The 139,435-nt window shown below is 51.9% G+C and overlaps 4 protein-coding genes across 4 annotated transcripts; 2 read left to right on the top strand and 2 right to left on the bottom strand.

Moving 5' to 3' along the window:
• The first annotated feature begins 25,064 nt into the window (after positions 1–25,064).
• Positions 25,065–84,920, top strand: CBFA2T2 (CBFA2/RUNX1 partner transcriptional co-repressor 2). Its single transcript, XM_058814522.1, has 11 exons — positions 25,065–25,095; positions 68,884–69,027; positions 72,109–72,350; positions 73,865–73,954; positions 74,641–74,822; positions 75,445–75,698; positions 76,350–76,435; positions 78,566–78,761; positions 81,078–81,146; positions 81,910–82,100; positions 84,419–84,920. The coding sequence occupies exons 1-11, from the start codon at positions 25,068–25,070 to the stop codon at positions 84,698–84,700; spliced, it is 1,764 nt and encodes a 587-aa protein (XP_058670505.1). The 5' UTR covers positions 25,065–25,067; the 3' UTR covers positions 84,701–84,920.
• Positions 84,921–88,818: 3,898 nt separating this feature from the next.
• NECAB3 (N-terminal EF-hand calcium binding protein 3) lies at positions 88,819–122,259 on the bottom strand. The gene is made up of 13 exons (XM_058814886.1): positions 122,019–122,259; positions 115,681–115,705; positions 114,326–114,434; positions 107,288–107,313; positions 105,902–105,999; positions 94,538–94,674; positions 93,678–93,799; positions 93,199–93,278; positions 92,655–92,708; positions 91,916–92,028; positions 90,051–90,128; positions 89,725–89,816; positions 88,819–88,937 (listed from the first exon to the last, which is right to left on the bottom strand). The coding sequence occupies exons 1-13, from the start codon at positions 122,109–122,111 to the stop codon at positions 88,909–88,911; spliced, it is 1,056 nt and encodes a 351-aa protein (XP_058670869.1). The 5' UTR covers positions 122,112–122,259; the 3' UTR covers positions 88,819–88,908.
• ACTL10 (actin like 10) lies at positions 97,031–98,146 on the top strand. Its single transcript, XM_058814884.1, has one exon. It carries the CDS (start codon positions 97,031–97,033, stop codon positions 98,144–98,146), a length of 1,116 nt encoding a protein of 371 aa, XP_058670867.1.
• A 7,292-nt stretch (positions 122,260–129,551) lies between the features above and the next one.
• On the bottom strand, positions 129,552–134,146 carry E2F1 (E2F transcription factor 1). The gene is made up of 7 exons (XM_058814870.1): positions 133,952–134,146; positions 133,200–133,290; positions 132,417–132,636; positions 131,972–132,124; positions 131,738–131,852; positions 130,772–130,976; positions 129,552–130,138 (listed from the first exon to the last, which is right to left on the bottom strand). The coding sequence occupies exons 1-7, from the start codon at positions 134,144–134,146 to the stop codon at positions 129,873–129,875; spliced, it is 1,245 nt and encodes a 414-aa protein (XP_058670853.1). The 3' UTR covers positions 129,552–129,872.
• Between the last annotated feature and the right edge of the window lie 5,289 nt (positions 134,147–139,435).

Below are 139,435 nucleotides of genomic sequence, written 5' to 3'. Positions count from 1 at the left end.
TGCAATCAGCAATTTGTCCAGCTTTTTTTCATTCCCAAGAGCTGCTTTTGATAATTCCAGCCTCTAAGGGCCCATTCCCATCTGAGCCAGCAGTGGGATCACTAAATATCTCTCTCAGTGCAGCAGAACTCAGTGCTCCCTTTGGGTTGTTCCCTTTCATTTCTCAGCTCTGTGCCCCGAGGCACGGATGCTGATAAGCACGGCCTGGATGCATGGAAGCCATCCAGATAGTTCCAACCTTTCCCTGTCCTGCTGCTGGGATGGAGAAAGCACCATGGTCCTTGGATCCAGGTCACAGCACTCTGACTTCATGTCCTTTGGGAAAACCGCCTCACCCTGTGAGTGCAGCGAGGCCGAGGCTCAGTGACCACAGCAGAGAGCGCATCCCCAGCCACCACTTCTGCCCTGCTTCATCGATTAATATTCCTATGACACAGCAATTAATATTCCTATGACACAGCAATTAATATTCCTATGACAACTTATGTGGGATAGAGTCCCCAAGCAAGTACTGCAGGTGTTGTCTTCTAATGGAAACAGGGAATCCAAAGTGCCCTTGAGACCCTGGTCCCAAACTGGGAGGCTCATCCTGAGCAGGGAATCCATCAGGAGGGTTCAAATAGGGCTGGTAAAGAACTGGGGGCTTGGCTCCAGGTTTAATAAAAGACAGGAACCATTTGCTGGCTCCTCTGCACAGCTGGGCCTGGCAAGAGCTGTGGCTGAGAAATTGGGACATGCCAGGATGCTCTTGGAGTGCCGCCCCAAGCAGAGGCGCTGCTGTTTTGGGGTTTTCCCGCAGGCTTGGCTCCTCCAGGCTTCCCCACTTCTTTCTATCCCTTTCCTGTCGCAGGGCTCACTGTGAGCACCAGGAGCCCGGCACACAGAGTGGTCCCAGCTCAATTTGACCCTCCCAAAAGACCATGAGGATAATTCCGTGCCGTGGAGCTGCAGGACAGGCGCTGGGCTGGGATGGGGTGGGATGGGATGGGAGGGCGGAGGCTCCGGCCGGGGCTGGCCCGCAGGAGTGAGTGAGTGAGCCGCAGCTTCCAGGCATGCCAGCGGCGTTCGTCAGGGCTCCTGTGAAAGCGAGCAGGCGGGGGAGGGAGTTGCTTGAAAAATTGCTATTCACAGAAATAGAAACTTCCCGCAGAAACACGCGTGCGTCGGTGACAAAAGCCCAGCTGGGAATTTCTCCTGGCAGCAGGAGCAGTGGGAGGGAAAGGGGTTGGGGAGTGCAGGAGGCTGAGGTGCAGGACTGGGGGTGCTGCCAGGGCCCTGACCTCGACCCTGAGGGGAATTGCTGCTTTTTAGCTGGAAAAAGCATCTCTTGGCTCTATTATCCTCCAAAGGTCCCCAGGAGCAGGACTGGCAGTGTGGCAGTGATGGGCTCTGCGCCCCCCACTCTGAGCCATCCCCTCCATCTGAGCTTCCTCCGTGGCTGTTGGGATCCTGCACAGAGTGCAGAGACCCTGGCACAGGGTGCCCAGAGCAGCTGGGGCTGCCCCTGGATCCCTGGAAGTGCCCAAGGCCAGGTTGGACAGGGCTGGGAGCAACCTGGGATAGAGGAAAGTGTCCCGCCCATGGCAGAGGGTGGGATGGGATGAGTTTTAAGCTCCTTCCAACCCAGACCATTCTGGGATTCTGGGATTCCATACTTCCCCAGCTGATTTCATGGCAGGTTTCAGCCATCCTGGCATTTTCTCTGCCTATTCTCTCCAGCCCCCTGAACCCTGCCGTTTAGCAGCTATTATTAGTCCCATTTCTTGGCATAGCCAGGAGCTGTGTCAAAGCCCACCAGTCTATTTATAGAGTGCTGCGAGCTGGTTTGTTACTTGTGTTAATTGAATTAATCCCTTCTGAAGAAAAGAAAAGACTTGAAGAGCTCAAGTTCAGTCTCTGGAACAACATTCCCAAACTGTGGAGATCCAGGCAGCATCTCAGGTCGCTGGACACCCTGACAATCCTGAGCCCTCAGCACCAGGGAAGGGCTGCTGAGCTCAGTGTTCCAGCAATTCATGGAAGGGCATGATACCAACCCTGCCCTGCAGGACTGAGACTCGTGAAACCCTGCAAGGGATGGAAGGAAAATCGCTTTTATTATCTAGTTAGATTTTAGTCTAGATATTAACAGATTTAGATATGCAGTATGTACTTAACAGATGGGTTCATCCGTCACTATACAGGAAACGCAGCAAAAAAAAAAGTGATTCTGAAGTACCTGACTTTAGAATCACTGAGATCTCCAAGTCCTTTAGAGTGTTTCTGTCTGCTTTGGGGCATAATTTGTTCATACAAAGTTTCTTCCACCTCATGCAGGCTCTTCCCTTATGTATTCCTGTAAGATAGCCACAATCAGCTGGGCTTTCACAGTGGGAAAATGCTCATGCCACTGCATGGCAGCTCATATGTTATCAGGGCAGGATCATTTAATCAAGGAACAAGAGACTGCATGGCAAAAAGCAGCACCCAGAAGCTAAAATTATTTCAGAAAGGCAAAAGTTGTTGCACATTAATGCCCAGTCACTACCTCCTGCAGCTTTGGCTCTCTGATGCTCTTAATACCAAGTGGTATCAGTAGCAGGGGTGTCAATCAGATAATGGACATAAATTATTAATAAAATCAGCACATGAGCTGCAGAATGTAAAATCCACCATCATACTTGCAGTTCGGGGCCTTTTTTTTGTTTAATTCACAGCTTGCAAATGAAAATGCTGTTTCCTTCCTGCCTGGCACTGGGAATAAGCATCTCTTGGACTGCAGAATTGGTGGGATACACTGCCCATGAATCTGGATACTGCAGCTCTCCTGGGGTTTTGTAACTCAACAGGTAGAGCTTTGATAAATGTCACTTCTCTCTGCTGCTGCCACCTCTCTCTGATGGCCTGTCAACACCACCAAGGCTGTGGACACCCCATCCTGAGAAATGTCCAAGGCCAGCTTGGATGGAGCTTGGAGCAGCCTGGTCTGGTGGAAGGTGTCCCTGCCTGTGGCAGGAGAGTTGAACTGGGCGAATTTTAAGGTCCCTTCCAACCCAAGCCATTCTATGATTTATGATTCCAAGAGGTTGTCTGGGGCACAAGGAGACCTTGATGGATGTGATTTCTTTCCTTGACTCAGAGGACATTGCAGGAAGAGCTTTCTGTGCTAAGCCCATAAGAGAGGCACAGGAGGGATGGAAAATACTTGTATCCCAGGAAAAGGCTGTGTTTGAAGCCTGAGGGATGCTTCCCCACTTCTAGCTGGAAAGCCACCTTCAGCATCAGGGTTTTGAGCTCAGTGCATCCTCCTGTGGGGCTGCACCTTCCCTGCAAGGCCCCATCCCCGCGGGGCGCTCCTGGCAGGGGCTGGGTTACAGCCCCAAGCTCCGGGGCCCTTCCCCTTCCCAGGAGCGGGGCCAGGGCCATCTCCGGGCCGAGACCCAGCGGCGCTCCCTGGGAAGAGCTGCAGGATCTCCCGCTGTCGGCAGATGCCAGCAAAGAGCCGCTCTGCGGCCACCGGCGATCCGCGGGCTGGGGGAGCCGGGGACCCCCTCCCTGGGCACTGGGCACCTTCTGTCCCCTCCCCACTGTCCGGGTGGGTGCTGCCTGCCGAGGGACAGAGCTTTGTGGGGATCTGGGGGGTTTGCCTCCAGCTGAGAACCCCCAGGCTCAGCTCACGAATTGCAGTATCTGCGGCTGCTGCAGAGCTGGCGGCACAAGCAGAGGAACGGGACGGGGTGACCCTCTGGCCTTGTCACCGCTGCGTGCCACACGGGACAGGGGACACGCTGCCCGCTCAGCCTGCTGGCTTTGAGAGTCACAGACTGGTTTGGGGTGGAAGGGACCTTCAAAACCACCTAATCCAACCCCTCTGCCCTAGAAGGGACACCTTTGTTAAACCAAGCTGCTGAAGCCCCATCCAAGCTGGCCCTGATGTCCCAACTCTGGGGCATCCACGTCTTCTCTGGGAAACCCTGTGCCGTGTCTCAGTACCGCCGCTGTACCAATATTCCCTCTTTATCTGGGCTAAGAGGGCACTGGGGAGGAATCCTCACCTCTCCTCGCTGCTCAGTTATTTTGGGCTCTGGATCGGCCCCAGCGCCGTTTTTGGGGGGCGGTGTCCAACAGGATCTTCCCCCAGGCCCTGACTTTCTGCTCAGCACCCAGGGCACAAACCCCACCCTCCTCTCAACCCACCCTCCCCTTCCTCACCCGATTCCTCTCCTAAAGGCTTGGGAGGCGCCTCCTGCTCCCTCCCAGCTTGGCAGGCGTGAGTGACGCCCCTGCTCCACAACAAGAGCTATTTTTATCTTTAAAATATTCACTCTCCCCCAGCTCAGCCTCGTGCACTCCCCGTGTCCCCAGTTCCTGGCTGGGTCCCCGCTGCAGCTGGGATCAGGCTCTGCTTGTGTCCCCAGGCACCCTGCAGCTGAGAGGGATGCAGGAGGAGCCATCCATTGCCCCATAAAAAGCTCTTTTTCCAGCCTGACAAGTAGCTGGAACTTGTTTTATAGGAGGATGTTCACATACATATATGGTTCCTGCTATTTCCCCTTCCCTCCCTTCTATTTTCCCCTTCCTCATGGTCTTCTCATGTCTCTCAGTTGAGCTCAGGGCTGCCCAGGAGAGCAGTGCTGGCAGCTTTGCCAGGTCTTTTTGATGGTCAGGGAAGGGTGCTGGAGCTGGAAAAGCCTCAGTTTCTTGGATTTGGGTTCCAGGAAGGGTCTGTGATCACTCCCCATCCTCTCCTGAGCTGCTGGACCTCACATGCCTTGAGGGAGCCCAGCACTGTCCCAAGCCCTGGGGACACACTGCCCATTTCAGTGCTGCTTTGTGGGGCACCCTAAACCAAACAGCAGGGCAGCAGCTCGAACCCACAAGGCTCCAGAAAGGCTGAGCAGGAGGATACCTCAGTATTCCAGGGTGGATGCTCCAGGCATGATCCTCAGGAGCCTTTTGCAGGGGCTGGAGGGGCTGCAGAAAGGGAATGGAGGTGCATCATCCCTACAGTGAGCTCCCATCCCGCCCGTGGCATCTCCCCTGGCATGAGGGGACGGCACGGAGGCAGCAGTGACCCGCCCAGGGGAAGGACACCCGTGACCATCCCCCCTGCCCCCGGCTGGCCCCCTCTCACCTCTGCTCCAACCCTTTGCTCCTCTCCAAAGGGAGGTTTTAATTTCCCCTCTTGGCTGGCGAAACCCTATCCTGAGCAATTCCCCAGCCGTTCCTCCCAATGGCAGTAACTACCTCATTACTTTGATATTAATAGAATTCATATGGCCTGCAGAAGATAATTGAAATTAACCTCGTGGTGAGGGAGAGCTGAGGGGCCAGGAGCTGAGCTGGGAGAGGGCAGGGAGTGAGCCCTGACCCCTGGGTGGTTCCTGGCCTCCAGAGTGAGTCCTGGGGCCAGCAGTGCCCACAGGGATGAAGCACTGACTGTGGTTTGTATAAAACTGGGGAGCAGGGTGGATGTCCATCCTGCTGTCCATCAAACTGTGAGGATGCCCAGCCAGCCCTGTCCTGGCTACCAAACCTTTGACTCTCTCACTGACCCCTGCCTTGTCCCATCTCCATGCAATAACCCCCATCAGCATCTCCATTGCCATTCTTTCTGGGACCAAAAAAGAGGGGGGGAAAAAAGGTTCATTATGTGCAAAAGCACAAAGGCAAAGCGAGTGGCTGTCACAGGCCATGCCACTGCCCGGCAGGACCCTGAGGGAGCCATCCCACCTCCCCTCCAGCCCTGTCCCTGCGCTCCCACCCCACCTGCTCCCCGTCAGAGGGGAGGTGACCCCCACAAAGGCCTGGCCGCGTCTGCCCCCTCGGGCTTTGCCCTGACACGTGTCATCTTAACCTCTTCCTTGGGACCAGCTGCTGCCAGGGGAGCCTCCTTTGTGGCCCCGGCGAGCGGCAGACGAGTCTCCCTCCGAGTCTCCCTCCCCATCTGGCCGGCGAGGCCTCGTCTGTTGGAGACCCCCTGCCCCGGCTGCTAACGGCATTAACCCTGCCCTGCCCCGCTGCCACCCCCTCAACTGTCACCGAGAGCCCCAGGTCCCCAGGCTGGGACAGACTGCATCCCCCAGGGGCTCATCACACCCTCACCCACCCCTGGCACCTCACCGGGCATCCCTGGCTGCACCTCACCGGGCATCCCTGCCTGAGGGAACCCCGGGCATCCCTTCCTGCACCTCTGCCTGTCCCTGAGGGAACTCCGGGCATCCCTTCCTGCACCTCTGCCTGTCCCTGAGGGAACCCCGGGCATCCCTTCCTGCACCTCTACCTGTCCCTGAGGGAACTCCGGGCATCCCTTCCTGCACCTCTACCCGTCCCTGAGGGCACCCCGGGCATCCCTTCCTGCACCTCTACCCGTCCCTGAGGGCACCCCGGGCATCCCTTCCTGCACCTCTGCCCCTGCCTGAGGGCACCCCGGGCATCCCTTCCTGCACCTCTGCCCCTGCCTGAGGGCACCCCGGGCATCCCTTCCTGCACCTCTGCCCCTGCCCGAGGGTACCCCGGGCATCCCTTCCTACACCTCTGCCCCTGCCTGAGGGCACCCCGGGCATCCCTGGCTGCACCTCCAGCCTCCTCTGTCTGCACGGATCGGGCAGGACAAGGCAGGACAAGGAATTTGCCTCCAGGGGCTTCAAAAATTCCCCGCACACCTGTGACTGCAGGTGGGGACAGTCCAGCCCCGGGGCTCAGGACCAGCACAGGGGTTCCATCCCAACCCCCACCACTGACCCACATCTCTCTGCCCCTTGCTGGGCCCAGCATGAGCTGCCATGGGGACTGAGGGATGCTGCAGTACCCGGGGGTGCCCAGCAAGCAGGGGATTATCGGGGATGGAGTGTGAGGAGCAGCAGGGTCAGGCCCTGCAGCATGAAGGAGCAGAATAGGTGAAGGAACAGGAGAGTGGCAGGATGGATTGGGTGAAGGAGCCGAGGCAGAGGCTGGCATTCCCTGGCTGCCCTCTCAGCCAAGTCCCCGGGCCAGGACAAGGCAGGCAAGGCTCCCCCTCCGCCCTTCCCTCCCTCCCTCCCTGCCCAGCCATCCCCCAGGGGTCCTTATCTGCCGCTAATGCTTCACAGCAGCCGCCCTCCCCAAAGCTTGTGGGATTGGCAAGATGCTCCGAGACTGCATTTGCTCCAAATGGATTGTATCGGGGGGAGAACAAAGCACTGGAGAGTTTTCAAAGCCGACTTGTGATCGCACAGGCGGCTGGTCCCTCTGGTGGCACCTCACTGGGGACACTCCAGGGTCCAGGCTCTGTCCCAAAGCCCACAGGCAGTGGCTGCTGCCCCTCAGCTCAGTGTCCCAGCCCTGGCTCTGCCGTCCCCAGTGCTGCCCGGGCAGGGGCCATTCAACAAGTGCTGGCCAGAAGACAACGGCTCCATTTTCACCAAAAAATGTTCTGCTGTCAAAATCTGGCCTTGCTCCAGCTGCAAATGAAAAAATTAGGTTGGTTTTTGTTGGTTTTTCTTTTCTTTCCTGCTGCAGAGTTTCTTGGAAAGCTGGTATGGGGCAGGCACTGGAGCACACACTGACCTTGGCACCATGCCCTTGCCCACTTGTCTCCCCATCCCTGGTGCAGGAAGCTCCAGGCAGAGCAGCTGGCAGAGAGGATTTTTTTCTCTAACACCCTCAAGAGCTTGAGGAGAAAAAGGGAAATATTCTGTCCTGTGTTGATGTGAGCATAAATTGCAATCACAGTCAGGAGGGGTGACAGTGTAGAGCTTCCCCTGCCCAGCCTGGGCTCTGAGCCCTTTGGAAGGGGATACAGGTGATGGCAGGACTGACACATGAACCAAGGGGTGCTCCATGCTTATGGGAAGGTGTCCCAAGGAAGCACTGGCACACAGGGAACCTTGTCAGGAAGGGCTAGAGCAGAAGGAACCAAGGAATGAGACCAGAAAGTCATGTTGACTTGGCTTTCCCTCAGATCCTCAGAAAAGGTGGTGTCAGCAGTGAGTCAGCTCCTGAAGGTATGTGAAATCATAATTGAGGAATGCTAAGAAAACAGCAAAATCCCACAGAAAAAAATTGTGGGGGAAAAATATCCCAAACAACCTTCAAGTAAAAGCAAGTGTGGATCCTGGAGCCTCAGTGCTGGGCAGATTGATAAAAGAGAAGGGGTTCAGCGACTGGACACATTTCAGGGAGCAAAGGGACAACTGCAGGATTGCATCAGGGATGGGGAAGAAGGAAAAGCCAGCCCTGGGGCAGTGTCTCTCTGCTGTGGGACAGTCACAGGGCACCACATGGCCCCACAGGAGATCCCAGAGGCTGTCCCAAAGCATTCCCAGCCTGTGGGAAGTGTCACAGGCATGAGAGCTCCTCTGGACAAGGGTCACAGAGAATCTGGGGAAACCATTGAGGCTGCCCAAGGCCAGGCTCTGTGAGTGTGACTGTCACATCATGAGGGACACAATCATCTGTGCCACTTTAGCAGGAGGGACAGGGCGGGGGCAGGGCCAGGAGGCTCCAACATCCCCATGGCCACAGCAAGAGGGACTCAGAGCAAGCAAGGAGCCTTCTGCAAAAGGCATGGGGTGGTTAATTGGGAGTCAGAGGGGGAAGAGGGGGAAAATCAAGCAAAATGTCACAAATTCAGAAGGAAAAGGAGGTCTGTGTGTCCTTTGGGGAGATGCTGAGAAGGGAAGAGAAGCTCAGGGGGAACAGTCCTGGATGGTGGAATTGGGGAGAGGGGTCCTGCCCATTGCTGCTGGGGATCAAAACCAACTCCAGCCTTCCAGCCCTCCTGGAAAGGCCCCAACACCTGGCCAGGGAGAGGAGCTGGGATCAAAAGCTGGGATGTCCAGTCCTGGTGAAAATGCAGGGGAACAAGAGAGCCAAACTCCAAGCAGCAGAGAAATGGCAGCAGAGTGAACTCTGACAAGGTGTCCATGTAAATAGGGCTGTGAAACCTTCCCCTGCACACTGGAGAGAGCCTCAGTGTAGGGAAAAGCCAGATGGAAACTCCATATAAACCCAGCCCATGTGGGTAGCACAGTTCAGCAGGGCCTCAGGCTCCTGCCCCATCACAGCAGCACCACGAGCTGCATCAGGGATCAGGGCACAGCTGGGGCTGGGAATTCCTCCATGCAGACACAACCTCCTCCCCTGCCCTCTGGGACAGCACCTCATGCCTGTGTGTCCCCATGGGAGTGAGAGCTGGCCACCAAACCATGGCTGAAGAGACCCAGGTGGGAACAGGGAGCCAAACAAGTGGGAAACAGCAAGAAAAAAATGTTATTTTGTTATAATAGATAAATCAAACAATCCACCTCGTTCAGTGTAGCCTTCAAAGTGTGTGCACTGCGTCAGACAAAAATGATGGCAGTAAGGGATGTGTCACAGCAGTAATGGCTGTGTCACAGGGGCTGCCAGCCCTCACCACAGGTAGGAGGAGCACCACTGCCCGGGGTGAAGGCACTGCAGTGGTGATGCTGCACTGTCACAGCTGTCATTGAGGGATGCTGCTCCAGAGGCTTGACAATTCCCTGTGCTCCCCTCTGCAGGTGGGCACTGCCCACAGCTCTGGGAAGGAGTAGAGCCCCTGGCACAGCTGGGCTGAGCCTTGCTTTGCTGCTGGGTCCTTGCTGGGCTCCCAAGAGCTAACAGCAATGAGGAAACTTTGGGACAGGGAGTCAGGGATGTCCTTCCCTGGTGGCTGGAGGCCTGGTGTCACCATCTGTGCAGCTGCAGATGTCCCCCCCAAACTGTCCTGTCCCACAGAGCTCTTTGCCCTTGACAGGGAGGATGAACAAAGAGATTTTACATAATCCCCCATGATCTGCATAATGCACGGCCCTAAACCTGCTGCTCTTACCCACCACAGTGCAAGGAACCACTGGACTTTCCTCTCTCTTCTCAGCCTGATTCCTCTTTCTGCCAGGAGTGAAATCCTGCACTGAGCAGCTCTGCAGGTGTGGGTACCCACAGCCCAGCGTGTTTGGGGTGCTGCTGGAGGCACCCACATCCCAACAGGAAGGTTTGCTCCAGCTGGGGAGAGAAAAAACATGGAAGTGTGCAGAGATATTTTCACAGGAACACTTTGAGGGTGCTCATGGCTCATCCTGAAAGGTCTCCACCTCCACTCACCCATCACCTCCATCCCGCCCGCAGGGAAGGAAAAGCCTGCTGGAGCTCAGGTGCTGAACTTTAGCTGGAGCTGAGCACTTCTGAGCCACAAAATCCTGCTGCCTTGAGCAAGGAAAGAAATCCTCTCTGGGGGATGGCTGATTTTGCCTAAAAATACAAAAGCAAAGCAAAAAGTAAGGCCCAGCAGTCCCTACAGCCAGTGGCAGTGGTGCAGTGCCTGGATGTGTTTGCAGGGCTGGGAATGGTACATCCAGCACAGCCCTTTCCCTCAGTGACACTGTGACAGATACACCATACATTGGTGCCACATGGAAGTGGCCAGGCACAAAATCACCAGAAATCACCCAGAAATCACCTCCAAGGAAGAGTCCATCCAGTTGGGAATCACCTTGGGATTCTCCCAAGCTCCTGCTCACCACAGAATGGGCACGAGCAGAGCCGGCAACATCTCAGCATCTCCAATAACACCACCCGTAGGCTCCAAAATGTTGGGGAAAAAATAAATATAGCTCAAAGGAGACTCAGAGATCGAAGGGAAATGGCCATTAGCAACCCTCCATCTGCAGTAAGAGCCAGCCATGTCCGGCACTCTGCATCTAATGGGTTTTTAATATTCTCGTGGCACGCACTGGGGTAGAGATGGGAAGAGACACTTGGAGGTCTTGCATGAGCACCAGTACTCGGGGGGCTGCTCACAGAGTTCAGGCTCATCCTTTCCCTGCCAGCTGCCTCAGAGATGTAGATGTTTCAATTATTCTGTCAATCTGCATATTCCAAATTGAGGCCAGAGAAGTGTCTCTGTCTTATATAGAAAGAAAGGAAAAAATATATCCCTAAAAGGAAAAGAAATGAACTCAGAAATTAATAAGGCTGATTGACAATGCTGCTTTGGAAACTCTGGTACCATATGGCATCCTTGAATGGCTGCAGTGCTGTTAGGATGGAGCTGACCAGCTGGAGAGTTACTGTGGGTTGTTTGTAATTGTAATAATGGATATCAGATGGCTGGTGTGGAGCAGTTTATAAATGAGAACAGACAATGAGCCGCACTGTTTGTCAGGAAATCATTGCTGATATGGGCTTTGTGCTCCCCACCACTCCCGGGTGGAGCTGGCTGCTCCCAGGGCACCCTGGGCTGCCCTGGGTCTGGCTCTGGCCAGGAAAGGCACAGTGCTGGGGCAGGTACTGATCACTGACCCACCAGGGTGGTCCAGCCAGGACTCCCAAAAACACCCCCTCACCCTGGTGGTGCCATGGGCAGAGCCCCAGGTGCCCCTGGGACATGGCAGCAAGGCTGATGTCCTTCTGCTAAAGATGTGGGGTCTCCCTGCAAAGTCAAAGCAAAAGGGACCCAACAGGATCCACCAGTCAGGACCACAGGGCTGCTGGGGGCTCGGATACTGACACTTCCAGATTGGTTTTTGTGCTGAACAGCCGGAAAAATCATGACATTTCAGAATTTGCCAGTTAATGGATTTTTTTTTTTTTTTTAAAGTCAGTAACAGTGAAATTCATTATTTCAATTTCTGCTGATTTCCAACTCCACGGTTGAGCACATAAAGCAAAGCCTGAGTTTGGAAGGAAAATGTCACACACTTGTTTCCCTCCTCTTTTCCAAAATGAACTTCCATCCAAATTAACACAGGACATTGCCCAGCTGGAATGTCCCCTTGCTCCAGCTGAAGCCACATGGCCTGGCAGCCTGGGGCAGCGAACCCAGGGCAGGAGAAGGCTGGGAGAGAGGGCTGGGAGAGAAGGCTGCCTTCAAGGCTCAGCTATTACAACTATTGTTAATTCCTGAGTGGTCCTGGATTATTTTTTACCCTAAAAGCTGTTTAAAAAGGATTTTTTTTTTTTACCCCAAAAGCTATTAAAAAAGAAGTTATAACCAAACTGTATTGTGCATATTCCCTCATCACTGAAGCCCTTTGGCAGTGCCAGGTGATGTTACCTGGCAGGACAGGCACATCCACGTGTCCATCCACACTCAAACCCAAGCACAGCTGGGTGGTCCAGCAGCTCTTATTTTGGGATCATCAGGTCCTGGGCAGGGATGGAAGGGTCCTGGCACTGCTGGGCCCCCTCCTGCTCGCCTTCAGGCTGATGGCATCTCTGTGAGGGGGCCAGGGCACGGCAGCAGGCAGAGCTTTCTAGGAAAGCCATCTCCGTGGGAAGGAGGCCAGGCCTGGAGCTGCAGCCAGGGCACGTGCCAAGCGATGGGCAGAGCATCCCTGAGCTGCCATGCCCCTCTGCAGGGCATCTCCGCAGCCTGGAAACGCTCCCACTGCTCCTTCTGGCTGCACAGAGGGACTGCAGGTGCTCAGGGAACCCCCCAGCCTGGACAGCAGCTGCTCTGTGCCCTCCTGGGTTCAGGGGCACAGGGGAGGGTGGGCAGAGGCACAGGAGGTGCAAGGGAACGGCCTGGGGGGATCGTATCCAACACATCACCCTCAGCTGAACCCCTCCCTCAGCTCCATCCTTCTCAGCCCTCACTACCTGTAACAGAATGGCTGCTCTCTGGTTTGGCTTGGATAAGAAATTAGATCTCCCATATCTCTATATATCTATATCTATATCTATATCTATACCTATAATATCTATATATCTATATCTATAGCTACATTCTACATAAACTATGTATTCATATTTAAATGTTTTACATTCTTATATAAGGTTTCTTTCATACTATTCATCTGTAGTATAAAATTATTCCTTGGAAACCACAGGGTGCAGAAATCCTCACACAAAACCCCTGGTGAAGCTGGACACGGGCAGGGCAAAGTGACTGAAGTCCATGGTCAAAATCAGCAGGCAGGAAACCTTTCTCTAATCCATCACCCCTAACCAAGCTCTGTGATTAATTCCCTGAAGAAATATGGAGTCATGCTCCCTGCCAGTTCTGAAAACATCCCTGTTTATATGGGGCATGGCTCCTCCTCAAAAGTCCCGTATTTCTTTTTTCCAGTTCAGAGAGGATTATTTGAATCTGCCTATTTGCAGCCATGATTTTTAGGCTTTCACGCAAAATGAAACTTACCAATTCATTTTAATAGCAGAGATTACAGGTCTGTTTTATATATATCAGCCAATACTTAGGAGGAATTGACACCCCATTACCATGCACCAAACATCATAACTGAGTTTTAATTTATTTGTAAAGGAGGGATGCTGAGGTGTGGTGCAGAGACAAGAGTGGTTTGGACATCCCTTTTTAGAGCTGTACCTGGGAAACATGAGGGCTGATGGCATTCCCCAGACCCACCCATAGTGTCCTGTCCCCATGTCCCCACAGATCTGCCAGTGACCCAATCACATCCTCCCAGATTCAGCCTGAAGCTGTCACTCAGTAGAAAAACTCTCCCTCTTTCTCCAGCTCAACTTTGCCTGACCTCGTCAGCAAAGGGAGCTGATTGTAGGAAGGTGTCCTAGGGTGATGTTATGATGCTTGTATCCATTTGTGTGTTCTGTTCATGCTGGATATTCTGTTCTGTGCCATCAAGACTGGCTCTGAAGAGTGAAAGTTTTGTTTTGTTATCAGCCGCTCCCCCATGGCTGGTGGGACAGAGACGGGGCAGTACATGGTGCTGCTTTTGCTTTTGGCTTGGCTTTTCACTTTGCTCCTGCATTGCTCTTGCTTTTTGCTCCTGCTCATTAGTTAGTTTAGCTAAACAGTCCAAATTTTTCCCTGGACTGTTTTTCCTTTCCTTTTTGGAATGCCTCGAGCCTGCTCCAGACTGGGCCCTGGGAACACCGAGAGTTTGCACCTTGTGGCTGCAGCCGCTGCCCCAGCGCCGGAGGGACTGATAACAGAGCGACCACCCCCAGAGAGACTTTCTGAATTTTTCATCTTTTTCAGAGCAGTGACAGAGTGGTGTCACCCGGTATTGTTCATTTTGTGTGCTGGGGGTGCTGTGCCTGTTAAATAAACAGGTTCTTTCCATTTCTCTCTGAGGAATCCTTCCCAAACTGGTTGAGGGGAGAGGCTGTGTGGGTTTGCTTTCTGGAGGGGCCCCTTTGGAGGTTTTCTCCCAAATTTGCCCTAAACCAGGACAGCAGTCGGGGAGCAGCCCAGGGCCCTTCCTGCCGGGCTGGGGCTGTCACAGGGCATTGGTGGCATCGCCAGCCCCACTGCCCAGCACTGAGCTCCCGTGTGACACCGGCGGGGCTGGCGGGTTCCTTAGCGCTGCTATCACCTTTTAAATCACCGCCCCTGCAAGCCCCGACAAGCACTGTCAGCAGTTCCAATTCAAAGAGGATTAGGTTTCAAAAGAAAGAGGTATTCAACAGGAACACAAACACACTCGTTTTTCCAGCACAGCCACTCTAGAAAGGCTGAACACCCCAGGCTGGCTGCAGCCCCTCCCTGGCACCCTAAACTTTGTGTGGTTTAGTGATCTCAGCCTGCCTTGCTGTCACTTTTGGGGTGTCATCTGTTTGATCAGTCCCTGTCTATGGCAGGGCCCCACGGCAGCCAGGCTGGTGTCGTTGCTGGATTTTGTTTTACGGGGGTGGCAGAGCCTGCCCACATCCTCCCACCCACGCACTGTCACTGGGTTTGCTTTGCCCTGCCTGGCAGGTAACGTCCCCTAAAAGCACTTAAAAGCACCCATGGTGGGTCAGCCCTGTGTCCCCTCACACAGGGTGCAGTGTTTGTGGGATCTCTGTGCTCCTGGAGGGATGGATTTGGGATTCCCGGCTCTGCTCCGAGCCCTGTGCATCCCTGGCCCATCACCATCCCATGTCTCCTTTCATGGGAGGTTGAAAACTCACCAAGAATCTGCTGGAGGAAGTTGAAAATCCAAAGCAGGAGCCAGCTGAGCACCAGGACAGGCACATGGTGGCTGTGGGCATGGACCCTGCACAGCCACGCCACCCCAAAATCCTTTGGGAAAGTGCACCCAGAGCCAGAGGCAAGATTGTGAGGGGATCAGCACCATAGCCAAGAGGGAAGGGTCATCCTGAACTGGGAGGAGGAGGATGAAAGCACCATGGGATGAAGGTGTGTTAGGAGCAGAGAGCTCAAATAAAATCAACAGGAAATTATGGTAGAAATCATGAGCTGCAAAATGCACCAAAAATTTCTTCTGCTTCAGACAAAAATTCCTTCTGCTTCAGACATCTACAAAAAATACCCTATTAAACCCAAAATCAGGGTCCTACCCCAGCCTCTACTCATTTGCTGTTTACTGCCAAACACCTCCACAGTGGCAACTGACTTTTGCTTTGTGGCTGTGGCTGCTCACATCCTGTTGCTGGAAAATGATAAAAAAATGTTTAAAAATAACACAGCAAACCCCAAAAACTGCTGGGTGCTCACATGAGGATGGGCATGGCCACAATGGACGAGCAGCAGAAGCCCCAAGCATCCCCAAGCAGGGGCTGGGGTGGTGATTTGCAGAACCATCACTTCTTGGTGATGGGATTTCCCCGCAGGGGCAGGTCAGGCTGGAAGGGGAGCACAGCAGCCAGGCTGGTGGCAGTGCTGCCACCCAAGGAGCACCACGGGACTGCCCTTCTGCCTCCCCAGGGCCCCTGTGGGCCAGGGACTGCTCTGAGCATCCCCAAAGCTCCATCCCCAGCCCATCTGCCGCCCCAGCCCCGCTCCCCGCCTGCGACTCGGGGAGGCTCCCGCTCCTCATTAGAGGTCGCAGCCCCTGAGCAAAGATTAATCTGGCACTTGTGCGAATTTATCTGCCTGAAAAGAGAGGGACTGGCTCTGACCTCGCAGTCTGGAGACTGGTGGGGAGTTTACTGTCCCCTGAGCTGTCAAGCCAATTCCCTGCAGTACCAAGCTGTTGTTCTTGGCATCTGCTAGGCAGAAAGGCTGTGAAACACCCCAAATATCTGTTTGTTTTAAAAGGTAAATATTAATTTCAGGATGCTGTTTACATAAGCAGGCTCTTGCAGCTTGAACTCACTGCCTTTTGCTGGTGTCACATGGCATTAGTGTATATTTAACATTTATTTAACTCTCCTTGGCCCTGCTTTTGCCAGATGGCAGGCAGCCTGCACAGCCAGGCAGGGCTCAGCTCAGGGCTGCTCTGAGCGTGACAAGGGGCTAGGTTGAGGCTGCAAATTTAAAAGTTTGAGTAGTTTTGTGGCTGCAGGTTCCTGAATGACACCAAAACACACTGTGGGTTTGTGTCCCCAAGGCTGGGTGGTGTCCCTGCCTCCAGACACCAAAAGCAAGGCAACCAGGGAATCATCCTCTGACAAGTTCAAACCTCTGTGAGGGCTCTTGCCAGACACGGCAGTCTGATCACCTTGGCCTGATCCTGCCTGGCACTGATGTCCCTTTACTCCCTTGGGAGCAGATCTGTGGATCCCAGCAGCCATCCCAGTCTGCTTGCACTGGCTGGGACACCCAGAGCTGAAACCCTGAGCTGCACAAGCTGGGGGGTGCCTGGCCAGCTGGTGACATGGACAAGTTGATCACATCACAGAGGAGCTGATGACACAGCACAGGAGTGGATACCATGGCACAGGAGCTGCTGGCTGGCACCTGGGGTTCTGAGCAGTGAGTTTGCTCCTGGGATCCTGAGCAGTGAGTTTGCTCCTAGGGTGCTGAGCAGTGAGTTTGCTCCTCTCAGTGAGATGCTGAGAGATCTCACAGTCATGCACAGCCCTGATGCACAGCTGCGACTGCTGAGTGCTCACACGTCCCTTTTCTGCCTCTCCAGTCACTCACTCTCCCAGCACAGGGCATTTTTTGGGTAATGCAGCACTGACAGTGTCACTGCTTTCTCAAACAATGAAGAAATACAGCCAGATGGCCTCTGGAAAACAAATAAGATATTCAAAACAGTATCAGCCTCTTTATGGCTGCAGCAGGCACCCATCAGCTTGGATATACAAACGAGGAAGATCTGAGATGGTTTCAGGGACAGGATTACAGCTTCTGAGCTGGGCTGGACACCCTCATGCTCAAACATTGGTGTTTGAAGAAAGGGACCAGCATGATAAATAATGTCCCAAGATTTTATCGCAGAATTATTGCCTGTTTGGGCTCGACAGCCGCTGTGTGCTCTGCTCTGCCTCCCACCTGCTGAACAGGTCTCATCCCAGCCATCCCCTCCTCCTGAAGTTTTTGCTCACTGAGATCCCATCCCCTGCCCCTGGACACACTGCCTGTCCTGGCAGTGCTGACCACTCACACTGTGCCAGCAGAAGCACTGACCAGCCACCAGGACTGACCTTGGGAAACTCCAGCCCTCCCTTCTGGCACCATCTGCCTCGCTCTCCTTTCACTCAGTTCTCACCCTGTTAATGATGCCTGCACTGAACTTTCTCTTCTCCTTGTTTGGAAAATCAGTTCCCAGTGAAGGAAGCAGGCAGGGTGCTCTGGCCTGCCCTGTGAGACAAATCCTTTATCTCATTTCTCACTCATTTCTATGACAGTAATGACTTTTTTCAGCATTTTTAGAGCTACAAATACCTGTGAGATGAGAGATTTCCAAACAATGCTCCCTCTTGCTTTTGTGTTTTCTGTTCTCTGATCAAAGCCATTAATCCTTGCCACAGATCTGCCCTCCCTGTAGAGGAAATGGAAGGACAGAGCTGGTGTGGGAGCTGGGAGGGGGCAGCAATGGGGTGAGGAAGGGCAGGACAAGGCTGTGGGGAGCAAGGCTGGCCATACATCTTTGCCTGACAGAGCTTGTTCCACCCAGGGCCACAGCCATCAGCTGAGAGCCTCCCTGCCTCCAGCTCAGCCTGCAGCCCCCTGTGTCATGTTGGTTTTATTCAGGGGGGGGCTCCAGGCTATGAGGACTCATAGAATGAGAGAATCACAGTAAGTTTGGGTTGGAGGGACCTTAAAGATCATCTCATTCTCATCATGGCCAAGGACACCTTCCACTGTCCCAGGCTGCTCCCAGCCCATCCAGCCTGGCCTTGGGCACTGCCAGGGATCCAGGGGCAGCCCCAGCTGCTCTGGGCACCCTGTGCCAGGGCCTGCCCACCCTCACAGGGAAGAATCTTTTCCCAATATCTCAATCTAAGCCTGTTCTCTTTCAGTTTGAAGCCATTCCCCACTGTCCTGTCTCCCTCCAAGCCCTTGTAAACAGTCTCTCTTCATCTTTCTTGCTGGTTTCCTTCAGGTACTAAAAGAACACAATTAGCTCACTCTGAATCCTCTCTTGTCCAGGCTGAACAATCTCAGCTCTCTCAGCCTTTCCTCACAACAGAGCTGCTCCATCCTCTAACCACCTTGGTCTGGACCTGATCACTCCCCTGGGCTCACTCCAACAGCTCCATGTCCCTCCTGCCCATGCTGCTCCCTTTGGTAGAACTTCTGCATGAGCTGAAGGATGGGGACCAAACCCAGAGTGGTGTTTCTCATCAGTGCTCAGGTAGGGGTAAGGATGTGCCAGGACAGCAAACAGAACTGGAAAACCCATCCTCAGAGCACAGCTCACTCAGCATGGCATGAGCTGAGCTATGGGATGGCAGCAAATATCCAGAGCAGAGTCCAAGCACCTGCTCATGCAGCAAGCACCATTCCCTGTGCACCTGGTAGAGAATTCACCACAGAAAAAGTGTCTGTGACCCAACTGCCTGAGATCCAATTCAATGCTCTAAAGAGGGTGGGAGCACCTCTTGACTTTTGGAGGGCATGTATTAATATTTTGGTAGTTTACTGGCTATAGATACATACCCTGTATAGTGGCTGTGTATTTATAGTCCTAAAAATGCTGTTTGCAAAACTGTGGCTGCTCCCTGGGGCGTGATAGATATATAAAAATACTGAGAAATAAATATTAATATATATCTACCTCTCCAGTATGTGTGTCCTCACACACTGCACTAAGTCATTTTCTTGTCCTAAATACATGATGTGTTCAAATGATAAAAAGAAAAGGATTCCAAATGAGTTCCACATGCCTGTAGAGTCTCTTGTCTCATCCACCAGCCTATTTCAAGGACATACAGCAGCATCAGCTGAGTGAACAGGTGTTGCTCGGTTGGACGCAGCACAGAAATCCAGACTCATAAAGCCTGGGTGGGTTTTTTTCTCTTGGAGCAAATAAACCCTGCTCTGTCTAAAAGGAAAAATTGCATCTGACACCTTCATTTGATGGCTGTTGTTCCACAGAGCACGAGACAAGCTCAGCTCTCTGTGCAGCTAAAATCTGGGGAGGTGGGGAAGGAGAGCTCCCTACAGGGCAGGCTGGGGCAGAGGGGATCTCCATGGGGTGTGCCCCCCTTGTTCACAGAACATCAGGGTCTGGAGATCATCCTCCCTGCAAGACCATGCCCACATCTCACCCATTGTAGGAGCATCAGGGGTAGGATGGTCAGGACAGACGGACAGGAGAGATCTCTGCAGCCAGGGCTGGAACTTGGGGTTTATTGCAAAGGGCCTGGGGGCAGGGCCCTGCTGGGAGCTGCCAGACACAGCTCAGAGCAGGCTGAGAGAGGAGAGGGGGAGAGAGGGTGAGAGAGTAAAAGGGTAAAGAGTAAAAGTGTAAGAGCGTAGAAGGGTAAGAGCGCGAGGTCCCTATTACAATACCATAAATCTTCTTCTGTGTTGAATATTCTGATTCTCACTAACCAATCTAGTACAACACACAAATCCTACAGCATTTCCATATAGCCTATAAGAATCATTACATCACCATACTGTGTTACATTTAGAAACCCTAAAACTCCTCTTTGGGCCCTTCTGCCAAGCCAGTGGGCTCTGCTCTGACCCTTAGGCCTGTCTGCAAGCAGAGGGTGTTGTTCCATCAAAAGGGGATCACCTTCAGCTGGCCACACCATTGTTTTCCAGTTGTTCAGTAACTGAGGTATCTCAAAGCTTGCTTTCATTCAATCTCACTTATAGTTTCTATATTCTCAAAATCTTTTGCCAGGCAATCATATTGATAAGGCTTTCCTGTTTCATTTCCCTGACAAGCCATGACCTGGTATTGCAATGCTGTGATGGCCCTGCTGAGGGGAGAGAATGATGCATCTGACTCCAAGGATATCAGAAGGCTAATTAATTACTTTATTATACTATATTATTCTATACATCTAAATCTGAACCTGCCAAGCACTCAACCCTGCACACACTGCCCAGAATCTCCTGACTGTCACCCAACAGTCCCCACACACACACCTGGCCCTGACAGGCCAAGGAAACAAAACCCCATCACTGTGGGTAAATAATCTCCCTGTTGCATTCTACTTTGGCACAACACAGGCACAGCAAATGATAAGAATTGTGTTTGCTTTCTCTGAGGTTCAGAGAATGTGAATCCCAGAAATATTCTTGGGAAGAATTGTGCCTTGCTTTTCTCTGTGAAGAGAAATGTGGGGCTACAACCTGGCACCACTCATCTCAGATCTGAGAAAGAGCACAGAGATCCCATTCCCTGCTCACACCATTTCCTCTCCCTAGAAGACACTTGCTGAAGGAACAGCAGGATGGCCTCATTTCAATCATGACCCTGCTTTTGTGAGGAAGTCACATAAACTTATGGAAATGTTCCCAAAACTGCTGTCCTGAGCAGCTACACCCTTCATCAGCATTGAGGCCTGCCAGACCAAGCTTTGTGTGTACCTTTCCCTGGTATTCCAGGGGCATTATTTAGACAACCCTCTCCTCTCTGGGGTTTCCAAAGAGGCTATTCCATCTTTAGACACCAAACAGCAATGCAGACCCTGTCATGGAGCTGCTCTGTGCCCTCCATGGCTTCACCAAAGCTGTGGAAGAAAAGGGAAGATTAAAATATATTTGCTGCCCCTTCAAAGCTGTCCCCAGCGCATCCCAGTGCTCTGCTTTGTTCTCCCAGTCCTCATCCTCCTCTCCTCAAGCTGAGCAGTGACACTTCACACCGGAGCTCATCTCTCAGGGCTGTGCTGCTCTGGAGGGATGGGACACGGAGCAGGGCAGCAACAGCCCCACACTGTCACCACAGCAGCTCCATCAGCACAAAGAGGGCTCCAGCCTGGTGAGCCTCAGAGATGCCAGGCTGTGGCTGGCACATTCAGGTGATGAGAAGCTGCTGTCATCACGGTGGGCTCAGAAGGAGCCCAGCCTGCCTCTCTCCAAGGAGCTTCACAGGCTTTAAGGAGCGGCTAAATAAAAACAAAGCCCTTATCAGTGCCCCACACAATGGCCCTTTCTGCTTGACCGGTGTCAAGCTGGCTCCAGCGGGGCTGTAGATGACACAGGAATGAAGTGGTGGCAAACACAGGCCAGAGCCAAGCTGCAGCCAGCTCGGCAGGAGATAAGAGCGGCATGGGGGATGTGGGCTCTGGCAGAGAGGGGCTGGGGAGCAGGCAAAGCCACAAAGTTAAAACCAGGACAATGGCACTGCATGGATGGTCCTGTTGTTTCAGTGCAAATTTGGATCTGGTCCATCCTGGGCCATCTGGGCCCAAGAGATTCCTGTTCCCGGCCAGCAGACTCCAACGGAGCCTGTGGCTGGCTGAGCATCAGGGGTGAAACTGCTGAGCTGCAGGGCTGGGCTGGGGCTGCTGCCAGAAACCACAGCCCAGAGCTGGGGCAGGTTACACCAGGCTGCTGGGAGCATGGTCCTGTGGGAACTGCACTCCTGACCCTGTGCCCCTTTGTCCCCTGTTGGGGAGGATGGAGCAGGAAAGCCTTATCAATATGATTGTCTAGCAAAAGATTTTGAGAATATAGAAACTATAAGTGAGATTGAAATGAAGGCAAGCTTTGAGATACCTCAGTTACTGAACAACTGGAAAACAATGGCATGGCCAGCTGAAGGTAATCCCCTTTTGATGGAACAACACCCTCTGCTTGCAGACAGGCCCAAGGCTCAGAGCAGAGCCCACTGGCTTGGCAGAAGGGCCCCAAAGAGGAGTTTTTAGGGTTTAAAATGTAACACAGTATGGGAATGTAATGATTCTTATAGGCTGTATGGAAATGCTGTAGGATTTGTATCTTGTACTAGATTGGTTAGTGAGAATCATAATATTCAACACAGAAGATTTATTGTATTGGAACGGGAACTTCACTCTCTTACCCTTTTACTCTCTCCCCCTCTCCTCTCTCAGCCTGCTCTGAGCTGTGTCTGGCAGCTCCCAGCAGGGCCCTGCCCCCAGGCCCTTTGCAATAAACCCCAAGTTCCAGCCCTGGCTGCAGAGATCTCTCCTGTCCGTCTGTCCTGACGTCCTACCCCATGATGCTCTGACAATCCCCGAGGAGAGCTCACAGATCTCAAGGCTGTGATTAAACAGGCAGTGACTTGAGGGCATGGACAGTGCCCTAGGGCAGCCAGGCTGGATTTTCTGCCACATCCCAAGAGCTCTCTTTAACTGGAGTGAGCTCTTCCTAGGCTGAAGCTGGGCATCCATGGCCACGCTGGTACCAGCATGACTCAGTAACTGGTGAGGATATCTCCCTAGGCATAACAGCCTTCAAGGCCATTTGGAAAATGGAGAAAGGAATTGTATTAGGGACATTTGAAAGTTGAAGGGGGAACGGATGTCAAATTCCAAGTAGATTGTCTGTGGCAGTAGTCAGAGATAACTCTGTTCTGCTGCATTTCAGATATTCTGAAAATCTGTCTAGCAGTGGGTTTCCAGATGATATAAAGAGCCTTAAAGGAAACTGGGTCCTGGCCCTGCTTCCAGGACCACATACATATATTATTGCTGGGAAGGGAAACCTCAGCTATAACCCATTTTGCAGGCACATATTTTCCTCCTACACCTATTCCCAAGTTTTTTGGGGCATTCCTGACCTAGCTGGCATATTTTCAGCTTCCCAGAGAACACCTAAAATGGCAAATCCCTCCAGGATGGGAGCAAAGCTGTGCTTCATTTTCAGATGCTGATTGGACTTCAGCATAAAGAAAAGGCTCTTCCCCAGAGGGTGCTGGCACTGCCCAGGCTCCCCAGGGAATGGGCACGGCCCCGAGGCTGCCAGAGCTCCAGGAGCTGCCAGGGATGCCCAGGGTGGGGCTGTTGGGGTGTCTGTGCAGGGCTGGGGCTGCCCTGGCTGATCCTGGGGGTCCCTCCCAGCTCAGGACATTCCATGATTCTATGAGGCTGCAGCCTTGACAAACCCTGAATAGGAGTCTATGAATAGTGAAACTCTTGTGATCCCAGCCTCTGGCATTTCCAGGTTTTGAGGTATCCAAACAGTGAAAGCTTTGGCTTGTATGTGTTTCCATCTCACAGCTCCCTGGGACACACTGTGGATATGGTTTAGAGCTGGGCTTGGAATATGGGAAGTGCCAGGAGAGAGCAAAACCCCTTTGGTAACAGCACCTTGTGGCAGCTGCTCTCTGCACAGAGAGCAACAGGCACAACACTTTCCCAGGCCCTGTCCTGGGGAAGGCTGTGAGAAGATCAGAGAAAAGAATGAGAAACAATTCTTATCTCCACTTGCTGCACCTGGTGTTGTGAACATGTAGAATGTGTTATGGAGATTTGTTTACCAAAGGGTGATTTCTTAATTAGCCACTGGTGATGGTGTTTGGATTTCAAGGACCAACTAGGTCAAAGCTGTATTGGACTGTCTGTGAGGCAAAGGGTTTCTCAATAAATATAGTATAATAAATTATTGATTGATCAGCCTTCTGCAATCATTGAGTTAATGCTAATTATTACCCAGCCAGGGCTGTCAGACTACAACATACCTGAGGGGCTGGGCTGGGGACAAACCTGTCTGTCCTCAGGTATTGTAAAACCTTTGAGGGTTGTGTGCAGGTATTTTAGCATCTTTTAGCGGTGTACAGGGATTTTAGCAACTTTGGGGTTATGTGTGCAGGTATTTTAACATCTTTTGGGGGTGTACAGGAATTGTAACATCTTTTGAGGCTGTACAGGTATTATAGCTCCTTTGGGGACATGTATAGAGGAATTTTAACATCTTTTGGGTGCATACAGATACTGTAGCACCTTTGGGGATGTGTGTACAGGAATTTTAACACCTTTTGGGGGTGTACAGGTATTGTAACAACTTTGGAGATGTGTGTAAAGGTCTTTTAACATGTTTTGAGGGTTTACAGATATTGTAGCACCTTTGGGAATGTGTGTACAGAAATTTTAGCATCTTTTGAGGGTGTAGAGGTATTGTAAAGCCTTTGGGGATGTGTACACAGGTATTTTAACATCTTTTGGGGATATACAGGGATTTTAGCACCTTTGGGGGTTGTGTGCAGGTATTTTAAAACCTTTTGGGGGCCCACAGGTATTGTAACAGCTTCGGGGATGTGTGTAAAGGTCTTTCAACATCTTTTGGGGATGTACAAAAATTTTGACATCTTTTGAGGATGCAGTGGTACTGTAGCAGGAATTGGGGACATGTATAGAGGAATTTTAACATCTTTTGGGCATGTACAGGTACTGTAGCACCTTTGGGGATATGTGTAGAGGAATTGTAACCTCTTTTGGGGACATACAGATATTCTAACAGCTTTGGAGATGTGTGTAAAGGTCTTTTAGCATCTTTTGGGGTTGTACAGGTATTGTAGCATTTTAGGGATGTGTGTACAGGAATTGTAACACCTTTGGGGTTGTACAGGTATTGTAGCATCTTTGGGGACCTGTATAGAGGAATTTTAACATCTTTTGGTGGTGTACAGGTACTGTAGCACCTTTGGGGATGTGTACAGGAATTGCAACACCTTCGGGGTTGTGTACAGCTATTGTCACACTTTGAGAGGAGCCAGAGGACGGCTCTGTGAAGGTTACACCCCAGAACCCGGCTGTATCTCACCCCCAATCCCCGCAGAGCCCCCTGCCCTCCTCACAGCCCCTTTTGCCCTCCTCGGAGCCCCCTGCCCTCCGCTCGGCCCCTCCTGCCCTCCTCGGAGCCCCCTGCCCTCCTCACAGCCCCTCCTGCCCGGCTCGGAGCCCCCTGCCCTCCGCTCGGCCCCTCCTTCCCTCCTCGGAGCCCCCTGCCCTCCGCTCGGCCCCTCCTGCCCGGCTCGGGGCGGGCCGGGGAAAGCCGCGCCCCCGCTCTCGTCACGGCGAGGGCCGGGCCGGGCTGGGCCGGGCAGGAGGCGCCGAGGATCCGGGCCATGGTGGGGATCCCAGGAAGCTGCCAGTGTAAGAGCCGGGAGCGGGGCACGGGCGGGAGGCAGCGCCGGGCCGGGCCGGGGGGAGCGAGGCCGAGCCCCCGGAGCGGGCCGGGGGAAAGGGACCGCGCTTTGTATCATAGTCCATAATTGCACCTCTGATTAATGCGTGTTTCTCAGCGTGCGGGTTCACTGCCCCCCAGTGTGGGCCTGGGGACCCCCAGCCGCAATCCCAGACCGGCAGTGCCCGGGTTTGTGCGGGATTTCCAGCCAGGAGGGGTTCCGGAACAAGGGGTGCAGCCCCTCGGCAGGGCTGGGGCCGGCAGTGCCCGACCGCGGTGCTGCAGCCAAAGCGGGCTTTGCTTTGCACCCTCCTGGCACTGCCCGCATTGCCTGCCAAGCACCGGAACACCTCCGTGAGGGGTCTGGGACACTTTTGGAAACACCCACGGTGAAATATCCACGGCAGAGCTGAGCACGAGTGTTTGCCGTGCTGCAAACTGAGGGCACACAGCGACCTGGCACCCGCGTGTGCGAGCCCTGTGCACATAAATCCTGCTCGCAGCTCCGTGCAGCTGGCAGGGTGGGTATCTTCAGCTCCTTTTGCGTTAATTTCCCCAAAATCCCGCGTTTGTTGCCAGAAGTGTTGTGCCCTCTGAAAGCTTTGAGGTTGGCAGGAGAGCACGTGGTGCCTCTCCCGTTTCAGCTTCCTGAGAGTTTGTGTGGCCTGTGCTGGTTTGTCCGCGTTTGGGATGGAAATTGAGCCATGCTGGATGGGGAGTGAGGTGCCGATGGAGCCGGGATGTCTGTGTGTGCAATGGCCATCACACATGGGCTGGATCACGGCCCTAAGGTGACTCTGTGGCTAAGCCATTGCTCAGGAAAGGGAGAAAAGCAGTTAAAAGCACATCCCAAAGCTCAGGAAATTCAGGAATCTTCAAATGAAGTGTGATTGCTCATAGAGAAGCAGTGTAAAGATAGATGCTGATGCTAATGTGGAAACCACTCTGAAAGCTGCATTCCCGGTATGGAGAAGGAATTACCAAGCGACAGAAGTTGGTTTTGTACTTTATGGTGCTGCTTAGGGCAGAATGTGAGGAGATGATGGGGTGAGGCTGTTGCCCTTGAGGCAGTGGGAAATGTGAGTCTGTGGAGGCGTGCGGAGTTTAGCCAGCCGTGTCCCAGGTGCCTGGAGAGCACCGTGGTGGCACAGCCGTGTCCACGTCCACGTGGCTTTGGAGAGCCCGGGCACCTGGCTGCTGACCTTCATCTTGTCAGCTCTGAAGAAAAGGCCCCACAGAAGGAGCTCGGCTGAGATCCTGTGCTTTAACCCTGCTGTCCACAGTCTGTGCCCAATCTCCTTTCCCCAAGCTCCCTTTGAAGTCAGTCACAACAGGCGCTGCTGAGGGTGATTCATCTCTCCAGTCTTGGACACTTCTCTCTGAATGAGACAGATTCCTCCCTGGAGGTGCCTGGGCTTTTTCATTGACTGCAAGGGGAGCCCAGGAGAGCCTGGCTGAGGCTTTGGCAGTGAGGAGCTGGATGAAACAAATCCCACTCAGTGTGTGTGCTCATGGTGTGTGCAGAGACTGGTCACATTCTCCCCTGCTTCCCTCAGACTGAGCTCAGGGACGAGAGTCAGACCTTTAAAATCCTGCTGAAAATATTTGAAGCTAAGGGGGACAGGGATCTTGTGCCTCCATCTTAGCTTCAGGGTGGGTAGCTGAAACCAGTGCCTCTCAGCTGGGACACTTTCTGCAACATGGGACAAGTTGTTTGAATATTTTATTGGATCCTGGCAGGAATGTATGGACGTGTATGTGGCTGTTGAGTTTTGCAACATGTTTTTAAAGCATGTTTGAAATTAGGAAGAAATTCCTTCCTGTGAGGGTGGGCAGGCCCTGGCACAGGGTGCCCAGAGCAGCTGTGGCTGCCCCTGGATCCCTGGCAGTGCCCAAGGCCAGGCTGGACAGGGCTGGGAGCAGCCTGGGATAGTGGAAGCAGTCTCTGCCCACGGCAGGGTGTGGAACAAAGTGATCTTTCAGGTTCTTTGCAGCCCAAACCAGTCTATTATTCTGTGATTAGGGCTTTTCATCTGGGTCCTGCTGACAGCACTGAGCAAGCAATCACTGACCCAATGGCAGCAGGGACAGCAAGGCCCCTGGCAGGAGAGGGTGAGGGCACCTGGAATGCTTGCAGTGACTCAGTGGGAACTGAAGTGAGGTTTTTTATTCAGTGTAATGTGTCTGTGGCCCAGCATCCATTGGAGAATACTAAGGATAAGCCTGGTGAGCCCTGCAGCTGCTTTATAAAGATAAGCACACAGATATGTGCTGAAGTTATCAGGACCTTTGTGGATAGATCAGGTGAGGATGCCCTGTTAGTGCCAGCTATTGAACAGTGTAAACACTTGTACAAGACATCACTCAATTCTTGGGCCCAGTGCTAGCCCAAGAACACAGTTGGGGTTTATCAAAAAAGTGAATAATTAGCTGTAGACTCATAATTTTTATTAATTAATCATCTGCATAGCCCAATGATTTCTGATTTTTACAGATGCTGGCAATGTCAGGAGGTTGCTTGATTTCTTTGGGTGTGTGTTACAGAGAAATGGATCAGTGCTCAGTGTGAAACTAACAATGGGGAAGGAAGGAAGAAATGTGGGATTGCTTTGAAACTTGGGGATGTTCCCTGTTCATTTAAGGCACATGCTGGCTCTCATGAATATGCTCTTCTTACATGGATATTTCCAATGGCCAGAAATTGAAATGCATCATTCAGGGACTTAGTCTTGATTTTCATATGCTGTAAAATGAAAAGCTTTAGGTGTTCCTCTTCCTTTGTGCCAGCGTTCAGGAAAATGAAATAAATTGAAGTTTTAAAGCAGTCAGAGGAAAGAAAAAGAGTTTTTTTTATTTGCTGGCACTCTGAGGATTGAAAAGAGTTTGTGCTTGGGGAAGGGCTTGTGGAGTTGACTCTGTTGGAAGCAGGACTGGAGTGGAATAGTGACCAGAGTGCTTTCCATCATCCTGAGCTGCCAAGGAGTCACAGGCACCTCGAGAGGCTGCCATGAGCCACTGGAGAAGGGAGAACTGCTCAGGTTTCCCTCTTGCTGGCAACAATCAGAGGTGAACTCTTCCCCTTCAGAAGGAGGAGATTGCTGTAAGACTCAAAAGGTGAGAAGTGAATCCACCTCTCCCTCTCTGATTTAAAAAGTCCCAGGGAAGGGGTTTCCACCCAGGCTGTCGATTTACCTGGAACTCTTCCAGAAAACCACCTTCCTGAGGGCATTTGTGCAGCCAGTGTCTGGGGCTTAAAACTTCTGCTGTGTCCCTGTCACCTTCCCATCTCTTTGTGCCACATCCTGAGTATGTGCACACCCTTGTTTGATTCAGCTACAGATGTATCCTGGACATCATTTTGGCTGTATTTGTGCACTCCAGGTTAACCAACCCTGACTTTGGGAGTCAATTAAAATGTCCTTAACTCCATTTCATGAGAGAGCAGTACTACAGGTAGCAATTTTTCTGGCACTCAGACTTCGAGGTCAAATTCTGCACATTTTCCTCAATGATATGCTTGGCACACTTGGGATAATTTAAAGGATCAGACTGTTCAGGCAGGGATTTTCTCCAGTGTAGATTTATGTTGGTATTTGAGGTTGTCATTGCTCATAGCCCTCAGCCTTGGGTTGCAAGGGTGTTTTCACAAGATATGTGGCATGCTCTTGGCTTGGCTTTGGGGCCATAGGTGACACTTCAAACTTGCTAAAAATATTTTTAAAATATTACAGAATTCTCTCATTGCAGGAAAATGCAGGATTTGCCTTTTCTTGCCTGTGGATATAAAATAATCAGACAAATACTTCATGAGTGCTTGCAGACTTATTGCTGTAAGATTGGACTGGATAGACACACCAGTTTGTTTGCATCAATACCAGCTTCCCTGCTTATCTGTACTTTTTAATCCTTATGATCTCTTGGGATTTGGCTTTCCCTCCCTAGCAGTGCACCTGGTTGCTGCAGCAGGAAGTTTCTCCAAATCTGTCACCTGACACGCTCCCACCTGGCCTTTGTGTGTGCTTGAGCCCGCCTTTTCTGCCAGGAGGCAGCAGGAGGAGGAGGAAAAGAGGGATAAAGCCCTAAAGGAGATATAAAATAGGGAGGCTGTATGTGTTTGGGGTGTGTGGGAGTGGGCTGGGGAGGGGTGGCTGGGTCGAGTTGCTGGCACTGGTGGCACACAGCAGGCTGGCAGCGCTGAGGAGCCAGTCCAGGGACCCTTCCTGCCCCCCACCTGGTCAGCAGAGACTCTTCAGTCGCCTTAACAGCGGTGGTGAGCACACAAATGGGCCTGACAGCTCATTGCATCCCGGCTATCTTTTGTTTGTTGGTAAAAACCAAATATTTGCTTTCTACTTTAAAGCTGTGCACGCGGAGCCTCTCCGGATCTGGCTGCAGGTGTTGGATCAAACAGAGGTGGAGCAGTGGCTGCAGTGTGGGGTACAGCTGTAGGGTCACACATGCTCCTGGACAGGCAGAACTCCTGCTTGTCTGCTTGGAGCTTCCTTTTCTTGGGTGGGTATTGTGGCCTGCAGAATTTTGTGGCTGTATTCCCGAGAGCAAGCACTTCCCTGGGTCTTGGCTAAGCAGAAAGTTAATTTAACACTTTTTCAGAGTATGGGGACAGCTCAGCCTGCAGCATTTCCAGGTGCAGATGAGATTAATTTGCTTATCTTAGTTGAGGGCAGGTAGTTGTGCAGGGGAGGTAGCAGAGCCAGGATGTTAAAACACAAAGAAGTCAAATGTTCCTCTGTTCCTCCCCCATTTGTGCGAGCTCGTTTGCATGAAAACACCCGTCTGGCAGATCTGCTGCAGGAGCCTTCCCTCCATCTCCTCCTCCTCCTCCTCCTTCAGGATTAGCTTTGTTGGGGGCCAAGAAGCCACCGATGAATTGTGACTGGAAAGGGCTGAACTTTGAGGGGAGATGAAAAAAATCCCTCGAAACATTTGCAGCCCTGGCAGCAGCTCCGCGGGTCGCTGATGGGGTTTATCCTCTGACATCATGAGGATCTCTGACATTTCTAGCTTAGAAACAATAACTCGCCTTATCCGTCGTCATGTTTTTCTAATTAAAGACAAAGCTTGGTAAATATTTTTTAAATGATTGAATTTCCCAAGTATGGAAAACACATGTGGGGAGTCAGGCTGGCTGCGTCCGACGCGCCTTTTCCCACCGCGTCCCTCGGAGCACGCAAGTGCAAATACAGATTTAGAGCTGTGGGTGACAGGTTTATCTGAGATGATTGGCAAGGATTTATAAACCAGGAGGGGATTTACTTTGCTCTCCCTCCCTCCTCTTCCCCCTTCTTCCCCTGCCTCCCCGACCCCCGTCTCAGAAATAGGAAATTGGGATCACATTAAACCCTAATTGGTTTGGCTCCAGCGCTGGTTCAGTGGCTGCCAAATAGTTAATTTATTGCGTGAGAGTTTGGCCATGTGTTGAGAGGCAAATTTGCTCGAAGCAAGGCATCTCTGTAAACTATACATCCATTCCTGTGCCAGGTCCTGTTTACAGCATCTCCAGAGTGGGGTGCAGGGGTTGCTTTCCGTGCCCATCCCGGCAGGACAGCGCAGGGGGACCCCGCCTCCCTCGCTCCCCTGCCAAAACGCTTTCAGGAATTGTTGCCTAAAAGAGCTTAAAGTGGTTTTAGCTGGACTTGGCGCTCGACGTTTGGAAACTGCCAGCTAGATAAGACGTGGGAGGCTCTCAGGAGAATAAATGCATCTGTTTGGGAGATAGCAGCAGGCCTGGGCTGTCACCGCGGAGCGGGGCCAGGTGGGGAGTCCCCGGGGGTGGCAGGATGGCTTTTCCTGCGTTGTGTCAGCAGGGCAAGTGGGAAGCTGGCATGTCTGGCTGCCCCACTGACGTCCTCCTTGGTCCTGCCCTTCTCCATGGTGGCTGGATTTGTTGTCACTGGCTCACGGACATCCTGGATTTGTTGTCACTTGCTCACAGACCCATGGCATCTAGTGGTGTTTGGCTCCTGTGAAGTTTTCTGGGAGATGGGCTCCAGCAGGAGAGTTTGCAGGACAAGCAGCCCTTGCTGAGGCCGTCACTGCCTTCCCCAGCACTTGACAGGGAATTATTTGGATTTGAGAGGATGCAGCAGCCACAGTTAAGGACTCACTGCTAGCACGTCTCTGGTGTGGAGTATGACTTGAAAGAGGCTGTGTAAGGAATAAATCCATGGCTGTGGCATTTTATTTCGTTCCTCGCTGAGTTAAATAACAAACTTTGTGTAAGTGAGCTGCTTCCAGCTCCGAGGCAACAGAATTATCACCGCCGTGCTCAGCAGAGCCCTTTCTGTGTCAGCTGCTATTTCCATTGTGAACTTGATACCTGAAGGCTCAATATTGTGACCCTTTAATTTTCAGCTGCTGAAACGTCCCCTGCGAGCTGGCTAAAGGGGAAGAGCTCAGAGGGGAACTTGCAATGGTTATGCAGTAGGAGCAGTGTGTTTCTTTGGGTATTTCTTAAGTGCTCAGTGTTTAGGAGAAATTGATAGGTAGTAGCAAAGCACATTTAGCAATACTTTTCTTTCTGTAGCTCTTACTTCCTGGGATGTAATAAAATCCATTAAGTTCTATTTATGATCAAAGGCCCACTATAGTAATAGTTTTATTTGGATAATTATGGCTGTTCTACCAATAATGAAAATACTGCACACTTCCAATACTGCAGCGTTTAGAGGGGTGCAGTGTTGGCACAGCCAAATGTTTGCAAGTTCTGCAGAGGAGTCATAGAGATATTAGTTCAAAAAAATCTTGGATCCAGCTGAGTCCCTGTAGGAAGGCATGTCCTGCCCACAGGTGCCACATTGGGCCATGTTGCCCTGGGTTTTCCAGCCACCCACAGAGGTGCAGCAGGATAAGGCAGACCAGAAGGGGACAAATTGGGCAGGTATCAGAAGCAAATGTGGCGTGGTTTGTTTTGGAGAGAACCTTTTCATCCCCAGGTCTGAATACAGGTTCAGCATTCAGCTGGGAGCAGCCACTCCCCACTTGTGCATCTCCTGCCTCGTTTGAAATGCAGCCACTTCTGGGCTGAGCTGCTGTAATTACTTTAAAGCACATCGTACTTCCACCACTTTTGGCAGGAAGGAAGGAGGAATAGTGTACTGCACCGCCAGACAAAATAGAAATCAACAATTGGGATTTTTGTCAAAGAGCAGATCTATCTTCTCTGCCATTAAACCCGACTTGGATGGGAGCCTTGTACCCATTTTGCTTTCCCGGTGCGAGTGTGGCGTTCTGCAGCTCGCAGCCCGCGTTCATGAGAAGATTTAAAGCAGCAAATTCTAGCCAGGAATTCTTTCTAGCACTTTGCTTTCCTTCTGCTGTTTGCCTCCCTGTTCACACTACAGATGCTGATGGATCACCTTCCGTGGTGAGTAACGGGACACGCTGTACTTTATGGTGCTGGGGAAGTGTGTGTGTCCTCGGGAATGTTCTGCAGAGAGGCACTGCCTGTGTGCCACAGCTCCTGCCCTGTGGAGTGCCAGTGCCTTGTTCTTGTGGCTCCCCTGTCAGTGACTGGAATTGTGAGTGGATCACCTGCATCCATTTACTGGGGTTTATTCACCCCTCTGCTGCAGAACACCTGACTTCACATCACTGCCCTTGGCCCACCTGAGTTTCCACATTCCACAATACACTGGTGGTGTCCTTTTATCTCCCCAGGGGATGATTTTTTTCCATGAAAGCTTGGTTTTCCCTCTTTATCTAGGTATGCTGAGCACCTAGAAGTTAATTTGATGGAATCCTCTGAGAGAGAATCTTGGTTTTGCACTGCAGTTTGCACTCCAAAAACATTCCCATGTGCTTGTCTGTTTTCATCTTGAATATTTGTCTTTTTTTTTTCTTTTGTGGTATTGATTTTACCAAGAGGGAGAATAAAGCCTCTTTGTGGATGTGAATAGGTAAATAACTATTAGAGCACACAAACTGTTGAGCAGGTGATTTTTAGATATTTCTTGATTAGTCCTCTACCAGTTTTATTTAAGTTTTCAATCACTGCAGTTACTGTATTCATCAGATTTTATTTCCCATTTCATAATTACAGCAGTTTCCCTCGAGCCCTGTACCTCTAATTAAAAAAGCTGAGTTTGAGATAAAACTAATGGAATTTAATTTGTTATTAAAAATAACAAAAATATGCTCAGAAAAAAAACACTTGTAGGCTCAGTCACTGCTCCTGAACATTGTTTACCACATCTTGATCCTCCATCAGTGCTGAGGACTTTCCTGGTGGCATAAGGACAGCAGAGCACCAAAGACCAGGATGTGATCCATGCAGGAATTCTTGCCTTCAGTTTCACAGGTACCAAACAAGTTTTGTTGGCACAGAATCTCCTTTTTTCCCTTGTGCATGTGTAAGGATTGCCTCAGTTTCCACTACATTTTTACTGTCCTGCTGCTGCTCCTGCTGGTCTGAGGTGGCCCAGGAAGCTCTGGAGAACCTGGCAGCACCACTCAGAGCTGGTCCAGCTTCAGGTGGAACAGCTCTCCCTGAGCACATGCAGCACACCAGGAATTTAGATCTGTCCAAAAGGCTGTGCTGCTCCAAGCAGCATCTCCGTGGATGGAGATGCACCTCTTCACACCTGGTTTATAACACAGGAGCAAAATATTCAGGGCATCTAAATAGTTTATGGCCTGACAAACAAATTCTGGCAGTGGGAGCACGAGTTTCCATCTCATTAAATTGTTGGCAAAGCCCTGGTAATTCCAGTCACTGATACAGCACAGGAATTATCCCTCAGCACGACTGGTCGTGTCAGGTCAGAGCATCACTGCTTTTTCTCAGCACTTGTGTGTTTGTACTTGAGGGGAAAAGAAAGTGTTGAAATGTCAATTCATTGGGCTCTTCCTGGAGCTGGAGCAAGGTCTTGTGAGGTCAGAAAAAAGTGTCTGTGCATTTCTACACCTAAGTTGTAATGAGGAATTGTTCTCAAATAATTTTTTTTTTTTTTGTCATACAAAACCTGACACAGATTCCCAGTTTGGCAGAGGCTCTGAGGTTTATCTTGGAGCTCAGCAGCTGCTCTGCAGCCCAAGACACAGAGTTCCTGCCATCTCCCAGCTCTTTGTTGGGCTGTAGGGAATTACTGGACCTTTGGAGCCCCTGACTTGGGGCAGGTCAGTTATATCATGGCCATTCCCTTTGGGAAGTGTGCTGTGAGCTGGAGAGAAGGAGTGGGAGATGCCAGTGTCCTCTGGCTGCTGTGGCAGGCAAGGATGAGCTGTTTTGTTGATGGAGTGGCACACATGTCTAGAGGCATGGGGAATTTGCCTGCAGCACTGTTACAGATTTTATGGTGTCTTTGCAAGCAAGAGGGAGCAGTTTGCTCCCCCTGCCACGTGTTACCTTGCACAGCTTTGAGACAGCCACATGCAAAATTCATTTGAGAGGTCGGTCATCCAGTCCCAGAGACTGAGGAATGTTGTAGTAGGGCTTTTATAAGATTTATATGCTTTATCAAAGGTCCTATAGTTTTCTCATTAAAGCAGGATTATCCTGCTGGGATTAGCTGTTCTGCATGGGTGAGGAAGGCAGGCACTCTGCATTTTCATAGTGAGATGCACCGAGGAACAGGAGAGCAGGGGGGCCCAGGGATGCAGGTGTTTGGAAACAGGGCCCAGGAGGGGCTTTTACAAATGTTGGCTTGATTTGACTTGACTCCTGAACACGTGGGAAAATGCTGCACCTCCAGCACTCCTTAGCCTCCAAATATCCCAGTCCTGAGACTCCTCCTGGCATTTAGCAGCCTCCTCAGTGCAAACCTCAGGGAGTGAATTTGCAGCTTTTCCATATGCCCAAACAAACAGGCAGGGAAAGCTTTTAATTTGCACAAGGATCTTCTACAGTCGATACAAGTTGACCCTGCAGGTTTCTGGAACTGATTCCTGTCACTTTGGCCTTGCAAGATTTAATTTAACCCTTAAATTATCTCCCTTTCCCCCAACATTTTATTACATAGACTCCCAGAATGGTTGGGTTGGAGGAAACCTTAAGAACCATCCTGTTCCAAACCCCTGCCTTGAGCATTTCTCATGGATTTTTTTTTCCTGTGTGACTACAATACTGAATTCAGCTCAAATCACTTGAAAATTACTTCTAAGTAACAACTTAGCTTCTTCTGCTGGTTCTTTGGTGACCATAAATGTCTGGAGCCGGTTGAGAAGTGGGTTTGGGGTTTTTTTAAATGCACTGTCCGCCTCTCTAGTTTGTAGTCCTATAGTTATATACCCTTGTGTTCTTAATAGAAGTATTACTAATATAAATATTATTAATATTTATGGTCCTAATATAAATATTATTAATATTGCCATCACTGAGCAAGAACTTGGAGAAAAATGGTGCAAAGAAATGCTGAAGCAGCCCTGCTAACCAGGTAGTTGTATGACACTGCTGCTTAGTTGTAAGGAGTCTCCAAGAGGAATGAACTGCTGGACTAAAAGCCTGCTCAGACTCAAGAATTGACTTGAAGAGGGGTGTTACTTGATGTGACTGCTGTAAAAATATCTTTAAAAAAAAAAACACTCCTAGTACTTCTCTTGCTCTGCTCATCATGACATTCCCTACAGGATGAGAATTTGTCAAATATTTTTCTAGAGAAGTGAATGTCCAGTATTCACCAGTCAGACATCAGCAGTGAACAGGACAAGAGTTTTCCTTCCTGTGTCCCAGGGGAGCCTCCTGCCAGCCTGGAGCCCCTCAGGGACCTGGACACACCTGCAGCTCCTGTGGTGGGTTGGTGCAGCCCAAAGCTGCTGTGTGAGGTACAGTCAGTGGAGCATCCAGTGATGTTGTACTCTGAGTAGGATTTATCCCTCCTTTCCACACCTTCAGGAGGTTTTTGGTGGCTGGTCAGTGCAAAGCTGCCCAGCTGAGCTTTTCAGGCCCCCTGGGCTCAAAGGGAGCAGATTATTAACCACAAACACAGCACTTAAAACCCTGATAAGGCCTTAAACAGGGCAGGAGCTGCTGAAACTGTGATCTCCCCTGCAAGCAGGGCAGGGCTGTGGCTCACCAGGTGTTTGCCTTCAGCTGCAGCTGCTCCATCTGCAGCCGCAGGTGGAGGCATTTGGGGCATGGGGAAAACACAGCTGGGAGAAGTTGAGAGCAGCCCTGGGAGGGGCTGCCTCACCTGGGCAGAGCAGGCTCAGGGCAATAAACTCAGCCTCACCTTGGCCACAGCCCTGGGTAGCATTAATCAAATCAAGAGGAAGTAAATGTGCTTGAGCTGCTTTAGTTTTGTTGGGTTTTTTCTCCCCCCAGTAGTCACAGCCAAATCAAATTAGCTCTTCCCAGAATGCTGCAGTTTAACTGCCTTAGATATCAACTCCAGCCCCACTTTAGAGGAGCTTTGCTGATGAATCCCTCTTTTTTTATCTCCTGCTCCGCGTTTTTATTTGTTTTCTTAAAGTTGTCTCTTTCTTATTCTTCTCCCTGAGGTTTTTGGTGTTTTTTTTTTTTTTTTTTTTTTTTTTAATGTAACTCGTGGTGTAGAAAATGAAGATTTTTGATGACTTTTGAAGTTTCAAGTTTAGTAAACCTGAGGTTTGGATTGAAGGTAATGATTTTTTTGTTTTTTCCCTCTCTGTGCATGGAAATTTACTTCACCCTACAGGTGTTTAGGTTCTTCTGGCTCTTGAAGTTGTCTGAACAAGTATGTCCAGGGTGTGGGGTAGAGGACACCTGCCTGCTTTGATGGAATACTTTCAGCAAATGTTCCTCTCAGCCTGTTGCAAAATCTTCCCTTGGAGCTTCCATCCTCCTGCACAGGGCTGGTGGCACCTGGATGTGAAATGCTGGCATCTAGGGCAGGCAGCTCCTCACTAATGGTTTCCTGATAAGAATTTAAGGTGGAAAAATAAATTTTGGAACCTTTGCATGATACTCTCCTCCCTGTCTGGGAATTTTGATCTTAGTGCTGCTGGTTGGTGTGAAAAGAGCTCAAATATCAGGGAATGATTGGAGATGTGCAGCTCTGGGTGAGGAGGGTCACCTAAATCTATGCTGGGGATACCTGTGGTGGTGTTGGAAGGACCTGATGCCTGCACCAGCTCTGAGTTTGCTTTTTCACTCAGTTCTTTCAAGCCTTCTGCATGTGAAATCCTGGAAGTTGGTAAGGCTGGGTGGGTTGAGTGCTTTGTCAGCTTGGTTTTCTCCAGCCCTTTCTCTAGGGAGAAGCTGAGTGTGGCTTTTTGAGACTTGGTTTTCTGTACCTGTTGTGTGTTGCTGAATGAGTTTGTGTCAGAGGGATCTTGTGATTCAATCATCCTTCTGCTGGAAAATGTCCATCTGTCGAGACAGAAACCTTCCTTGGGAGCAATGTGTTCTCTCTCAGGAGATCAGATACCTCCCTAAGCACTCCATAGCTGTCTTTGCTAAACTCTACAGCGTGGCCTAAATAAATATTTGGGTCTTTGGCATCCTGGTAGAGCTCTGGCTGCTTGACCTTTGGCTGTCCTCATGTCCTCTTGTTTTGTGTAATTTTGGAACAAATATTGGGGGTTTTTTGTTTGGTTTCAGTTTTGGTTTTTGGTGGTTATTTTTAATAACCATATGAAAGGGGAAGATTTTAAATTCGGGTTTCATATCCAGGACTCCAGTTTGTGAAGGCAGTAAACAATGTCCTCAGCTCCATCTGGGGCTGAGCTTGGGGATGGATGGATCCTGGTGGATCCAGCAGCACCCCCAGACACACTGTGGTCCCATTAATGCCTTTACTGGGAGAGGAGGGCCCACCCCAGTGTGACCAGCTGAGCTTGGCTGTGACTCCTGGAGGAACAGTGTAATGGGAATGACAGAAGAGTTGGGCCAGAAGAGAAAAATGCATGTTAGCCTGAATATAGCTTTTCATCCTCTTAAAATTCTTCTGCTTCTTTGAAGTGTGAATCCCAGATGCTACAAAAGTATTTTTCCAGACACGGCTGTGCTGTCTTGCTGTGCATTTTCCACCAAATTGCTGAATTACTGTTCTCCTTCTGGTCTTCAATTTTTTTTTTCTTTTTTTCATTGCTTTATCTGTCTGTATGTTTTACATGGCCAAAACTCAACTCCTGTCTCCCATACCCATCTGAGCACTCCCCCACGAGGCAGCATTCCCACCAGGCTGTGGTGGAGGACAGGAATGCTGGCTTTTTTTCCAGGAAACTTGTAAACAAGAACTTCCTGTTGACAGGAGCTGTAAATCTGCAAATAGTCTCTGCTTCCGGCAGGAGGGGAAGGTAATAAAATTTCAGGTCCTTGTTCACTGTGCCTGGTCCTCCTTGAGCTGCATCCAAACACTGCAGAGCACAGAGAACCTGCTGATTGCTCTCTACCTCTGGAAATGAGTCTTGCCTTTGATTTTTTTTTTTTCTCCTTCAGGCACCCACACAGATGCAGTGCTAATAGAAGCCAGTTGGAGAATGTCAAAACCCTGATGACTCCAAAATGATGCTTCATTTGCTTGTTTTCCCCTTTCCTTTCTCACTGCCTCTCCCACCACTGAGCTGATCTTCAGTTTTGGGGAGTTAACTCTGTCTTACATCCACACCAGGCATTTTAGGATAATGAACTGGCCAAAATCTGGCCAGCCATTAAATTCCCCATGGCTCATATTTTTGGGAGGCTGATGGATGCTTTAATTCTGGGAGTGTAACAGGGTCAGGTTACACACACCTGGGCAGTGACTGAACTTGCTCAGCAGATTCCTGTGGTTGGGATGACTGTGATGATTTTCAGGATCAGCTGTTGGGGCTGCTGAGGCAGATGAGGAGCCTGGAGATGGTGGAAGGAGACAGTGGAGAAGGGAATCAAAAATGTGAAAAACACCAATCACTTGTTTTTAAAATTTTTAAAAGTTTAATAGTAATAAAATGGTTATAAAAATAGTAATACAATTAGAGTAATAATAATTTGGACAATTTGAATTAGGACAATATGAGAATCGAGACAAAGAGTTATGGACAGTCTGGGTACCTTTTTCTGGGCAGCATAAGCCTGAAAAAGGACCCACATTAACAGAGGATTAACCCTTAAAAACAACAGCCTGTTGTATATTCATACACCTCATATATGATGCATAAATTCCATTCAAACACAGAATTCTGTCTGGTCAGTGTCAGCTTCTTCCTCTGAATCCTGACAGCGCCTTCGAGGTAGGAAGAAGTTCATTTCTTCTGATAAGAGAGCAATAAATTCTCTTTCTCTGAAAGATTTAGTTGTCCTGTGGCTGCTATCTCACTGCAAGTCCTCTCTTTAAAAAAAACTATCCTACATAGCATTGTTTCTATTTTAACATTTTTTATAACCTAAAACTATATTTAACACAGTACTTTAGAGAGCTAATACAGCATAACTTTCTAACACAGCACATATAATATTCATTTTAATATTTGTGAAAAGCCAATCATAAAATACACACATTTTTCACAAAAAATATGGCAAAAAAGAGATTAAAACCATAGTAGTGGAAACAAAAAGGATACAAAAAGGAAGAAGTGGTTACAGGACACAGCAACAAGGAGCACCAGGGAGGTTGCAGACAGGTGGGGTCGGTCTCTTCCACTGGGCAGCACTGACAGAACCAGAGGACAGAGTCACAAGCTACAGCAGGGAAGGTGTAGGTTGGATATTAGGAAGAAATTTTTTTACTGAAAGAATAATAAATACTGGGATGCTCTTCCTGGTGAGATGGTAGAATTGCCATCTCTGGATGTGTTTAAAAAGAGACTGGACATGGCACTTGGTGCTATAGTCTCATTGAGGTGTTAGGGCATAGGTTGGGCTCCATGATCTTAGAGGTCCCTTCCAACCTCATTATTCTGGGATTCTGTGATCCCTACCCTCAGATGGGCCTGGCAGTGCTTCTGAGTGGGGACAGCACAGTGTGATCTTCCAGAAACAAAGATGTTGCCCTGCCCACAACAGCCAGGGATTTGGAGAGAGGAGGAGCAGCAACATCCTTGCCCTCCTGGTGGATTGGGTTTGCATGGCCAGGTTTTGGTGGTGGGAGGGTACAGGGATGGTATTTTCAGAAGCTTCCCCCTTGAGAAGGAGGGGAAGGTGGTTTTGAAGATTGATTCCACTTCTCATTACCCTGCTCTGATTTTGTGTGGCCAGCAGGAGCAGGGAGGTCATTCTGCCTCTGTGCTCAGCGCTGGTGAGACCCCATCTTGAGTGCTGTGTCCAGCTCTGGCCCCTCAGTTTGGGAAGGATGTTGAGATGCTTGAGGGCAACAGGGATGGTGAGGGGCTGGGAACAGAAACCCTGTGAGGAACATTTGAAGGAACTGGGGTTGTTTAGCCTGGAGAAGAGGAGGCTCAGAGGTGACCTCATTGCTCTCTACACCTTCCTGAAGGGAGGCTGTAGACAGGTGGGGTTGGTCTCTTCCACCGGGCAGCACTGACAGAACCAGAGGAGAGAGTCACAAGCTACAGCAGGGAAGATGTAGGTTGCATATTAGGAAAAAAAAAAGAATAATAAAATGAAGGAAAAATAAATACTGGAATGAACTTCCCAGGGAGGTGGTGGAATCACCATCTCTGGATGTGTTTAAACAAAGACTGGACATGGCACTGGGTGCTATGGTCTAGGTGAGCTGTTAGGGTGTCACGGTCTCAAACCACGACATAGCGCATAGGTTGGACTCGATGATCTGAGAGATGTCTTCCAACCTCATGATTCTGTGATTCTGTATGTGATAAAAGGAGAGCCTGGATGGAGGCTGGACTCTCAATAAGCATCCCATGAATGAATCTCTGTGCTGTGGCCGATGTCCAGCCCTGTCCCTGCGCTCCCACCCGCCGGCCGGGCTGGCTCTGCCGTGGCTCCGTGCCCTGCCGAGCGCTCCAGCCGGGCTGGGAGGCACATGGCAGCGGTGAAAGGGGAGCCTCTCGCCGCCCCTGAGCCTGGGTGGGCGTGCTGGGCCTTTCGTAAACTAATAGCTCCCAGCAGTGCTCCTAAATCAGACTTTGTGGAGCCGGCAGCGCGGCGCTGGAATGCCGGGCCAGGCGCAAAGGGCTGCGCTGGGCTCTTTCTTCTTTTTGCTCCCCCCAAAGGCAGCGTTTGTTAGGTCTAAAGGGTCAGCGGGAGAAGGGAGCTGGCAAAGAAAAATGGGGGAAAAGTAAATGGAAGAAAAAACTAGCAAAAAACCACGTTTGAAATGTGGTTTTTGTGACTGGTTGAGACTGGAAGGAAGGGAACCCTGCTCCGTGCTAAACTGGGATGCTATGGGAAAAGCTGGTGGTTTTGCTGGGTGTAATGAACAAAACAACTTGGGATTTATCTTTTTTAAAGGGAGATGGGAATTGGGAAATTTTTAATCAGTGTTACCAGGTTAGTGACAACTAATTAATGAGAAAAGAACCCTCCCTGGGTGGCTGTGTGGTGGGGAGGTACCACTTTCCTCCTCTGAAACACTGGGAAAGGAGCAGAGCCCCAGCAGCCCTCACAGATAAGGGCCTGGAGCAGAGGGAAGCTCAGGGTGAAATTTTGAAAATAAAGATCCTGAGATAAAGAAGGAAAAGCCTTTTCTGTTAAAAGAGCCTGAGATAAAGAAGGAAAAGCCATTCTCAGGGGAAGAGCCAGAGCTTTTGGCAGGGAAGGCACCAGTGGAGGGAGGTGCTGGGAGCAAACTGGGATGTAGTGAGCCTGCTGTAGGGAAGGGGTTTGGGATCCATCACCTGCATTTTATTGCTCATAGTGGCCCCTGGGATGAGGGAATAAACCCCAAATTCTGCTGATTTGTTAGGCTTTAACCTGTGCTTTCTTAATTGTAAATGGTCTTCCACATCTGGTGCTGAGAGCACTGGGAGCCTGGAGTTGGGTGCCTGATCCAGGACGCAGCTCTCAAAGCCACCACCTCACCTGAAAAAGGGAGGATTTTGGCTTCCAAAGCTTGTCTGCACCCAAAACAGGTGCTAAAGAGGATGGTCCTGCTTATTAATAAGTGGGGCAAAACTGTCAGATGTAGACAGGAAATTGGGGTTTCTAAAGTAGGGGAGAGGTGGCTGGGAGCTGCAGGAGAGCTGCATCCACACAGCCTCCAGTGCCAGAAAAGCTCCTGGTCTGGGCAGCTAAAGTTGAGAATCACTGAGATGACAATTGGAGGGGAGTGGATGTATGTATTTGAACAAATCTTTGTAATCAAATGGCACTGCTATTGATCTGGAAAATACTGTCAAGCTGCAGGGCTGTTGGACTAGAAATAATCCTCTGCAGGCTGGATTTTCCTCTCTCTCCAAATAGGATTACTCATTTTTTCCATATTTCTGTGTTTGGTTTAAATACCCGTGACAGCTACAGAAGCTTGGATTTCTAATCAGAGCAAGGGTGTTAGATTTAGGAATTGGTTTGTTGTTTTGGAGGGGATATTTTTGCATAGGACATCAGTTCCTTCATGTTTTTTCTTTACATATGTGGCCACAAGAATAAAGTATCATGTGCTTAGGTGATGTGTGTCCCCTCCCTTAATGGGTGGCCAGGAGTAGTTTCAATAACTTCCTCAGGTTGTGTTTAATTCCTTGTTCCATCTGATTGTTTTGGGGATTTTTTTGGCAATGTCTGATTGGGGATGTTCTGGGTGTAAAATTCTTCCAGCTCAGTTAAGGCCAACTTTTAATGTGGTTTTCCCCCTGTATGGGGAGGATTAAAATGGCACAAAAGCCAAACACTGCTCATGTTCACTCCTGAAGGAGGTAATGTGATTGGATTTGGATTTTGTTGAGGGCTGGAGCTCTTCTGCTCTGGGGAGAGGCTGGGGATGTCCAGCCTGGAGAAGAGAAAGTTCCAGGGAGATCTTAGAGCCTCTCCAGTGCCTAACAGGGCTCCAAGAGAGCTGGAGAGGGACTTGGGACAAGGATCTGGAAGATCTGGGTGTGCCTTAGCAGGGTTAGACAGGATTTTAGGATGGAATTGCTCCCTGTGAGGGTGGGCAGGCCCTGGCACAGGGTTCCCAGAGCAGCTGGGGCTGCCCCTGGATCCCTGGCAGTGCCCAAGGCCAGGCTGGACAGGGCTGGGAGCAGCCTGGGACAGTGGAAGGTGTCCCTGGCAGGGAGTGGAGCGAGATGAGCTTTAAGATCCCTTCCAACCCAAACCTTTCTCCATGATTCTGTGACAAATTAAGCTTGTTAACATAATCTGCCATTTGCAAATTCAAATAATGGATGTATTGAAAAGAGGATGTTTGTTAAATGTGATAAATTTGCCAGGAATGGAGAGGTCTAATCTCAGTTTTGGGGGTTGAGCTTGAACTGAAGTCACTGAGTGTCCCTTGCAACCCCACCAGCATTGCTTCAAAGGGAGCAGTCCCTTCTTGGCTCCACTGTCTTGTAAGGCATAAAGAAGGCAATAAAATGTTTGACTTTCCTGCCAGACCTGAGTCTGGAGGAGGAGGAGGATCCCAATTGGTTTCCATCAGATTCCAGTTAGCATGAATTTACGGTTCCTACTTAGCCTGATAAATGGCTTTGGCTGCCTTTAGTGCATTTGGATTTATTTTTCTGTGCAATGGAAAGTGGTCAGCTTAAAAAGGCAAAGGCTTTCCAGGGTTGCCTTGAATTAAAGTGAAGCTTCTTTCTGAGGTAAGAACACAGCAGGCAAAAAATAAATCTGAGGCACATCATGAACTATCTGTGGAACAGCAGAGAAATCAGAAGCAGTTTGGGTCTCTTGTGCTCGCTGTGGCAATGGGCTGTGATAGGCATAAAAATTCCACGGCAAACTGGAAAAATTCTTCAGATTTCCTTGCTTTCCTCAGAAACCACACTGAGCAGCAGGTATCAATAGCTCCCAGTGTTCAAACTTTGCTTGCATCGTTCTTTCCATAGAACATTCCCAGGAGAAGAAAGCAGAAGCAGATTAGCATGATGAGCTGGGGAAAGAAGTTCTCCCCATGCTGCCTGCACTTCTGCTTCGTTCCACTGTGCTGGTGATGTCTGGGCTACAAAATCTGCTTTAATGCATATTCAGGAGCAGACAAGCCTCTTGGGAACAGTGAGAGAGGTCAGTAGATGACATGTGGATGGACTTCCCATCCCAGGTTGGAGCAACCTGGGGCCCTGGCACAGGGTGCCCAGAGCAGCTGTGGCTGCCCCTGGATCCCTGGAAATGTCCCAGGCCAGGCTGGACAGGGCTGGGAGCACCCTGGGACAGTGGAAGGTGTGCCATGGCAGGGGTGGAATGAGATGAGGTGTAAAGTCCCTTCCAAACCAAACCACTCTGGGATTTTGTGATTCTGTACTTCACCAACCTGCCTCTGCCAGTGGTGAGCTCAGGGATGAACTTAGGGATACCTCATGGTTTGGGTGAGCTGAGGCACGTGGATGATACATAAGACACAAACCATGAGCCTTTTGAAGAAGGTTTGGCAATGACTTCCACTCAGGGCACCCTGGTGTGCATAGTTTTTATACCTGAAGAACCCAAAAGCACCCATCCATCTGTCTTACTCTAATGGTGAGCCATGAGGTGTGGCTTATTCCTGCCCCCCTAGCAAGAAGTTGGGATGTCTTTCCTGAAGATTGTGGGGTTTTAGGCACTGGGCTGTGGACACAGTGACAAAGAGTTATGTGCCTTTTCATAAAGGTTTATAAAGTCGTTGTAACTATACTTAAAATACTTGCAGTGACCTGAGTTCTTGACGTTTCACAGTGCTTTAGGTTGTAAAAACATTGAAGAGATTTATTTAGCCATGGTTGACAAAGGGTAGTTAGAACCCAGTTGTCACATTTGTGGACAGCTTTTGTTTGTGTGAAGCGTTACAAGCTGTTCAGGTCCTTAAACTGAAATATGATTAAAAAAGCAGGAAAGGGAACACCTTGTGCTGGTTACCTATTTCACCTAAAGCTCCTTTATCCCAACCCCAGGGTGTCCCCCGTACCTTCTGAGGGTACTCCTGTTATGGCTTTGACCCAAAGACCTGACAGATCCCAGGTGGCATCTAGGAGTCCACTGCCCACTTCAGGCTGCTCTGGGGGTGGTGGGACAGGGCAGCACAGGGAGCAGCAGTGTCTGATGCTGGATTCTTAACTCTGGGAGCTCAGGGCTTAATCCATCTGTCTGGTGCCATCTCCACTGGGGACAGGGCTGCAACATGAGCTTGCTTCTTGGAAGACATCAGAGAATCCACATGAGAGCCACCGCTGTCACCATGACCCAGCCAGGGACGGCTCCTGTTGGGGACCTCACAGCGTGAGGTGCCAGGGAGCCAACCATGAGATGCAAGTCCATAGGAAAATAACTTTATTAGTTCTGGTGTTGGTGGAGCAGCTTGGGTTGTGCCTCCCTTCATTGTCTTCATTGTGTAATTCAGAGATGGTTTTTCCATCTCAGCTTATGAAATATTGAGAGCTTCGCTATTTTGCGCAACCTCCATCAGAAGTGTCAGAAGTCCCAGCGAGCTGAACTTTCTGAACCTGGATGTTTTATTGATGTGCCTTGCCAGCACCCCCTCCAGTGGGGCTGGGGTGCTGGGAGGCACTGCTGGATCTGCCTTTACCAACCTGTTTTGCTGCCTGAGCATCATCTCATGGGATGCTCCAGGTGCTTGTGTGCTGATACTTGAATGTAATTCACTTTTTTCCTAACTGCAGCATGTGGAATTGCTGCTCTTGGGTGAGGTTTGGAGGAGGGAGAGCTGCTGCAAACCTGTGTCCCCTCTGCCTGCAGCCAGGCTGCTCTTCTCACAGTGATGTGTTTGCCCAGCAGCTTCATGTGCTCCTACAACAGCCCAAAACTCTCCTGCCCAAATTGCCCCCCATTAACACACAGCATCCTGCCTGGCTGGGAGGCCTGTTCTCTGCAGGAGGAGATCATGGCCCCTGTGTTCAGGGGCTCATGCCGTGCCTGCTTGCAGAATGCTTTTTAATGCTTCCTTTAAAGCAGTTCTCTCCCTTTACAGCCTTTTCCCCCTCCCAAAGGGAAGCAGAGGTACCTTAAACTAATTAGGAATAAGCAGCAGAGAAGCCAGGGTGAAGGGTTAGGTGAGATGCTGGGGGGCAGTACCTCCAGAAGGTTTATGGGCATAGCAGTTAGCAGTAGCCTGCCAGAGCCCTGGGAATTTCAGAAAAAGAAGCATTTTGCTGCCTGTGAACGAGTAACTATCCTGTCATGCCTACACCAACTGTGGAGAATTTGGCATGTATGATTTTTGGACTTGAGAAAAAGCAGCATCCCCCAGCTTGAGCAGTGTCAGGCTCTTGGTTTGCTGGCTGGGGAAGTATTGAGGTCTCTGGTTCTCTAAAAAAGTAGCTGGAGAGAGAGGTGTTGTTGACTGCAGAGATTTGGAAAGGATCAAGACCTGAACCTGCTAAGCTGTAAGGACTGGAGCAGTGGATCTCTTCTGAGGTCTTAAAATGTGCCTGTGCATGGTGTGCAGGCAAAATGCAAGCATTGCTGCTCCTCCTGGGGTGTACAGTGTGCTTGTGCATGGTGTGCAGGCAAAATGCAATCATTGCTTCTCTTCTTGGGATGTAAAATGTGCCTGTGCATGGTCTGCAGGCAAAATGCAAGCATTGCTTCTTCTTCTGGGGTGTAAAATGTGCCTGTGCATGGTCTGCAGGCAAAATGCAATCATTGCTTCTCTTCTTGGGATGTAAAATGTGCCTGTGCATGGTCTGCAGGCAAAATGCAAGCATTGCTGCTCCTCCTGGGGTGTACAGTGTGCCTGTGCATGGTCTGCAGGCAAAAACCAAGCACTGCTTCTCCTCGTGGGGCGGTTTAGGGGAGCTGGCAGTGGGCTGGTGTGGAGCAGGGTGGTTTGGGCACTCCGGAGGGGTGTTTGTCCCCGCTCGGGGCAGTCCCCAGCAGGCAGGGCCGTGGCCTGGAATGCTGTTGTGTAAATCCGTGTTTGCCCAGCGCCGGGCTGGCGGTGAATGGTGCCGGGCTGATAGGATTAGTCAGGGGCCTCCTGCTAATATCTGTTGTTGACGCCGCACCTCGGGGAGAGCCTGTCAGGATTACCAGGAGGTTTGTAGGTGGCACAGCAGCCACGGCTGTGCATTAATGGGAGGGGGAAATGGCCAAATGTGATCCTGCCCAGTGGGTTCCTGCTCCGGGCCTCCCTCGGTGCTCTGAGATCTCTGGTGGAGTTTACTCCCGGTATAAAACATTTCGGATTTACATTTTCCTTTAACACTTCCTCTTCGAGCCGGGTAGTATGTTACACATTTAATTGCTCTTCCTTTGAATTTTCCAGTCCGCGTTTGGTACCCTTGCAACATCAGTATCTTGTTATCTTGTTGTTGCTTCTAATTGCTAACACATGCCGGTTTTCCAGCGCCGCAAACTCTGCCTTGCTGGGGACGGGGAGGGGAGAGAGTTTGCAGCGAAGATTTACGTGCATGGGGAAACCTTCGGAAAATTAACCACGAGCTCATCCCGGTTTGCAAACGCGGGGCTGGGGCAGAGGCTGCGGTGAAAGGCGGCTCTGGGGAGGGGGGTGGCGGAGCTTTTTCCTCGCTGTTCCTGCCGGCCATAAACAAATCCGGTGTATTTAACAAGTTAATGTCAGGCGGGCGGCGAGGCGCTGGTAGGTGTGTGCCTGGTGACATCAGCTGGCGAGCAGCCTGGCAGCAGCGCGGCGCAGGCAGGGAGCAGGCAGCGAGCCGAGGGTGTGTTGCCTCTAAGCTGGGTATTCTGGCAAGGTGGAGAGCTGGTCTGTTTGGCAGGACCTTCCCATCTGGGATCCATCTGTGTTTCCCTGGAATCGGACAGGCGGCTCCAGGCAGTGAGAAATCGCAGATGTGCGGGACCTGACACATGTCCAGCTAATGAAAGGAGAAGGCAGGCTGGGCTCCGGCTGCGCTCGAAGATCACGGGCGGAGGAGGAGGAGGAGGAAGAGCGCTTTTCTTTCTGTTTGAAAGAAACGAGGTGTATTGCACAGCAGCTGGATCCTTGCAACCTCGCTGGCTAGGGTAAGCAAGGAACGGGGTTATTTTGAAGTAGCGCTTGGTTTACCCGGAGCGATGCTCGGGGGGATGCTCAGGGCATGCTGAGCCCTGCGAGGTTCGGGCTGGGCAGAGCTCCGAGCTCCGGCTCGCACCAGGTACGGGCACAGGCGGGGAGCGGCGGCCGCAGCGCCCTGCCAGCCTTGCCTCGCTCCTCTGCAGTGCTGGGGAAAACTTCAATAGCCCAGCCCGCTGCATGCGAGCATTCTGCAGCTGAAAAAACACTAAACTCTCTCCGAGGAGAGCTGCGGTACAGCTCGTTCTGGGTTGCTATGGAATGGGTATTTTTTTTTTATTCCTTCCCCCCCCCCCAACCCCCTCCGTGAGCAGAGGGCTGGGATTTGGCGTTTTCTGGGGAAATGGCAATGCAGGAAGGGGTTTGTGTGTTTTAGCAGAACGTGGTTTTCTGCTGTGCCTAGGCTCACTCTGCTTTCTGCATGCTGGTATTGAAGCTGGGGGGGTGTAAACTGCAGAGGTGGATTTCTTCCATTGGCTCCCAAATTTCCTTAATTTCCTCCGTGTTTTCAGGGCTTCTCTGCATTGTGTCAGAGGCTGCTCCCTTTTTGTCTTTGCACTCCTTGAGCAGCAACTGATGCTCCCAGCATCTAAATCTCCCAGATCAATCTTGTGATACCAGAACACACCTCCCCTATATATTTTCACTGTCTGGCTGTAGACAGGCTGTATTTTCTCTTTTTCTATTGTAATCACTGGATCTTGCATATTTAGTTTAAACCTGCCCTTTTGCCCCCTCCCTGTCTTTTGGGAAGGTTCAGCAGTTGAAATTACTCCTCTGACCCTCTGGTGTAGCTTGTAGAGATCCCTCTGCTGCATGTTTAAGCTTCTCCCCCAAATATTATCAGCTTTTTCTGCTACCTACATCGCTCAGCTCTTGTGCCATGATACTCAGTCCTTTTTATGTGCTGGAGAAATCCTGCCCAGCCACAGGAGATGCACCAAAATCAGCACTCAAAGTTTGGGGAGCTGAAATGTGGCTGAGCATTGCTTGCTGTCAGGCTGGAGAAAGAGAGGAATATTTACTGGTCTGCCTGGTGCAGGACAATTCCCTTTGGTGTTGCTTTGTCCAGGTTAGCTTTTAACATGCCAAATGATGGGGTTTCCTGAGGGAGAGCCTGGCTGGGCTCCCTCCAGTGTGCTTGGGCTGCAGCTCTGTGCTTGGTCAATTTGGCTACTCTGTGGGCCACCCTAAGGTTTTCCTTCTTTTGCAGCATGTAAGCTTTTGGGTAGAGGGTTTAAAAAATATAAATCTGCTTCTAGATACACACCAAACACCTCCAGTGTGTCCCTGGAGAGGAGGCAGAAGGAGTGTGCACACTTCAAAATCTCAAAGTGCACCAGCACAAAGGAGTCTGAAACCCCAAAAATGCCCAGCAAAGCCATGCAGGGTGTGCAATATCTAGGAGCAAAGAGCAGTGCTCCCCTGCTGCAGCTCTCCTGGAGCCTTCCCGGGTTTGTGAGGGCAGTGCAGGGTGTTGGAGCAGCTGCTCTGCGGTCTCCGTGCGGGTCGAGCCCTGATTAAGCAAACGGAAGTTCTGCCGGCATCAGGGCAGCACGATTTGCCCATTAAACAACTCATTTAGTAGAGTCTTGCTCAAGCCCTGCAGGAAACTTTCTCTTTTTCCTCAGCTTCCTTTGTTTTTAAAAAGGAATTAGGGTGCCTAGTGCTTAGATGAGAGAGGTGGTTGTATTTTGGGGAAGAGGGTGGCTTGAAACTCTGTCACCAGACCTAATAATTTTATAGAAATGGTGCAGCACATCCAAGTGAAGACACTTCCCCCCCCCGCTATTGTCCACTGTATGACATTATTTTCACTATTAATATGGAAAAAATGTCTGATTTTTGGAACTACCTGGGCTTCACCTAAATGACTGTGTGCCCTTCACAGCCAGGTAGCCCAGCACATCCAGCAGTTAGAGAAACACAAATAATGCAAAGCTCAGAGACTCCAGTGTGGGAAACAAGGAAAAAAGAGTAAAGCAAAGGCAGTTTGAGCAAATACTGCCAAGAGGAAAGTGCAGCTAAGCCAAGAGAAGGATTTGAAGGGTTTGAGGAAGGAGCAGAATTGCTAAAGGCAAGGAGAATAAATCGTTAATCTGAGAACTCTATTACACAGGGAATGCCCCCAGGAAAAGAGCAGAAACTCCATTTAATAGTGAAAATGCCAAGCCAGGCTCTGCTCTGCCCAGGGACTGGAGCCACAGCCCCTGCTCACTTCCAAGATGCTGCTATTTTTGCAACTTGCATCTGCTGGTGTTGCAGAGGCTTGTTTAAACCTGCCAAGGCAAAGGGAGCTTTGCTCACGTGAATCCTGGGTTAAGCTGTTGGGTTTGGGTTTTTTTCTGATTTATTCTTCTCAGTCTTATAGGACCAGGCTCCCCAAGAGAGTGGGATTTCACTTAATGCTGCCTCTCCTGCCACATGGAGTGTGAGTCCCAAATGATTTTACTGCTGCTTTACAGAGCTTTGTCTTGCATCACCCACGGTGGAGTTTGGCTTGTACAGGTTATCACTGGTTTGACAGGTTTGTGTGGTTTGACTGCAGGAGCTGAGTTTTCAAGTCAACCAGCCCTCCAGTCCCCAAATTGACCCATAAATGCAGTAACCACCAGCAGCATTTAGCAGGAGGCAGCGCTCTCCCACGGTGATGGGATGGGATGGGGGAGCCAGGTGGCCTCTTGTTTTTTTTCAGATCTGTTTTTTTAAGGTTTGGACAAAAAACAAGATTTGTTTGACATGTATGTGTGATGTTTATAGTATAGCTGGAGAGCTGAACACAGTCATTTGAGGACTTGGGCACATGCAGCAGATTTAAGTCAATTCTGGCTAGTTTTTAAATCTGAGCAGAAGATGGTCATAATCTGTTGCCTGTTGGGTTTTTTCCCATTATAAGAGCTGGCTTATCCATACTTGTTCTGGGCTGGATTGTAAGCTTGCCTTTATCTAGTGACTATTTCCATATCTGATTGCTTGTTAGGAGCTAGGTATGAAATGTGTTTCGACAGACACTCCAGAGCAGTCCCCGGGGGCAGCGTCACTGCAGGTCTCTGGGAGTCTGTTCAACTTTTATTTTTATGATGGAGACTGCCTTAATTCATGCAGCTTTCAGGGAATGGCTGGAAAAACCTTTGTTTAGAGCAGGAGCAGCAGCCAGGAAGAAATGGTGAGCAGTGATCCCACAGTTAAAGTGCAGTACAGAGAGGCTTGGGTTCAGTTCCTGGGTCTGCAAGCAATTTTCTGAGGCAGGACCTTGACCTTAGCATGGCTTTGTGTGTCAGCAGCTTATGTCCAACAGGACAATAGCGATTTCAGAGGTTTCAAAGCATTTTAAAGTGTAACTATTATGCCTTTTATTGGGCTGGGCAGTGGCATTTTTATAAGCTAAGCTGAAGGTTTTAGAATAATGTGTATTGAATTTCCTCGGCGCGCTGCCGGCTGCGGGATTCCCATCTCTGCTGCCTGCAGGATTCCCATCTCTGCTGCCTGCAGCACCACTTGGGCTATTGAAGGGGGACACTCACAGGTGGCCAGAAGAACCATTTAGAAGAACCAACACTTGCAGATCTTCAAAGCCAAGAGTCAGTTTTCCTTCCTCTCCTCGTCTGTAGCAGCGGGGTGCCGCAACCTGCTGGCAGGATGCTGTGCAACCATCCCTTTCACCAAAAAACAAACCAAAAAACCCTGGAAAGCCCCAAAAGTGTGGCTAAGGGATGTGGAGGGAGGATGAGGAGGGCTGCAGCTCGGACCTGTTGCAGGGGGAGGGCATTGTGTGAACAGATGTGCCGGGCGCTGCCGCTCCGTGCGCTGCCCGCAGCGCCAGGTGCAGCCATTGTTCCGCTGCTCCCCATTCAGCCGCTCCGCGCCCGCTCCCGCATTGTTCCTCCAGGAAATTAGCATTAAAAACCCATCCCAAACCCCCATGTCCCTCAACTGCAGGTGACTGTTATTGGCCCCAGCTGCCACCCTTGTGCTTGATTACTTCCATATGGGGCTGTGGCAAGATGTAGGATCCGCTTATTGATTTTTTTTTTTTTTATATATATTTTTTCCCCTTTTTTTTATTCCTAGCCTTTCCCCCCACACAGACCCTTCAGCTTCAACAAAACCCTGAAATCTATTAAGCCCCCGATAGGCTCCAGTTGCTGTTACAACTGGGATGAACATTTTACAAGCAAAGCTAATTACACCCTCTCTGCTTTCTTCCTTTCTTCAGCCCCCACCCCATAAATGTGAAATAACCAGAGGGCAATTGGTAGTAAATTAAATCTTTGCAGTGTCCTGAGAGGAGGTTTCCTTGCTAGCAGGAAGAAGTCTGCTGGGCTTTAGATGTTTTGTCATCTGGGTTTGGGCTTGTTTTTTGGCTTTTTTTTTTAAACTAGAAAATGGGGAACTCTGGCATACTGCTGTGACACACCTATTAAAGGGACACACAGATCCCTGCCTGGGTCTGGATAGGAAAGCAAAACACAATTAAACAAGTGGGATGTTAATTTGTGAGTGTAGTCAGCTGTTGAGAGGAGCCAAGGAGAAACTCCATGCCAATTGAGGCTACAAATTTCTAGGAGCAATGTGATTTTCTCCTGGTACGATTTATCTACAGGGCAGCAGGTTCCATGAAAGTCCAAACCTCCTAAAATATCCTCTGAGGTAGTGCTGGCATGGAGCAATCCTGGGTTTTCCTCAAGACAAGATGGGCTATAGTTGGTAAGAGGAGGAGGGAGGGAGGGAGCATCCCTTGGTGCCCTACCGGGGAAATGTCCCTGCTCCTCAGAGGCACCGTGGGAGCACAGGTGGGTCACATCCTGTGATGTGCCACCAGCCCACGCAGCCCTGACCCACTTTGTGCCAGCCAGGAGAAGAGGAGGGTGGCAGCTCATGCCTGTGCTGGGGGCATCAGGCAGAGCTTCCCTCTGTGCCCATCCTGGGGGCACCAGGCAGAGCTTCCCTCTGTGCCCATCCTGGGGGCACCAGGCAGAGCTTCCCTCTGTGCCCCTGCCTGGGCAGCCTGGGGGCCAAAGCTCTGACCCAGGCCTGAGGTAGGTTGGTTGCACCCCTCTGGAGAAGTGTTGGGTTTCCCTCACCCAGCAAGGCTGTGCTGGTGGGGTTTGTGCTGGAAGCTCCTGCCAGAGCTGCTCCTGAGGGATGGTGGTCCTTGGAGCACCATGGAGATGTTCCTGCTGCTGCCTGGCCCTCAGGGGCTGCTGAAGGTGTGACCCTACCAGAGCCTCCTCAGCCTCAGCTCTTCCAGCTTGGGAGGCCATTCCTCAGGGAATCACCATCACCTTTTGTGGCTTTGCATTCCTGGTGGTGCCCCAGCAGCCACTTCCATGGGATCTCTCATCCCTGCTGGTGATGCACTGAGCAGTTTGTGCAGAGACCTGACAGTGGTGCTGCAGTGTCCCATGCTGGTACAGATGCAGGAAAGCAAACCTCCAGCTGGAAATGATCCTAGAAATGTCCCTCTCTGCTCACAGAGACATGGAAGGTATATCCATAATGGAGAATGACATTTTATTCAGCAAACAGAGTCACTGCACTGAGATTTTGCTCAGATACAAAAATCTTTGGAGCTTGGTTGGTTATCTCAATATTACAGATGCAAACTTACTCATGGATGGGGAGTGGACCTGCCCTCAGGCTTTGTGTCCCAGCATTGGTGATCCACCATTTGTCAGGCTGACCTTCACCACAAGCTGCATCCTGTCTTTGGCAGGTGGGACCTGCCAATGCAGATTGTGAGGATTTAAAACAAAAATTCTGCTTGCTAGCTGAGAATATTGTCCAGCTGAAGTACTTGCTTTATTTACTGTCCCTCCTTCCTGATCCAGCCCTCTCCTGGCTTGGCTGCCTGGCAGTGACCACCCAGATCTTCCTGGGAGGCCTCTGTGCAGGTGCAGTGGTGGGGAAGGTTGTGAACTTCTAAAAATGTTCAATTCCAGCTCTTTAGGGGTGCTGTGCAGCCTGGGGTAGCACCAGGCCTGTACCTCCAGGTACAGCAGGTCAGAAGGTGGATGAAGGAGGCAAAGCAACCTCATGGAATATCTCGAGTGATTTTCCTCAGACTTGTTTTAAACCCTTCAAAGTCAAATCTCAAACTTAGGGGGTTTCTTCTCCCTAATTAAATTAACAGGCCATATGGTGTTTACTGTGAGCGCCTGCAATATGGAAGGAGCTACCTCCTGGATCACTTTCTTTTTTCAAAAGCTGCTGCTTTACCTGATGTCACTGTTCTGAAATGTTCTTTTCAGCAGCGGGCATGAGGGGTTATTTCTGCCACCTCAGTGCTGTTGGTGTCACCTTCTGATCCCAGGGTTGAGCTGTGCCATAACCTGTTTCTGCAGCTTTCTTTGTTTTTCCTTGGTTTTTGCTCAGGCCGTTTTGCTGCTTAGTGAGGAGTGTGTATAAGTCAGGGTTTTTTTCATGCTTTTTCACATGCAGGTAATGATTCTTATTCTTGGAGCTGAGGAGAATAGAAAACAACTCAGGGTGGGTTTTTTGAGGGGTGCTGGTGTTTTCTTTTAACAAATGCTACCATTTTTTTAATTGAAGATAACATCACCATCTCAGGAATATGTCAGACTGCAAGATTTGTAGAGTTTTGTTCTTTATTAATGGGTTGGTTTTAAAGAACTTACTTTGCATGTGCTGCTTTTATCTTTGCATGAGATGTGGAGGAGGAAGTGAAGACCTTGAGGAAGAAAAATCACTGGGTTTTTATAAGATCCTTGCAGTTAGCTGAACAGGAAATAGGGTAAGAATCTCTAAACTTGTAGGAGAAGTCAAGGAATGGAAAGTTTCAGACTTTGCTGTCTGTTTTGAGCTGCCCTCACTCATTTAGTAGGATTTTTTTGGTAATCATCACTTGTGTGTGAGTGCCCTTGCTGTGAGCTCACCCTGCCTCTCTCCAGTGGTGTAATTTAACCTTTCTCTGCAATTTTTAACTTGTTGGTGCATCTTTTCCATGGGAGCTGGGTGACCCTTCATCTCCAGCCAGTCTCAGCTTGTTGTGGGGTGTCTGAGCTCCCGGGAACAGATCCATTTGTGGCCACTGAAAACACCCTGCCACATTAGCATATTCCTGCAACGTATGCTCCAAGGGTGTTTCTTTGCAGAGAAGCCTCTCTAAAGATAGCATCGTGAAGTTCTGTGTTGTCAACCAGGGACACTTGATCTAAAAAACAACATTTGATACACAGACAAGGTTTGCAAGTGCCATCTGGATTCTGGGAGATGAGATAGGTTGTCTCTGTTTTGCATACACTCACCAGGAAAAAAAAAAAAACACCCAAGTGTGTGCAGGCGGATGAATTCTTCAGAATCACCTGAGCAGAACTGTTTAGTCCACATGAGTGTCCTCAGTGACATGGGACACCTGTGTAATGCCATACCACTGGGTATCAGGTCCCTCTGGACCTTCTTAGGGTGCTGGAAATAATTCTGTACTTCAGTGATGTATTATTGAAACCTGGGTGGGATCAATTGAAATTCTTTCACACCAGTAGTATTTTAATCTGCAAGGCAGAACCTGCAAATGATGCATTTCCCTGCAGAAATGGGCATCTTTTTAGGGAGGTGGGGTTGCAGGGAACACAGATGCCTTTGTCTGGCTCCAGTTCTGCCTGGTGGAGAGGCTGTCCTCAAACCCATGCCAGCACTGAGAGAAACCTGAACACCATGAAAACCTAAAGTAGCCCTTAAAGGGATGGACAGCAAACTCCCTGTCCACATCTTCCCAGGGACATGTAGCTCATAGAATGGATTTTCCTTCAGGGCCTATTTCTTGACTTTCTAGTTATCCTCTCATATGCAAATCTAATTTGCCTAATGGACTGGTGAGTGTAATTGAAAGGCAGCCTGCACTTACACGATAGTGAAAAGTCTCACCTGTGCCCAGGCACAGATGGGGCTCTGCCTCACTGCTGCATCATTAGAGGAAATTTATAGGCACGGTGTCACAGGCTTTGCTGTGACCAGGGAAGGAAAATGGCAGTTTAGAACAAACTTGGGGGTTTGCTTCCTTGTTTTGTGCCCTGGCCTCACAGTTTTGAGCTTTTTGTGTGTTTGTCTTTCCCCTGTGCTCTAGGGGAGCAGGTTAATGAAGGTTACTGGTGATTACCTGAGGACAACCCTAAGAATGATGAATTGGGAAGTCTTGTCTGTGCTGTGTTAGTGTGTGATGGGTTGAAAGGGAGTGCAGCAGCAGCTGAGCCAGCCTTCCCTCTCCAGTCCCTTGAATCTCCAGAGGTTATCCATGGAAATTCTCCACCTCTGCTGCCCACGAGAGGGAGGGGAAGGAGGCACACAGAAACAGCCACTGCTGTGCCTCCATCTCTGCTGGGATTAAACAGACCAGGAAGCTGTGGGTCCCCCATCCCTGGCAGTGTCCGTGTTCCACTTGGACAGGGCTTGGAGTGACCTGGTCTGGTGGAAGATGTTCAGGGGTTTGGAACAAAGTGATCTTCAAGGTCCCATCCAACCTAAACCATTCCATGATTCTAAACACTGAACTTTGATGGTTCTCCTGTCCATCCTGATCTCTCTGTGCCTGGACTGTGCAGGATATGCTGGCTTTTGGGGCTCCAGGTGTGTGAGGACCCCTCTACACCATCAGACCCCCACACCCCTCCAAAACACTCCCGAGTGTGTTCCTGTTGTGCTTCCAGCTCTGGGGATGGTGGAAATTTCCCACAGGCTGCTCAGGCTTGGGGCACAGAGGAAGAGCCATTTGTGTAGTGGTGTGAGGACTGTTTTTAAGAGGCAGAATTGTCATCTTGGCAGGGCTCCTGCGTGTGCCAGTGATGGCAGGGACTGTTAGCTGGGCAGCACTGAATGCACTTAGCGCCCAAGTGAATGAAGTGAGCTCTGCCCAGAGCCAGGGAGCTGGGGACTCATTAGTGAGCCTTGGCTACCCCAGCCATATCAGCAGGGCACTCTGAGGGTGTTGGTGTGGGCAGCAGTGCCAGGGCTGCCTGGAAGAGCCAGCCTGGCTGTGGGACAAGGGCACTCCTGCTCACACACGCTCAGGGTGGGTCATCCCAGAATATGTGGCACAGGGTTGTGTCCAGGCAGTTCTGGGACACCTCCAGTGAGGGAGATATTTGCCCCCTTTGAGCATTCCCACAGAGTAAAGAAGTTTCTAACATTCAGGTGTGACTTCCTGGGCATCAGTTCCTGCCCATTCCTTTGTCCCCACAGAGCAGAGTCTGTCCCTGCTGTCACCCTTCCATGCAGACACCGACAGAGGGATGGAGTCCCCTCTGGCACTTGTAAATAGTGAGGATGAAAGAGATTTCTCAAATCTTTCCCAAGTATTCCTCTTTGATTTCTTGGACAGCTTGCCCGGTTTTGGATAAAGCCTGGTGGAGCTTTAGCCCTGGGCTGGCTGGCAGTGCTGAGCTCCTGCTCTTCAGCCTCCATCTGGAGAAGAGAGACTCTGTGTTAGAGTCTGCTTTATATTTGGAAATGCTATGACTTCAGGGACCCAAGGGGGATGTTTTTCTGCATCCTTCCTTGATTGCTTCATTTTGGGTTTGTGGTAGAACTTGGTTAGTAGTTTGTTTTGCACTGGATTTGGTTTCTGTTTTGTTTTTTGCTGAAATGACCATTGTTTTCATCTAAACTGGCCCATCTGACTATGAGTTTCTGGATTGCTTCCTTCTCCAGATGGTCAGGATTTGTACCTGGTCTGTGCTTAACAAACAGGTTTGTTCTTAGTTTGGGGGTTTTTTTTCCTATTTTAATACAGACGTTTGTAATAGCTTTGGGTGTCCTTGGTATTATTTGTGCCTCTCTGCGGTCACGTTGGTTGTTATGGATTAAATGTGGTTTTTTGCCTTGAAATCTCACTTCTTTCAGAAGTGACCTTGCCTTTTTTTTTATTTTAATTGCTGTTATTTACAGTTATTGGTAGTGGTGCTTGAGCTGCTAGCACTGCTGCTTTGTGTCTGCCTGGTATGCAGAGACTTTTTATATCCCAGTTTGTGCTTTACTCATTTGGAGTACTCTCTACTCACTGGATGCCCCTGCTCCTAACCCCCAGAGCTGCTGTTCCTGTTCTCATTAGCCCAGTGATACTCATGATTGATGAAGATGCTCTAAGAAATCCAGATTTGGTTGTTTTCTGAGGTCAGTGCTGGTTTTAAGGTTCATTTATAATGCTGGGCACCAAACCATCAAGCAGCAGCGTTTGGAAGATGGAGGACAGCAAGAGGGATGTCTTCTGAAATGTTTTAAAGCTTGACTTTAAACTCCTCCTGTATGTCTTTCGTAATCAGGTTTAAAGCTCCCAAATCTTCAGTCACTGGGTGATTTTAAGGTGGGTTTGATTTCATCCTTTTACTTTGAAAGATTTAATGATTTTTCTTTTTTCCTTGTGTTGCTTGAACTCCCAAGGTGCTCCAGGCTGTCTCTGCCCTGCTGTGCAGATCCCTGGAGTGTGTCAGTGTGGGATGGGGACCTGTCCAAGTCATGGACAGTGCCTATGTTTGTGATCCAGTGAGGCAGGAACACTGTGGATCTCAGGGATCCTGAGGAAAGGATTTGCACAGAGAAGGCTGTCTCTCCCAAAGGATTTCTGGGTTCTCTGATGACAAAATACTGGAGTAAACCTTGCTGCCCTCATAACAATCTGTGGGAGCTTTTGTACATCCCTGTAGGAACTTGTCCTGTGTGTGCCCAAACTTATTCCCAGCAGCTAACTGGGAGCAGAGGCACAGAGGTGGGCAGGATCTGCAGTGCCAGGAGCTGTGGGATTGGGGTCTGAGCTCACCTGGCACTGTGGTAAGGGGTATCACACCAGCCCTCAGCTGCTTGGGGTTAAAAATGCACCAGGCAGTGCAGTGGCCTCTGCTCAATGGGATGCTTACCTCAGAGGAAATTCCCAAAATTATTCTCCTTGGAGAGGTAGGGATTCATCCTGCAGTGAGCACAGTGGGACTGGGAAGCTTTCAGCAAAGGGGCTCACTGTGCTGACCCAGAAACAGCATCCTTCTCAGCACCTCCTCAAGTTCTTATGGCTAGAAAATGTCCTCCTTTTCCACAAGTTTTCCTGCTGAAACTGAGAGCTGGGCCATGACACACCAGGCAGTGAAAAAGGAGGCTGGCTCACCTGGTGACCATCACTTTTGGGATGAGCCAGGCTCACAGTGCAGGAGCTGCAGGATTCCCTTGGGAAGGGGTTGTCCTGGGGGAGCCATGGGGATGCCAGAGCTGCAGTGCTGCCCTGGATTTGCTGGGGCAGCTGAGCAGGGAGCAGGGCAGTGCTGCAGGGTGGGAGCTGTGGCCTCACTGCGCTGGTGGCCATCAGCTCCTGCTGGCTCTGCTCTGTGCACATTGCCCTCTCCTCAGCTCTTCTGGTAAAGTCATGCAGAGAGGAGGCTCAGGGTCCTAAATGCGGTTTGTGGAGTGGTGTTGGGATGAATTTGTGCCTTAAATCTCTTAGGATGGATTTTTAAACCACAAACACTGCTCGGACACCTCTAATTGCAGCATCTGTGTGAGAGGAGCAGGAGAAGCTGCAGAGCAGCCAGAACCCCTGGGAATGCTCCCCTTGGAGGAGAGAACCCTGTAACCCTCCCTGAGCCATTCCTGAGAAGCCCAGCAAGGGCTGCAGTGGTGGTGGCCCCGTGCTGGATCCTCCTTGGGGAGCTGAGGGTTCCCTGGGTCACTCCTCAGAGCCTGCTCCAGCAGCTCTGCTTTTCCCAAGCCTGTTTAAATCAGTGGATGCATTCCCATTGACTGTTTGGAGCTGCAGAGAGCCCCTTGGAGCTAATTAGTAATTAGAGGATGCCAATTAACCACGGTTCCCCAGGCTCTGCTGCTTTGCTGGTGCTGCTGGGTTGGAGAAGGAGGAACAAAATGGAGCCCAGTGTGAATGTGTTTCATCTGGAGAGCAGGAGAAGGGTGGAGCTGCTTGTTAAATGGCCAGCAGTCCAAGTTTTAAAAGGATTTATGAGGGCTGGATAAAATCATGTCCTAAAGGCTGTCTCGAAGCCTCTGTTAAGGTGGAAAATGCTTTCTAAACTTAGAGCTTGTTCCACTGTGTTTCCCCTCTTTTGGACCTCCCAAAATTTTACAGGTACAAAAGTTCCAGCTTTATTTACTCCATGGTGTTTAGCCTAGGCAGAATGAAAAACAGATTTGCACTCTCAAAATTACAGTGCTCAGTTGTTCTTGTGTATAACCTGTGGATTATAGGCCTGCCCACCTTGGGAAATGTGGTCCCTAAACTGTGGCAGAATTTAAGGAATGCTCCTAAGGGAAACAGGTTTTACTGCCATTGTCAGGGGAGACTTGGTCATTCAACCATGAGTTTCCCACTTGTTGGATCACTTCTTACTCTCTGGTGTAAACTTGGTGTTCAGTGGGCCCCAGAGGGGTGAATCCATGGCCTTGATGCTCTGGGCAGGGAGCAATTTCGGATCTTTTAGGAGTGTAACCCCTTAAAGCCAACTCTAAAATTAATTTTTCTGTCTAAAAATAGCTGAGATGGTAAAAGTGCTGCTTTTATTTTATTTTTTTAATACAAGCATAATTAAATCTTACTTTAACTCCACACAACATTTACAACAAGCAAAACCCAAGCTGTGTTTTGCCCTGACATCTTCCCCACATGCAGAAGCCCTGTAGAATAAATATTAAATAAAACCACCCAATCTTTGCTAGCAGGCTGTTGCTCCAAGCCTTTCTCCATGGTATCCCTTCAGTACATGTTGTGTCTGGGCTCCACCAGCCTCGGGAGCCATTCATCTTGCTGGTGTTTTCTTCCCTGAGGCAAATGAGACACAGATGTTCCCATCTGGAAACTTTGCTCCCGCCACTGTTGTTCTGCTCAGAGTCAGAGGCTTTGGAGAGCAGTGCTGAGACTTTTAAGAAGTCAATTTTTTGCCATGATTGTGATAATTGCCCGTTTGATATCTGTAGCTGCTTTCATTTTTCATTCCCAGTGCTTTAGCCCAAGGAGTAAATAGTGTGGAGGAGGAAATATTGCTTAATATTGTTATGGGAGTGGGTGATTTAAAAAAAAAAATAGTCTTGATTTTATGATGTTAAATGGAACAAGGAATTAATGAAAAATTACCAAAATACTTAGCAGTATCTAAGCAAATGAATTAGTGAGGAACTCTGGCTTTGCTGAACGAGTGCCCTGTCCCAGGTTATAACCCAGCCAAAGGGGTGGTTTGGGGAGGCTGCATCACTCCCCTCAATCCCCAGAGTGCTTCCTATCCTAAAACTGCAATGCAGGCCTTGGTTTCCAGGAATGTTTTCTCCTGGGCTATATTCCAGGAGTGTGTGGCTGTCTCTGAGGAGGGCAGAGCAATCAGCTGGTGAGGATGAGGAGGGTTCCATGACCCAGGGCACCTCGGGCTCCCTGGCAGAGCTCACAGCATCCCTTTGAGACAGTGATGAGCAAAAGCTGCTGCCAGGGACATCAAGGGTCCCCAAAATTTACTTGTAGGGATGCTAGTGGTGTGGGAAGGGAATGGCTGTGGTGGTGCTAGAGCAGCTACAGCTCCTGGGTAGAAATGGCTGTCAGGGTAGCTATTCCCTGTCTCCTTCATGGAAAGAGAGCAGGAGAGTGGGGATTACCACAACAGGGTGTTTGTGTTCCTTTAGAAGCAAGATGAGTTTGGGGGCTTGATGTACCACAGCTGTAGGGAGTGTGGCACTTGGTGCCATGATCTAGTTGAGGTATTAGAACATGGGTTGGACTCGATGATCTTAAAGGTCTCTTCCAACCTAGAAATTCTGTGATTCTGTGTTGGATGTGATAGTTTGTGGGGTGAACCCCACATCCAGGGTTTGGTCCTGGCCCCAGAGGAAGGCTCAGGAGGCAGGAATGCCCTGCAGGCAGCTTTGTGCTGCTGGGTCTGACACGGCCATGGCACAGGCAGAGCTGGAGCTGCCGCCGCCTTGTCTGCCTGGGAGCTGCCCCAAATCCAACCTGTGCTACTGCTGAGTTCCTAGAGCCAGGCACATTAATAGGATTTTATAAAAATCACTGAAGGGCAAGACGGATAAAGATCTGCAGTCTGCCTTCAGGAATAAATTATTAATCTTATTTCCCTTATTAACTGCTTTCTGGACTGCTTGTGAACGATAACATACTTTGCTCTTTCAAGTTCCTTCTATCTGAGTTTCACATTGAATTGAGATTTAAAGTGAAACAGCTGTGTGTGGGAGAGGACTAGATGGCAATGGAGATACACGCGTTTATTTTTGATTTATAAAATGCCTCTCCCAGGCTCAGCAGCTCCCTCCTGTGTGATGCAAGGCTCTCCTGAGAGGTGCCTAGCCCTCTCCCCTCCCACAGCTCTTACAGCTCAGGAGCTGGGATGTGCCATAAACCCGAGCTAAACGGGGTAAAAATAGGCTGATCACATGGAGTGGAGAAATATCTGTGCAGGGACATGAGTTACCCACTGGCACTGCTGCTGGAGTAGCACTTGGCCAACTGCATGGCATGGAGGAGGAGGATGGACAGGGACGTCCTGTGACCAGCCCTTGCTGGTGACCTGGTTGTGCCACATGCTCGTGTCCCCCAGTGCTGGTTGTAAATCACCTTTTGTTGACTCAAGCAAAGAAAGACCTCTAGAAACCACCCCACAAGCAAATGAATGTCAATATTTGTAGAGAGAAGTCATTCTGACTACAGACCTCCCAGTATCTCACTCTCCTCCAAATTGGGACAGACCCAACCATCCTTTTTTTCTGAAAGCTGCTGTGTTGGCTGCCTTGTTCCTGATGCTTATCTCCCCTCTCCATCGCTTTTTGATGCAGCAATGCTGCAAAAAGATAAAATATTACTTCTCCCTTGGTGATGTGATTGGAGTTTGAGCTTGGGGGAAGCTGTCTGGAAGCAGGTGAGGGGGGAATTGCAGTAAATGGCTTCTTCTGGAAGCCTTAGTAATGATGCTCTTGCTTTGCATGTAGATCACCTCTCATCTGCATGCCTTGGAGAACTGCAAAGGTGCTCTACAGATGGCTTAGAGCCATCAAGGGGAGGGAAAGGCAACCTTGGAGCGGAGGAAAGATGTTAATAAAATTTAAATGTAATTCTTCCCATTTCTCAGTTCCTAAATGTGAAAAATATTAGCTTGGTGGAGACTGAAAACAGATGGTGAGCAGTTGGAGCAGATAAGCATGTTATTCAAAATAAACATTCGCCAAAGCTGGGGAGGTGGCGAACCATATTTCATTTCACCCTATTTACATTATCAGGTCAGGTTACACTGATGCTGCCTCTCGTCTGCATTCAGATGATCAACAGGGACCCTGTGAGGAGCCAACTGCAGCACATCCTCCTGCTCCTCACTGGGGACATCAGGGCTGGGCTGGGGCAGTCCCTGGCCTGCCCTCCAGCATGAGGCATGGAGCTACTTGCACAGCATAGAACAGTTTGGTCAGAGGGGGCTGTAACAGGTCTGGCCCTCCTTCTTTTCCCTCTTTCCAGTGGCCTCTCTATCCATTTAGCCAACTTTGGCATTGCTCTATCTAAATCCATGTAAACAGTGGGGGAAGAAGTTCCCAGGACTGTTTGTAGGAAGGGCTCATTTTGCTGACTTTTAGGTGGTCTGTAATCTATGCCAAGTGCTCACCTGAGGTGGCAGGGACAGTGGAAAGAGAGGTGTGGCTGATCTCCCTTGCTTTGAGGGATGTTTTGGGGTGGGCTGCATCCCCTTTGGGGTGTCTGTTTGTCCACTGGCTCTGGAATAAGCTCAGACTTGGCTCGTGGGTGACCAAAGAATTTCTCCTGCTGGATCTTGACTCTGGCAAGGCTGACTTATCTCATAGCTGTTGCTGTTAGCTCTACTAACAATTCTGCTGCATCTGAAGCCTGCCTTCTGCAGTTTTCCTAAAACCCTCTGATTTTGTAGATTCCCACAGACCTGACCTTGGCTGTTGTTACTGGGACAGTTCTCCAGTCCCTTGCTCTCAAGAGGCAGGGATGAATTTGGGGCTTTTAACTTTTTGGGGTGAGGAGAGGCCTTTTAGGTTATGAATATGTTCTGCCTGTTCCAGATGAAAGTCGAAAACATTTGCTTTGATTAAACTTCTTCTTTCTGTCTGAAATCATGACATGCTTTCCCTCCTAAGACTGAACCACTGGGCAAACCCTTGTACACAGCCTTTTACTCAAAAACCATCTTTGTTAATTTACAGCTTTGCAATATAACCACTTCATGGTAAAAGCTTTGTTGACAGGGTCTGATTTTGAGCCTGTTCTGTGTCCTGCAAGCTGCCAAAGGGAAAAGCAAACCCTTACCTGGGCATAGCTGCTGTGTTGCAGGGCTGTCTCATGCTTAATGTAGTTTTCTCTTATTTCTTCCAAGATATTTCACTGTTTGACTTCTGCAGAAAGCTGGAGAGCTCGAGTCTGGCACATGGCTTGGTGAGACACAGGTCTGACTCTTTGCAGCTTATTTACAAATGACAGCTCCAAAATAACTCCACAGTTCATCCTTCCTCCTTAACTCTTGCACCATGGAACCAAGGGGAATCCTACCTGTGCATCAGGAATGTGCTCTCAGGGAGGGGACTGGATTAAATTGTGCCCATGCAGACACTGCAGTGTAAATTCAATTAAAGGATCCCCATTTTCTGCTCTGTAGTAGTGGCTCTTCCTCTCTTCCCTTGCTCTCAGCAAATCCATGGCTCTGCCAGGAATCTGGATCAAGGCTTTCTCTTGAGCAGAGTGGAGCACCTCCTGATACTGCCTTGAATTATATTTTGAGCTTTGGGAAGAGGATGAAGAGGAGACAATTTGTGTTTGTCTGCCTTACTGTCACTCTTCTCCACTTCCTAATCTTGCTTTTTTGGGGAAGGTAACATCCAGTTCTCCTCAAGCACTGGTTTTACTTCTTTTTCATCACTTAGTTTATTCTCTAATTGCCAAAGGAATTTAGGGATTAATTTAAATTCCAGTGTAGTTGAGATACTCCCTAACTTGTTGCTGTTTTTTTTTTCTTCTGCCTTTTCCCTTTTCTCAAGCCCACAGGCATGAAGAGATTAATAAAGCAGTTTCTTTATAGAGTTGATAGTGCTAGTAAATGCTGAGGTTACCTGTCACAGCAACGCTCTTTGTACTAAACACCATAGGTGGAAAGACTTCTTTAAAGAAAATAATTAGGATGAGATCTGTCTGGAGCTGGTGTTGAAACTGCCCCTCTGAAGTGTGCTGCGAGATCTGGGAATGCAGGAGTGGGACCTCTCTGAGCATCACTTGAGACCCCAGATTTTTTTTTTGGCCTCTTCTCCCATTGTCTCACTTAGCTCTTTCTCCTCTCCAGAAAGAAAAAATCATCAGCTGCACTTAATCCTGACATATGTTCCTTTTTAATTTGTTACGCCAGGATGGCGACTGGAGCAGCGGAGGAAATCTGGTGCACACGGACAGCCAGAGCAGAGCCAGATGAACCCAGGGCCTTGCAGCTTGTCAGGGAGGGAGAGAGGGAGGGCTCCAGGTGTACTCACAGCCCTGGGGCTTTCTGGGCTCTTGCACACCTGGGCTACTTAAATGGGCCACAGGAATATCTAGGGCAAGAGCACAGGCTGCTCTGCGCTGCAGCTGCCCGTGCCCAGCTGAGAGCTGCAAATCCACCACTGTTGGGAGGAGATGGAATTCCTGCATGGAGCCAGGGCTAAAACAGCACCTCATTAGGTTGTGTTTTCTCTGAATCCTCTTCCCATGGGGAATTGCAGTGTGTCTGAGGCTGGGAAGGCAGCTCTCCCACCCAGTGTCCCCATCACTGCTGCCTCAGTCCCTGCTCACCTTGGGCAGGTCCTGGTGCAGAGCTGAGCACGTGTCGCTGCAAACTTTGGGCATTTGGCAGCTTGACAAACAAAGTGTTGTGCCATAAATATGTCTGGCCTGCTCCTGCAGGCACTGCTTGAGAAGGAGCAGCAGCATTTGTGTTTCTGAGCCAGGTAAGGTTTGGAAGGAGGAGTTTTTGAAGGAGAGCAGTGCAGTGTTTCCAATTTGGGCAGGTATCTTGCTCTGGTGCTCAGAGCATTCAGGCATTGACAACAATTATTCTTGTTAGAATATCACCCAAAGTCTGTGATGGTGTTTGACTCTTTAGGTGAGTGATGTTAGAATATCATCCAAAATCTGTGATGGCGTTTGACTCTTTAGATGGGTGACACAACTGAGTGACTTGCATGCTTTTTGAGGAGCATCTCTGCATCTTCCCTGTGCAGATGGAGGCAGCACTGAAAAGCTGCTCTTGGTGAGCCAGTAAATATTTCTGAGTGGTGGAAGTGAAAGAATGAGACCAGGAAGGCAGCCTTTCTCCAGGGAGCTGCTCACTGGCTCAGTTTTAGCCCCAGGTCAGCTCAAGGCTGACTCATGCCCTTGGTCACAGCCTGGTTTGCTCAGATGATTCTCATTAAATGGACATGTTTAGAGGAGAGCTTCAGAAGGATGGTTTTTATCTGCATTTATAGATGCCCCAGGTCATTAGCAGGAAGCTTTTAAATTTAACAATCCTGTTTGCTTCTTGTCTGTTGGAGTGGGCTTGGAAAGGAAGGTGTTGGCTTCTTGTGGGCTTCAGTTTTGGTGTCTGACACAGTAGCTGGTTTTATTTTGGGGTTATAAATTCCATGCAAAATTTATCTCCCTCTCTGTAAATTAACCAAATTAGTTCTGCTTTCTTAATGTGCCCTAGGAAAGTTTTAGGAAGGAATAGGAGGAAAGTTAAGGATTTCATGCTCTCCAGGGTATGGCAATAGTAGATTGGCCATGTACACCTGGGAAAGGGGGTTTCAAGGGAAGAGGGAGAAGAGAAGAGGAGAAGGCAGGTGGATGACAATGGGACCCTGGATGGTCATTGGGCAGCTGACACTGAGTGCTGGAGAGGCACAGTTAGTGCTGTTTTGATTGAATAATTTGGGTCATTTAGCAGTGTGTCCCTTCCTTGCCTGAGTGAGGGAACTCAGACGTTTTGTGGTAGAAATACCCCTAACATTGTGTACAAAATTTCACTGTTTTGCTGCATTTATTTAGAGAGCAAAGAAAGTCATAGTGTTTTCCCTGCTCTTGCTGATAAACTCACCTGCTGGAATAGGTGCCTACATATATTAATTATGTCATGTTCCTACATCAGTGCATGGTTATTCATCTGAATATCACATTCATGCATGGGAATGACAGGGAGGGTCTGCACATCAGGGTTCAATTGTATGGAAGCAGGGCCACATGTACAGTAGTTTGCAATATGGGATTAATGTAGTTATTATAAGTTAAAATTAATAGTGGTTTCCCATGGCTTCAATATCTCCCCACTTCATGAAAGCAAAGCCTGGAATTTTTTCCTTTTCTTGAAAGCAGGTTTAGATAAATGAAGACACAAATGTTCTGGGATGTGGATTTTGTAGCAGTTCCAACCCAAGTTATTCCACCTGTACTGACAGGGCAGGAAAACGTGGATTTTTAGTGTTTATCATCCCTGCTCCTCCTTCCTGCAAACAACAGAAAGAAATGCTGGGAATAACAAAGTTCATTTGTTACCTAGCTGCCATTCCCCATGACTTGCCATAAGGAAAATAAATGAGGCAGCTTGGTGGCAGAGCAGGTGCTGGGGCTGACAGAGCAGATCCCAGGCAGCAGCACGAGGGCTCAGGTGCCAGTTTGTGTTTTCTCTGCTCTCAAAAGCAGCATTTTTGTTGTTGGGAGTCAGGAAGTAGCAGGTTTGGGTTGTATTTCAGTGCAGAATTTTGCCACCTATTCAGCACTCTATGAGAATGCAGCATTTAATCGTTTGCCTGGGCTCAAATCTGAGTTTCTTGCAGCTGACAGAGATTGATAAGAGCTGTGGATAACAAATTACATGGTAATGGTCCCAAGCCCAGCTTGCAGCACTGGAGAGGTGGAAGTTGGGTTGAGCTCCCTCACAGCCTGAGCTGGGGTGCAGCTGGGGACCTGGCCGTGTTCCTGGGGGGACAAGCTGCTCACATCTCGTTAGTGAGTTAATTGAGCAAGGGAGGGCTAGCTTGAAGAGCAGAGAGTGGGGACCATCATCTCAGAGGGATGATTTCTTTGGGGTCATGGAAACTGGAGATGCTGGCAGTGCAATACAGAGCACCCCTGGACTGGGACTGGCTCCCACGGGAGCTGTGCTTTGGAGATCCTTAGGCTTTGTCTGCTGAGCTGTCTGCATTTGAAAAACCAAAAATACCCGAAAACAGCCCCCAAAAAATAAAAACCAAACAAAAGCATCTCACTATTGCATTAGGATGTTTCTTCCTTTTTGTCTTGTGAAGCTGATCCCTGCCACTGGAGCTGGGAATGTGGTCCCACTGTTCCCCCCAAGGCTGCAAAGGAAGCTGCAGTTTGAGCTGGTCATAGATTAGACACCAGAGACTGCACACAGCAGGGGGGATGTGAGTAGCTGATATCAGCTCATCTCTACAACCCCAGGCCCATTCCAGTCACTTCTGGCCAGCCCAAGTCCAGGTTACTGCCTGCATGGCTCCCAGAGGTTGTGATTCCTCTGGAAAGGCTCAGCGAAGTGTGTATCAGAGAGATCTTAAATAGGGGCAAAGCAAATCGACAGAAACACTTTGAACAGCATCTCTGGGCATGAGGGGTGAGGAGATGGAGTCAGGAGACTGGGATGGAGAGCACAGACATCGCATGACCCCTGGTGCCTGTCCCCAGCTCGGGGCCCTCCAGAGCAGCATGGGAGCCTTGCGTGACTTCCCCCAGCTCTTATCTTCACCCTTGCACTGTTCCCGGCGTGCTGGGCGGGGAAATGCATGTCAGGGACTGTCACTAAGCCTTGCCACCTTCTCTTGGTACAGTTGCTGGTGAGAAGAGGGTGCCAGTGATGCCCGGATCGCCCGTGGAAGTGAAGATCCAGTCCAGGTCCTCTCCTCCCAACATGCCGCCGCTGCCTCCCGTCAACGCCGGCGGCCCCCGGCCCGTGTCCTTCACTCCAACTGCACGTAAGCCCAGTGTGCTGCTTGTCCTGGCACCTGCTCCAGCCAGCAGGGAGGGCTCTGCTGCTAGAACCCACTGGGATGTCCCAGCCATCAGCCAGGGCACAGTGGGTGATGCTGCCTGGGTGTGTGGGAGGGGGGACTGGGGCTTTCCTGCAGTTCTGTAGTGCTTGCAGGACATAAAACAGGCTGTGTAATCCCCCTTTGCCCCCCTGCCTGCTCCTGCCTTGCTCCTGGTGCTGCCTTGAGTCTTTCTCTTTGCAGGTGCAGCCTTGATTTCCACCATAAACTCCTTAAGAAATTGAATCTTTTATCAGGTCGGCTTCAAGCGAGCCAAGAGCTGGGCTTTCCTCTTTATCTTTTGGAGGAGTTAATTCCCACTCTGCTGTATCTCACTTTGCAGGCAGCATTCCTGCAGCTGAGATTAGAAAGTTTTTCATTTTTTTAATTTCCCAGCCTTGAAAATTCCTTGCTGTCCATCCAGATTCTCTTTTTTCCATCTTCTCTTTATAATCTTTCCTATTAAGCTACAGTCAGTCCTGATCCTGCCCAGCTGTAGCACAGCCTTGCACCCACTTCTTCTAGCTGAGTGTTGCTCAAAAGTGACTCCATGGATGGAAAGGACCTTTGGCCTTTTCTTACAGCTCAAAAAGTCCTTTTTTTCCCTTCTTTAGCCAACATTTAAGCCATTTAATGTCTTTTTAAAGGCATTGTTCTGGAGAAAAGCTGCTTTACTTTGTTGGGCATGGAGTTATCTGACCCCCACACATGGCATGTACATATTTTCCATGCTCTCCTCACCCCTTTTCCCTGCACAGAGTGTTCCCTAGCTGGTTCTGTGTTGCTGTGCTGTCCATGACAGTGTCTGGGCTATCTCAGAGTTCCATGCTGGCACTGGGGTTTGGAGATTTCCAGCCCAGCCTCCTGGAGGACACACTGTGATGTGCTGGCAGCAGCACTAATCACTGGGTTATCCCGCCAGACACATTGTCCCCATCTTTATGTGCTCAGGCGTTTTTAATGGCTCTCCTTTTGCTCGGGCAGAAAAAGACCATTAGCAAAGTGACAGAAATTAATTTTTCCAATGAGGATGCTTGGCACGCTGTTAAGGGCCAAGAAGCCTGAATCTGCTGATTGCAGATGACTTAATTGCCTCTTTCCAAAACACATGAGAGATGTGACCTGTGGTGAAGTTCATTCTTGCTTTTTCATTTCTCAGTTGCACCAGAGGGTCTTGGTCACTCAGTGGGGGTGTGACCTGCCCTGGCTTGGGCAGATGAGGTGGAGCAGTTGGAACAAAGGGTTAACACAGGGTTGGATCATTAACACAGGGTTGGAGAAACAGCAAAACCTTTGACTGTGTAGGAGCTAAGGCAGAATTTAAGAGTAGCTTTAGATGATGATTTGTTCCCAGGAATTTTATCACCCTGCTGTCCCCAAACCAGCAATCCCACTGATCGTGGTACACTGCCTGGCTTGCTGCAGTGCTGTGCTCTCACCTGGCAGTCAGGATGCCAGCCCTGCTGTGTGGTGTGTGGTGGAGCAGGTCCTGGTGGTGAGCAGGATCAGATAAGTGCCAGCTGCCCTGCCGTGGTGCCGTTGGCAGAGGGTCAGGAGGGCTGAGCCCAGAAAGGCAGAGCGCGGTTACGGGGCTGTGTCTAACGGCATCCCCCATCCACCAGCATCCCCTGCTCCCTCCTTGGCAGCCTCTCCCCAGGTTCCCCCACAGCCCCAGGGGTGGCTCACAGCCCCTCTTTCTCCTGAGCTATAAATAGAGCCCGTTGCTCTCCCCAGGCTTTCATCTGAAAGAATAAGAGGAAGTGAAATAGAGAAGGGGGCAAGCGCCTCGGTTGTGGCTGCCGGAGAGCACGGAGCTGCTCAGCCTTTGCTGTTTGAGAGGAGCTTCTCTTGGCAACTTCACCCTATCTGTAACCCTTTTATAGTGAAATAAAGGCCTTTATGAGTAATTACCAGAAAGGCCTTGTCTTTCACACAGCTCTGGTGTACTCTGTGGAGCTGTACCTGTGGGTACATCCTGATGTCACTGTTGTTTGCTGCTTTGGGAGTGGGTGTAAAAACAGGAGTTTTTCAGGTTGCTTTGCTCCATGACAAAAAGCATGAGCTCACACTGCCTTTGTACCTCCATCCTCTCAGTGCTGGCCTTTACCTTCATCTCATCATCTGTCTGTGAGGGCTGTCACCCTTGGCTGGCAGGAACCACCTTTGTTGGTCTCTGTAGCTTTATCTTTCCTTGCATCTTAACTGACTCTGGTTAAGTTTCCCTCCTGTGCTCACCACGAAGGTCCAGGTGTGTGGAGCCTTTCCAGCCTCCAATCCTGGCATGCCCCAGAGTGGTTTAACTGTTCAAGTACCTCCTGTCTTCTCTGAAAAACCCCTCACTGGGTTTATCAGGATTTGGTATGATCCTTGTGAAGCTGCAGCAGAAATTTTGGCATCTTTTCTCACAAGTTTCTGCTCCTCCCACAAGCAAGGGGCAGCCCTGCCAGGTGGTTTCAGGGCTTCTCTGAACACCATCACTTGAAATGGTTTTTATACCTTGTGGCCCCCTTGTCAGGACTTAAATCATAAGGGATTCAGGGCTGGGTTTTTAAGGATAAGCCCTGTGGATCAGCTATGACTCTATTTCCAGTGATGTGCTTTTCACTCTGAAATTCTGGGTTTATACCAAGCTGAAGCCCCAGTGCACAGCTGCTCATCAGACAGGGCTCAACATTGCACAACCACAGCATGGGGATGTCAACAATTTATCCTAATCCCTTGCTGAGTTCCCAAACTTCCAGCCCTTCAGTCTGTTTCAACATGCTCACCACTTACAGGAGGCAAAGTTGCAGATGGGACCAGGTTGGAAAAAACCAGCTGTGTTTGTGAAACTCCCTGTAAATCCCCAGGGAGGGATGGCAGGCACAGGGCAGGCTCTGCCAGCCCTCCTTGGGCGAGGTGGAGCCACCTGAGCTGCCCCTCAGCAGCAGCAGGAGCCCCCTGGCTGGAGGATGGATCCACTTCAGCACCAGGGCTCTGGGATGTGCCCTCCTGGTGCTCAGCATGGCTTCTGTCTCCCCTTTGCAGTGCCCAACGGGATCAACCATTCCCCCCCGACCCTGAACGGGGCCCCATCCCCACCCCAGAGGTTCAGCAACGGCCCTTCCTCCTCCTCCTCCTCCTCACTGACCAACCAGCAGCTCCCAGCCACGTGTGGGGCCCGGCAGCTGAGCAAGCTGAAGCGTTTCCTCACCACCCTGCAGCAGTTTGGGAATGACATCTCACCAGAGATCGGGGAGAAGGTCCGGACCCTCGTCCTGGCACTCGTGGTGAGTCCTGCACCATCCCAGGCTGGCTTCTCCCAGGTCCTGGCACACAGTGTTTGTTTGCATCTTTGCTGAGCCAGACTCTTATGTTTGTGGTTCCTGAGAAAATGAATGATTTATTTTATCTTTGCTGTGTTTCAAAAAGCTGTTGGTCCAGTGGCTTAGGCACGAGATTGTGTGCAGGAATTGGGCAAAGCCTTTCTGTAAATCATGGAATCATAGAATGGTTTGATTTGGGACCTTAAAGATTATCTCATTCCTAACCCCTGCCATGAGAACACCCTTCAAACCCAAATGAACAGGTCTTGCTGCAGAATTGTATCCAGTGTTGGCATTTATACTGAATAACTGGGATAAATGCTGTCCAGTGCATTCGACATGATGCTGCACATGGTTTACAGAGGCATGGAGTAACAGGACAAGAGGGAATGGCTTTAAACTGAAAAAGAGGAGGTTGGGATTGCATATTAGGAAGAAATTCTTCCCTGTGAGGGTGCTGAATAGAGTGCTGTATAGAGTGCCCAGAGCAGCTGTGGCTGCCCCTGGATCCCTGGCAGTGCCCAAGGCCAGGCTGGACAGGGCTTGGAGCACCCTGGGACAGGGGAAGGTGTCCCTGCCCATGGCAGGGGTGGAATGAGATGGCCTTTAAGGAGACTTCCAGCCCAACCCATTCTGTGACCTTGGACTGAGGCCCTGGAGCTCTGGGCAGCTGTGGTCCCATGGGGCTCTCTGCTTTTTGGCACATTTTATTTTGAGGTTCAGCCCTGAAGGGAGCTAGACTGCAGCAGCCTGGAGCATTTCTGCTTCCAAGGCAAACCTGAGTCTGTCCATGTCCTCTGGGTCACTCCCAGGGTTTAAGCACTGGATGTAAAATGCTGCTGCTGCATTTATATGGTATATTTGATTCCATAGATGTAGGAATTTAGCCTACCCTTTTGGGGAGGGAAGGAGAAGCTGTCCAGGTCCCTTTGGCTGTTGTTCTCACCCCAGATCGTGCTTGTTGCTGCAGGGGTGAATTTTGTACATGCAGATTATCAAATGCTGCTGTCCCAGGGATTCCTCAGCCTGAGCAGCCCCAGGTGAAGCAGGGCTGGACCAGGAGAGGACCAGAGAGAACAGAAGGCTGCTGAGACTCCATGGATAGGTTAGATGAGGAGAACTGAAGGGAGGAAGGTGTGCAGTTGTGAGCAGCTGGGATCAAAGCCTGACTCTGCACAGCCTGCCCCAGCATGCAGTAGATGCCAGCTGGGTCCTGCTGCCCTGGAGACAGCCTCTGCCTCCCACTCTGGAGCTGGGGGAGTGCTGAGCCAGGCAGTTCCCACCCCTCTCCTAGTGCAGCATTCCTGCTCCACTGGCCTGAGCCTTGCTGGCTGCATCCAGCAGGATCCAATGCAAACACTGTCAGTCCTGGAGCAGCAGATGCTGTCTCCCTCCCAGTTCTGTTCATTTGGAGCCATTTCCCACATGTCTAAAAATAAGAACAAATTGCCATTTCATTTCTTAATTTCTTTTCTCAGAACTCGACGGTGACAATCGAGGAATTTCACTGCAAGCTGCAAGAGGCGACCAACTTCCCCCTGCGGCCATTTGTGATCCCCTTCCTGAAGGTGACAGGGAGCTGCTGGGGCTTGCTGCCACTCTGTGTGCCTGCCTGTGCCTCCTGGCACTGTGACATTGCTGGGAGAGCTCTCCTTGCAAGCACCACAGCAATTCTGCTGGAGCCCAAGACAGACTGCACAGAGCTGGCCGTGTGGGACTGGCTGACGTTGTGCTGTGTGCCACATATGTCTGCTTGTGTGCTGGAGATAAAGGAGGCAAAGCAAGCTCCATGTGGCAGCTTCTGAGCCTATAATCTTATTTGCAAATGTTCAGATCTAGAATGTTTGAAGTGCTGGCACACGGAGTCTGTCTGGGATGGTTAAATCACAGAATCACAGGGTGGTTTGGGTTGGAAAGGACCTTAAAGCTCATCTCAATTCCAGCCCCCTGCCATGGGCAGGGACACCTTCTGCTAGACCTGGTCCTTCCAAGCCCTGTCCAGCCTTGCCTTGAGCACATCCAGGGGTGGGGATTCCACAACACCTCTGGGTAACTAGATGCTGTAACACTTGGATTTTGGGTCCACCAATATCAGGCTTCTGGGAAAATTCAGCTAAATCTGGCAGTGCAGACATCAGGAGCTGGGGATCTTGAGTGGGGGTCATGGGTCACAGGTGTTACTGCTCTGAGCTATTAATGAAGACCAAACCTTTTGGAACAGCTGCTGTAACCCAGCCCTGTGCTTGTTTTCCAGGCCAACCTGCCTCTGCTGCAGCGGGAGCTGCTGCACTGTGCCCGCGCTGCCAAGCAAACGCCCTCCCAGTACCTGGCCCAGCACGAGCACATACTGCTCAACACCAACACCACATCTCCTGCTGACTCCTCCGAGCTGCTCATCGAGGTCAATGGCAATGGCAAGAGGCACAGTCCAGACAGGTGACAAACAGCTTTTGTCACTCTGCTCAGTTGTTGAAGTCATGACTTTTGTTTTATCTTTGCTGCTGACAAAGCTTTAAGCAGCGTCCAGGATCTTATCACTCCCAACAGCAATTCTGGCTGTTCTGAGACTTCAGTGACTGCTTCTACTGCACTATGAATTCAGGTTGGGTTCCTCTTTCAGGCAGTGTGTCCCAGAGGGACTTTTGGGTAACACTGAAAAGCCTGAGCCAGAGAGCTGAGCAGTTTCCCACCCCCAAGGCAAGGAGCGGAGGCATTGGCAGGGCTGGGAAGGATGCGCTTCATTTTCACCACGTTTTATTCCAAGATAAAAGTTGTTATGCAATTATGTGGAGCATGCCTCAAATTTATAAAAACTGTGAAATTTTAATTTGGTCATGCTCAGAGAGATGAATCACAACACTCAGGCATCCTGAACCCTTTTCTTTGACGGGGTCACTTTGTGCGTCGCCTCACAAATTGAGCGCATTTGTTTGAGCTCTCTGCATTTACCCCGTGGTAAAATCCTTGCTTCCCAAACCCTGCTGGTTCCAAATCTGCATCTTGCTGAGTACATGTATGGGATGCTAAGGAATGCCTGTCTGTGCTGGTGTGATTGCAGGAGGGAAGACAGCAGCTTTGAGAGGGAGCCGCTGCCGACAGAGCCTCCAGCCAAGAGGGTTTGCACCATCAGCCCCGCGCCCCGGCACAGCCCTGCCCTCACCATCCCCCTGATGAACCCCAGCGGGCAGTTCCACCCTACCCCACCACCCCTCCAGCACTACACCTTGGAAGATATTGCCACCTCCCACCTCTACAGGGACCCCAGCAAGATGTTGGAGCACAGAGAGATCCGGGACAGGCACGGCGGGCTTGGTGAGAGCCTGGAGGGTTCCTGGTTGAGCTTTGGTGCTGGTCTCTGTTTGACCACTTGTACCCAAAGATGGTTGATGCTGGCTGGGCATGTCCTCACAGCTGAGTCTTTGCAGGGAGTTCAGAGGAAACAGTTCCCCTTAGGAAGTTACAAACAGGAAGATTGAGTGTTTGTATTTCCCTGTATGAAGGCTGGAGTCGCTGAGGGTGAGGAGGAAGCACTTAGTGTGTGAGTTGAGTATAGCCAACCCAGCAGGCAGGAAGAGAGGACAAGGAAATAGAAATTAACTTTTCCAAGATTTCCAAAGCAGGAGAGTCGAGATTGACCCCCTGCCCTGTTTCTCCAAGGGATGTGTGGGAGGTGCATGATGTTTTTCCAACACAACAGCCTGAATCACAGGCTCTGAGCTGCTGTGGGTTTAAAACAGGAGAACCAGCTCCACAAGCAGGTCAGAGCTGGAGCCACAAGTGGATTGTAGCAGACAGGGATAAAAAAGCACCAGCATGGAATTACCCCTGTAGAGCTGCCACCTGGAGATGTGTTTTAAAATCCCAGCTATGTGGAGCTGGAAATAGAGCTCTTTATTCTTGCTTTGGGGCCACTTCTCTCTCCACTGGCCCATCTGATCCCCCTGTGGCTGTGTGTTGTTGCAGGGTTGAATGGAGGCTACCAGGACGAGCTGGTGGATCACCGCCTGACGGAGAGGGAGTGGGCGGATGAGTGGAAGCATCTCGATCACGTAAGGAGCTGCAGGGGCTGTGGGAAGCTCTGTGGGAAGCAGCAGCCCAGTGTTCCACCTGCTCCACTTGGTGATTTCTGTGTTGATACCACAGCCAAGCTCTCCTGGTGGCTGGTGGAGGAACAAGCCACCACAAGCAGGTGGATGGTGGGGAGGGCTGAGAGGAGCTCTAGCACTTTCTTGGCAGATTTCCTCTGCCTGTGGTCAGTGGAAACTAAAGTTGGTGTGGCTGAAGTGTCTAGAGCTGGGGAGCTTCTCCTGCAGAGCATGGCCAGGTGCTGCCATGGCTGGCTGAGCAACCAACCCCAGCTTTATCCCCACTGGGATCTTTCCTGCCCCAGCCCAGCACAAGTGCACAGATGCACTAAGTGCAGTCAGGATATGGACTTACAAAATGAGTAAACCTATCATTACTGTATTTTAAGACTTTTTTTCCCTGAGGTGCCAGCCTTTTATGGACCAAAAAAAGCACCAACAGCAAGACCTGGTGCTTCTGGCAGATTTTATGCTGAGCTTTTTCCTTCTGAGCAAGGCAGCTCCTCCAGGCACTTCACTGCTGTTTCTGTCAGAGATGATTAAAATTCAGCTTTGATCATAAATGCAGAAGACCTCACGGTTTAAAGCTAATGGGTTTTTTTGAGGGGATGTTGTTGGGGTGGAGCAGAGGCTCTGTAGCTGAATATCTGGAGTTGGACTGTGGCTCTGCAGCACTGACACCCAAATAATAACCAAATCCCATAGGAAAGTGGTGGGGTTTTCCTCTCCATTTTTAGGAGCATGTCCTGGAGGTGTTGAGCTACCTCTTGTCGTGACCCTACCTAGTGCTGTGCCCTTGGGCATGACACCATCCCAAATCTTGGGAAACCACCTCACTCTTGTCTCATCTGCCTGGTATGGTCCCTCCACAGTGAAACCTGTGATGATTGAAATATGATTCTCTTCGAGCCAGGTCTCATAAACTGTTGGAGATATATTGCACACCCAAGATAGCTCAGCTACCTTAGAAGGCATAAAATCAGCAGGATGGCTTCTGTGGCAGTGTTGGAAACAAAAAGGTTTTAATAAAAGGCCAAATAACAAAACTCTTTACAGAAAAAAAACAATCCAGGTGCAAGAGGCCCTCCTGCCCCTGGTAAAAAAACCCACAAAAGTGATTAGTTTCTTTGTTCTCTTCTTTTCCTAGTATTATTTTATCTTTTCTGTTTCTAGTATTTATCTATATTCTAGTATTATATCTAGTAATTGCTCAGGTGGGACTTTTTGCCTCCTGTCCAATTAGTTATCCTTAAGTTTGAGGTGAAGTCCCCCAGATCTTATGGGATGCCTTTTCACCTCATTGAGGAGAAACTTCTGAGCTTATTTCCTTTTTAAGGGCACAAAGGATAGTTTTGTGTCTTGGTTTGGAAAGACAGGAGTCTGCTAAGGAAGGCAGGACTCTCCCCTGAAATGGAGAATGTAAGCCCTCCCCACCCCTCCAAATTGCTATAAATTTTAAATTAAGGGGCTCTCAGGTAAAAATATGGGAGCAGGAAATAACGGTTCTTTAATAGGGAAGGAAAAAAAAAGGGTAAAATAACCAATGCAGTACACTAGAACAACACTGCCAGAGTCACAACCCAACCTGACACCCTGTGGGTCAGGCTGTTGGCAGCAATCCCATTGGAATTGTGGCCCAGCCCTCCTGCAGTGTCAGGGCTGGTTCTGCTGGAGCAGGGATCCTGTAGAGAAGGATGTATTCTTCCTCTGAGGATCCAGTGGAAGGAGAGGCAGCTGCTGTTCCTCTGGGAAATCCAGTGGAGAACCTGTGCTGGTGTCTCAGAATCTCTGGATTATATCTGGGTAGCAATGCTTGGCTCCTCCCTCTGGGCTCACATCTCCCAATGGGATGCTGTAGTTCTTATCAGCCATGCAGTGACATTCAATAGCTGTTATCAGCAGATGTCCCCTCCCAAGGAAGGTGTGATTGTGGTCACTCAAAGAGAGAGATAAGGCAAACTGCCCACTTGACAAACGATAATCTGCCATGCAGATGGTAATAGAAAACATCTTGCTTTGCAACCTGGAGCATTATGTCACTCCAGGTAACAGCAGACACATTCCTATAACTGAGACCCTTTCCCTGCCCCGCAGGCCCTGAACTGCATCATGGAGATGGTGGAGAAGACGCGGCGCTCCATGGCGGTGCTGCGGCGCTGCCAGGAGGCCGACAGGGAGGAGCTCAACTACTGGAAACGGCGCTGCTCCGAGACGGCCGAGCCGCGCAAGGCGGGCAGCGAGCTGCTGAGCCGCCAGCACAGCCCCGCCAGCGCTGACTCCGCAGGCAGCGGTGAGCGGGCACGGCTCACGGGCACAGAGGGGTGGTGCTGTGTGCCAGTCACGCGGTGGGTTTGGTTGAGCACTGCTGTGGGTGGGACAGATGTGTTTGCCCTCGCTCCAAGTGCCTCGGTGACACTTGGCTGTCTCAGGGATGAGCTGGGTGGCCTGTGTGACACCTGGAGCCACACAAGCCATGTGTCCCTCTGATGACACACAACTCTGCAGGGTGAAGCTTCTCCCTTGATGGAGAGTCCATGGCCCATGTGTGTGGCATTCACATTCTCTGGAAAAATCCCTTCACCCAGGATTTTTCTCCTGGGAAGCTGAGAAGCCTCAGAGATAAAGGAAAACAATTCTTCTCTCATTTGCTTCTCCTGTGCTGTGCTCACATGTGGAATGTGTTTGGAGATTGTTTACCCACAGGTGATTGTTCCATTGCATTCTGCTGGGAGTTGTTTTCACTCTTTGGCCAATCAGGGCCAAGCTGTGTCAGGACTCTGGAGAGAGTCGCCAGTTTTCATTGTTATCTTTTTAGCATTTAGTATCTTTTCTGTATTCTTTAGTATAGTATAGTAATTATATCATACTATATTATAGTATTGTAATATATGATACTATCGTACATAATATATCATATATAGTAATATCTGTTACTATATTATATCTTTAATATAATATAGTACCATAAAGTAATATATTAGCCTGCTGAGAACATGGAGTCAGATTCATCATTCCTGCCTTCATTGAGGCACTTCCCAACAAATACAATAGCAGCCTGGTCAGAGAGAGAGAAAGCTGGATAAGTTTTCCCGTGAATTATTCTGGGAAGCTTTAGGGAGCTGGAGATAAATAATGATAGTCAAATATTAAAACCATCTGCAGGTGGTGTTTTTTAACAATCTGTTTTGCTGTTTTTCTCATAAGGTTGTTTACAAATGGGTGTCTTGTTAATTAGGCAGTCATGTGAAATGTATTGATTAAATGACCAATCAGGTGCACCTGTAGAGAACTAAGGTATAAATGAAGAGAGGATCAAATAAACAGGGCTTTTGCCTTTTTGCCTTCTGGAAAAAAAACCCAAACCAACAAAACAAACAAAAAAGAAACCCAGGCTGTCACATCTGCACAGTGTTTAAGTATTTTTCTCAAGGATTTGAAGAGAGGTGGCACAGGAAGCAGTTTTTGTCAGTGTCTAAAGGCACCTTTGCTCATGCTTTCCTTGTCACTGCTGGCCAAGGTTGGTCCAAAGCTGGGGGTGAAAAGGCAGGGAGGAGGTGTTAGTCTCCACCACTCTCTCCCTTCCAGTCTCTCTTGCCTGAAGGATTTTAAATGTCAAGGTCTATTTATTCTAAAAATACCAAAGGCTTTTGTAAGTGTAATAGCTACCTGTGTTACTAGTTCTATTTTTGTGTCATGAGTCAACTTTATCGAAGCTGACTGGTTTCCCCATCCGGTATGCAGCGGTTTGACCCTATAGAAAAAACAAATCGAAAATGCTTATTTATTTCAATGTAATTCAGATTTCTGTGCAAACAAACCCACTGCAATTCAAGTTCTGGGGAAAAATCCCTCTGATTATTCAGTAATAAAAATTGATTTCTTCTAGCAAGAATAAATATCAATTTGATGTATATTCTACTTATTTGTATACAAAATATAGAGTGAACCCTCCTGCAAGGAATCCAAGTGCCCCTGGCTCCAGTTGCCACCAAGCCTGAGGAGCAGTGGGTGTATGTGACAGCCTGGGGGGCACAGCCAGCTTTTAGCCCTTCTATATTTAAGTATATCATGACTAATACACTTCCAGCCCCATGTTGATATAATTAAAATTTTTATATAAATTTGGAAAGCTGTTGCTTTCTCCCCTTGTGGGACCTAGGGATAATTTTCAAGCTCTATTGCTCTTGTGAGAAGGTTCAGTTAAACATCAAGCAGCATCTCCAGGTGTCTTGGAGGACAGTTTGTCCATCATTTCAAGCCTTTGAATTGCCCTGGGATTGGGAAGTGCTGGTGTACAGACTGATGCTCACAGCCTGTGGACAGTGCAGAACTGGAATAACATACATTTGTAAGCATTGCCTGTTGTTGTAGAGTACCAGGAGATAGGTTATACAGTGTCATAAATTATGCAAGGTGCTAATTAAACGTTGTAATTTATCATCTGAGTGTTTGAGGAGTGGCTTTACCCGTAGGAATCCTCTGCTTGGAGCTTTAGCTGGTCAATCCTTCCCTGGCCTATGATGTCCTGAGCTACCACTGGGCACATGAGCTGCAGCTGGGTGGGATGAGGCTTTGCCAATCTTTCCTGTGTCCCTTCCTCCAGCAGATTCCCTGAGGGAGTTCAGCAGCAGGTCGGGGACGGGCTACGTCACGGAGGAGATTTGGAAAAAAGCCGGTGAGTGTTCGCGGTGAGCGTGGCCAGGATCCCACAGGATCACCAGGGTAAACACAAAGCACACATGGTGGGGGTTTGCTGTGCAGAAACAGCAGGAGCCCAGCTGCAGCAATGCCCCAGGGTGTGCACATGTGCCTGCCATCATCCCCACCCTGGCTTTCCCCATGGCTCCTCTGTGATGCCATGGGGATCCCATGGTTGTCATGGAGGAGATTTGGAAAAAACCCAGTGAGTTTTCATGGTGAGCACGGCTGGGATCCTGCTGGATCACCCAGGCTGAACACAAAACTGGGATTTGCTGTGCAGAAACAGCAGGAGCCCAGCTGCAGCAATGCCCCAGGGTGTGCATATCTGCCTGCCATCATCCCTACCCTGGCTTTCCCCATGGCTCCTCTGTGATGCCATGAGGATCCCATGGCTGTCATGGAGGAGATTTGGATAAAACCCAGTGAGTGTTCGCGGTGAGCACAGCTGGGATCCCGCTGGATCACCCACGCTAAACACAAAACTGGGGTTTGCTGTGCAGAAACAGCAGGAGCCCAGCTGCAGCAATGCCCCAGGATGTGCACATCTGCCTGCCATCATTCCCACCCTGGCTTTCCCAAAGGGCTCTGCTCCTCTGGTGCCACGGGGATCCCGTGGTGCTGATCCTGGCCTCGCCGCACGTTGGATGCTGTGCTGTGAACACGCAGCTGGAGCTGTGTTTCTCTGGGAGGCTCCTCTCAGTGCCAGGGTGGTGGGTGAGGCTGCTCTTTCCTTCCAGAAGAAGCTGTGAACGAGGTGAAGCGGCAGGCCATGTCGGAGGTGCAGAAGGCGGTGGCCGAGGCGGAGCAGAAGGCCTTTGAGATGATCGCGTCGGAGCGGGCGCGCATGGAGCAGACCATCGCCGACGCCAAGCGCCAGGCCACCGAGGATGCCTTCCTGGTCATCAACGAGCAGGAGGAGTCCACTGAGGTGAGGGCACAGCCTGGCAAGGACTTGCCAAGGCTGCAGAGTCTCCAGGTCAAACCTGCAGGTCCCCCCTGCCTTTTCACAGAATCATGGGTTGGGTTGGAAGAGATCTCAAAGATCATCTCATTCCAAGCCCCTGCCACTAGACCAGGGTGCTCCAAACTCCAGTCTTCAACACCTTTTCCTTTTAGAAGTCTATCTCCAATCAATAACTAAACAATGCACCAATATAATCAAAAATATTTTTAGATTTTGCTGGCAGGGAGTCAGCCTGAAAATGTCTGTGGACACGTGTGTGTGCAGCCACTGGGCACCCTGAGCTGGACTCAGTGTAATCACCAGGGATTTTGTGGAATTGAAAGAGGTGTAGAAGCAAAGAGAAAAGGATGCTGGTGCATGCAGCAGTTTAGCTCAGAAATTGTGGTGGAGTACTTGATCTTTGCAAAAAAGAAATTGCTGTTTGTGGGCTTGAAAATAGGGCAGGGCAGAAGCTGGGCTGCAGGAAAAGCCCTTGCACATTCCTGGTGGTCTGTGCCGCACTTGCATGTTGCAGAAGAAAGGGTGGATCTTGGTTTGTCATTCATGTGCTAAATGGGTGCCTCAGAGAATCCTTTTCTACTCTTCAATCATAAATCACCCTCCCTGTTGCTTAACAGGAAGTTCACTTGGGTAGAGCTTTTGAGATTTTGGGCAAGGGGAATGACATGGCTCATTTGTGCACTGCCACATCCCATCCATGTGGGCTTTGCTCCCTATTTTAATCTCTCTGCACATAGAAGAACGAGGGCTTGTGTCTGCTGAGCAGAAATCTGATGGGACTGCTGTTCCTGTCTGCTGGGATGTGGAGACAGCAGGTCCAAACCTCCTGTTGGGTTTCAGCTCAGCTGGGGCTCGGGAAGTGTGGCCAGAACCATGGTTTTCTAGGTGTTATTCCAGAGAATGATGTCCATAGTGCAATTCCCAGTGAAATTGCTGAGGGTTGAACACAGCAGTCGCATGATGGGAGTGGGTGGAACTGCTCAGGAAGCCATGGAAGGAATGAGGCAAGTAGTGATTTCTCCATGGGGGAATAGCAGAGGAGTGTCCTCCTCCTCCAGCTGTGCTGAGGAGCAGTCTGGGACCTCGGGAGCTGCTGAGCACCCCTGTGCAAGCCCTGGAGCCCTTGTCTAAAAGCTGTCCTGTGTTCTGGCACATCTTGTAACCTTTGCAACACAGCTGAAAAACACTTGAAGTGTAAACAGCTGTGAAGCAGTGACCCAGTTTTCAAAGAACTACCACATCCTTTGGTAGGGGCTTTTTGGTCTCAAGTCCTGCTTCCCCTGGAAGGTGGAGGACCCTTGGGGACACAGAGGCTCTGGAGCAGCTCGCTCCAAAGTGAGCAGGTCAGGTGCTTCACTGCCAGCCCATAGATCACCACCATGAGCTGGTGGCTCCAGTGCTGAGCCTGGCAGTGGGAATCTGCCAGCCCTTCCCCACAGCAGGGCTGCCTGGTGGAGCCCAGCACCCCCCAGCACCTCCCAGCACCCCGCTCCCACAGCTCTGATGGTGTTCACAGCAACCGTGTCCCCACAAAGACCAGCTCTGACAGAAGCTGCGTTCCCACAGCTGAGCTGCCCTCCCCAGTGTGTGTTTGCTACGCCCTGCTCCAGCTGCAGGGAAGCTGCTCTGCCGTCCCTCCCCTCCCCAGAGCAGCTGCAGCCCTGATCCGGGGCTGGCCCCTTGCCCCGCGCTCCGAGGGAAGCGGTGGCACGCGGGAGCCACCAGCTGACACCTCTCCCTGCGGCCAGAGGGGCTTTGCTCCGCTTCCAGGCTGAAACTCAGCCTCTGGCTGTGCTTCCACCTGGCTGGGAGGCTTTCAAATGAGCATTTGCTTTTCCAAATTGGCCTGCTCCAACCTCTTGTGCAGCGAGGCAGGGTGCGGAGCAAATGGTGCCGGTGCAGCGCGCCGTGATCCCCGCAGAGAGCACTTGGCTGGGAGGGAGACCAAAATAGAGCTGCTTAAAACAGGAAATAAAAAGGCCCAATAGCAGCATCTGCAGAGTGTTTTTCAGTCCATGCCTGCTGTTTCCTGTCTGCATTGGGGTGGGTCTAGGGCAGAGGACGTGCCTGGAGCAGTGTGACAGAGGCTGTGGGCAGAGCAGTGGGGGTTAGAACCATTGGCAAAGAGCTGGGAAATAGCAGGAATTAATGGATTGCTCATTTGCATATTCTCAAATCTGGGCCAGAGGGGATGAACAGTCCCCTTCAGAGCTGAGTCAGCACCATCCTGCAGCTCCTAGGGAAACTAACCCCCTTTAAGCACAGTGTCTTTGCTCTTGCAGAGCTGCTGGAACTGCGGCCGCAAGGCCAGCGAGACGTGCAGCGGCTGCAACATCGCGCGCTACTGCGGCTCCTTCTGCCAGCACAAGGACTGGGAGAGGCACCACCGCATCTGTGGGCAAAGCCTGCACGGCCAGAGCAAGCCCCTGGCACTGCCCACGGGCCGGGTGGCAGCCAAGAGCCTCGATGGCATCCCCAGCCCAGCCCTGGAGAAGAGCTCGGCCACCACCTCGCGTTCCTCCACGCCGGCCTCCGTGACAGCCATAGACACCAACGGGCTCTAGGAGGGAGCTTTGGCTTGGCTTCACTCCACTGGATGAGCTCCCTGGGGGTTTTAAAGCTGAAAAAGCCCCTGCAGCAACTGTTATCACTTGATAGATTTGACACATCGGGGCACCGACACTCCGGCCTTGCCCTCTCATCCTGCCTGTTCCTTTGTGGCTCGTGGACTGGGGTGAGCCCGCCTGCAGCATCTCCCTGCTCCTCTCAGGGGAACACCAGAGCAGTGCCAGGACCTGGGGGACACTGGGCAGCTGCTCAGGGGACCTGGACTATGGGGAGAGCACTGGCACACGCCAGAGGTGCTGAGATGTGGTGCCCAGGCAGGGAGCCCTGTCCTTGTGGCATGCTCAGGCTCGCTTCCCACCACTGCCTCCTCCTGCCACCTTTCCTCCATCATTTCCATGTTTGTGCCCTGCTCCCAGGCAGCTGTGCCTCAGGTGGCTGTGTGGGCTGGTTGTTGCTGTGAACAGACCAGAGCCAATTTCCCAGCGGGAGCATCTCATCCTCTGTGCAATGGCAAAAGCTGAGCCCACTTCTGCCTCCAGGCTGGCAGCTGAGGGTTGCAGAGAGGGAGGAGGGGATTTGTCTGCTCTAAAGCAAGAGGCAGTGGCAGGAGGCACTGCTGGATGGCCTGGATTCCATCCCAGTCTGTGGTGAGACAGACAGTTGGGTGTTTCCTGGGTGGGGCCTGTGCTGGGGGAACATGTGCACAGCAGATCTGGGCTGGGTGCAGGTGCCCCTTCCACCTGGGGGCCGTTGTTTTGTTTTTCTCACTGCCTGGAAGCTGCTGGTTTGTGAGTTCCTGCTGTTGTTTGTGAGCCCAGGGATCCTCAGTGGTGCAAGGGGTTGTTTACAGCCTGTGCTCTCCACTCACACTGCTGAAAGAAAGGCAGCACTGGGTGTCCTGGGTGGATTTTTATCCCCTGCTCCAGTGGGGATAAAATCCTGCAGTGCTGCATCCAGAGATGCCCAGGGATGTGGATCCACCTTCAGAGATTGTCCCAAAACCAGAGGATCACAAGGTCCCCTGGGGAATGGGGCCAGCCTGGGGCGCTCTGTCCATCACAGTCCCTGCTGTGGGGTGGAAAAGGGGACTGGGGCACCCGGGGCAGTGCAGGCTGTGCCAGCAGGGCTGGCCAGCAGTGTCACACAGGGTGGCAGTGGCACAGCCCGTGGCAGGGAGGGGATGTGCCCTCCAGGAGCTGCTCCCAACTCTCCTTCTCTTCAGCAGAGCCACACACGTGTGTGCCACTGCTGGGCTGGAGCCTATGAGGCAAGGGATTCCCTAATTATTTCTGATCACCTTTTCAATTGGAGGCCAATAATGGAGCTGTAATGAGCTATCACAGGGGTGAGCAGGGAACCTGCTGCTCCAGCCCTGGCTCTTGGGAAGCTGCTCTTGCGGGATGGAGCTGGTCTGCAAGGTTTTATTAAAAAGCCACGAGGTCTCCTGGTGTTGAAGTGAATCCCACAGCTCTGGTGGCCCTGGGGATGTGTCCCCAGGAATTGGAGCACTCTGGCATTGAGGCAGCTCCCACTGGAGCCACCCTGACCTGCAGCAGCCCATGCTGGGGCTGGCAGGAAGGGATTTCCTGCCCTAAGGGACACTTCTGGAACAGCCTCAGGTCAATCCCAGGTCCCCTCCTCACCTGCAGCCCCAGCATCACTGTGGGTGAGTGGTGGCAGTGCCAGGCTTAGCTCTAATCACAGTGGGGAAGGGGAGCAGGGCAGGGCTGGGAGGAATTGCTTGTAAATAGATTGTCTTCCATAATTCTCATGCAACTTTGATGGCTGTGTATTAAAATTAACCCCAGTGTAAATGAATGAAATACTAACAGTCATGATTAGAATGATTGCTTCTTTTCTTTTTTGTTGTTTTTTTTTAAAGATGGAATGATAAATGTGAACTTGGGGTGTGGGAAGACATTGGGTTAAGGTTTCTATTTTTATTTTTTTTTTTGACATTTAATTCTGTAATAGAAATTTGTTACTTCATTCCTGTGCATAACTTATTTAATGTCCTGTATAAAGGAACCCAAACTGTTACAGATGTATTTAGTTTGTTCTACTCCAAAGTAGTCAATAAAAAGACTATATTCATCCTCCAGCTCCCCTTCTCTCTGGGAAGGGACAGAGGTTTTCAGCAGTGCTCAGGCAGCTCTTGGGGTTTTTGGGGGATGCTGCCACACCTTGGGCTTTTAGGGACAGAAATTTCCTCCTCTGTGGTGGTGATGCTGTGGGCAAAGCCTGGCAGAGCTGAGTTCAGCCCTGTCCCCAGTGATTTCTCTGAGTTTACAGCTCAGTGTGTTGTTTTCTGAGCTTTTTTAAAATGTTATTTTTTTATGTGAGCACAGAGCAGCCTGCAGGGTGCTGTCCCAGCTGCCACTGCCAGCTGTGCCCCCCAGGGATGCCCATGCCCACACCTTGGCTTAACCAGAGGATTTTGATCTCCAGGCTGCTGCAAACATTAATCCAGTAGTGAAAAACCCAAAACTGAGGGGTGAACCCTACATGGGGCTGGGGAGGCAGCTCAGGAATCCCAAACAGAGCCTGCTGCAGGGCTGCCCCTGTGGCTGCCCCTCTCTGACCCACCCTGGCAGTGCCCTGGCACAGCCTGTCCCTTCCTGATGGTGCTGCTGTGGCTCCAGCACATCCCTGCATCCTTTTGTTTGTCATTCCCAGGGGCAGGAATGTGGCCCTGCAGCTGTCCCTGCCCAGGGCTGAGCCACTTCTGCTGTCCCCTGGTCTGAGCAAATCCAGGCTTTGGCCAGGGAAGCAGCAAGAATTGATAATCAGACAAACACTGGGGTGCTTGGGGATGGGGACAGGGCCAGGCTCTGCCCCCCATCCCTGGGAGGGGATTTGGGTTTGGGTTTGAGCCTGCCCTGGGCTGGGCTGTCCCTCCAAGCAGGAGCTTCCCTGATCCCTGCAGGTTCCTGCTGCCACCAGCCAGGTCAGCCCCTGCACCCCAACACAGGCAGCTCCTTCTGGAGCAAAACAAGCACCCTAAAACCCAGTGAGCCCTGCTGTGCTGTCACCCCTGGGTCACACCCACCCAGCACAGTGTGATTGGGGTCCCCAGGAGGAGCTGCACCCCCTGCCCCTTCAGGCACAGCTTCTCCTGCCTGCAGCCAGGGACTGGGGCAAAAACATTCAGACTGATGGTTCTGCTGGAGCAGCACCCACACGGAGTGGAGAAGAGCTTTGGGGTGGTAGCAGGTCCCAGGTGAGTGAGGGTTGGGGGTGCAGGCACCCCTGGGGCCACACTGGATGCACAAGGATGATGTTCTCCAGGCCAGGGGGGTGGCTGGTTGTGGGAATCTGACCAATCTCATGGGGCTGCTTAGCTCTAATCACAGATCTGCTGTGCCTTTTGCAGCTTTCCCCAAACCCTCTGATTTTATGGATTCCCACAGCTGGTGTCCCTCCTGTCCCCTGTGCCATCCCACTGTGGAGGCTGTCACAATGCATTTTCCCCCAGCTCAGCAGAGGCTCTGCTGCTGCAAAGAAAGCCCCAGTGCCCCCTGGAGCAGGTGGGATCTGCCCCAGCCCTCCTCCCTCACTCATTCCCCTCACCCCAGACCCCTTCCCACTGCCTCAGCTCCACTCCTGGCACCACTGCCCGGTGCCAGGGCTGGGTTTTGGGAGCTGAGCAGGGACTGGAGCCCCTCTGTCCCTCCCTGGCAGTGCTGGGGACAGGTCCAGCCATGGGCACAGCTGCTGGGGCACAGTGCCAGCCTCAGAGCCACGTGCTGCCAGCGTGGCAGGCCATCAGCAGGTACACCCTGCCAGGAGCACTGCAGGAAATATTTTTCCCCTATAAAACACTCTTGACAATCCATATCAGGCCACCTGGCTCCCTGGGCTGGGTGTCACAGCTGGCCAGTGCTGTGTCCCCTGCCCATCCCTGGGCAGCTCAGAGCCAGGAGGAAGAGGAGCTGAGTGCAATAAGGACTGAAGGCTCCTGGGATGCTCCTGGGCTGCCACCCCACCCAGAGCCCCCCAGGCAGCTCAGACACCGGCTTGGGAGCAGGAGAAATAAATAAATTAACATGAAAAGAGCAAAGGAGCAAAACACCGGCAGGGCCGAGGGCAGGCAGCCCCCGCTGGCCTCAGGAGGGAATGGAGGGACAGGGAGGTGACAGAGGTGACAGAGGCTGTGCCCACGTCCTCCCGCATGCTGATGGGGTCCTGGAGACGCTGGCCCGGGTCAGTTGTTGTTCATGATCCACCAGGAGGCTGGGAAGAGAGGGAAAGCAGGGAGCTGAGGGCAGTGTGAGACTGGGAGTGGGGATTTGGGGTGGCAGAGATGGGGGACCTGACCCTGCAGGGCCCTAAAGCACCCACCCCACCCTGGGCAGGGAGCCTGGAGAGGGGGGAACCCCTGGAACTGTGGCAATTCTGCAGGAGAGCACTGGGAATGGGGTCAGTGGTACTGGGAGTGGGGTCAGTGGCACTGGGAGTGTGGTCAGTGGCACTGGGAATGTGGTCAGTGGCACTGGCAGCTCAGGAGCAGCAGGGTTCTTCAGTCCAATTTAATCCATGTTTTATGGACAAATATTTTCCAAGACCCTGCAGTGATCCCTGAAAGCAAACTGGGGCTGAATTTGGTTCCCAGTCCCCACAGCTGGTGCCACTTCCATGGGTACCCTGGCAATGGCACATTCCCTGTGCTGGCCTGCCCCTGCCCCAGCTGGGCTGGAGCCCCTGGCACTGAGCTGGGAGCAGCAGCACTTTGCAGAGCAGGTTCAGCCTCAGGGGAAACACAAAATGAGGCTCCAGGTGTATCTGGGCCAGGACTCAGCTTATCTGCTGCCTGGGCAGTGTCCCTGCTCCTGGCTGTCCCCACCTTGGGCAGGGGACAGAGCCCAGCTCACACAGCCAAACCTGCTGGGGACAACAGGTCTCACCCTGAGGCTTGAAAAATCTCATTTAGGTCACTCCAAAGGGATTTTGTGCCCTGAAGGGAGCCCCAGTGCCTGCTCCTGCCCTGTGCAGCACCAGAGCAGGGCTGGGGCAGCCTCACCTGGGAACAGCATGGTGGTCAGCAGCTCTGGGGACTCCAGCAGGCTGAGGATGGACTGCTGGAAGGTCTTGCTGCAGCTGGACTGCAAATGGCTGGAAAACAGGGTGTGGGTTCAGGGGGATGTGGTGCCAGGCCCTGTGCCCACACAGAGCAGCTTCTGCACCCCCAGCCCCTGCTCCCCAAACCCTTTATGGGGGTGCTCCCCCCCTGTGAGCTGCAGCTGTCCCAGGGCACACAGGGCAGGGCAGGGGGATGGGCTGGGCACGGGAAGGGAGCAGGGGGCACCCCCTGTGAGCCCCCAGCCCCTCACATGGGCACTGCCCCACCTTCTCCACGAGGTCACGTCCTGCCAAAACTCGTACAGGATGAAGCAGGGCTCGTCAGTCAGCTTGCAGGCAGAGACACTGTGGGTACAGAGGGACCCTGAGCCCTGGGCAGGCTGGCACGGCCCTGGCATGGCCCTGGCACAGCAGGGCACTGCTGTGCCCATCACTCTCCCCACAAAGCTCCCAAAGCACATTTTGGGTGCATTCACATCTCCAGATGATCCCAAACCCAATTCCTGCTCCACGGCTCCTGTGTCCAGGTGGCAGAGGAGCTGTACAGCACTCACACTGCTCTTTGCTGCTGCCCAGGAACCAGCAGCTTCTGTATTTTATTATTTCTTACTCTATTTTATTATTTCTTACTGTGTTTTATTATTTCTTTCTCCTCCCCAGCACTACCACATCTCATCCTTCCAGCCCCTTGGAGCAGGTTGGTGTCACCCTTCACACGGGGGGAACTGAGGCAGGGGGGCAGGAGCTGAGCCCCCAGCCCAGACCCCCAGCTCTCTGTCCCCAGAATGATAATTCCCCATTCCCTGGTGCCCAGGAGAGGCTGGGGCTGGTGCTGGGGAGGAGTAAGAAATAATAAAACACAGTAAGAAATTGCCCCAGAGCCCTGCAGTGCTGGGGTGCAGCTGTGCCAGGTGAAGCAGCTGTGCTGGGCAGCAGCAGCAGCAATCCCAGCTGAGGCCAAGCCTTCCTGCAGCTGCTGAGGGGGCCAGGCCCTGGGGGACAGCCCAGAATGTCACCCAGCAGCTCTGGGGCTCTGTGCCCTGCTCCACACGGGGCTCTGTGATGCCCTGCAGGGACCCAGCCCCACAGAGTGTCCCCAGGCTCAGCTTTGTGCTCACAGCCCACACACCACCACCCTGCTGCCTCCACAAATAACCCTGATGAGATAAAACCCATCAATTCCAAACAAAACCCCTCCCATTCTCTCCACCACACGTGTCACTGAAAATGTGAATTTGTGCTGTTGACAGTGAAGAGCTGAGGAAGGACACTCGAAACGGGAGCAGCAGGAACGTTCCCTGCTGGAGGCAGCCTGGAGTGCCCGTGGCACAGGGAGGGAGCAGCTGTGCCAGCAGGGCCAGCCTGGCACTGCCATGGCCCTGCAGGGCTCTGGGGCAGCCTTGGCCTCCCCAGGGCAGCTTCAGGTGCTTGTGGCAGCTCCCCCAGGCTCTGCATCCACCAGAGCTCTGCAGGAGCCCTGCCCTGGACCTTCCACTGCTGCTGAGTCCTTTGGTGCTGTATTCACTCACAGGAACGCTCCACAGCCACTCCTGCTGGCACAAACCCCCCACTCCTCCCCAGGCACTGGTTCTTACTGGGAACCTGCAGCGGATGGGATGGCACTGGGGGCACGCTGCCTGCCAGCTCCCAGCCCAGCCTCGCACACAAAACACCCCCCACACACCCCTGTGTCCCCCTAAAACCCTGGCTGTGAGGAGCAGGGCTGGGGACAGGGGTGGGCACATCCCACCTGGTACCTCTCGTGTTCCACCCATTCCCACCTCTCCTGTCCCACCCCAGTCCTTTCGTGTCCAATCCTGGTACTTCTCCCATCCTACCCAGTACCTCTCCTGCCCCACCCTGTCCCATCTCTGCTGTCCCACCCCGGTACCTCTCCTCTCCCATCCCATCCCAGTACTTTTCCTGTCCCAGTACCTGTCCTGTCCCAGCCCAGTACCTCTCCCATCCTACCTTAGTACCTCTCCCACCCCAGTACCTCTGCTGTCCCACCCTGTTCCCCGCCACCAATTCTGGGGGGGAACCCCCAAAACACCCCAAAAACACCCCCAAAGCACCCCCAAAGCACCCCCAAAACACCCCAAAAACGCCCATAAAGCACACACAGCACTCACTGCAGGCAGCTGCTGTGGCCGGCCGTGCCCTCGGTGTAGGAGCGCACCGCCCTCCGGAACTGCTCGATGCTGCTCGTGGCCACCGAGATCTGCCTCTTGGCCACCAGGATGTGCTGCCAGGGACAGCACAGGGTCAGGGGCTGTCCCCTCCCGCCCCCTGCTCCCCTCCGGTGCCACCGCAGCGCTGGGGACAGCGGGGACACCGAGGGGTGCTGCCCACCTGGACAGGAGATGCTCCATCCCCCTGGGGGGGTCCTGCTGCAGATCCCCCCAGAAAGGGGCTCGGGGACCCCTCCCCTTGGGGACCCCTCCCCTGGCTCTGTGGGCACTCACAGGCAGAGGGTGCCACCCTCGGGGCTGGCAGGGACACGAGGGAGCTGCACTTGTCCCCAGGCTGCGCCATCAGCGGGGCACGGCAGGGCTGTAGGATGGGCAGCGTGGGACAGGGGGCACCGCACACCAGGGACAGGGATGGGGACAGGGACAGGGATGGGGACAGGGAAATGACAGGGGCAGGGACAGGGATGGGGACAGGGACAGGGATGGGGACAGGGACAGGGATAGGGACAGAGGGACAGGGACAGGGATGGGGACAGGGATGGGGATGGGAACAGGGACCAGGACACGGAAAGGGACAGGGGTAGAGACAGGGAAAGGAATGGGGAGAGGGAAATGACAGGGACAGGGAAATGACAGGGACAGGGATGGGGACAGGGACAGGACAGGGACAAGGACTTACTGCATCCTGTCCCTTGCACATGGCTTCCTCCTTCAGTGGCTCCAGGCGGGGGCTCTGCGTAAGCACCAGGGAAAAACAAGATTTACCAGGAAAAAACAGCGTTACTGGGATAAACCAGAGTTACTGGGATAAACCTGAGTTACTGGGATAAACCAGAGTTACCAGGAAAAGCCAGTGTTACTGGGATGAACCAGAGTTCATCTGGGATAAGCCAGAGTTACCAGGAGAGCTCTGCAGCAGGAGTGGCACCAGCCCAGGGACAGCTGGGGACCGCCCCAGGGACACTCCCTGTGGCACCTGGGCAGGGCAGGGCTGTGCCCTGCTCACCTGTGGGGTCACTGGGGCCTGGGGGACTCCTCAGCCCCCCGGGGAAGGCAGGACAGGGTCAGCAGAGCTGGGGGAAGGGCATGCAGGGCTGGGGCAGCTCTGTGCCAATGCCAGGGCTGAACAGGGGGTGCTGGCACTGATGGGAGGGGGGTCCCAGCACTGCTGTGGCCGTGCCCAGGTGCGGGGCAGCCCCAGCACCCCCTGGGCACACACACACCTTGCACTCCAGCTTCTCGATGAGCTGCTGGAGCCTGTTGATCTGAGCCATCCACTGGCTGTTGTCCTCAACACAAACACCTGCAGGGCAAAGGGCACAGAGGTGTCACCCAAAAAAAGCTCAGCTTTGTCATGGCCAAAGCTTGCTCAAGACCCAAACCCCACAAAATCTTCTAAACCTCGGATTTAATCCAAAAAACTTAATTTTTTTCCTACGGTCCAAGAGACACAACATCCCCAAGAAGCTCCAGCTGGCACCTGGGTGAGATGCTCCAGGCTCCATCCTGGAGGAGCCCTCACTGCCCAGTGCTGCTGGAGATGTGGCATTTGGGGACACAGGTTACAGGTGGACTTGGCAGAGCTGGGGGAATGGTTGAATTCAATCTTGGAGGTCTTTTCCCACCTTACTGTGATTCTGTGCTGGTCCCACAGCCCCTCCAGGCTCCAGCAGGACACAAAGAACTGAGGAACAGCAGGTACCTGTTGTCAGCATCCCAGAGTAGGGGTCTGCTGGGGACAGACAGACGTTCTTCTGTCCCCTGCGCCCACAGCGCCTCCCTGACCTCAGGCCAACCGAAGTCTGCGAGTTCTTGATCTCTTTTCTGGAATTAAACAAAAAAAAAAAAAAAAAAGCAAAAGGAGGGGTTGAAGCCATTCCTGGAGGTGTCAGCTTGGCACTGGGCTGGAAAAGGGCTGCTGGCTGTGAGGAGCAGGGCTGGAGACAGGGGCTGGACATGTTCTACCCAGTACCTCTTGTGTCCCACCTGGTACCTCTCATGTTCCACCCATTCCCACCTCTCCTGTCCCACCCTGTTCTCTCGTGTCCAATTCCAGTACCTCTCCCACCCCACCCTGTCCCATCTCTGCTGTCCCACCCCGGTACCTCTCCTCTCCCATTCCATCCCAGTACCTTTCCTGTCCCAGTACCTGTCCTGTCCCAGCCCAGTACCTCTTGTGTCCCATCCTGGTACTTCTCCTGTCCAACCTTGGTACCTTTCCCGTCCCACCCTGTTCCACCTCTCCCATCCCACCCCAGTACCTCTCCCATCCTATCCCATCCCATCCCATCCCATCCCATCCCATCCCATCCCATCCCATCCCATCCCATCCCATCCCATCCCATCCCATCCCATCCCGTACCTCTCCTGTCCCAGTACCTGTCCTGTCCCAGCCCAGTACCTCTCCCATCCTACCTCAGTACCTCTCCCACCCTGATACCTCTTGTGTCCCACCCCAGTACCTCTCCTGCCCCATTCTGGTACTTCTCCCATCCAATCTCGGTACCTTTCCCGTCCCACCCTGTCCCACCTCTCCCACCCCATCCCACCCCACCCCTGTACCTCTCCCGCCCCGCCTGCTCCTCCACGGTGTCCACAGCACACTCGAGGGACGCCTGCAGGGACTGCAGCTGGTGCATGGTTTCCCGCAGCAGGAACCGCGTCAGGAACTGCTCCATCTTGGAGGCTGTCTCGTACCTCTGGGCAGAGGGGACAGCACCTGTCAGACCTGCCCCTGTGCAGGGCCACACCTGGAAGGGGCTGTCCCTTAAACAAACAAAATGGGGTGGTGTTACAGTGCTCACAGGGGTTTTCAGGTGAGGGAAGAGATGAGGATCTGACTCCTTGTTCAGAAGGCTGATTTATTATTTTATGATATACATTACATTAAAACTATACTAAAAAGAACAGAAGAAAAGGTTTCATCTCAGAAGGCTAGCTAAGCTAAGACTAGAAAAACAAGAATGATAACAAAGGCAGCTGCCTCAGTCTGTCTGAGCCAGCTGACAGTGATTGGCCATTAATTAGAAACAACCACATGAGACCAATCACAGATGCACCTGTTGCATTCCACAGCAGCAGATAATCAATGTTTACATTTTGTTCCTGAGGCCTCTCAGCTTCTCAGGAGGAAAAAATCTTAAGGAAAGATTTTTAATGAAAAGATGTCTGCAACAGGGTGGGTTTTGATCAAATTTTAATTATCACAACAAGTGACACTTGGGGGTAGAAGTGAGGCTGTGGGGCAGGAGAACCCTCGGGGTGCATTGCTGTGAGATCACAGCAGGGCATGCAGCCGTGGTTCCATGGGCACCCCTGCCCAGCACCACAGGCCAGCCCTGCCAGCTCCAGGAGGGCACATGGACACCAGCCACAAGGTCAGGGTCACCCTCAGGGACAGCCCCAGCCCCAGGGAGGGCCCCAGGCTGGCACAGCATCCCCTGTGCCCCTGCTCACACACTGCAGGGCTTGGGGACAGGCTGGGAGCCTGTGGTGGCCCCTGGGTGCTGGCAGCTCCTCCAGGGACCCTTTCACCACTGGCAGGGCTGGCTTTGTGCCCTCTATGCCCAGGGAAACAGTGCCAGCCTGGCTGCTCCCATGAGACACTCCCTGATGAATTCCTGATGGGTGGTGTAAAAGTGCAACCAGAGGGGCATGTGAGAAGCTATGGGGAGAACAAATCACAGAATCACAGACTCACAGATCACAGAATAATGAGGTTGGAAGAGACCTCTAAGACCATCGAGTCCAACCTCTGCCCTACCACCTCAACCAGACTATAGCCCCAAGTGCCATGTGCAGTCTTTTTTTAAACACACCCAGAGATGGTGATTCCACCACCTCCCTGGGGTGCATACTTGAATGGGAAGAGCACTCCAGTACTTTATTATTCTTTTGGTGAAAAACTTCTTCCTAATATCCAACCTACACCTTCCCTAACATAGCTGGAGACTCTGTCCTGTAAAGGGTCACCTGGCCTGGAGAGTGCCCAAAGAACAGGTCAAGAGGCACACCATGCCACAGGGGCAGGTCTGGGAGGCACAGAGAGCCAGGGAAGGGCCTGGACACACACAGAGGCACCCCAGACTCCTGCCCTTCTCTGCCAGCTGGGATCACAGCTCCTCTCAGCTTCTCTCTGTGTGCTATGGGCTCTGCTGGCAGCACCATTTATGGAATCAGAGGATGTTAAGGGATTGGAATGGACCTCAGAGATCATCCAGATCCAATGTCCCCTGCCATGGCAGGGACACTTTCCACTGTCCCAGATGGCTCCAAGCCCTGTCCAACCTGGCCTTGGGCACTTCCAGGGATCCAGGGGCAGCCACAGCTGCTCTGGGAAATCTGTCCCAGGGTCTGCCCACCCTCACCCTCAAAGAACTTCATGCATTTAATATCCAACCTAAATTTTCCCTCTTTCAGTTTGATCCCATTCCCCTTGTGCTGTCACCACAGCTCCTGACAGAGTCCTCTGCCGCTTCCCTGTAGCCCCTTCACACCCTGGAAGGTGCTGGGAGGTCTCCACACAACCTCCTCTTCTCCAGCCTCAAGAGCCCCATCCCAGTTCTCTCAGCCTGTCTCCAGAGGGGAGGTGTTTCAGTACCCTCAGAAACTCTGTGGTCTCCTCTGGAATTGCTCCAACAGTTCCATGTCCTTCTGGTGGAGACACCAGAGCTGTGCACAATATTTCAAATGGGGTCTCACAAGAGCAGAGTAGATGAGCAGAGTCACCTCCTTTGACCTTCTGGCACCTCTCCTTCAGATACAGCCCAGGATTTGGTCCACACACTTAATTTTCCTGTCCAGTGTTCCCTTGCTTCCTTAAAACCACCTGAACTTCTGTCCTTGCACTGTCACAGAACCTCAGGGGATAGAGACAAGGAGGGATGCTCAGTGAGACAGGGAACAGGAGGGACAAACCCAGCCACTTCCAGAGCAGACACTGCTGTCCTCCAGTGGGGCAGCGCAGGCACCTGAGCCTGCTTTGCCCTCACCAGACCCCTCCTCTCCCACTGCAGGCTGTTCCTCCATGCCTGTTATCCCTCAGGAGCCCCAGCCATGCTGAAGCCCGCGGTGGTCATCGACAGCGGCAGCCGCTTCACGCGGGGCGGCTTCGCAGGCCAGGAGCAGCCCCAGTGCGTGCTGAGGACGCTGCTGCCCTGCAGCCTGGGCACCCCCTGGGACCCCTGGCAGCCCCGCCCTGGCACGGAGAGCCCGTGCTGCTCGACCCCGGCCCCGCGGCGCTGCCCGCTCAGGTACGGCCTGGTTGAGGACTGGCACAGCATGAGAACCCTGTGGGACCACCTGATCTGCTGCTGCCTCAAGGTGTCCCCAGAGGAGCACCCGGTGCTGCTGGCAGAGTCCCCGTCCTGCCCTGGCACCGACAGGGTGAAGGCGGCCGAGGTGCTGTTCGAGGGCCTGGGGGTGCCCGCGCTGCACCTGGCCAACACCGGGTTCCTGTCGCTCTGTGCCCACGGCAGGGTCACGGGGCTGGCTGTGGAGGCCGGGGCGGCCGTGTCCCATGTCACCTCTGTCTGGGGGGGCCAGACCCTGAGGAAGGGCACCCGCAGCCTGGGGGTGGCCGGGGATCACCTGTCCAGGTACCTGCACCAGCTGCTGCTGCAGCAGAGCCACACGGAGCCCTTGGGGCTGCAGGCCCTGACAAAGAAGGTGCTGACCCAGCTGAAGGAGCAGTGCTGCTACGTGTCCCTGGACTATGAGGGAGACCTCCAGGAGGAGGGATCCCATCATCCAGCCAGATTCCAGACCCCTGACGGGCGCTGGATCACCCTGGGCAAGGAGCGCTTCTGCTGCCCCGAGCCGCTGTTCCGGCCCGAGCTGCTGCAGCTCAGCTGCCCTGGCCTGCACCAGCTGGCCTGGCAGAGCCTGCACACCGTGCCCCAGCAGGCCAGGAGACACGTGCTGGGCAACATCGTGCTCTCAGGGGGCTCCTCCATGTTCCCTGGCTTTCCTGAGAGGATGTGCTTGGAGCTGAACCTGCTGTTCCGAGGAGCAGGAGTGCACATCGAGGTGCTGGCCAGCCCCAAGAGGGCCACGGCAGCCTGGGCTGGGGGCTCCATGGCAGCCTCGCTCACCTCCTTCCAGCACACCTGGATGACAAAGGGAGAGTACCAGGAGCACGGGGCCCAGTATGTGCACACAAAATTCCAGTAGGGAGGTGGCAGCCATCCCCTGTGGCACTGAAACACTGCCCTGCCCCAGGGGCAGCTGCAGCAGTGCTTGAGTGGCTCCTGTGCTGCTGCAGGGCTGCAAAGTCAATAAAGTGCCCCAAAAGAAGCAAAGTGCTTTCATTGACACTCCAGGTTGTTTCCTGTCTAACAAAGGTGTCTCCTCTCAGGCTGGAAAACAATTAGGGCTCATGCTGGGGATGCAGGCCATGCTGACTGCCTCCTCTGGGTACATTTAGGCAATCCTAATGCTCCAGGCTGCATTTCCCAACTGGAAATGCAGCTGCCAGGATGAGGAAGGGAATTTCTCCAGCTGCAGGACCCCCAAGGGGAGCCACAGGTGTGGGAGGAAGGAGCTGAGCAGGGCAAGGTCCCCAGAGCACCTGCACTGCAGCCACTCCTTGCAGGAGGTGATTTCCCACCTGGCACTGGAACAGGTCAGCACTGGCTGAGGAAGATGAGCTAAAAGCAGCTTTCACTCCTTTAATTTTGGTCTAAAGGTTGTTTAGTGCTGCAGGGAGCCAACTCAGCTCCCTGAGCAGGCATTTCCTCACCTGGCACTGCCTGCCTGAACTCACTCAGCTGGGCAGATGATCTGAAAGGGATCAGAGGTGGTGAAGGAACAGCTGGGGAGCACAGCCCAGCTGTCACAGCACACTGCTGTCCCCATGGCCAGCCCCGTGCCAGCTCCCCAAGGGACACAGAAACCACAGGAGTCACCGTGAGCTCTGAGAAAGACAGGAGCAGCAGTGGGAGGGCGAGGAAGGAGCCTGCACATGATGCAGGAGGGCTGGCTGCTCCCCAGGAGCATCCACCAGGAGAAATTCACCCCTGTCCTGGACAAGACAAGGCTGGAGCAGCATCCCTGCCCTCCCTGGGTATCCTCGTGTGACCCCTAAGGCTGCAGCACCCAGAACTGCCCTCACCCCCCCAGATCCATGAACCATGTCCAAAATCATGTCCAGCAATGCCACCCCATCACTGGGGTCAAATATTTCCAATTCCTGCTGAGTTTCTCTCCAGCACGCTGAGGATCTGGAATTCCAGAAGCTCTGCACAGATGGATTTCATTGTAACCCTTCCACTGCTGGTGCCAAAGAAAGGGAGCAGTGGGGAGGGTCCTGAGCCCCTCATGGCTCTCTGGTTGCTCTGTGCCAGTCCAGGAGCTGTGTCTGACTGGGCACAGCTGTGGCTCGATGGGAAAGGAAGGGAAGGAAATTGGAGAGAGTGGACAGGATGGATGCTCATCCCCCAAGCTCTGGGCTGGAGCCAGCAAAGGATGGTCACAGCTCCCCCCAGCACCAGGGGCCAGGGGGATGGGGGTTTCATCCCTGCTGGAAAATCAATCTCATTTTCCTGCCTCAGAGACAGGATGGCAGCCACAATGACAAGATGCAGCCACAGCAAACTGAGCTCCAGCTCTGCATCTCCCAGCCAAGCATCCCATGTGCTCCCACAAAGCCTTCTGTACCCACAGCCCCAGAAATGGAGATCTCAGGGCTGGGGATCCCTGCCCACCCTTCTCCTCCTCCTCCCAGGGTGTGCAGGCACTGAAAGCCCTGGCAGCACTGCCCCTCTGTGCCTGCCCACCTCCTGCCAGCCTGGACCACTCCCTGCTTGAAGGGGAACAAAGACACTCCAACATCCCCAGGACACACCTTGAGAGAGAGAGTGCCCAGGGGGCACAGCAGGAACATCATTCACCCAACACACAGCCCTGCACAGTCAGTTCTGATGCATCAGGTTTTAGCTTTTCTATTTTTCATATTCTGTGCTGCTTTAGTGTGTGGGTCTGAGCTTCATATTATGGGATGGTGAGCTCTGTGCACAGAGCAGGGAAACAAAACAATTCCTGCTCCAGCTGGGCACCAAGGACAAATGATCCAAATCTCAGCCCAGGAGCACAAACACCGTGGGCTGGAGAGAGAAAAACAAGCAGGGTGGGACTGCAGGGGCTAAAGCTGGAATGGGACAATGAACTGCAAGGTGCAAATGGAGCAGAACTGATCACAGTGACAGACCCCGTGCCCGGCCGTGCATTTTGGGACCATTTTGGTTCATCTTGGGTGCAGCCCTGGATGGGCTCTTGTGCTGCCCAAGGTGGATCCATGGAGGAGATCCTTTGAATAAATCCCTGCTTTATTCTTTAGCTCTGTCCAGCCTCTGTTCTAGGTCAGCCTTCACAGGGCATCAGTTTCAGTGCCCAAAATCCAAATCCAAGCCCTGTCATCCCTCTGGCACCACCCAGGGCCCTTCCCCCAGCATCAGGCAAATGAGGTGTGCTCCCTTCCCTGAGGTGTCCTTCCAGCCCTGGGCACACAAACACTTCTCCTGCCCTGGGGCTTGGAGGCTTCTCCCCAGTCACATCACTCACCTTCCTGTGGGAATATATTTAGTTTACTAATTTTATTTTTAGGGGGTACTGAGGTAGTATAATTAATTGTACTACAAACCTGGGTTTCTGTATATAGGATGATGGGGAGTAACATTTAATTATGGATTTTTTTTGTACTGAAACTCAGTACAAAATTGTATTGTTAAAGTAGAATATTGTTATTGTATTGTTAAAAATAGAATATAAGTTTTTAAAACACCTCCCAGATGCCCCATCTCTGGGTCAGAAAAGAGCATAATCTGGCACCAACCCTTCCTCCCAGCACTCCTCATCCTCTCAGCTCCCATCTGAATGCCCCAAGCCCCACATCCCCCATGGATGGAGTTTTATGGCAGGGACAGAGCTGCTCTCACCAACACCACATCCCACCTGCCCTGAGCCCCACAGCTCACCCAGGGCAGCCCCTACACCCTGAGAGGAACAGTGGATTTGTCTTTCCAAACAAGCTGTGGGTCTGCTGGTAGATAAACAATGAAAGAAACAATGGGAAGGATTGCACTGATTGATGAATGGAAAAAGATATTTGCTTTTACAAATAAACTGTAGGTTTGCTGATAAATGAAACTGGATATGGAAAGAAGAAAGAAACAACGGGAAAGAAAAACCCCTAAATACCATAAGAATTGAAAATCAAAAAGGAGGGTTACATATGAGAGGGAAATCTTCAGTATCAGGTGATTCAGTCTGTAATTCCCAAGTACCTCAGCCAGTGGGGAAAGAGAGAGGGGAAATGTGGCTGGGAAGTTGGGACAAAAAAGAGGCTGAGTCCTCCAAAAATTAGAGACACGCCAGGGGAATGCCCCATGGCCTCTCCCTTTATTGGAATAAAGTAAAAGGACTCCTGTGTCTCCTTTTTGGACATAAACCTCTGGTGTTTGTGGATGAATTTCCTAACAACCCCAAACACACAGGCACAGGCAGCAGTGTGGGGTGGCATCCCTAAACCCCCCTGGCAGCCCAGGGCAGGCTGTGCCAGGAGGGGACGTGGCTGCACAGGGTCCCATGGGGACATGGCAGTGCCAGCTGCCTCATCAAACACAGCACACCCAGGGGAACCTTCTGGAAATAGCCATCCCCGGGAGAGCTCAAAATGCTGCTCCACATTTCTGCAGCAATTTGGGAAAATTCGTGCCAGGGAGAGAAAGAACTTAAAATCCAGTCCCCATTGCACTCCTCATTTTGGGGCAAAAACCCAAAATCCTCTCATCAGATGCTGCACAGAGGTCAAACCTCTTATCAATAAACTCACCAAGCACAGCATTTTGTGCTCATGGAAAAGGAAATAACTCAGCAAGCTCAAGACAAAGGAATTTTGGTCCTGCACTGGTATTTCAGCCCTGTTTACCCAGCTGAAAATCACCAAGTTGACAAGAGCTGCTATAATTTTGCTTTTGAGGGGTTTTACTGATTTTTTTATGATGATAGTTGAGCTCAGGACAGAATGGGTGGCCACATAATTCCTGTCAGAGGGTCAATGAGGCTGCCTGCCTTGGAGAGGTATTTATGTGAGGGCTTGCAGTGTTTGCACACTGGAGAATGGAAAGATTTCAGCACACAGACCCCCTGTGAGAAACATCAGGCTGTTTTCTGAGCTATTTCCTCTGTTCACCTCCTACCCCTACACAATTATACTGCAAACATGAAGTTCAGCCACAAAATAAGGTGTAATTAGCACACTACAGCACAGCTACCAAGTTATATTTTACAAATAAGTGGGAATGACAGAATGTCAAAAACTCTTTTCTAGACAAGGCAAATTTTCTTCAGCATGTTCCTAGTGAGGGAGGATGGAGGCATGGGAACCCCTAATGGTTTGGTTTCCTCCTGCTGACCTGTAAATTCATAAAAACAACCAGGAGAGGGTTTGCTGCTCATACACACACAGAGCTCCTGCAGTGTGGGATTTATAGAAAAATCTTAAAATCTGACAGAAGGCTCACATAGTACATATTTGTATGTAAACATTGAGATAAGAAATGTTAGCTTATAAATATGATAGAATAAGATAGACATTGTTGAGAGAGAAATGAAACTAAAAATAAGTTTTAAAAGTGTTAGCATAAGTATAAAGTATATAAGTAAATATTTTATATATATAAGTATATATTAAAATATATATAGTATATATTATATATACTATATATTTTATATATTATATAAAATATATATACTATATATATTTTATATATTATATATAAAATATACTATACATATAGTATATATATGTATATATTTTTATATAAAAATATATATATGTATATATTTTTATATATACTATACTATACATATAGTATATATAAAAATATAGTATATAAAAATATATAGTAAATATACACTATATACATATAGTGTATATATACTATATATACATATTTAAAAGTATTTTTATGAGTATATATATTTAAGTATGAAGTATAGTATAAAGTAAGTTTTTAAAATAAATTTTAAATATATATTTTATATATTATATATATTTTAATATATAATATATCTATTTTATATATTATATAAAAATATATAACTGTATTACATAATATTTATATATTATATATAAAATATATTTTTATACTATGTAATAATATAGTATATTATTATATATATTATATATTATATATACACTATACCTATTGTATATAGTATATATAAAAATGTATAGTATATAAAATATATAGTAAATATACACTATATACATATAGTGAATATACACTATATATACATATTAAATGTATATATATAAGTATATATATTTAAGTATGAAGTATAGTATAAAATAAGTTTTTAAAACAAGCTTTGTAAATATATATTTTCTATATTATATATATTTTAATATATAATTTATATATTTTATATTTATATTCTAAAACCTTAAATGATAAGTTTTCTACTACGTGATATTACACGCTTCTATTTAAATTACACACTCATAATATTAATTATACGATTTAATTTTGGAAGCTTTCTCCATGGCCTCAGGTTAAATGCAGTGTTCTCTTGGGGGTCAGTGCCTGGCAGCACAGAAAGTCTGGAATTCTCAGTGACCAGGGTTCCAACACTCCATTTTTCTCAGTGCACAAGCAGCTCCCTGGGGTGAAAGCTCATCTGGTTCTTCCACAACGCTGCTCTCTCTGGCCAAAAGGGGCTCAGAGCAGTGTTTGAACCAGAAGAATTGAGGGGCAGGTGTAATGTGGTGTAAAATTCTGAGGGGCAGGTGTAAAATTCTATGCCCTGGCTCACAGAGCTGAGAGCTCTGGCTAAAACCCAGCCCACTCATCCCATCACAACTCAACCTCAAGTCCAACTCTGCAAATACAAATGTGGGAGCACACTCATGTGCCAGCAGGTAGGAATGCAGCATTTATCATCTCTGCAGCCTCCAGGCATCCCTCCCACAGCTCCCGCCCAGAGCAGAGCCCAGCAGAGCAGGGAGTGCAGGGAAGGGACCCCAGGAGCATCAATTCCTGCACTGCGCACAGCAGGGCTGGGTCAGAGCCCCTGATCAGCACAGACCCCTCCTGCGTGGGAGCAGTGCTGGGAACTCTGCACTGCCCCAGCTCCAGGCACATCCAAACACGTGGAAAAACAGGTCCAGCAAAATTTGCTTCAACAGGAAAAACCTGCTTCTGTTTTCCAGGGAACAGCAGTGGCACAGGAGCTTTGGAGGGAGTGAATGCCTCACAGCAATACTGGGGAGCAGAGAGTGACTGTGCTGCCCTTTGCAGAAATACATAACTATACACATTCAACACCCAAAAAACAGAACAGAAAGGAACTGAAATAAAGCACAGCTCTCTGGAGAGGATTCCTCCTCTCCCTCTGGACTTGTATTTAATAGCTGTGAGTGAGGCCAGGGATCTGAACCAATGAGAAAATGCATTTTCAGGAGATTCCCTGTCCTGGCATGAGATTTCTACACGTAGGTTTGAAAACACCTCTCAGTTGCCCCATCTCTGGGTCAGAAAAGGGCTCAATCAGGCACTGCAGTAACTGCAGGCACAGAGGACAAACTCAGGCTGGGTTTGGCCAGAGGAAAGCCCAGAGAGGATCTGACACTACAGAGGCACAAATACCACTCTGGTGAGTGTGGGACTGGTCCTCCTTTTCTTCTCTGTCTGACCAAGAGCTCAGAGGAGCATTCACACAGATGATGCCCCTCATCCGCATCAAAGAAAGGCTGTTCCCATGGTCAGCAGCTGCCCAAGCACACAGCTGAGCCCTCTGACACAGCTCAGGTGCAGAAGGAGCTGCTGGTCCCTGGGCAGGGCCCTCCAGTGCTGCCTTTCCCCATCGTCCTTACCCTGAGGCTGCTCAGCACAGCTGGGGCTCAGAGCCTGCCCTAATCAGCACCTCCAAACTGCTCCCATCAGCACAGGGTGAGCACTGGGGCAGGAATGAGCCCTGCACCAGGCTGGGAGAGCAGGAATTGCAGCTGTTCCTGCCCCTCTTCTGCAACCAGCACTCAGTGCTGCAAGCTGGGCTCCATCCTGAGCACCACCAGCCCTGCAGGGCAGTCTGGAGCCTCACTGCTGGGGGGAAACACTTTGTTCTGGCTCAGAACTCGACACAGGCTCCCAGTGATGCTCCCTGAAAGTGTCTGTGGGGAGGACACTGCAGGGACCTGCTGGAACAGGCTCTGCCAGAGCCCTGCAAGGAGGGGATGATGTCCCCAGAGCATTGATGATATCCCCAGAGCATGGATGATGTCCTCAGAACACAGATAAGGTCTCCACAGCACAAAAGTTTTGGATTTACCCTTCTCTGTGAACACCTTTGAGCCTATTAGGGAAACTTCTTGGATGTTGCCCTGGAAGAATTCACCCCAGGCTTTGAGAGTGCCTCTCACCTTAGGGTGAGCTGAAAGGGGCTTCTTCCATGGTGTCCTGCAGCAATGTTAATCTGCCCTTTCCTCACAGGTCACTGCCCTTTGTAGTGCCCCTGTGCCCCCAAACCATTGCTCTTGACCCCATACTTAAAAAAGGGACACTCACTGTTTGCCCTGTCCTTGTCCCTGGGTTTCTTCAGTGTGATTCTACAACAAACCTCATTGGAACTCTACACAGAGACCCTTTCCACATCTTTTTGCTGACCCAGCTGTGCTGAGAGTGTGGATTGAGTCTTGCCTGAGCAGCTTTCTCAGAAGATGCTTTTGGGAAAGGTAGGAGCAAACACCATCCACTGATACCAGGCTGCTGCCCTTGCCCTCCTCCAGGCTGTGTAACTGCACATGCACAGACATCCCTGATTTGAGGGGTTTGCTACCTCCAAACCCCAAATTCCACCCTAAGAAGCAGCTGAGCTCACCACAGATCCAGTTTCCCACCCTGCTGCCCTCCCCTGTGCCATCCTTACCAGCTTGGTTTTGTCCATGGCTGCCAGCACCGCAGCGTTGAGCGTTTCCAGGGCAGAGAGAACATTCCTGTATTCCCCCAGGTATGCTGAGAAATAATCTGCAGCAGGAAACAGAACACCATGGTCAGGCTCCTGAGCACCTCCATCGCTGCCTCCCCTGCTCCTGCTCCCCACACTCAGCCCAGAGCTGCAAAGGAGGGAATTCACTTCCCTTTCCAGAATCATTCTCCCACTAGGACTGAAACGAAAAGTCCTTCCCTATTGTTCTGGGTTGTAAGATGTGATTTAGGGCTGTGTGCACTCTATCCCCATCTGTCAGAGGTGGGGCAGATCTCTGCTGTCCATGGGGCAGTTTTTTCTTTATCTCTCCCACACCAACCCTCCCTCCAGGAGATCTCTGCTGTCCATGGCCACTGAGTGTCCCTGCAGGGCTGATCCAATCCCAGCATCCCATGGGGAGATGCTCCGCCCAGGGGAGGAGCCAAGCATTCCTACCTGGATCCAATCTGAGCCTGGCACAGCACAGCAGCCTTTGCCCCCTGCATTGCCAGAGGAGCAGCTTTCTGCTGCCCTGCATGGCCAGAGAGAGCCCAGGCCCATCTGCAGCAGCCCTGGAGCTGCAGAGGAAAACTCCCCCCTTGTGCAGGATCCCTGCTGCAGCAGAGCCACAGCTGGCACTGCAGGAGGGCTGAGCCCCCATGGCATGGGGCTGGGACACCCCCCTGACACACAGGGGCAGGGCCTGTGATCACTCTGGCAGTAGTTTTTTTATATTACTGCATTTGTATTTTATTTTTATTTTGTCCCTAATAAAGAACTGTTATTCCTGCTCCCATATATTTTCCTGAGAGCCCCTTAATTTCAAAATTATAATAATTAAAATAGAAATATTAAAAATATTTAAATATTAAAATATAATTATAATTAAATTATATAATTAAGTCTATATAATTAATTATAATTAATTTAATTAATTTTATTTTAGTAAATTAATTATAATTAATTTAATAATTAATTATAATTAATTCTTAACAATATAATTAATTGAAATTAATTATTATTAAAATATTAAAATATAATATTAAAATATAATGAATAAACTTTCTTGTGATTTTAAAATTATAATAAAAATTTTGAAATTATTATTATACTTTCAAAATTATAATAATTCATAGGGAAAGTGCATTTTCCATTTCAGGGGAGGCTCCTGCCTTCCTTAGCAGACACCTGTCCTTTTAAACCAAGACACCTCTCCCCTTGGGCAAAGCACCTCTGTGCTGGGATCCAGCCACAGGGACCTTGGAGCCACCCAGTCCAGCCCAGGTCAGACACACACAAACCCAACACACACCCTGGGAAGGGGAAGCAGGAACATCCCTGACTTACCACACAACTTCTCCGTGTCCACGTTGCTGCAAGAAACACAAAAAAAGCTCCTGTTAGATAGTGGGGCTGGTGTGGGGGAAATAGTGAGGGTGAGCAGAGGTTTGGGGGCTTGTCTTGAGTCTTGGTGGATTTTCATATTCATGTATTTTCACAACTGAATTAGAAAAATAGGGAGCTGCACAGGTTCAGAGCCAGCAGCTCAGGAGCCATTGCCAGCCCCTGCAGCACCCAGGGGCTGAAGGAGCAGGAAAATCTGCTCCACCAAATCTCCTGGAGCTGGAGTGTGCTGGGAGAGCACCTGTGACAACAGAGAGGGGTTGGATGGAGGTGCCTGTTGAAGATTGCAATGCAAGATGTATTCCATTACCATCCGTATGGCAGATTACCTTTGTCAAGTGGGCAGTTTGCCTTATCTCTCTCTTTGAGTGACCACAATCACTCCTCCCTCAGGGGAGACACCTGCTGATAACAGCTACTGAATGTCCCTGCATGGCTGATAAGAACTACAGCATCCCATTGGGAGATGTGAGCCCAGAGGGAGGAGCCAAGCATTCCTATCCGGATATAATCTGGAGATTCTGGAACACCAGCACAGCTTCTCCACTGGATTCCCCAGAGGAACAGCAGCTGCCTCTCCCACTGGATCTTCAGAGGAAGAGACTGCACCTTTCTACAGGACCCCTGCTCCAGCAGAACCAGCCCTGACACTGCAGGAGGGCTGAGCCACAATTCCAATGGGATTGCTGCCAACACCCTGACCCACAGGGTGTCAGGCTGGGTTGTGACTCTGGCAGTGTTGTTCTAGTGTACTGCATTGTTTATTTTATCCTTTTTTTTCCCTTCCCTATTAAAGAACTGTTATTTCCTGCTCTCATATTTTTACCTGAGAGCCCCTTAATTTAAAATTTATAGCAATTTGGAGGGGTGGGGAGGGTTTACATTCTCCATTTCAGGGGAGGCTCCTGCCTTGCTTAGCAGACTCCTGTCTTTGCAAACCAAGACAGTGCCTCACACCCCTGGCTGGCCAATTCTGAGCCCTGGAGCTGCTTCTGCAACCCAACCTCTTCCCCCAAAGGTGGGGAGCATCCAGCCAGGGCTCCCTCCTTGTTCATCCCTGACCTCAGCTCAGGTCCTCCCCATGGCCAGACCCCCTCCAGCTCCTCCTCCTCCTCCTCCCTCCCTCAGAGCCCAGGAGCTGTGGGGCTGTCTACAGGCTCCCAGGGGCTGGGTGACTTCCCAGCCCTCCAGAGCAGTTGTTCCTCTCCTGAAGGTCATTAAAGCAGGGATCTCGCCCCAAAATCCTGGAGGCAGGGGCCAGACACCCACCCTTTGCACTAACAGAGAGCACAATCCCCCCTGGCATCCCTGCAGGGCTGGGGCAGGTCCCTCCTGAGGCTGCTAAAGGTGCTGCTGGGGTGGAGAGGTGTGGGAAACTACAAAAGCAGAGGGTTTTGGGAAAGCTGCAAAAGGCAGGCCTCAGAGGCAGCAGAACTGTGATTAGAGCTATGCAGTAGCCATGAGACAGGTCAGCAGAAAAAAATATTTAAAAAGTAAAAAGCAAAGACAAATAGAACAATGGTTTGTATATTAACACTTGTCTAGAATAACTCCCTAAACTACAGAAAAGTTTATCTAGCAAGATATTAGGAAGTTTGAAGCTTAATAATGGAGCTCTGTGCATTGTGCTTTAAGGCTCACAAGCAGGTATTGTATTTGAAATAAGCAAGCATTGTTTAACCAAAGGTACCTGTGCTTATAGGGGTTGGATAGAACTACTGTCAATGTGCTTTTGCTTTGTGTGATTGGTCAAAAAACTTATAAAGTGAGTTGTAACATTCAGTTCTTTGTCTGCTGCCTGGGATGTGAGCTGGTGGCATCTTCCCATTGTCATAACCATGGAATGAGGCTGATGCTGGAAAATCAAACAGCTCAAGGCACGTTCCACAGCAGTCCTGTTCTGTTTGTGATTTGTACAGAGACCCCAGCTGGTGATAGAGAGGGAGGAGGGAAATGCTCAAAAGCAGCCCCAGGTTTTGGGATGGGTCTGCAGGAGCTGCTCAGGTGGCCAAAGGCACAAAGGCAGAGCTGCTTTCCATGCCCAGAGCCTGCAGGGACAGAGCCCAGCATGGCATTTATTCAAATCAGCCTCAGCTCCAGGCCTTCTGCTGCCTCAAAATCCCCCAGATGATTACCACCAATTTTAATCCTGATTGGGAAAGTGGAAGAGAGCCCCAAAGAGAGCTTTTCAAGTGGTTTTTAAGTGTTGAAGTGCTGTCACACATGTGGGAAGTGGCAGTACCTGGAGTTTGCCAGGCTCCCAGCACAGGGAATGCTGCAGTGCTGCTGCCCAGGGATGGGAAACCATCACCCTGTCCCCCCCTGACACTGCTGACAGGGCAAAGGGACAAAAACACCCTCATGTAAAATTAGAGAACAGTGTGTGAACTGTCCAAAATACCATTTAAGGTGAAATAATTAAGGCAAAAATCTTCCTACAGCTTTTCCTGAGACATCAAAGGCTGTTTGTGTCTCTCCCTTTCTCCTGGGCTCCACTGAGAGCACTTTAACAGTGGGCAGTGGCTCAAAGCAGGGGAATATTTTGGTGTGAGGGTGGCAGAGCCAGGGCAGGGGGCTGCAGGCTGCTCTGGGACTGCACCTGGAGCTCTGAGCAGCACACAGGGGCAGGAACACTCAGCTCAGCTATTTTAAACACACAGCAGCTGATTCAGGCAGGGCTCTGCGCACTGACCTGGCACTGCAGGTACTTTGTAAAGGGGAGAAAAAAAAAATCCTGTTTCCCTTGAGAATGGATCCAGATAAACCTGCAGAGCCACAGCCCCTCACTGTGCCCAACTCTGCTGATCCCCCCTCTGGGCAGCTCTGCCTGACACAGACACTGGGGTTTGGGGCACCAGTGTGCACTGGGAAAAGGGTTTGCTCCTTGTGAAGTTTTCCTCTTTATTTCTGGCAGCTGCCTGGAGGCTGCAGAGCTGCTGCAGTGCTGCAAGAGCCCTGGCCCTGCAGTATGCACAGCACAGCCCCAGAGCTGCAGGGAAACCTGGCTCCCACCTGAGAGAGGGGTAAAAATCACCACAGAGGGCATGTGGACACTTTGTTTGCACATTATCCAGGCATTTGCACTGGTCCCAGTGAGCACCTGGGACTGGGACTGGTTTCAGCAGGAACAAGGAGCCACCAGCTCAAGTCACTGCCATCCCAGCTCCAGCAAGGTGTGACAGGAGCTGCCATCAACTCCCACCCTGTGGCTTCCAAGGTTATTGATAACTCTTATATATATCTCTATCTATCCTTTTTATATATAAATATATATACATTATATATAGATATATAAATTATATATAAAAATACATATCTTTATACATATCTTTATCTATCTTTTTATATACAAATATATATATAAATTATATAGATATATAGATATATAAATTATATATATATAAAAAGATATATATCTTTTTATATATTTATATATCTTTTTATATATAAATATATATGTGAATTATAGATAGATACATAGATAGATAGATAGATACATAGATTACATATATATATATATAAAGATATATATCTTTATATCTTGGATGCTTGCTGCTTAAAAAGAAATGTTAACTAATCAATCACTAAACCACTGACCATTGAACCAATCAACATCTCATGGCACAAATCCTCCCTGTGGGAGCTGCCCAGGGGAGGATCTGCAGCCTGTTCCACCAGCAACCCTGCAGGGGAACCTCTGCCATGTCCCAGAGGCTGCAGCAGCCCCCAGGCACAGGCAGGGGCAGGACAGAGCACAGCAGGCAAACCCTCGGGCCATTCTGATGCTGCCAGAACCGATTCACACCAAAACCAGGGTGGAGCTCACCCCCAGAATGTGCACACCAAATGCTGACCCACTTTGCAGGGCTGCCAGGGCAGCAGGCTTTCCTCCCTGCCGTTCCCACTCCAGGAGAAGAGCCATCCTCTGCCTCCAAAGCACTCATCCTGAGACTCTCCACATCTCCCAGAGCTGTATTTTGACTGTGCTCAAACCACTGATTAACTGTAATTAAGCCTGAACTGATGATGGAGGAGCTTGTCATCATTATGCTGTTGGGATTTTGTCAGAATGTGCCTGGAATTTATGCAAGAAAACAGCAATCAGCTGCAGAAAAGCAGACGGGTTTTTTTTTTTTCATTTTTATCATTTATCATGTTGGGAACCTCCACTGCCATCACAGATCTGCTTTCCAAACCCTTTTTTGTGTGACACAGAGTGTTTCAGTCACTCTCCATCATCTGGGGCTGGCAGATGCTGCAGTCTCTGAGTAAAGGAGTAAAGAGAGGAGAGGGAATTCACTCAAATCCCTTCTTCCATACAATCACACGCTTGAGGTTATTCCTACCAAGAGAGTTTCAGAGGCACCAGGTCAGAACTTCCATCCCTTGTGGCTCCAGGTCAAAGGCTCTGAGCAATCTTCACCCAATTCCTGAACAACCTCATGCAAAAATGCATTTTCCAGACCTTATTTTTCTAAATTTCCCCAACAGGTGCAAGACAGAAGGACAGGTAAAATCCAAACATCACATCCCTGGGCAGGTTTCACAGGGCAGGCATTCAACCCCTGCAATTCTGGATGCAGCTATGGAGCTCTCAAACTTCCAGAAACATCAGTCTCTCCTCACCCAGATGTTTCAGGGGATGAAAATGCTCTTCTCCAGGAAGATGAACCTCACTGTGCCACTGCCAGAGCTGGTGAGGAGCTCTGGGCCAGCACACAAAGCCATGGACCTGCTGTTGTACCAGCTTTTGAATTTGGCTTCAACATAAACTTTGAAATGTCACAGAATTAAAGTGAGAGGATATTTTATGCCAAAATGGAGCCATTTTCTGAAATGCAGAATAAACCCAGCCTGGTGTGGAGATGTAGAATGTGAAGTGACCCCAGCAGAGGTGTGTGATGCACAGGCCCCAGTGTCCCACCTGAGAGCCAGAGGGTGGGAGGTGGACAGAGGACAGCATGGGGCTCTCTGGAAGAACAACAAGAAATGTGGGAGAGCTCTGAAATATTCCTGTTCCCAGCTGTCAGCTCTGGGGCCCTGCAGCTGCAGGTTCCAGGGGTAGGTGAGGGTCAGGAGGGGTCTGGGCATGGAGATCTCTGCTACTGTCCCTCCTCAGGTCAGCCTGGCATGGATGAGGAAACACCAATTCCAGCCTGGACATGACAAACACAGCACCAAACCCACCTGCTGAATGGAAGTGAAACTTTCCCATCATCACTAAAGCTTCAGGACACAAAAGCACCACAGAAGATCTGCTTGCAGAGCTTGTAGCTGCTCCCCAGCTCTGTAATACTCTTCAGTCTGGCAGCAAATTTTGGCCAGCTCTCTGAAATGTTAAGTTCCTGACAGTGCAAGGGACAAGGCCAGGGGAGAGGGGCTGTCCAAGCCACCATGGGGACAGCAGGGCACCAGCACAGCCCTCAAACAACACCAAATCTTGCACACCCCAAACCTCATGCTCCCTACATTTGCAGGAATTTGCAAACAGCTCTGTCTGAGGGTGCCTTCTGCTCTTGGTGGCAGGAAGAGAACAAGGACCCAAGGCTCACACCCGGCTAACAGGTGTCACCAGCTCAGTGCTGTCACTGCTGCAGCCACAGCTCCTGAGCAGCACAGCCCAGCCAGGCCTCCCCAGCTGCTCCAGATGAATGGAACAAACCCCACCTGAAGGCAGGAGACCTTCCCTGCTCAGTTTTGAGCTGGGTTAAAGCTCCCAGCTTCATAGAACCACAGAATGACCAGGTTGGAAGAGACCTTCAAGATCATTGAGTCCAACCCAGCCCCAACCCCTCAACTTAACCCTGGCACCCAGTGCCACATCCAGGCTTTGTTAAACACACCCAGGGATGGGGACTCCACCACCTCCCCGGGCAGAACATTCCAGAACTTTATCACCCTTTTTGGAAAATCTTCTCCCTAATATCCAACCTGTATTTCCCTTGGCACAGCTTTTGCTGCACCCTGTGTTTTCCAGGGGTGCTGTGACTCTGAGATCACCCCAAAATGGAACAAGAGGAAAGGAGCATTTCCAGAGGAAAGGGAACACTCACTGCAGCTTCCTGGGACCACAGCCCAGAGACAGAGATGTTTTCAGATATGTTCTCCTGCTCCCCACACCCACAAGCCCAACCAGCAGCTCCAAGGAAAGCAGCACAAGGCTGCTGTGTGGACTGACCCCAGCCACGCAATCCAGCAGCACCTAGTTCCTCCCAGCGCCAGGACAGACTCACCCACAGCACCCAGCTGGGCATAGAGACCCCAGTGAGGCCAAAATACCCCAAAAGCAGGGCTGAGAATCCCAGCAGAGCCCAGCAGAGTCCTCTGGATAGCACCACTCATGAGGAGACCAGAGCTAAGCTCAATTCCTTCTCCTGCTCTGTGGGGCTTTTTTCTACAAGTACCTGCCCTAAATTCCCTGTTAGGAGACCAGAGCTAAACACAATTCCTTCTCCTGATCTGTGGGGCTTTCTTTTTTTCACAAGTAGCTGTCCTAAATTCACTGCTAGGAGACCAGACCTAAGCTCAATTCCTTCTCCTGATCTGTGGGGCTTTTTTTGACAAGTAGCTGCCCTAAATTCCCTGTTACATGCACCAAGCCCACTTGTGGTGGAAAGCAGCTCTTACATAAGTGCCAAGCAGCTCCTGAGTCAGCAGTGGCAGAGTCTGTGACTTTGTGTGTCCCCACAGCAGCTCAGGCTCCTGCAGGCACACAGGGCTGCCTATTCCTGGAGCACATTTTCCAAACCACAAAAATGGCATTTTCAATGCTTGCTTGCCTTCTAGAGCTGCAGGAAATCCAATGGCTGCTCCTAAAATGGTCTGGCTGCTCTCAGCACTGGTTTTCAGTGGCTCTGTGGCAAGAGGTGGGTTTGTCTCACCCTGATTATTTATCACACCCGCCTCCCAAGCTCCTCCACCTCCAGGCAGGCAGTTTTAGCTTCTCCTGCATCTCCTCAGTGCCACCACCACGGTACTCACTCTGAGTGACGCCTGTCAATGCCACTGAACAACTCCCACAGCTCCTCCGAGCTCAGGATGCCATCGGAGAAATAGTTCTTGAACTCCTCAAATGACAGCTTCCCATCATCTGCATTCAAAGGAAAGGGAAGAATAATTATATATCTGTGGAAAGCAGCATCCCAGCCCTGTGTGGGATAGGGCTGGGTGTGTTCTGCATGATAATTACAGCAAAAATCTCCCTGAGAGCCTGGCCCACCAGCCCAGCAAAAACACTGGGTGCTGCTGGAAGTACAGGTGGGAATTTCAGCCCTTCCCTAAAGCAGTGGTGTTCTCAGAAAGGCACACAGACTGTCCAAGAACAGCACACTGAGGGCAGCATCAGATTTCCATGGAAAGAAAGTGCTCTCCATGGACTCAGGAGGTTTTTCCTTCCCCTCTGTGGAGGATTTCAGCTCCTGGGCTGCACTAAAAGCACTGATCTGCAATAAAAGCATCTCCTGAGCTACCATGAAGGAAAAGAGCCAAGAGAGTGTGGGAAGGCTCAGGGATATCCCTTGTGATTTTGGACCTCTTGGTTTATGGGTGCTGAAGATTAGATTTGCTTGGGGGTTCATTAGCAGGGGCAGGAGTCGAACCATCATTTTTGGGGTATGGGCCCAGTAACTTGTTTAGCTGACCCTACTAGAAAGTAATATAAAGGAAATATGGAGGTTTTTGATTCCTGTAGTGTAGGTTCCATTCCTGCTTTTCTAAGGAATTAAAAACTGGGTAGCAGAGCCTAACTCCCAAATGCCAGGGGCTCCCAGAAACAGAATCCCCCAGCCAGGAGGGTGAAACTTTCCCATCATCACTAAAGCTTTGGGACACAAAAGCACCACACCAGATCTGCTTGCAGAACTTTAGTGAAGCTCTCCAAGCAGCAAATTTTGGCCAGTTCTCTGAAATATTAAGTTCCTGACAGTGCAAGGGACAAGGCCAGGGGAGAGGGGCTGTCGAAGCCACCACGGGGACAGCAGGGCACCAGCACAGCCTTCAAACAACACCAAATCCTGCACACCCCAAACCCCCTGTTCCCTACATTGAAAATTCCTGCAAAACAACTCTGTCTGAGGGTCCCTTCTGCTCTGTAAAACCCTGGACTGAGCACAGAGACAGAACCAATCCTGGAGGGACCAAGCAGAATCCTGACAGCTCCTGGGCAGGAGAAGGGCTTGGCAGGGGCTGTGTCCTGTGTCCTGAGCCCATTCCCAGCCCTGGGCAGGGATCCAGGTGAAGCAGAAAAGCATTTTCCACCCTCCCTCTAGCAGGCAAAGCTCCCAGTGGGAAGGAGCCAGGCAGGGAGGGGGAGGCAGCAGCAGCAACAAGGCACTCACCGTTCTTGTCGGCTCGCCGGAAAATCTGCAAGACAAAACACAACAGGAGAGAAGGGCAGCTGAGCAGTGAGCCAGGCAGCACCCAGCACCATGAAAAATCACCCCCAGGAGCTCAGGGAGAAGCCCCAGCTGTTGGGACTGCACAGGCTGCCTTGGGAAATTCCCCTTTGCCAATGATTAAACCCATTTCTTGCCCTTAATGCACAGAGCCCTTGGCTGGGTGAGCCCAGCACTCAGAGCAAACACCTTTAGAGAGCACACAGGCAAAGCAGAAAGGACTTTGCTGCATCCTTGTGATAGCAACTGTTTAATTTTTCAGTTCATTGAAAGGAAAGAACATTAGGAACAAACCCAGTCTGTAAGGAAGCACTTTGTGCATCTCAACACTCCAGAACCTGCATCAAGGAGCAGCTCCTGCCCTGAGCTTTGTAAGCAGCCCTCAGCACAGCCCTTCCCAGCTCCTCAGCATGCACACTCACTGTAATTAATCATTAATGCATTAATTAATCTGGAACTGCTTCTGGCACAGGGCACAGCTGGAGAGCTGCTCCAGTTCAGGGTCTCAGCACAGATTCCCAACCATGCCTCAGGAGAGAGCTGGGGCTGCTCAGCCCTGCTGGGATCTGATTCACCAGGAGTTATTGGGGCTGACTCCAGTGAGGAGCAGCATCGCTTCTGAACCTGGCAACGTTTTCCCAGACCAAAATGTACAAGGTTTTGTCCAGCACATCCTAATGGAGGCAACAACAGAAAATTGTCTATATGGAAGCTGTCCTTTATATCATCCTGGCTTGTGGCTGCATTTCTCTTCACAGAGAAAAGCAAGGTACAACTTCCCAAGGATATTTCTGGGAATCACAGAGAGAAACCTCAGAGAACAATAAGAACAATTCTTATCTCATTTACTGCTCCTCTTGTTGTTCACAAGTAGAATGCATTGTGGAAGATTGTTTACCTGAAGGGAATTGATAATTGGATTCTGCTGTGAGTGTTTTGATTCACTGACCAATTGAATCCTGGTGAGTGTGTGTGTCAAGACTGCCACTGACAGTCACAAGATTCTGGGCAGTTGAGTGGAGTTGAGTGCTTGTGCAGATTCGGTGTAATATAATATAGAAAAACATAGTATAATAAAATAATTAATTAATTAGCCTTCTGATAGCGACAGAGTCGACCTCATCATTCCTCCCTTTGTTGGGGTTGCCTTGATTTACTATACTGGCTGATGAAAAAATCTGCAGGTCTGAAGAAAGATTAGGAAAGAAAAAAGGCTGGGAAAGGAGACAGAATTTTCTATTCTTGCCCCCACGCCCAGAGCAGCCCCAGTGCCTGTGCAGGCAGAGGCACCACCACCCCTCCTGCACCACCCACTGCCATGCATGTCCCGAGGCCCTGACATCCCCCTGAGAACCTGAGGCAAAGTAGAAGCTGCCAGGAAAATTCCCCAAGGGTCTGGCTTGCAGCTAGGCTGAGGCTTTTCTAAGGCTGGAGCTTCCCTGGGAATCAGGAGCAGGAACAGCTCCTTGTAGGATGCTCCTGTGAGCACAGCGAGCTCCTCCTGCCCCAAGCTGAGGAGCTGGGGCTGCCTTGGGCTGGGCAGCATCAGGGAACCATCCCCAGGATCCCAGCTGGCCAGGAAAGGGGGTGAGCACTCCCTGAGCACCACACAGCACACACTGAGCTGAGATGGGAACCTGCAGCTCCCTAACAGTGGTGAATTCTCTGGATTTTAGAGCAAAGCTTTCTCCAGGCTAACAGGTTCCTTGTGGGGTCTCATGGCTGCAGGGGCAGCACCCGTGGTACTGTATTTACAGTGTTTATTGTATTACAATTTTAAATTTGTATTTATTGTATTCCTGCCCCAAAAAAGGCAGGAATGATGAATCTGACTCCATGTTCCCAGAAGGCTCATTTATTACTTTATGATACTAAATTATATTAAAGAATACTATACTAAAGAATACAGAAAGGATACTTACAGAATGCTAAAAAGATAATAATGAAAACTGGTGACTCTCTCCAGAGTCCTGACACAGCTTGGCCCTGATTGGCCAAAGAGTGAAAACAACTCCCAGCAGAATGCAATGGAACAATCACCTGTGGGTAAACAATCTCCAAACACATTCCACATGTGAGCACAGCACAGGAGAAGCAAATGAGATAAGAATTGTTTTCCTTTTCTCTGAGGCTTCTCAGCTTCCCAGGAGAAAATCCTGGGTGAAGGGATTTTTCCAGAGAACGTGAATGCCACACCTGTGGGTCCCACCCTGCCATGGACTCTCCATCAAGGGGGAAGCTTCATCCTGCAGAGTTGTGTGTCATCAGAGGGCACATGGCTCGTGTGGCTCCAGGTGTCCCAGAGACACCCAAGTGTCACCCAAGCACTTTGAGTGAGGGCAAACATTTCCCACTCACAGGCTGGCCTTGCTCAGCAGGGCTTATCTGTGGGCTCAGAGGCAGAACTCAGCTTCAGGGGAGATTAGAGACCTGAGGTGTAGTGGTGTTCACAGGGGTCCCAGGACCAGGGAAGAGATGAGAATGTTGACTTTATGTTTCAGAAGGCTGATTTACTATTTTATGATATATATTATTTTAAAACAATACTAAAAGAATAGAAAAAAGGATTTCACCAGAAGGCTTGCCAAGGAAGCAGAGAGAATGGAATGATAACAAAATCCTGTGACTGACTGAGACAGTCTGGACAGCTGGACTGTCTGGATTGGCCATTAATTAGAAGCAACCACATGAGACCAATCACAGATGCACCTGTTGCATTCTACAGATAATCATTGTTTACATTTTGTTCCTGAGGCCTCTCAGCTTCTCAAGAGAAAAATCCTAGCAAAGGGATTTTTCAGAAAATATCATAACTACACTGAGGAGGTCTCTAATCTGGGGTGAGCCCAGCCTCAGCAGGAGCCTCAGCACACAGAGTGGATGCCTGTTCCTCACTCACAAGGCTCAGTGAGTTACACGAGCCAGTGCACACCTGACAGCTGCCTGGAGATCCAGAGGAACATGGCACAGGCAGGAGCTGTGAGAGACCCCGGGGCAAGACCATTGCTGCAGGGCCCCTGTTGAGGTGTGATGTCCTGGTTTGCCTCAGATACCCTGGGTCTCTCCCTAATAATTCTGTCCCAGGTGTGTCAGTCCTCCCTCCTTTCCCCTCCCAGCACTGTCAGTCCTAGAATTCCAGAAGTGATTGGCAGATTCAAGGGATGTCCTTTAGCCCTGGGGGGCATTGGGGCAGGTGTCCAGGTGTCCTTTGTCCCTCCCCTCCTGTCCCTGGCTGGTGGCTCCCTGCCCCTTCCCTGCCCCTCTCCCCGGGGTTAAAGGAGCAGCAACCACGGGCTCAGGGAGTTCTGTTGGAGCTGGTGCTGCATTCAGAGGCCTGTGGGCCAGAATAAAGCTCTGCATCCAAACCCTCCATCAGAACCGACTCCTTTCCTTCACCATCGCCTCAAAGCTTCTCTGGCAGAGGGAAACCTGAGGAGCAGCCCCTGTTATGGGGGAAGCTCCATCCCAGCAACACCAGAGCTCCTGCAGGCCTGGACTTGTCTCCATGGGCCCAGCTGCAGCACCCAGCCAGCCAAAAGTGTCTGTGGGGTGAAACACCACACACCCAGCCAGCCAAAAGGGTCTGTGGGGTGAAACACCATAGTTGCTGCCTTTTGGTCAAGCATCAAGGGTCAGACACGCTCAGGCATGTCCTGTCCTGCTATATTGGTAATAATTTACCAATATAGCCTGGCATGGCAGGGCTGTGGCTCTGGCTGCCTGCAGCCAGCCCATCCCTGCCTGAGCCCAGGAGCAGCTCCAGCCCAGCCCAGCCACCACAAAGTCCCTTCCACACTCCCCAGGGCCGGTGCTGTCCCCTCCCTGGGCACAGCACCTGCTCAGGGATGGCAGCTGAGCGCTGTCCCCAGTGAGGACAGCACCCTGGGACAAAGGCAGGGGAAGGTGATGCAAAGCCAGGCTGGGAGTGGGATTAGGGCCCGACAAGGAATCCTGAAAGTGGGATTAGGGCCCTACAAGGAATCCCTCTCTTGCCTCAGGGTGCAGCCCCAGAGCACAGGGGCACTGCCTGGAGCCCAGGATGCTTCCCTCAGCCCTTGGGCTTGTGCCCAAGCAGCCACAGCCTCACAGGACCGAGGGAAGAGGCACTGAAACAGCATTTATTTATGGGATGAGCCCCACACATACCTCAGAAAGGAAGGAGATTATAGGATTCCTCCCTGCCTGCAGGTCTGGAGGCAGCTGCGGTGCTGGGGAGGGGACAGGTGCCCTGGGGACAATGTGACAGGTTGGACAGGCTGCGGCCAGGCAGCACAGTGCCATCCTTCCTGCAGCTCCCGTGTCCCAGGAGGGGACAGAGCAAGCCCCGAGGCTGAGGGATGAATCTCCCCGAGGCTGGAGATGCCGCACAGGGCCATGGCAGCACTGCGGCTCGCACAGTGCCTGCAGTGAAGCATCTCGGGCAAAGCCCTCCTCCTCCTCCTCCTCCTCACTTCTCCCAAAGGCAGGAGATGTGCTGGCAGGTCCCAGAGGAGCAGCAGCCGCCAGGATGTGCTGGGGGCAGGCGGGGATCCTGCCCTGCTGCCGAGGGATGCTCACCCCGACCAGCCTGGGGGGCACAGACACCTTTTGTGGAAAATCCTTTCCTTAGGATTTTTCCTCCGGAGAAGCTGAAAAGCCTCAGGAACAAAATGTAAACATTGATTATCTGCTGCTGTGGAATGCAACAGGTGCATCTGTGATTGGTCTCATGTGGTTGTTTCTAATTAGTGGCCAATCACAGTCAGCTGGCTCAGACAGAGTCCGAGCCACAAACCTTTGTTATCATTCTTTCTTTTTCTATTCTTAGCCAGCCTTCTGATGAAATCCTTTCTTCTATTCTTTTAGTATAGTTTTAATGTAATATATATCATAAAAGAATAAATCAGCCTTCTGAAACATGGAGTCAGATCCTCGTCCCTTCCCTCAACCTGAGACCCCTGTGAACACTGTCACACCTGGGGGCAGCTGGGCACCGGCCAAGTGCCCAGAGCCAAGGGTGCAGAGGTGAAACTCACCCTGCCGAGCTCTGAGGCAAAGCTGGGAGCAAAGGAAGAGAAGCCGCCAGAACCCGGAAAGCAGCTGCTAGCGTTGTTAACATTTCCCATTTTAATTGCTTTAATGACACCCTGAGGGATGGATGTGCGACTCAGCGAGTGCCCTGAGGAGCTGAGCTGGAACACAGCTGTCACCACCCGCCCCCTCCTGCCCACCTCCCCTCAGCCGAGTAATTAGCGCGGTTAATGAAGCTGGCAGCCCGAGCCCCCCAGGCAGGAGAGAGACCCTGACCCCAGCTGGCAGCTGAGCGGCACCACGGCTTCTCAGCGCCTCCTGGGCATGCCGGGGGGTTTGGACTGGACCAGACGTGGCTGGTCCACACCGGGATCTGCTGTTCCCCTCCTCTGGCATGGGCTGGGGCACGGGGATGAACCTGGAGCGGGTCAGGATGGAGACGGCAGCTGGGACACGACAGCTGGCACCAACCTGAGCTGTGCCAGTGCCCGGGCACCCCATCCTTAACTGCCTTTCTCCTCCTCCTCCCCGGGCACCCCATCCTCGCTGCCTTTCTCCTCCTCCCTGCGGCAGGGCACCTCTGTCCCCGCATGTCCCTGGTTCCCAGGGTGGCTCGGAGCTCAGCGGTGCCGGACACTCGGCAATGCCAGGGCTGTCACCAGGGCGATTTGGGCAGGAGCAGGAGGGCCGGAGGTGCTGCAGGGGTGGCTCTGTCCCGGGCTGTGCCCCTGGCCCTGGCACACGGCCGGCATGCAGCCACCTTCCCCCCGGAGCCCCGGCCCCTGGCACCGGAGGGGACGCGGTGTGACAGCAGGAACCGTGCCAGCATCCCCGAACACAAAGAGCCACCACCTGCATTTCCAACTCCCCCGTGCCACCCACAGCCGCCAGGATGCCGAAGCAACCTCCAACCCACACGGGGCATCCTCCTCCACAATCCCGGAGCGTCGGGAGCGGGCAGGGACAGGGCTGCACCCGGGGGCCGCCGCAGGCACCGCTCTGCTGGATGCCATGGCTGAGAACAGCCCCGGGGAACCTTCCCCGGCTTTCCTGCCACACAGCTCCCGCTGCGGGGGTCATGACAGCCAGCTCTGGATGAGGCGTGGGCTGCTCCCAGCCACCAGAGGCCCAGCATTCAGCAGAAGGACACGACATCACTACTGAAGCCATCACGACCAGGCTGGCAGGGGCACATCCCCCGGGCCGGTTCCTGCGGGAAGGAGCCCCACCGAGCGGGGCACGGGCTGCGGGGGTCCCCCCACGGTACTCACGTCGTGGAAGATGGGCAGCGGCTGGCGGCGGGGCTTGGGGCCGCGATCTGCGGACAGCAGGCACACGGCCAGCAGCTCGGCACACGACATCATGGTCCCGCCGGACGCGGTGCTGCGGGGAGCGGAGGGGGCCGGGGGTGCGGTGCCTTAGGGTGCGGTGCGGTGCCCGGGATGCGGTGCGGTAGCGCAGGGCACGGGTTCGATGTGGTGCCCGGGATGCGGTGCGGTAGCGCAGGGCACGGGTTCGATGTGGTGCCCGGGGATGTGGTGCGGTGCCCGGGATGCGGCGCAGAACCGCAGAGCACGGGTTCGGCGCGGTGCCCGGGGATGTGGTGCGGTGCCCGGGATGCGGTGCAGAACCGCAGAGCACGGGTTCGGTGCGGTGCCCGGGGATGCGGTGCGGTGTCGCAGGGCAGGAGCGCTGGTGTACGGATGGGTTCGGTGCGGTGCCGTAGGACGCGGTACGGTACCGCAAGGCACGGCTCGGTGCGGTACAGTAGAGATGGGCTGGGTGCGGAAAGAACGGCCTCGGTGCGGCAGGGATGGGTCTGGTTCCGTGCCTTAGCGATCAGCTGCGTGCCGGAGGGATGCGTTCGGTTCTGTTCGATGCTGTAGGGATGGTTTCGGCAGGGTGGCTCGGCTCGGCTCAGTCCGTGTGCCGGTCGCGCCCCGCCGATCCCGACTCAGCCGAGCGGCTCCGCCGCCCCAGCCAACTTTGGCTCCGCGGAGGGCCCGCCCCCGCCGCCATCCGATTGGTCATGAGCTGTGATTGACATCAGTAACACCAATGGGCTTGGCGGATGGGCGAGGGGCGGGGCCGCGCTGGGTCCGGGTGCCCGCTCGCCGCTGGGGCGGTCCCGTTGGACCCAGAACAGCCCCGTGGGCTCCCAGTGCTGGGTTGTGTGGCCGTCCTTGAGTGTCCCAGTGTGACCATAGCTATCAGTGCTGGCCCCACAGCAGTCCTGGGTACCCCAGCTGATCCCAGGGTGGCTACAGGTGGTCTCGATGTGGTCACTGTAGGCCCCGCAGTAACACTGGTTGCCCCAGCTGGCCCTGGGTGGCTCTAGTCTGGTGATGGATGGTCCCAGTGTGGTCGTTGTTGACCCCACCGTAGCCCTGGGTGCCCTAAGCGAGGTCCCAGTTGGTCCCAGTTTGACTGTGGGTGGTCCCAGTGTGGTTGCTGTTGGCCCCACCGCAGGCCTGATCACACCAATGTGGCCCCAGTTGGTCCCAATTTGAGCCATGGATGGTCCCAGTGTGGTTGCTCTTGCCCCCAACGTAGCCCTGGTTGCCCCAGATGGCCCTGGGGCTGCCCCAGTTTGACTGTGGGTGGTCACAGTGGGGTCATGGCTGGTCCTAGCATAGCCGTGGTTGTCCCACTGGGGCTCCAGTTGGTCCGGGTTTGACCACAGGTAGTCCCGACAGGGGCACTGATGGCACTGGGAAAGTCCTGCTTTCCTCAGTTGGCCCTGGGTTGGCCCCAGTTTGACCACAGGTGGTTCCACTGTGGTTTTGGTGGCCCTAGATCCCAGGGTGGTTCCAAATGAGTTCCTGGTGGTGCCAACCCCTCCATGCCCTCAGTGCCAGGCAGCCTTTGTTCCAAGCTGCTTCCCTCCAGAGCAGCATGCCAGGATCCTGGTTCCTCCAGGGATGGGAACCCCCTGCCTCAGCAGGCTGGGGGACACAAAGAAGAGGAGGAAGAGGAGCTATCCCCATCCCTTGCCTGGCACAGGCACCTGGGGGCTTATGCCTCCGTTCCAGGACTTCCCTTCCTGAGAAAGGGCCATGAACCTGGTTTTTTTTTGGATTTTGCAGAATCCCAGGCAGGCTTTGCCTCCCTCAGCACCACCTCTGCTTTCACAGGGAGCTCTGCAGGACACCCTGATTGCTGAGCTCAGCTCTGCTTGAGCCTGGTCTCAGATCCAAGCCCCAACGTGACCCAGTGCAGCACGTGGAGCTCCCTCACCTCCTGCTCCCCCTGGGACAACGTGCTCCAAGCTGAGCCCAAGGCATCACAGCTATTTTTACCATCTCCCAGCTGTTCCAGGTGTGTGCAAAGCAAAAGAGGTGGAAAAAGCCCAGCTGGGCCCTGGCAAGGGCATCCAAAGGCTCCAGGGTGCACGTGCACTCCCTGCCCTTGGCACGGGGCTGTCCCTGTCCCCAGGGAGGCACAGAGCTCCAGGGGCTGGAGCTGCTGAGTGTGGCCATCACCAAATCCACCTGAAATGGGAGCAGGAGCAGAGCACAGGCCAGGGCTGCAGCAGGGACAGGGCTCACCTTGCATGGAGCATGGAAGGGGCTGGGGTAATGGTGAGGCTCTGCCCTGGACCAAAATATCCCTCTTGGAAGGGCTTCCCACACTCCCATCTGCCCCAAAACCCCACACTTGGTGCCCAGGGGGATCCCTGGGAGTCAGTGTGGGTTTCCATGTGGGAAGGAGCAGCCTGAGAGTGAGGGGAAGCTCAGGCTGATGGCAGGAGGTGACAGGTGTGACCGTGTTCACAGGGGTCTGAGGATGAGGGAAGAGATGAGGATCTGACTCCATGTTTCAGAAGGCTGATTTATTCTTTTATGATATATATTACATTAAAACTACACTAAAAGAATAGAAGAAAGGATTTCATCAGAAGGCTGGCTAAGAATAGAATAAGAAGGAATGAATAACAAAGGTTTGTGTCTCAGACTCTCTGTCCGAGCCAGCTGACTGTGATTGGCCATTAATTAGAAACAACCACATGAGACCAATCACAGATGCACCTGTTGAATTCCACAGCAGCAGATAACCATTGTTTATATTTTGTTCCTGAGGCTTTTCAGCTTCTCAGGAGGAAAAATCCTAAGGAAAGGATTTTCCACAAAAGGTGTCTGTGACAGACAGGTGCTCCCAATCCCAGAAAGCCACAGCAGGGAAGGGGGACATGGCCCAGCTGTGGGGGACACCAGGGCTCTGCTCTGCTCCCCAGCACCTCAGCAGGGAGGAATTCAAGGGAGCAGCCACTCAACAGCATCCCAGGAATAAACAATGCTGCTCCTTACCTCCCTGAGCTCCCTCCTTTGGAGGAAACAGGAGAGGGTTTTGGAAATAGGGAAGGGTGGGATGGGATGCAGAGGTGGGGCAGGACACCCCTGCCTAAAGGGACACCAAACCCCCCTAGGACCCTCTGAGGGGGATCAGGTTAAAGGCACAAACCCTTATGGGGGGCATTAATGCCGCTGCCAGCCTATCCCAGAGCTCACCCCACTGTGGAGCTCTCCTGATCCCCCAGATCCCAACCCTACAGCCCAGGGCCACGACACCCCAGGGCTGCTATAGGTATTTAATTCCAATACCTGGGCTCAGCACCGTGCCCACATCCTGCCCAGCATTTTCCAGTGCCACTGGGGTCACCATGGTCCCTGTGGGGTGACACTCCTGGCAATGAGCTGAGAGCCCAAGGATGAGTGCAAGGTGCCATCCCCTGACCTGCTGCCTTCACCTGGCACAGAAAAGCAGCTTTGCAGCAGATAAATCAAACCAGGCAGTGCCTGGGGCTGCCTCCCAGCGCTGCCATGTGCTCTTCTACCATCAGCTCCCTCTCCAGGCACCCGAAATAGCAGAGGGAAGCCCTTCAGCTGCATCATGAATCATCCTGGGAGGCACAGTGGTTATTTTTACGTGGCTCACGTGGAGCTGGGCAGTGCTGCTGCAGTGGGACACAGCCCTGTCCCTGTGGTGGTGTTCACAGGGGTCCCAGGATGAGGGAAGAGATGAGAATCTTGACTCCATGTTTCAGAAGGCTGATTTATAAAAATATTATTTTATTAAACTGTTTTATAAAATTTTAAAAATATATTTTATAAAATTTTAAAAATTTATTTTATAAAAATTTAAAATAGAAAATATTTTTATGATATATATTATATTATTAAAAGAAAATTATATATTATAACTATACTAAAAGAATAGAAGAAAGAATTTTATCAGAAGGCTAGCAAGCAATAGAAAAGAATGATAATAAAATCTTATGACTGCTCACCACCTCAACACAGGTGGTTTTCATTGATCATCAAGTAAAAACAAATTCACATGCTGGGTAAACAATTCTCTAAATCTCATTCCAAAGCAGGAAAACATGGAGAAGCTGAAGCTTCTCAGCTTCTCAGGAGAAAAGATCCTAACAAAAGGATTTTTCATAAAATCTGTCTGTGACACTTTGCCTTGTCTCAGGGGAAAGAGGCAGAGCTGTGCTGCTGCTGTGGAGCTGGGGATGGCAGTGCAAATCCTCTCCCATCTCCTGTGCCCCCTGGATCCCATAAAAACCATTTCCTGTGCTGGGGTGTAGGAGTGTCAGGGGGTAGGGGTCAGGACAGACGGACAGGAGAGATCTCTGCAGCCAGGGCTGGAACTTGGGGTTTATTGCAAAGGGCCTGGGGGCAGGGCCCTGCTGGGAGCTGCCAGACACAGCTCAGAGCAGGCCCGAGAGAGGGAGAGGGGAGAGAGGGTGAGAGGGGGAGAGAGTGGTGAAGAGGATGAGTAAGAGGGTAAAGAGAGCGAAGTTCCCGTTCCAATACCATAAATCTTCTTCTGTGCTGAATATTCTGATTCTCACTAACCAATCTAGTACAAGATGCAAATCCTACAGCATTTCCATACAGCCTATAAGAATCATTATATTACCACACTATGTTACATTTTAAACCCTAAAAACTCCTCTTTGGGCCCCTTCTGCCAAGCTGCAGGGTCTGCTCTGAGCCTTGGGCCTGTCTGCAAGCAGAGGGTGTTGTTCCATCAAAAGGGGATCACCTTCAGCTGGCCATGCCATTGTTTTCCCATTGTTCAGTAACTGAGGTATCTCAAAGCTTGCTTTCATTTCAATCTCATTTATGATAAGGCTTTCCTGTTTCATCTTCCCCAAAACTGGGGTCTCTCCCCTTTGCAGCGCTGCAGATCACCATCACCATCAGGATCCATCACCTTGGGTCTAAGCAGAGGAGAGTGGATGGCTGGGCAGGAGCTGCCATGGGCTGGGCTGGGCACTCTGCAATGTTGGTTACCTGCTGCTGATTCCCCGACTTCTGGGTTATGGCTGGGCCCTCCCCTGTTGGGGGAGACCCTCCTGGGGTGGTTCTGTGTCAGGAAAGAGAGATACACCAGATCTTTTCAGTCTTCAGGTTCTTGTTTATTGTTATCTTATGTGGAGTTTTACACACTGTCCACACCAGGCTCAGTGCACTGGAAAAGCACCACAAAAATGGCAACAATCTCTTGTTCCAAGGTCTTTTAAGGCTAAACTATCCAATTAAGCACTGACACCTGGATTAATTTCCCTTTTAACCCAATAACTGATCCCACAGAGCCCCCAATGCAGACTTGTCTGCCCAATTACAAAACGCCACCCAAACCCACGGAGAAGAAGGTGTGGGAAGAGAGGCACAAGGGTGCAGGCAGGATGCCAGGCAGTGTGATGGGCTCTCTGTGCCACCCAGCAGCCTGTGCTGACCTGGGATCCCATTGCCTGCCGCTGCAGGAGCAGGGGCAGTTTACACAACGTGCTCAGGGTGAAATATTTATCAGGCTGTTTAAAGGAAAACCAGGCAGGAGGAGGGGAGAAAGGCAGGAAGAAGCACAGCCCTGGCTGTGCCACTAGGGAGCCCCTGAGCCCCATCCTGGCTGCCAGGAGCCCCTGGGAACTCCAAGCTCCCCGCCCTGGGGTCCCCAGTGTCCGTCAGTCCTGCTGTGCTGCAGAGGGATCAGGGCAGGGCTGCTGCTGCTGGCAGTGTGTCTGTCCCCAGGCAGTAAGGACACAGGGACCTCGAACTTTGGGCCAGAAAGCTGTGCCAGCAGGTGCCTTGGGGCAGCACCAAGGGCTGGGTGAACGGGGAAAACTGGGAACTCAGTGCATGGAGTGGCTTCACACTGGCCCCATGCTGTAGCCGTCGGAACTCAGCACATCCCTCTGGGTGTCCAGAGTTCCCAGGACCCCGCCGGGATGCTCAGAGACCCTGGCACACAGCCCAGAACACCTGGGGATTTGATTTTGACCCCTGGAGCAAGTTACCAGCTTTGTATGAGGACCTGAAAGTCACACAGGTTTGAATGGTGTAATAATAAAATTATCACAGGGTGAAAATGTAGATTTTAGGATTTTTGGTATGGGGGTTATGGGGACAAGATGGAGGAACTTGGGCATGTCCAGCCTTTCTTCTTCTTCTTCTTGCTCTCCATTTTCTGCAGTGATGTTGGCACTTTGGGATTGGTTTAGAGTAGAAGTGCACTGTCTAACACAGGTGATGGGTATTGGGAATTAAGTGTAAATATGTTATATGTAGTTTGTAATATAAAAGGACAACACCGCCTTGGGGGCGGTCAGAGTGCCTGTGGCTGCCCTGCTGAGCAGATCTCGGCTGGGCAGAAAGAAAATTTTATAGACAAGAATTGATAAACAACCTCAAGACCGAAAGGTGAAGAGTCCAGACTCGTTCTTCAGTTGTGTGGGCTGAAACAGAGACATCCTGCACATCTCGGGGCAGCAATTAACAACAGCAACCTGAGACAGCCCCCGCCAGGAAAATGCTGCCCCAAAACCAGGGGGAAGGTGGGGAAGGGAACCAGGCACGAGAGGGGCCAAGTGGGGACAGGGGCTGCTGGAAGGAAAGCAAACCCCATCCAGCCCCATCACCCCATCCTCCTGCAGCTCAGCCTCTGTGGAGGAGCAGGGAGGGCAGGGTCAGGCCCAGATCCCACCCTAAGTGGGACCAAGCACCAAAGCACCTCTGGCAGCCCCAGGTATGGACATCTCTGGTCGTGGATTTCAAGTTCAAAGTGGAGAACAGAGCATAAAGTAACCCCAAACCTCTCAGTTTCTCAGCTGAGGTCCCCACCACCCCTCACACCCCCCCCAGGCACCTGAGCACAGCCAGAGGGCAGAGTCAGTAGAAACCTTTATTAAACACAAAGCTCCGAGGAACACAAGCTTGTTAAATGGCAGTAAAAGTGAAAGTGCGTCTCCAGCTCGGCCCAGGGGCACTCCAGGACCCCCCTGCCCTCCTCTCCCAGCCCCAGTGGCCTGGGCATGGGCAGCCAGAGCCAAAGGGCTGCACAGGGAGGGGAAGGAAAGCCTGGAGACAGCACAGTTGGGTGCTCACCTGCAGAAATGCTCCCCCTGGCCACCTCTGTGTCCCCTGAGGGGACAAGCACACGGTGCCAGGGCCACCAGCCCCCCCAGCCCCGTCCCCACTGCCACCTGCCACAGCCATGGCCTTGCCAGCCTTGTTCTGGACCCAAGCAAAGCCAGGATGTGCTGGTGGGACCCTGGTGACACCCTCCATGTCCCACCAGCACCGTCCTCCTGCCCCCTCCATGTCCTGGGAGAGCTCCACACGCCATAAATAATAAATAAATACCCCATGCTCAGCCAGGCCGTGGGCAGCCCCCAGGCAGGGGGACAGCCCTGAGCCAGCACCCCCCACACCTCCACCACCCCCTCCCAGCACAACAAAAACTCTCAGCACCCCCACTCTGCTGTACAGCCCCCCCAAACCCCCGTGGAAATGAAACGCTGTCCCCAGGGGACAATAATAAATTAATCAAATCATTAATCTATACACAGGACTGCTTAAAGCTCTGCAACGGGCTCCTGGGGGGCAGTGGCTCTGCCCTGGGCAGTGCCCCTGATCAGGGCCCTATTGGGGGGTTCCCCCAAGATGGGAACCCCACCCTGGCATCCTCCCCGCAGGGCTGGAGCTGGGGATGCCACCGGGCTGGAGGGATAATAAGAAAATATTGCAAAAATGGGTGGGGGAGGAACAGGGGGCATAGGAGCCAGAGGGGCTGCCCTGCCCTGGCACTGCCCAGGCACCCAGGAGGGCACAGCCTCAGAAGTCCAAGGGGGTGAAGTCCCCAAAGTTGCAGTCGAAGAGCTCGCTGATGCCCTCGCCCTCCTCCAGCCCAAAGTGATAATCCTGTGCCTGCGGTGGCGACAGGTTGATGAACTCATCGGGCAGGAAAGCCGCCAGCTCCTCCCTGCTCTGCTCCAGCAGCATGTCCATGGAGGCCAGGGGAGACAGGCTCACCTCCTCCTCCTCCTCCTCCTCCTTGGGGCCCTTGCTGGGCAGTGCGCTCGGCCCTGGCAGCAGCGCTTCTGTGGGCATGGCAACAGCTGTAAATCCCATAATGCTCTCCAAAGAAACCCCAAAAAAGGCTTTTGTGCCTGGGGAGATCCTGCCTTCCCACCTCCCTGCCTTGCTGGGGTGCTTGAGCAGCGTGCCAGCTCCTTGCTTGTGTCACTACAGAGGGGCTGAGAGCCACCGTGACATCCCACCAGCTCCCTTGTATCCCCAGGCCCTTCATGTCCCCAGCCGCTCGTCTCCCCAGGCTCCTCGTGTCCCCAGGCTCTTTGTGTCCCCAGCACCTCCCTTGTGTCCCCAGCACCCTTATGTCCCCAGGCCCTTCCTTGTGTCCCCAGGCCCCTCATGTCCCCAGCTCTGTGTCCCCAGCCCGTCCCTTGTGTCCCCAGGCCCTTCATGTCCCCAGCTCTGTGTCCCCAGGCCCTTCATGTCCCCAGCCCCCTCATTTCCCCAGGCCCCTTGTGTCCCCCAGCACCTTCTGGTCCCCAGGCCCTCCCTTGTGCTCCCAGCCCTCTCATGTCCCTGGGCCCCTTGTGTCCCCACCTCCCTCATGTCCCCAGCTTATTTCCCCAGTTCCCTTGTGTCCCCAGCTCTCTCATATCACCAGCCCCCTCCCTTGTGTCCCCAGCTTGTGTCCCCAGCCCCACCTTGCTCTCCAGGCAGCAGAGGCATGTTCACATCCTGGGCAGGATGCAGGAGCAGGGGGCCTCTGGGCTGTGAGTGGCTGGGAGGAGAGTCCTCAGGAGGGGCTTTGAAGGGGCTCTTGACAGGGCTGCAGACCCCCGAGCTGTCCTCGGGGCACAGGAACACATCGATGGGGCCCTGAGTGCTTCTCACCGAGACCTGGAACGCCTGGGGAGGGGACAGGAGTGACACAGGGTGGCACAGGGACACGCAGAGTGTTGGGGAAGATGAAACAGGAAAGCCTTATCAATATGATTGCCTGGCAAAAGATTTTGAGAATTTGGAAACTATAAATGAGATTGAAATGAAAGCAAGCTTTGAGATACCTCAGTTACTGAACAACTGGAAAACAATGGCATGGCCAGCTGAAGGTGATCCCCTTTGGATGGAACAACACCCTCTGCTTGCAGACAGGCCCAAGGGTCAGAGCAGACCCTGCAGCTTGGCAGAAGGGGCCCAAAGAGGAGTTTTTAGGGTTTAAAAAGTAACACAGTATGGGAATGTAGTGATTCTTATAGGCTGTATGGAAATGCTGTAGGATTTGTATCTCGTACTGGATTAGTTGGTGAGAATCAGAATATTCAGCACAGAAGAAGATTTATGGTATTGGAACGGGAGCCTCACTCTCTTACCCTCTTTACTCTTTCATCCTCTCTCTTTTACTCTTTTTCTCTCCCTCTCCTTTTTACCACGCTCTTGCCTTCTCTCTCTTTACCTCTCCCTCTCTCAGCCTGCTCTGAGCTGTGTCTGGCAGCTCCCAGCAGGGCCCTGCCCCCAGGCCCTTTGCAATAAACCCCAAGTTCCAGCCCTGGCTGCAGAGATCTCTCCTGTCCATCTGTCCTGACCATCCTACCCCCTGCTGCTCCTACAGCAGAGAACCCTGGGCTGCTCAGGGATGGCACAGGAGGCGCAGTGTGACCCCAACTCACCTCTGCAGGGTCTGACACCTGCAGCTGGGTCTCTGGGGGGGCTTTGATCACCATCACCATTTGCTCCGCGGGGTCCACGATGCTGCGGAGGTCCTGGCAGGTCACATAGGCTGCGGTGGGGCGGGTCAAGGAAGGGACACACAAGGGGATGTGGGCTGAGCGCCGCCCTGCCTGCGCCTCCAGGGCTCAACCACAGCCCCACCCAGCCAGCCCCGCCCCGCAAGCAAAGGATATTGCTGGTTGGCGGGGTCCTCGGTGAGCAGGCGCAGCTGCACCGTGCACATCTGGATGAGGTCATCCAGCTGCCGCTCAGCCGCCTGCAGCTCCCGCAGCTCCTTCTCCAGCAGCCGGTGCCGGCCTGGCGCTCCCACGGTGGCCTGGCTGCCCCTGGGGAGCACCGTGCCCATCAGCAGCCAGCCCCCACAGCTTGCTGTGCCCCCAAGGAGAACCAGCCCTGCAGGGATTTTAGCAGCAGAGCGCTCCCCAAGGCTGGATGGAGCCCCACCACTCCCCTGGATGACTTGGGGGGCCCCAGGGGACACACAGAAGTTTCCTGCCACTGAGCACAGCCCTCCCTGCAGCAGAAACTCTGGTGACCCCACCCTGAAACTCCCCACCCAAATAAGACCATCCTCCACCCAGACAGCTCCCCCACCCCAGGCACAGCCCAGGGACATACAGCCACTGGATGTGGTTCTTGGATTTCTTGGTGATGAGCTGTATGCCCTCCAGGACGTTGGTGATGTCGTAGATGCGCCTCTTCTGTACCTTCAGCACCTCAGCTGCCCAGTTGAGGTCCACCACACCATCTGGGGACTGGCTCAGCAGCTCCAGGAAGCGCTTGGTGGTGAGGTTCAGGGAGGTTTCATACCGGGACTTCTCTCCAGGAGACTTTGCCCCTGCCAGACGTGGAGGACAAGTGTCATTCCAAGTGTCATTCAGCCACAAGGGAAAAGCAGAGCTGAAAGGTCACAAAACTCCTGCTACCTGCTTGCAGGTGGCTTGTGGACTAGTAACCAGGACTGGCACCCCAAACCCGATCTGTTTTGTCAGGGCAATGGGGTGAGCTGCCCAAATCCCCTGCAGGAAGGAGGTGGCAGCACCTGGCACAGGCTGTGACACCTGTGCTCCAGGTGTGACTGAGACAGAGAGTGCCAGGCGGGGCTCAGGGGGGAGAGAGCAGCAGGTCATCCTGGGACACTGCACTGACACCATGCTGGACCTACAGCTCCATCCCACAGCGAGGGACAGAGCCAGTGTGACACCCAGCAGAAGGGCAGGACAACCGTGCCACCAGCACAGGGCACAGCAGTGAGTGTGGAGAGTGGACAGCCCCAGGGACAGCCCATTCCAAAGGGCTGGAAGAACCTGCCAGGGATGAGCCTGGGGGAGCAGAGTGGGGCTGCTGGAGCTCTGCTCTGAGCTGGGCTGGCAGGGGGGCCAGCAGGAGTGGAGCTGATACCTTTGGCAGGGTTCCTGGCCTTGCCCCGGCTCACTGGCAAACTCTCTGCTATGTACTGGTGATCCGTCTCCAAGTTCAGCTTCCTCTTCACCTGCAAGGGACGGGGTCAGGCTCCAGTGCTATTGAAGGGTGTCTGTGAGGAACCCCCCAGCACCGCACCATGGGGTACAGACACCCCAGATCCGGGCACGAGGGGGTGACAGGAGCTGTCACACACCCGGCGGGAATGGGGGGCTGTCCCCACCGCGGGGGCCCTACCAAAGGCGGCAGGGCCGTGGGTGGGGAGGCAAAGCACGGCCCGGCGCCCGGGCCTGCGGCTTCCGGAGCGGCGGCAGGGCAGGGCCGGCCCGGCAGGTGCTGCGTGGCACGGCCCGGCCGTACAGCCTGGCACAGCCGAGGGCACCGGGCACGGGCTGACACCGAGCGGGCACGGCATATGGCACGGGGCACAGCACGGAGAGGTACGGGCCGGCCCGGTATGGAGCCCGGTCCATATACAGCACGGCTCGCTGTACGGCCCGGCTCGGTGCAGCACAAAGCACGGCCCGGTATCCAGCCGGGCCCATTGTATAGCCCGGCTCCGTGTGCTCCGGTGGGGTATACGGCCCGGTAGGGTATACGGCCCGGTCGGTACACAGCCAGTTCGAGGCTCAATACTGCCCAGCCCATAACACAGCCCGAGCCCGCCGCTCCCCGGAGCCCCCGCCCGTCCCCGTCCCCCGACCCCTCCCCATCCCACTCGCGGGGGTTACCGGCGGGCGGCCCAGCGCGGGCCGTCTGGGCGCGGCGCCGGGGCGGGCGGGCTGCGGCGTGGCGAAGAGCAGGAGGTCGGTATCGGGGTGGCCGCCGCCCGCGGGCTCCTCGGCGGCGGCGGAGACGATCAGGAGGTGCGGGGAGGCGCTGCCCAGCAGCGCCGCCAGCCCCGCCGCGCCGCCCGCCGCCGCCATGGCTCACATGGCAGCCGGTGCCGCCGGTGCGGCGGGCGGCGCGGCAGGCAGGGCGCGGACAGGGGCGCGGCCCATGGCGGGCGCGGGGCCGCTGCGCTCCGGCTCCGGCTCCGCTGTCCCCGCCGCCGGATTGTTCGGCGCGCCGGCCCGCGCGCCTTTGCGCGCCAAATCCTTTTTGCCGCGAAAAGCGGCGCGAGACGCCCCGCCGCCCGCCCATTGGCTGCGCCCGCCGCGGCGGGGAGGTGAAGGCGCGCTGCCATTGGCTGGAGCGAGCGGGGAGGAAGGCGGTGCCGCGCGGCCATTGGCGGGTGGGGGCCGCGCTGACAGGCGGCCAATCAGCGGCGTCGCGCTGGGGCGGCGGCCAATGGGAGCGCGGCTCGGGGACGCGGCGGGGGCGGCGCGTGGGTGCGGCGCGCGCTGTGTGTGTCCCCCCCCGGGGGTGTCCCCTCCCGTGTCCCTGTTTGTGTCCCCCATAGGAGTGTCCCTCTTTGTGTCCCCCCCCGGGGGTGTCCCCTCCCGTGTCCCTGTTTGTGTCCCCCATAGGAGTGTCCCTCTTTGTGTCCCCCCCCGGGGGTGTCCCCTCCCGTGTCCCTGTTTGTGTCCCCCATAGGAGTGTCCCTCTTTGTGTCCCCCCCCGGGAGTGTCCCCTCCCGTGTCCCTGTTTGTGTCCCCCATAGGAGTGTCCCTCTTTGTGTCCCCCACGGGGTGTCCCCTCCCGGGTCCCTGTTTGTGTCCCCCATAGGAGTGTCCCTCTTTGTGTCCCCCACGGGGTGTCCCCTCCCGGGTCCCTGTTTGTGTCCCCCATAGGAGTGTCCCTCTTTGTGTCCCCCACGGGGTGTTCCCCCCGTCCCTGTTTGTGTACCCTGGGTCTCCCCTTAGGGGTACCTCCTCCCATGTCCCTCTTTGTGACCCCCTCGGTGGTGTCCCCTCCCGTGTCCCTCTTTGTGTCCCCCATAGGGATGTCTCTGTGTCCCCCATAGGGATGTCCCCTCCCCTGTCCCTGTTTGTCTCCCGTGTCCCCCTCGGGGGTGTCCCCTCCCCTGTCCCTGTTTGTGTCCCCCTCTGAGGTGTCCCCTCCTTGTGTTCCGCCGCGGGTTCCTCGCTCCGACTCGGCCCCAGCTCCCGGTTTTCCCCCGTAGGGAGTTCCAGGCTCGGTCCCGGCCCGGGCTCAGCCCCGCCGGGCTGACGGGCTCCGGTGCGGCCGCTCCCCGCCCCGGTGCCCGGCAGGACGGGCCACGCACCCACGAGCAAAGTTCAGCTCGCTGCCTGCCCTGCGGGCTGCGCCCCGCCACGGGTGTCACCGCTCGGGAAGGGGGTGGCTTTGGGCTCTGCAGGGTGTCCCAGGCTGTCCCTGTGTGTTCCCCCTGCCCGGGGGTGACAGCCAGCCCAGCCCAGCCTGCCCTGCTTTGGGACACCAGTGTTGCTCAGCCGTGCTGGGGCAGGGGCTCTCCTGTCCTGCAGGGCCAGGTCTCTGCAGGATTTTAGTCCAAAAGTGCTGGAGGGATGCAGGGCTCAGCTCAGGGCTGCCCTTGCTCAAAGCAGCCCCGAGATCACGGGTGAGGCTGTGGAGCAAATCTGGAGGTTTCAGGCTCACGCTGCTTTAGGGATCCAGCAGGCACAGAAACCCCGGGATGCTGCAATCTGCTCCATCCGCTCGGCATTCTGTGTTTCCGAACGCCGAACAGCTCCTTCAGGACTGCCTGATAACCCCTGAGAGGGCAGAGGAAAAGCTCTGCCGGCAGCACAACCTGCACTTGACCGTGCCAGGCGCTATCTCCGCCCGTGGCACCATGTGGCAGGGGACAGGCAGGGACACAGGGACGGCACACAGAGCTGGGAGTGGCCCCATATGCTGAGAGAGATGAGAGTCCACCCACAGACACGGCACAGGCAGCTCCCAGCGCCACTATCTGCTGCCTGCAGGACACTGATAACCTCCGCTGCATGAGGAAGCAAAATGAAAAAGGAAAAAAGTACATCCTGCTAATAATAATTAAAAAAAAAAAAAAAAAAAACAACAAAAACAAAAAAACCCAAAACATTTCAAGATTAGGCCTTTTGCAGTGCCCTGATGTGGGGAAGCTCTTGAGGAAAGTGTGGAGCAGGTTCTAATCCAGGCACCCAAACCCCCACTGAGCCAAGCCCAGGGTTTCACCCCTCTGTGCCCCCCAAGAGCTGCCCCACGTGTCCCTGGGGGTTTTTGGTGGAGCACAGTGGCCCCCAGCCCGCTGCTGCTGCCAGGCAGGGCTGGGAGCCAGTGCTGGCTCCTGCCCCAGCCCTGCTGCCAAGCCTGACCTGCCTGGGATGCAGGAGAAGGAAGGGCTGTTTTTCAGGAGAAGGGCTGTGCAGGAGAAAGAAGAAGGGCTGGTTTTTTTCCCAGCAGTGCGTGGGATGCAGGAGGCATTTGCAGGGATGAGTTAACTCCTCTGCTGCAGAGCAGATCCTGACATGCAGTGCCCCTGTGCTGGCCTAACAGGTTTCTGGCTTTAAAGGATTTTATGCTGGATATTTTGGCAGTGGTTGCAATTCCCATGGGGATGGCCAGCACTGAGCAGGGCTGTGATTTCCCTGGATCCCTCCATCCTTAAATACAGCAGGACCATGGTGCATGTCCGTGACCAATCAAATCAACTCGCTGTGCCTCATTTCTTCACCAGCACAGAGCAAATAGAAACGCTGCCTTGCTTAAAGGAAATTAATACACTTAATTAACACTTGGCCCTTCTAATATTCCAGGCCTCACTCTCCAGAGCCTTTCCAGTGCAATATCATCATTACTAGGAAGCATGAGCAACAGTTAGACCAGATGTTTGCACACAGTTAATGCTTCTTCCATCTGGGCAAGGGGGAAGAGGCATCCCCAGCAGGCGGGCGGGAGCGCAGGGCTGGCGGAGCTCTCCCCGTACATCCCTGGGGAGCCCCAGGCCGGCGTTTCCTGGGATGAGGCAGGGTTTGGGACACAGCTGCCGCACCAGCTGCTCCCGCCCGCCTCACAAAGGCTGCCTTCACCCCCCTGATTCATGCAGGGGCTGCTCGGGGGGAGCCGGCTCTGCCCCCTCTGCGGAGCGCGAAAAGGGCCGGCTGTGCAGACAAATGAAAGGCAAACGCTGCTGGGAGAAGGGCGGGCAGGGCCTTTCCTTGCATGTGGATGAGGGGAAGCAGATGAATTGCGTCTCGGCACAACTGCAGCCCCGCTAAGGAGTGCAGACGTGCTCCCAAGATTAGCTGTGCGGCAGGTGCTGCTCCCAGATAAAGCCCTGTCTGCACAGCCCTGCTCGGCTGGAGAGCATCGGGAGCCTGCTCAGACACTCTGTGCCCCAGCAGGACTCAGCCTGCAGGAGTTTGGGTGGGTTTGGCACCGTGGGATGGGCTCAGAGCAAGGGGTGTGTGCTGGGAAAAGGCTGCAGCTGGAGCACAGCTGGTACCTGTGCTGGAAAATCACCTGGCAGCAGGAGCAGGGGGAGGAGAGCTGGCAGGATGGAAACCCACAGCCCTGGGCTCAGTTACTGTCCCTGCCATCACAGCCACTCCTGCCCCCAGCAGCTCCCACATGAAGTGTTCTTGTTTCTGTGGTTAAGATGACCCCAAGGTGTCAGAAAGTCTCTTTTTTCCCAGCCCCGCAACTGAAGAAGTTGTTGAGATTTGTCAGTTCTGCTTTTCAAGGTTGTTTATTTTTTCTTATCTATTCCATTCTTTCTCTGACCTGCTGAGATCTGTCCAGCAGGTTGGGTTGTGGCACAGTCCCTGCCCTTGGGGTGGTGTTGGCTTTTTATACTAAAAACTGGGTGTACTTTATTGACAATAATTTTCCAGTATCTATCACCTATGTTAGACAGTCTGTCTCTACTCTAAACCAATCCAGAAGTGCCACCATCACAGCAGAAGATGGAGGACAAGAAGAAGAAGAAGAAGAAGGAGAAGGACAGGACATGCCCAGACTCCTCCATCTTGCCTCTTGAACCCCCATTCTAAATCCCCAAAATTCTACATTTTCACCCTGTGACAAATTCACTATCATTCTACTCAAACTCTTGTGGCTTGTAACTCTTCACACAAAGTTGGTAATTGTTTCCATGGGCTAAAATCAAAGGCACAGGTGTGTTTGACCTCATGCCAAGGTCTCTGAGCCCCCCGCCAGGGTCTTGAGTCCTCCAGGGCAGTCAGAGGAATGTCCTGGGTTCTGACAGAGTGTGTTGAGCTGGCTCATGGAAGGACAGCAGGACTTCCCTGGGGTCTCCTGCCAATGCCCCTATCCCCAGGTTTGTTCACAAGATGGTGACTTGGCAGTGTGGCACAATCTGCAGCTGGGGAAAGCCCAGAGCCCCCCAGTTGTGCTGCCCTGACCCAGCAGTCCCCAGCTCTGCCACCAGAGCTATCACTGTTGTTCTGTGCAAACCAAAGCAATTTTCTGGAAGCATCAACAATGTCTAAAGCTGCCTTGTGGCAGAAGAGAGCAGCCCTGGCTTAGGTGTCTCCTCTCAGATCCCAGTCCCCAAAGCCAGGCAGTGCCTGTTCCCTTGCATCTTTACAGAAGATGACACAGTTCTTCCCACAGGACACCAGGCCAGCTCCTCTTTTGGATGCTGGGCACACCAGACTGAGCAGTGCCACCTCCTCCTCTCCTGTGGTGGCACCTGCTTTTAAAGCTCACATCATCAGTGTCTCTCAGGGAAGCCACGGGCACAGAGCCTGTTCCCCTCCTGCTCTGCTCCACACCCTGCCAGGGCAGCCTTGTCTCATCCTCCGAGCCAAAACACCACAAACACTGAGAGCCACTCCATTCCACAGTGCTCTTCAATTCCTTCACTCAAAGGAAGTGTTCTTCACCCATGGAAGAACAGAGAGGCTGAAATGTTTCTGGGAGCCTGGGGCTTTTATCCAGGAGTGATTTGGGAATATGCCAGGCTCTGGCTTCTACCTCTCTTAAGAGTGGTCAAATACTAGAATCATCTACCCAGGGAGGTGGTAGAGTCACCATCCCTCGAAGAGTTTAAAAAAAGACTGGATGTGGCACTTGGTGCCATGATCTAGTTGAGGTGTTAGAACATGGGTTGGACTCGATGATCTTAAAGGTCTCTTCCAACCTAGAATTTCTGTGATTCTGTGATTCTTTAGTGTCTGCAGCCAGTCCAGGTTCACTTCCCACCACACGGTCACTGAGAACCCAAAAGTGTTGGAGCGCTTTTGCTTTTGTCAGAATAAAACCTACAGGTCACCCAGAGCTTCACCTGGGCTCAGACAGAGTGTGACACTCTGTAAGGAGGAAAAAACCACTTGAAGGTAGCACTG

This window comes from Ammospiza caudacuta, chromosome 15 (assembly GCF_027887145.1).
Source record: "Ammospiza caudacuta isolate bAmmCau1 chromosome 15, bAmmCau1.pri, whole genome shotgun sequence".
In the NCBI taxonomy this organism is placed as follows: domain Eukaryota; kingdom Metazoa; phylum Chordata; class Aves; order Passeriformes; family Passerellidae; genus Ammospiza; species Ammospiza caudacuta.
This window is presented reverse-complemented; position numbering and strand designations above follow the sequence as displayed.

Excerpts from the sequence above, each read along its gene's own strand:
- NECAB3 (XM_058814886.1), bottom strand. The coding sequence starts at position 122,111 with ATGATGTCGTGTGCCGAGCTGCTGGCCGTGTGCCTGCTGTCCGCAGAT. Across the intron at positions 115,706-122,018 it reads CGCTGCCCATCTTCCACGAC|ATTTTCCGGCGAGCCGACAA; the intron begins GTGAGTACCGTG and ends TTTGTCTTGCAG. Across the intron at positions 88,938-89,724 it reads GACCACCATGCTGTTCCCAG|CCTCCTGGTGGATCATGAAC; the intron begins GTGAGGCTGCCC and ends CTCTCTTCCCAG.
- CBFA2T2 (XM_058814522.1), top strand. The coding sequence starts at position 25,068 with ATGGTGGGGATCCCAGGAAGCTGCCAGT. Across the intron at positions 73,955-74,640 it reads TTGTGATCCCCTTCCTGAAG|GCCAACCTGCCTCTGCTGCA; the intron begins GTGACAGGGAGC and ends CTTGTTTTCCAG. Across the intron at positions 82,101-84,418 it reads AGCAGGAGGAGTCCACTGAG|AGCTGCTGGAACTGCGGCCG; the intron begins GTGAGGGCACAG and ends TTGCTCTTGCAG.
- E2F1 (XM_058814870.1), bottom strand. The coding sequence starts at position 134,146 with ATGGCGGCGGCGGGCGGCGCGGCGGGGCTGGCGGCGCTGCTGGGCAGC. Across the intron at positions 132,125-132,416 it reads AAGAACCACATCCAGTGGCT|GGGCAGCCAGGCCACCGTGG; the intron begins GTATGTCCCTGG and ends GGTGCTCCCCAG. Across the intron at positions 130,977-131,737 it reads AGGTGTCAGACCCTGCAGAG|GCGTTCCAGGTCTCGGTGAG; the intron begins GTGAGTTGGGGT and ends TCCCCTCCCCAG.
- ACTL10 (XM_058814884.1), top strand. The coding sequence starts at position 97,031 with ATGCTGAAGCCCGCGGTGGTCATCGACAGCGGCAGCCGCTTCACGCGG.